The sequence below is a fragment of the Pelecanus crispus genome, chromosome 4 (genome assembly GCF_030463565.1).
Source record: "Pelecanus crispus isolate bPelCri1 chromosome 4, bPelCri1.pri, whole genome shotgun sequence".
NCBI classification, from domain to species: Eukaryota; Metazoa; Chordata; class Aves; order Pelecaniformes; family Pelecanidae; genus Pelecanus; species Pelecanus crispus.
This window is the reverse complement of record NC_134646.1, coordinates 38,880,967-39,025,145: the sequence shown is the minus strand read 5'-3', so window position 1 is coordinate 39,025,145 and position 144,179 is coordinate 38,880,967. Positions and strand designations below refer to the sequence as shown.

General features: G+C 38.2%; 3 protein-coding genes across 3 annotated transcripts; 2 read left to right on the top strand and 1 right to left on the bottom strand.

The window, feature by feature from the left end:
- Positions 1-73,303: 73,303 nt before the first annotated feature.
- CTSO (cathepsin O) lies at positions 73,304-84,425 on the top strand. The gene is made up of 8 exons (XM_075709323.1): positions 73,304-73,483; positions 74,653-74,758; positions 75,763-75,896; positions 77,092-77,259; positions 78,782-78,903; positions 80,170-80,333; positions 80,794-80,886; positions 82,577-84,425. The coding sequence occupies exons 1-8, from the start codon at positions 73,304-73,306 to the stop codon at positions 82,609-82,611; spliced, it is 1,002 nt and encodes a 333-aa protein (XP_075565438.1). The 3' UTR covers positions 82,612-84,425.
- Positions 84,426-85,244: 819 nt separating this feature from the next.
- On the bottom strand, positions 85,245-96,795 carry TDO2 (tryptophan 2,3-dioxygenase). The gene is made up of 12 exons (XM_009481437.2): positions 96,740-96,795; positions 96,263-96,368; positions 95,031-95,121; positions 94,113-94,183; positions 92,211-92,338; positions 90,535-90,721; positions 89,164-89,271; positions 88,074-88,185; positions 87,894-87,951; positions 87,285-87,364; positions 86,610-86,700; positions 85,245-85,398 (listed from the first exon to the last, which is right to left on the bottom strand). Exons 1-12 carry the CDS (start codon positions 96,772-96,774, stop codon positions 85,245-85,247), a joined length of 1,221 nt encoding a protein of 406 aa, XP_009479712.1. The 5' UTR covers positions 96,775-96,795.
- Positions 96,796-106,765: 9,970 nt separating this feature from the next.
- On the top strand, positions 106,766-123,871 carry ASIC5 (acid sensing ion channel subunit family member 5). Its single transcript, XM_009481447.2, has 10 exons — positions 106,766-106,805; positions 110,347-110,653; positions 112,394-112,625; positions 113,759-113,878; positions 114,828-114,977; positions 115,538-115,685; positions 117,259-117,315; positions 119,442-119,610; positions 122,955-123,046; positions 123,672-123,871. The coding sequence occupies exons 1-10, from the start codon at positions 106,766-106,768 to the stop codon at positions 123,869-123,871; spliced, it is 1,515 nt and encodes a 504-aa protein (XP_009479722.2).
- The last annotated feature ends 20,308 nt before the right edge of the window (positions 123,872-144,179 follow it).

Here is a 144,179-nt window from a genome sequence, read left to right as displayed (position 1 = left end):
AGAGGGCACATGAGTAGTCAACTTGAGTAAAGAGTGGAATTAACCAGTCTGGAAAAACAGAAAGAAAAATTACTGGGCACTGACAGCAGGAAAACTTTGAAAACACATTAAGAAAGTTACTTTGCAGGTAAGAAACAGAAGAGATGAAAAGAGGCTGAAATTCTGTCATTTAAGTGAATGAGAGTTCTGCCATTAAGATCTAAGGAAACAATCTCACCCTTGGGATATGTGTATGACTCATTCTCTTTATTCTCAAGTGTATAGAAACTCTTGGCATGACCTTACCAGCATTGATAAGAGCTCTCTAAGACTGTAAGTAAGTATTGTAAAGTAATCGACCCAATTTATAAATTCATTGCATCTAATAACCATTGAAGACAATGAGGAGCTTCATTAAAAAGCCATTTGGCTAGTTCCAAGATGACAGGAATATGAAAGAAACTTTCAACTTGGATAAACAGGAGATTGTTCACTAATGTTTTTTTAAGTGAAGATTAATATACAAAATGTATTCCAAATCTCTTAATCATTGATAGCCCGAACTATGACTCTTCACAAAAACTGCAGGGTAAGCCTATTAACTTTCTTTGCCAAATTACTTGATTTCTGACTTTATTAAGGGAAACACAACGTTATCATGATGTGAAAATGCAGTACAAAAATAAGCATTTGGTTTTATTTTAAAATTCAGTCAGCATCTATAATTTGCAATGCAAACCCTTTAATGGTTTATTAAAATAAGTGTTAGTGAAACATAATTTTCATTCTATACAGCTGAACAGCCTCATATAAATTTATGAGTGCAACAGATGCTTCTGCTGGCTCATTTAGACCACTTCTCCTTACATTCCCTTCAGCTGATGAGGTGCCCTTCTTTGTTACATGGAATTCCTTTTACATCACAGTGGTACAGCTGGTTTAAAACACCACCTGCACTCCTACATGCCTGGATTGTATTTAGCCACACTATACAGAACTTGAGAATGTCAACTGAAAGCTGAAGTTGTACATTATACTGGATGACATTTGCACACATCCAATGGTTAAGTCCCTAAATACTGTTTATGCTGTCAAAATAAGTTGAAGTAGGATTTTACCAGCATTTGTTTTGGTGTGGCCATTTGGACCAACCTGTGATTTGGTTCAACCTGCGATTTAACCATTTTTTCTAACCAATGTAGCTTGCTTTTTCTAAAGGGCACATCACTGTAGTACTCATGAGCAAAAGGAGCAAGTCTACCCTCTTAAAATACAATTTTTAATTTTTTTTTTCAAAAACAATTACTTTGATAAATCCTCCTGTTAATAACAGTGTAGTAATTCAGACATGAAGTCTATAGTATTATTTCTACTGCCACAGTGCAGTGAAGCCCTAACCCACATGCCAGGTTCCCACTGCCTGGCAAACAGCATTCAGAACTTACTTGCAGAAATAGGTCACAAGGCTCAATTAGCTCCACGATTAAACATTCAACTGTTAGCCAAAACATATTAAAATCTATTTCAACATACCACTCCACCCACAGTCCTCACTTAACTACTTCAGCTCCTCTAACTGAAAGAGATGAAATGATACATTTCTACTCCTTTACTGCATGAGCCCAAGCACTTGCTTTCTCACAAATATTCAGTGGTTTTTTTTCCTCCCTCAAAACTAGTTTAGTCTGGCAAACATTATAGCCAGTAAAATTGCTTCTGCATCACTGAAATAAGTGTTTATAGAAGAAGTTGCACTGAAACACTATCCAAAATTTAATAGACATTCAGACATACTTTATTGATCTGATATTGATTTGTTATTGATCAAGAGACAGAAGTTGAATCATTAGACTAATCTGTAGCCCGAAAGCTGCTTTACTTATATTTTAAGGAAGAAACAACTCATCTAAGAAAATCTGAAATATATATAGTTTTACCCTTACTCCTGCAAAGAGGTTGTTTAAGCAGTTGTTCACATGTGCTGTTCACACTTGCATTTTAGGTATCAAAAATCTGCCACAAGAAGAGTAGATGAAGCAAGATGCTAAGAGGTTTGCTGCAGAACATAGTACTGTTTTCTGACAACTAATAAAGATAACTTTTGTCACAAAATATTACCATGTTTTGAAGCATTACTATGCTGTTTACCTTTTTGTAAATATTGCATCTGTTCTGCAGTTTCTGCAGACATAAAAAAGCCAAACCTTAAACATCATAATTAAAAAAAAAAAATTAAGTGGTTCTTCTATTCAAATATAATACTGAATCATTTCAAAGCTGTTATCTGGACTCACATGTCTATATTTCAAAGTTTTAATTCACTAGGGTTGTTAAAATTCTCAGCACGTGCCTACCTTTACTTTTATAAGCTAAAAAGAATTTTAAAAACACAACATATGGATGATTCAATGATTCACCTTTGCAGTAATAGTCAGTTTTGAAGAAAAGACATGCCTGGAACGTACAGTTTCTAGGAGCCCTATTACACCTCTGGTAGGTAATAATACAATTATCGCAGAGAAATGCAACTTCAGGAGGATCTAAGTACCCACAGTTTTGTTGGTTGTTTTTTGTTTTTAACAATTAACTTGACTGAAGTCAGAACCTTCAAGGCTGGACCATTAATTGCTTTATACTGATGAGTCAGTTTTACACTACTGAAATAACCAGGCGTACTAGTTTGTCAGTTTAAAAGCACTCTATTTTCCATCCTGCTCTATTAATGAGAGACTTTATTAATCAAAAGCATGATATGTTGAAGCAGAGGGAATAAACATGTATAAGTAAGGCATTTTCTTTATATTCAGAAATGGCTAGCAACTAAAGTAATATTCTTTTTTTTTTTGCCTTTGTTTAATAGCAGACTTTAATTTGGAAATCATTATAGGCAGAGAGAGAAATGTATTGCAATAATTAAACATTAAAAAATAATTTTAAAAAAGCTTCTCCAGAAGGCTTGTAGAGGTTTATTTCTTACCAGCTGATGCACTTCATGTAACTTCTAATTCGACCCAGCATCTTAGAGCTGTGCTCCAGTCACTGCTGGTTACTCACTTGAGCTACATGATTTAGCGTCAAGTCATAAAGGGAGAAGAAAACAACTATCGCATCTGTTTGGAGTTACACACCTCAGTCAAAGAAATGTGTCCTCGGACAGGGAATTACAGTAGTTTTGTTAATTTTAGGAGTCTGATCTACTTAAATAAGTACTATTGGTGAGTAAGTGTCTGACAATGCTATCAAAACAAAGGCAGAGCTAACATTAACATTTACAATAGTGTCAAGATGTTGAGTCTACCTGTCAGATGGTAGTCTTGGCTAAGATGGATGCTTAAAACATATCTACTTGTTCCCCAACCCTTTTTTGGGGGGCAAAACAATCTACTTCTAAGCCAAGAACAGCCTATCCCATACAAAAATGTCATACCTTGCATTTTATTTCAGTAACCGAGAGAAAGCAGACAACACCTTTGTTACAAAGCAATTTCACTGTCAGCTTTGAAAGATTTGTTTCCAGCACAAATCCTTATTTTCAGAAATCAAGTGTTCAGAAAAAAAACTACAGAAAATAAATAAATATCTTTCAGAGTGTCATTGTTGTCAGTTTACAGAATAATTCCACTGAAAATACAGATTTGATTCTTAGGTGGAGCAGCTTTGACCCACTCTAGTCCACCTTTTCATAAATATGGCTGATGGTTTTATTTAGCAATGTTACTTCTGTACTGCCAGCTTACTTGTAATGTTATTTTGGGGATGTTGATATTATTCATAACAGTAACAGAATTAGGAAGAAAGATTCCTTTTCCTTTAAGAAATGCTATTTCACATATCAAACTAAATTCAGAGAGGATTGCTCAATTCTGAGGTATTTTAGCAGCTAGAATTCAGGCCACAGATATATCACATGCTCAGAGGCTTGTATGGTCAACTTTATACACAGGTGAAACCTTTAAAACATATTCAGATTGTCCCAAATTTAAGATTTTCTTCACAGAAAACTAATGAAATTGACATTCTGACTATGTTTATATAATAAGCTAAGAAACTGTAGTCTAAATGATGCAACAGATTCTCTTTCTGGGTCTGCCAACAGACTGAATAAAGCTATAAATCTTATTGCTACATTAAATCTAAAACCTAATTATGACACACTGAAGACTTAGGTTCTAATCTCTGAAAATTTTACTCTAAATGTGCAAAATTTTACAGTAGAAATACAGCACAATATAGTAGAACACAGGATGCAGAACAGGGTGGATCTTCTAAACTGGAGTATTTAACTATATAGATGGGATTCAGACCAACAGCAACTTAAACAAACAAACAAACAACAAACAACTGTGGTCAAGAAAATAATTATTTTGTCACATTTAATGAGAACCTTCCCATGCATCCCATGCACAAAATCTGAACACCTCTTTGCTACATGTATTTTCTTTTAAATCCAGGAGAATGCTGCAGCAGCGTTAGAATGGGAGATAAGGCTTATTTTCAAATATCTTACCAATTTCACTAAAGGATGGTACAATAAAAACAAACCAGAAAATCTGCTTGCAGCTTTTGTTTCATTAGTTTCAGATTTAAATGTGGAGTTCATTTGATAAGTTTTTGAAGGGTCTTGAAATGGTAAACTAAATAAAAAAAAAAAAAAAATCAGAAAGTGTTTCTCTGAAAAGAACCATGATAATATAAAAGACCTTGCTCTAAGATTCTGCATTTAAAACCTTAATAAAATATTAATATTAACAACACAGCACTACAGGAAGAATAATTATTGAGTAGTATTGAATAATATTTTAATAATTATCATGTACCTTAGGGTTTTAGTTAAAGCCTCTGTAAGAGAAAAATAAGCCTAAAGAAAAATGTGTACATCCTTACTGAATTACTAGAGCCCCAGCAAATTACCATGGATATCCAGGCAACCATTCACCTGCTGCTATCAAACTAAAAAAGAACAGTTACCTTGGCAACTGCTGTATCTCATATTACACTGTGTTACTTCCAAGACAAAAACATGATCTTAGGCGAGAGTTGTGGAGGCCATGTGGGTTTTCCAATTTCATTGGCAATGTCCTCAGGGACATAACAGTAGACTTATAAAGCTATCCTAATTCTCAATTAGATAGAAAATAAATGCATTTTCATTATATGAAATGAAATGACATCTAGATATAGTCTCTATCTTAGTTGATACACGGACCATAAAATTTTGTAGGGGGGATTTTGTTACCGTAGTATTAAATATATGCAACAAAACTATACACTAGATAGCACAAACAATCCATAGAAAGAAAGGAAGTTCAGTGACTTCAGGACATGTGCCTTTCACACTCTGCAGTGTCACAAGGACTGAAGATGTTCTTGGCATTACTTACATAGTGTCCTGGTTTGGGCTGGGATAGAGTTAATTTTCTTCCTAGTAGCTGGTGTACTGCTGTGTTTTGGATTTAGGATGAGAATAATGTTGCTAACACACTGATAGTTTAATTGTTGCTAAGTACTGCTTATGCTAGTCAAGGACTTTTCAGCTTCCCATGCTCTGTCAGGTGCACAAGAAACTGGCACAGCCAGGACAGCTGACCCAAACTGCCCAAAGGGCTATTCCATACCATATGACATCATGCTCAACATATAAACTGAGGGGAGTTGGCTGGGATGAGTCACAGCTCAGGGACTGGCTGGGAGTCAGTCACTGGGTGGTAATTGCATTGTGCGTCACTTGTTTTGTATATTCTTTTATCATTGTTATTATTCTTATTTTCTCTTCCTCTGCCATCCTAATTAAACTGCTTTTATCTCAGCCTGTGGGTTGTACTTTTTTTTTCCCGATTCTCTCCCCCATCCCACTGCGGGGGGACGGTGAGCGAGCAGCTGTGTGGTGCTTAGTTGCTGACTGGGGTTAAACCATGACACGTAGACCTTGTACACAGGCAGAATATACCCACTTCCTTGGCCTGCCCTGTAGCTACAGAAACCATGTTTTCTAGGCTGCAAACTAAAGTTTAATCAGCTCTGCCATTCCTGCAGCCACTTCCCTGACACACTCCAGGGTATCCACAGGGAACCTTGGCCAGTTTGAGGTCCTCCTACCCACTGTTCCTTCCTGTGCTTGCATCCCAATTACCTACAGCAACCGCTGACCTTTTCAACCACATTAGGTATTCTAGCCATTTGCACAACAAATGTTTGGCAGCAGGGTAATATAGCTCTTATCAGACACTTACATGTGTAGGCACTACAGGAAAAGTTCAACTTTCTCAACTATATGTACTGTTTTTGACAGGTGTCACGTTAGCACATGCACTTGAAATACAGAATTGAAGTACTGGTGCTTCTAAATTGAGGAAATAAACCAGGCTGATCTCAACTCAAACTTCATGGCTTTATAAATATTTTTTTTTTTTCTGATGCATTTACAGACATTCTTCAGTCACTACCCACGTGCCTGAATGTGAATTGTGAAACATGATCCCAGCTACAGTTAGCTCAAATCACCTAAGCTTCTTTTGCCAGATTACAGCAGAATAATGCCTCTCAAATTTAATTTACATAGGGAAAAACTATTAATCAGATTCCTCTGAAGATTCATATAATAATACCTATATTTTATCAAAAATAGACGGTTACTGTATATTTTATAGTTTCTATAGAAATGTATCAAATCGTATAAAATGTACCATAGGATCCTAATGGTGGCATCACTTACTGACTGCATCACACATGCATATCACATATGAACTAGAACTGCTGAGATGTTAAGGAGTTTTATAAAACATTTGTTTTATTACTAAATTATGCAGGACTTTTCCCAAAGGAGAACAATACACTTTCATATAGAGTCTGACATAAAATTAAGAAACTATGAAGTTCATTTTTAAATGGTCTAAAAAGGTCACAATTATTATGAAAAACCAATTTAATGGTTTTGGCATGGGAAGCCTCCATACTTCTATGTATACTATATATTACATTACAACATTGGCATCCAGAAGCCTAATTAAAATTTCCATTCCAATCTTGAAGGAAAGGATTTGACATTTTCACAGAGTTTAAAAAACTGATCTAAATGACAGTTCCTAAAAGGTATGGAGAACAGCAGCTGCTTCTATTTCTACAGAAATAAGCTTGCTTATATATTGACCTTTTTCAAAACAAAAATAAGGAAAAAAAAACCCCACCTTATAAAGGCAGGTAGAGGATACTTAAAGCAGAATTGTTAAGACAATGAGGATGTGGTATATTGAGAATTATACTACAGGATACAAAATAATGTAGTCAAATTCTTGGGTAACTGTTCTTCCACTGAATGACCAATGATTTGCACTTTATTGATGACACAGAAAATAGCTTTTGTACCTGGAACTTGTCAATGCTGTCCACCGAGTCTTTATGAGATAGATATTATTTGAAACACTTTCTTTTTAAGGTTTGAGGATATACTTTGCACATGAAAGCATTTCAGTAATTGTGGCTGTGAATCTATTCATTTGACAAGTTACATTAGTGCTATTCAAGTTATTTCATCCTAATGTTTTCCTAGTTAATGAGAAGCTCAACCTGAAACTATTTAAGCTCATCTTAAGGAAAAAACAAAACAAAACAAAAATGCCTCACCTTCCTCAACCCTTTCACCATATGAATACAGCAAAAACTAGAGTCAGTGGATGAATCTGAATGTTTTTGTTTCATTTTAGACATCATCGTGCATATATACGTTTTAGATTGAGACCTCTAGATGTAGTGACCTTAACTACTATCTTCCACTTATACAGTATAACATAATCATCTAAGCCTCTCTGAAATCATACGTAACGTAGTCTAATGTAAGGCTTGTCTTACCTTCCTAACTGACCATTGCATATCCTCATTATCTGACCACCACACAGGACCTTAAAAAAAAGAGAGTCAGAAACAAAATTTTCCAGGAAACTATTACAAGTCAGTGTGTCATCATCTTTTAGGATCTTGTCTAGATGTCAGAAATTCTGTTTTTTTGATTCCCATTGATTTGAAATAGGGATACAGTTCTCCCACATCTCAAGTTACGGACCTACTTTTTGGATATTTCTAAGTAAACCTGTGTTACTTCCGTGTCTAGGCTTGTTCTGCTTTATATAAATAACATAGTTCAAAATATTGTGCTTTTATTCAGAAGAAATACTCTTATTTTATTATGTTTGCTATGGTTTATTGTTAGTGTTGTTTTTCTTGTTTTCTTTTACTCTATGGATAAAGTGCCAACGAAATTTATGATTCATTCAATTCCTTGAATAGGCAGGTAATTTTCATTGTTATTACATCCTACTTTTATTATTACTCTTACACTGGCTTTATTCTTCTATTTATACTAGACAAGCCACTGAAAATAGCAGCCACTCTCTGTTTTACAGTACTGCCACCCAACAATGTAGTTGGAGACAGGAGAATGTCCCCTGCCCAAGTTGGTGAGACATGAAACAGAAAATCAAATATTTTATAGTGCATGAACAGAAATAATTTCCAAATTCTCCTTACAGTATTTATCATCCTATAGCCTTCTGTTTTGGTGTGGCTATAGAGTTTAGTATCTCTCTTACTGTCCTAGTGATCTTTGCTGGAACCTTGGTTTGCTGGCAGCTACTGCAGGAGGCCAAGCCATTGTGAAGTGAGGTCAATAGCAGACTTTTTTGAACTGTTCTTTCCAACAAAGACTTACTGCATACTAGAATTTTGAGTAGATATTCTTCATGTGACAAACTAGGAGGATCAAGGAGTAACTCTGCACTACTTGTAACAGTAGAGCTATATTTGAGAGTATCATTAACAACAGATTAATTTCATATTACTACTACTTATTGGGAGCATATTAAAGCTTGTATTAATGCTTTCATTGGATATTATTAGTATTTTACTAATTTCTAGTTGTGTGACCCTCCTAACTCTATAAGCGCACTCTTAGTGTACAGACAGAACTTCAGAGAACAGGGATCACCTTCACCAAGGATCAAAAATTAGGGACGTGAGTTAATATATGTATATTTTATCTTTCTATCTATCATCTAGATGAAAGAGGACTGTTTATTTCCATACCAAATCTACATTACTGATCTGACTTGTTTCATAAGGTTTTTCAATTACACTATCTTTTCTTTATGCTATGTGCTTTGGCTTTCTTTGAAAGAACACACCTATTTCTTGGTTTTGAAATAAATCAAGACCCTCATGCACAGAACAAATGGTGTATTAATAATTTAGATTATTCAAAACACGGTAGTTGTTTAACAGTCAGATTGGGATTTCCCAAACTAGGCTGAAGAGAGATAATACAGTAGTCATGCCTTTAATAGTAACTTTTCTCCTACAGCGCTCTAAAAGTCTACTGCATGCATTTTACATGCATTAGGATAGTTATGCCTATTTTACAGGCAGGTTAACTCCAGCACACAGAGACAAAGCACCTGTCTCATCACTGCTTTGTCATTAGACTAAGAGTAAAGAGAACCTACATACCCTATATTCCAACCTGATACTTTACTAAGACATACTTCCTCCGATTGTAATATTATTAGATGCTCTGTTTCACAGAGTCATTGATGCCAGAGGATTCAAAATCAAATCTAAAGTCATTATGCACAAACGATACCACAAAACTCAATTTTAACTTCATTAAAGTAAGAAAATAGCTGACAACTGGAGCCATGCAGTCTGATGTGTCTCTTAATCTCAGAAAATGCGTGAAATAATCAGAAATCCAGCCTTAGGACTGCTGCTACATTAATGTAGTCAATGAAGGATACAGATATCTCTGGTATGGACAAGAGCTAACAACACTGAAATGCAAGACTGCAGAACTGAAAAGTAAACAATAATTCATGAAATAAACCAAAATACAAGTGTTGAAGGCTGAAAGAACATGATTAAGACTACATAGAATGATAAACAGCATTTAAAAGAGAAAAATGAAGCCCTTTGTTACCACCACATAGAGCAAGGACAGCACTGTATTACTAGTGCAATTATACGTTCCTGAATACTTTCAAGAAGTTCTGAAATAATTTTAGCAACCAATGAAACATATAGTGCCTGTATATAGTAAGTTATGATCAACTGGCAAACTATAAAAATTTATTTTTCTTAAGAGTTTTGTTTTGGTTTTAACAAGAATCTAGTAACGACTAATTTTGGAAAATATGACTTGGTTAATTGCAACTCTTTCTCTTAGTTATTTCATGCTGTGTATTTCCCAGTCATCCTTCTCTAGTCTTGCTATTACCCTAATAGCAATCTGGTCTTTCTACAAATGTATATATTTTATAAAACTGATCAATCCCATTCCACAGCTTGCATATCCCAAAGCCTAGGATCAACCTCTGCTGTGGTGTATATTTCTATTTCCATATCCTTTAGCTTTGACTCTTTGAAACTCCCATATAAATATCTCAAGTTAATAGCTTCAGAATATGACTTTCACAATTCAAAATGCTGCTGCTTATTACACACAAAGTGCTTACTAAACACAAAGTGTTACCACATTTAGTTGTTCCTATTTCCCTTTCCCATGACTGATCTCCTAAACTAATCACATTCTTTACAAGCTTGAGATAAACTACATTTGTTATTGGTCACCTCTAGTAAAAAGTCAAATGTATGCCCTTTTTTGTGTATTTCCTTTGATAGCTTTTTGTGTGATATTTAAATAGCACTAGCCTACCAAGAAAATAGTTCAGCCTTGGTGACAGCAGTGGTTCAAAATCATCAACAGAAAAAAGCTCCTTTTCTTTATAAAACAAAATAGTTGTTTCTGGATAAACCTATTAATTAAAATAGTTTTGAACTTCAATCAGTTTTACAGCATTCTCCAATTTCCCTAACTCTTATGTAGATATCTGTGTGACCACTCTCTGATGTCACAATTCAATTAAAAATATACTTCTAAGCTGAATAAACATATACTGCTAAACCTGAAGCAAGGTTATGAATATTTTTGATTGATTTAAAGTAAGTTCATTATTTTCAGGTTATTTGCATGAAAAATATATTAAAAAATACCATTGTTCAGACTCCATATTAATCTAATTTATGCTACTTCTGATATTTGATGAGGGATGTTTTCTTTCCAAATACTTTTCATTCCCCTGTACCACAGCCTCTTCCAAATGTCTATACTTGTACACCATATATTCTGCATAAAATCATGGGACACACTTTAGAGGGCATCTCTTAGCAAGAATGAAGGTCTTACTCCAAGTTTGACAGTTTTTGAAAACCTGGAGAACGTTACTTTGCGGGGAATTCAAGATAGTTATTTGTCTCTTCCTGAGATTGTTCAAAAAATGAGAACTTTTCCTGCTCAAGTGTTAAGCAGTTTCTTCTCTTACTCAATACTTAAAGTCACAGTTCTGTTTAGGACATTGTAATTGTTTCCACAGTAGCCAAAGACGATATCACAAAGCCTTTTAGTGAATAATAAAGCAGTCAATCTGAGCTCCTGTAGTCCTGTGCTCATTCTAATATTTCTGGTAATTATAAAAGATAAAAAGTCAGAAAACCAGTTCCTACATCATAGGGCAGTTTTGAGGTTTCTGACACAAACACTGTTAGTTCAGTTCACACTTTTAGCCTCACTGCAGAGCAACTGAGAGTTATTTCACCTGTGCTTATAAAACCCATGTTCAGCACAGTTCTGGGTTACAAAGGAATGCTGCCAGAAGTTCTGATTTATGCTGATTGTGCACTGGCCTGCTGGGATTCTCACTCAGGTTTAAAACAAAACAAAACAAAAAACCAAAACTGATGCCACTGAGAACAAAATATAATAGCCATAAATCTTGTTTAGTTAATATTTTAATTTTTAAGCAAGAAAAAGTCAAATATATATTAAGGCAAACACCACACAGAGTTCAAAGCTGACATGGCATGGAAAAAACTAAAATTTTCAACCAGCATCTAGCTCTTTTCGTTCCATACCCAAGTCTTGTGCAGCATTAGCGTCACTTGATCAATGCAAGAAATCTGAAGTGTTGCTTGTTTTCCACTACCACTTTCACTTATGGATCCAGGATGTTTATCAGATAGAGCATGATTCTCACAGGTGAATACTTATATGGGATTTTATCAAAATCTGACCAGATTTCATCCTAAATTGTGCTGGAATAGTCACTTGATGTTCTAAATGAAAACAGCAGCAGTGCAATTACCTTGTAGTAATTACTCCTTTCAACACTAAACCTAAAACCAAGCTGTTCAAATCCCTCCATTACTCCCTGGAAAAAATGCTTGAGCTATTACACCAGATTCTGTAGGTCATTATTACAGCTCTGCATCTTGGAAACATTAACCAGTAGTAGAAAAAAGATGGCGAGCAATATTAAAATCTGCCATTGAGAATAATGTTTCAAAATAGATTGCAGTGCTCAGATTATGCCCAATAGTTCTAACAGCTTTCAGTAACTGTTTCATAATGCCACCAACATTGTCACTGCACAGGAACTGAAAATGGACAGGTTGTCCTGTTCTCCATTTTGGCTCATTGAGGAATTATTGCTGATCAGAACTGCTGAACCCAGTCCATTGTCTTAATTGCTTTAATGTGCGAAAAAGAAGCATCCCTACTAAATTATTCCTCCTTGCCCCATGTATTTCAGCTGTGCACCTGTAACAGTGGAATCCCAACCTGTTCCCTCACATTGTAGTCTGGCTGAAGCAAAAATACAACGTTAAGTATTTTCTCCATATTTTTCAGAACACATGGGTTTTCAGGCCACAGTTGTAACAAGGTGTCCTCAAAAGCAATTTAATTTACAAAACTGTGCTTTTCTTCCACTTACTGTCTCCTTAAATATTTCTATGTTGTCTTAAAGTAAGGTGTGATATAGAAAGGATACCAAGATGTTGACCACATCAGAACAGGGCATACCATTGTGTACCTAGGCAGCACTCGGAAGAATATTCTATGAAGTACGCTGAACCCTGAGAATCTAGTGTCAGTGAATCACAAATCCCCAAAAAATCCAAGTGCCAATTACCACACTGCTTCTGCAATGTTTCATGAGGACTTCCACTGTCTCTTTTTCATTGCTCAGATGCTTATGTGAAAGCCGTAAGCCCATACCATACTTAAGCCTTAGATCTGTAACAGTAAGCTGTATACACCACACAACACAAAAGTTCCCCAGCGTCATGAAGAGGAGGGGCAGTACAAACAGATTCCCAAACAAAACTGTTACTCTAACCACTGCCTGAAAGTCTTTGAGACCATGCAGACAACCCATTAACGCCAGCGTTGTTAAATATTACTTACTGCGCAATAAAAGACTTTACTAAACCATTCAAATAAACCTGCCAATCAAGCACAACCACTTCAGCTTATTAGGGTTGTCACCAAAATGGCTCAAAGGTTTTTGGGGGAATTTTTTTTTTCCTCCCTTAAAAAAAAAGAAAGAAGGAAAACAGTTACTTTGGGCTAAGTTTAAACCACTTCGTCTCTCAGTCTCCCTTTCCAATGACTACTTCTATCCTAAATCCATTTTTCACTTTACCAGGTTAACAGAAGTGAAGTCTGCACAAATCATGCAATTGTCATCTTTCCAAAGTGAAGAGCCCAGCCCAGGTCTGTGGATGCTGCACTGGATGCCAAAACTTTTATGCACCAAAACAGCTAAACTCTTATGAAACTGAAAAGTTGCTGTTTCTCTTACTTTACTTCTATGTGAAGTTCAATTCAGAATTCAGTGAAACTTAAGAACTTAAAATACTACTGACACACAAAAAACAGTGACAGCAAATAAATGGAATCTAGTGCATTTGATTTCAAACAAAGCAGAAGAAGTTTCACAAAGAAATACACAACCTAGAGAAGTGCCTTACTTTAGGATTCTGCAAGCCTATTTATATTATAATCAATTCTTCTTGAAAAGAATGCTCAGGGTTAAAAACCATATTAGCAACCTTTTCTACAGTATGGCTCTATTTGTTTAAGTGCCATAGGTAGAATCCATCTGCAGTCTTAGTATTTAACTGTAAGTGGATGATATTTATTCAGCTAGTACATTTTTTCTGACATTTATATTACCTCAAAGGACAACACTGCCTTCAGAAATTCTATTTCAGATTGAGCTAATTGAACTTTTGAAGGCATGATATCTTGTCATGAATCAGCAGCGTTGGTTATGACTTTGAAGGGGCAACGTATCATGGAAATTGATTTTTTTTTTTCAGTCTCAGTGAAAAGGAATCAAGTTGCATAAGAAAATAAATTAACTTTAAGTGAACCAGACCCCTAGAGGTATAATCTCTAAATGCCCTACTCCCACAATGTGTGCACATACACACACTTTGAAGATGGCCTGTCTTTATGAATAAGACTAAAGCTATTCTAAACTTCAGTTTACTGCTTTTATTGAATATCTCAGGCTAACAGTAAGAGTATTTGAAGAACTAGAACAATATATTACAACGTATACATTATATACTCAAGGTAAATAGTTTATTCTGGAGTAATCATTAGCTCTGGAGATTCTCCAGTGAAAAGAACTGTGGAATTTAAACCTAATAACTCATAATTGGTAAAGTTTCTTATTTAGAGATCAATAATTGAAATCCAGGTCATGTGAAGTAGCAAACAAGCACTAAATACAGTTTTTTATCTGAAAAGAATTGGTATTCTCAGACAGGAACCATGGAGATGCAACAAATCTGCTTCTTCTATAAACAATATAATCCATCCCGCTAAATGCCTCTAAAAGAGTCCACAGTAACTGAAGAAAAGCAAGTTCTTACATGCTGTACAACACTATTAATGTGAATTTTCTAGAGAGGTTCACAGACTAAAGAAAAATTTGAAAATAACTGATCTAGAATAAAAACTGTCTATTGGATCTTTGTAAGAATTTTTGGCAGGCAGGAAGAACATTAGTCACTGCAGCAGCCCAAAATCTCCCTACCACGTGGGAGGGAATATGAGCGGGTGAAGAGCTGCAGGAAGATGGTAAAAAAATTTAAAAGGGCTCCTGCTCTGAAGATGTAATTTGTGCTTTCAATAAAACATGTCTATTCTAAATGGACTTTGTCTTGGAGTACAAGTTGAAGAACAGGCCTCTTCAGAATTCCCAAATCCCTTCATACAGTTTTGCTCACTTTTTTCTGCTCCAGCAATTATTTGGTGGATCATGGCATAGTGAAGCAGTTTCAATAAAAGAATGGAAAATGCCTCTAAACAAATTAGACAAAGCCTCCAACACTGACATTCACCTACGTAGAAAACGTAGGGGAAACTCCCTCACACTAAGACAGACAGTGGATTTTAGACTACCATACCTTAACAAAATGGAGTTACATTATTGAACAAAAGATATTTGAGCACACACCTGTGCTGTGTCCAAAACCAGGTTTATTGAGTGTAGCCTCTCTCAGTAAACTGTTGGAGGACCCTTTCCTGAGAATCTGAAGTAGGCTTGAGCAGAAAATAGGTGCCGAGTCATTTAACTGTGATACAATGGACGCAAACTTTCTGTACGTGCTTAGATGACTACAAAACTTTAACTGAAGGCAAGTGAGGCACCATGGAGCGACTAAGTAGAGTTGGGCACTCCACCCCACAGCTGGGCCCCAAGTCCTTTTGAGGCTCTGGATCTAAGAAAGTATGCTCTTCCTCTGCATAGTAACTTGATACACAAGATTAAGCTTTCCATGGCACGCAACAATAATACCTTAAATCACGTGTCCTACCTGTTCTACAGGAAAAGATTACTTTAAAGCTATTTGGGATCAAATACCAATGTCTACTGGGCCCAAGCCCTGACTCCTAGTATTTCAGGAAGAACTGGCCAAAGCCCAAATAATTATAAATTAAAATACTCATTTTATGGCTCAAACTGGCATATGAATTTGTCTTTTACATTTGCTAAGAAGATAAGCATTATTAGCAGTAAACAATGTATTTTCATTCAAAGATGGACACTTTGTGTAAAAAGAATCTGAAAGTTATCATCAGGGACAACCTACTGGAAAATACACAGACAATCTGAAAGCAATTGCTATATAAACAATGAAAGAACCTTAAAAACATACCAGTTTGAGAAGACAAATTTATATTGTATCCTATTTACTGGATGTAAACCAATGCTCAATTATTTCTAATAATTCACAATTAAATAACAAGTATGACCTTTTCTGAAACAAATATTTAATTTAAGCCTACAAAAAGATGACAAATCAATATGCTCTCACCACACAGGGTCATCACTCAGCAATTAGCATGCTTCTGGAAGATATACTTGCAAGCCTCAATAAAGGCTATTTCCTTAGAATCACATTAAAGCATAAGCTGAGAAAACAATACTATCAAGGATCTCTGTCCACATGTCTTACCTTCTAAATTAATCTCTCTAGAATAATACTTAACTCTTCTTTTGAAAGTAAATATGAATGAAGAAAAAATATTGAAAAAGAGAAGTTATTTGGCTTAAAGCATATTTACTGCAGTAAACACTTTCTAAATGAAGCATCAGCCTCTTTCCGTTACACTGACAGCCCATCATGCCTAAGCAAAATTCTGCTTGCTGTAGCAGCAGGGTGCGGTAAGGGCAAACACTCAGGACAATTCTGTGTACCCTGTACGAGGGCAAGATGTCATCAACTACAGCTTATTAACAGTTATTCCTGGAAATGAAGGAGAGGGAGAACCTGAATGAAGCAAAACAATGACTGATGCCAAACAGATAATTAGCCAAACAAAAAACTCTATTGCCTTAGGACAAGCACTTAATAGGAGGAGATACATGAGATAATAGTGACACAGGCCATTTAATTGTCTCACCACAGCTCTCAGCATAAGTGCCTGTAAGTCTTCCAGCACATTTAATGCAAAGGCACTGCCAGCTTCTCTGTACCCTGCACAGTTAGTTACAACCTAGACAAACTGTCCATGATGAAACAAGTGTTGGAAAGTAGGTTGTTTCCTTTAACCTTTCCTTTTTCTCTTTTTTGGCTTTATTGAATATAGATATACTAGACTAGACCTACGCAACATTTGAGTCTGCAACCTGCTGGTGCCTGTTACGTCGATAGTAACAATGAGTAACTGTAGGTACTTCACAGCAAAATATTTTTCCTGATCTTCACAAGATCTAATTTGAGAAATACTCAAGATTCAGTTATGTCTTCCATTAAATAGCAAGGTTCTCTGGATCACTTTTTTCTTTGTTGTTTTCTCGTTCCTTCAAGAGATACCCTCTTGAGAAAAGTTATCTTCATTTGAGTAGAAACTACTTTTACTGCTAGCACTAGACCTTAACAATAAAGCTAGTGTATGTTATTTACTCTTGCAGATAGTCACAATCTTCTTGTTTTAACAATATAAAGCCTCAATAACACATTTTACTCCCAGAAAAGTAAAGTAAGTTATACACCTCGCTGTTTTGAAGAGTACAGTGCAAAATCTTCCTATGCTTTCATGGACCTTTCTCACACTTAGCATTTGAATCTCAGGATATCATTCATCAGTTTATTAAGGGACTTAATTGAAAGACAGTTTGATTCCCTCATTCTGCCTTCAGAGCAAGAAACATATGCAGTCAAGTGTTGTATTATAGTAAACTCTATACGTTTATGTATGTTTGTTTATTTTCACAAACATATTTAGTTTTTTGCTATAAGGATTCACACTGTGCCAGTTTCATTTCAAGATTATTAAACTACATACCTAAAAAAAAAAAAAACAAAACCCAAAAACCAAACCCAAAAAAGCCAAACAAAAAAACCCCAACAAACAAAAAACCCCCAAAACACTAGGGCTTTACAGTTTGCAGTTTCAGAGATAAAAAGAATAAAGGATACAAATGGTTTCCAAGTGTGTATAGTCTCACATTTTCTAACACAAAATGAAATAGGGAAATCTACTCTTATATTAAACACACAGAGAACATGTATTTATATTTAATTATTTTGCCTAGTTTATCTTGAATGCCAATGATCTATTTAATGAAATAGCAGGAAATTTACTTTAATATTATACATAAATGCCCATTTGTTTACTGGACACATTTCTGAGATAAACATTCTTCTCCCTTGTTTTATACCTTAGTCACTCACAGTGAACATGAGAAGCTTCCACAACAGAAACACATAATAGAAACCAATACACAGACATGACAGACTAGGAGTGAATTCTGTAATTAGGAGCCTATTGACAAGAACTTTGGGGGGAACTAGAAAAGGAATTGAGAAACCCAAAATATTTTCCAACCATTAAGTAAAACTCCTCCTGAGCATGTGCAACATTTCATCTGATCAGTTAAAAGGCAGTGTCTTGAAGTTCTTCTAGTGCATATAAAGTTAAAAAAAAAAAAACACCAAAACACAAAACACAAACCTATCAACCAAAAAAAACCACCAAAAAACCCACAAACAAACAAAAAAAATGCAAACAGAAACACAACAGGCTGGACTGAGCAAAAGATAACACACAATTAACAAAATCAAAATGGGGCACCGAGGGCGAGCAGAGGTCAAATTTGTGACTTAAGAAATCTTATCTTTAAAGTTTTCTTCCAGTTTCTTAAGCCTTTCCTGTAGGTAGCAATAAAGCTCTATGTTCTTGCCAAATATAGTTTTCTGCTATTTCCCTCTATTTTTTTAGGTTACCTTTGCTTTTATGTTTTAATTGAACTTTAAAAAGACAATTTGAGCCTACTGCCCTCTCTGCACAGACCCTATGCATGTGATTGAGTTGGAAATTATTCTCTCCTAGCCAAAACACAAAAAAGTGATTGGAGACAGAAGTACAGACAAGCTGCTTGTTGATTCTGCTGCAAACACTACTCTCTCAATTTGCTACTGCTGTTCTCAGAGTGGTCTGATGCCACTCTGAGGGAAATGTTTTCTGTGGGAAAGAAAGAAAATAAAATCCTCTCTAAGCTTCTAGTGCAAGTAAAGTAAGTATTTTTTCTATGAAAACAAAATAAGTTGTCTTTAAAAAAAGAAAACAAAAAATCATCTTGTTAATGGCAGAGTCTTTAGCAGTATAAGCTTTCACAGAAAACTAATAAAAGTGAAAAAGCGTAAAGTGCCATCATTTAAATCAAATTGCTGTATGTAATGATTCTGATTGTTATTTACTGGAAGTTTATACTGACATTTCCATTTAATATAATCAACCAACACAGTTCCACTTCAAATGGACAGAAAAAAGGACGCATGCTAGTTTTGCGTAATATAATTCGGGTATGCGGATCACATACGATGTCCTGCAGAGGAGGAAGGTGGAAAAGAGCTATGTAATAAGCTCAGAGTAAGGAAGAAAAGGCAATGGATCCTTGGTCTTCCCCATCCCAACGGATGAGAAGGTTTCAGTCAGTTTGCTGGAGCAACTTCTATTGAGCAGCAGAATCACTTTCTAGGTAGAAAAGCCCTCATCCCTTTCCCCTTCATTTGCTAACAACCAACCTCCATCTGCAGTGCAGAGAGAATTTAGCCAAACGATTTCTCAACACAATTTTCTGTTCAGAGCTAATTGTTCAGGTTTAGAACTGAAGTGTTTCCTTACCTTTAAAACTTTGACTTATTTTACTGAAAGATAAACAAGCATTTCCAATAGACCAAAGCTGTTCAGATTTCTCCACTGGAACTCTAGCTGGCTGCCTCATATTTATGGGTCAGTTCTAAAACACGTCATCATGAAGCCTCTGTGACACAACCAAGGGAAGACCCTGGTGAACAATGGCAAGATTATCTGACTGCTGGCATGGGTGTATAAGAATAGGAGAATGAAATATTTATGTTCGGTTTTCAATATTTGCTGAGGAAAATGGTCAGCAATTGAAGCATTCCTTGTAATATTCTAAATAAAGGAAATTTAAAATCTCATCAGATTCCTCATATTCTTAAATACATAGTATATTTATTTTGATGAGACTTCAATAGATAGGTGTTATAAGGAGATATAAGGTGTTGGTTTAATTAAAAAAAAAAAAAAGAGTAAAACTGCTTGACTAGAACAAAGAATATAAGAAATATTCCATTGTGTCATCCCATGCTCCATCCAACAAAAGTCTGTCTCAGACTCAGGCACTCCACAACTTCCTGGGAGTGAGAAATTCCAGAACTTCTACCTACTGCATTAAAAAGTATTTTATTTTATCTGTTTTAAGCTGTCATCTTAGTGGTTTCAGGGACTGCCCGTTAGTTCCAGAACTGCGGAATTTGGTGAGTAACAGTTCTGCTTGTCACCACCTTCCTCCTTCCACCTTTATGATTTTGTAGACCTTGATCATACACCCTGTTAGCCTTTTCCTACCAAACTAGAGTCACTCTCACAAGGGCTGGTATTCCACCTCTCCTGCAGATTTCCAGGTGAAGTAGCCTGATCATAATTTTTTTATCCCCAAGACTTGAAAACATCATGAATTTCTGAAACACCATCAAGTTATGTTTTAAGCAATAAAACTGAGAGCTAGTTAAACTCTTGCACAATTTGATGATGTTCTGAGCTTTATCATTTCAGCCATGTTACAAAATCTGCCAGTAAAACAGACACACCATGTGAAATTACATTCTGCATTTGCTAAATAAGCAAAGATGATCTTTTCCTCCATACAGAGAAGAAAGTATTTGTTTCTATGTCAGATGCTACAGTGAAAGATATTATTATATTATTATATGTTAAAGTTTCATCTTCAAGTTAAAGATGTAGTTGAACTTATTTTTAAAATAACTGTGACAGCAATATTCACTGAAGTCACATGAGACCACTTCTTCCTTGAAGTGAAATGTAGAAGCGCTTACATTCTTGTTATGCACAACAGTTTTGTATGCATCATGAATGTAACATCTACAAAATTAGGTATTTCAATTACTTTGGGGGATTGAGAGAATATAGCTGTTGGAGGATAGAGGACAATCCTCTTTACACAGACTTTTAGACAGTACATTTGTTCATCTGAAAGAGTTTAGACAGATCTTTCTATTTGTTCCATACCATAAACGTAACTATCTCCCCTTGGTATGAATTTTAGTATAAACTAAAATATGTAAGAACAAGTGTCTGAGAAGACTAATATTAACAGCCTGCCTTTTCAGAACACAGCATATGAACTTACAGCACATTCAACATAAGGATGAAAGACAGATACATTTTCCTAAAAGACTAAAAGTTGCCAAACACGCCCTCATAAAATATCATTAAAGGCCTGCAATTAGTCTTAAAGTTAGGGTTTAGAAACAAAGAAAGCTTAAAGCTGCTAAGTAAGGCTGAAAAGGGACTGCCAACGCAAGGGGTGGGCTGCAGAAAATTCTCCTTATAGATCTTGGTCTTGGGTTAAGGCTCAGATGAGGGCCTAGAGTTAGGGTTGAGAAGAAAGGTAGACCCTAGAGCTGCAGCATAAGGAGGGCTAAAAGGTCTGACAAACAAAGGGGAAAGCTGCCAAAAGAAATTTCCCCTGAAAACCTCTCTCTCTGGGTCATGGCTCTCTCTCTTGGGTAAAGACTTATCTGAGGATCAAAGGTTAGGGTTGGCAGAAAAAGGTTGGCAGAGAGATCCCAGAGCTACAGCATGTGTAGGGCCAGAAAGGGGCTGCCAAAGGAAATCTCCCCTGACATTTTCTTCCTCTGGGTGATGCCTGTTGGTCTCAGGTTAAGGTTCAACTGAGGGCACTGGCTGCCAGACAGTTTAGGTCTAAGATCTACAAATAATACTTATGCCACTACTTTTGTCCCAAAATTTGTTGCCCATTTTCCAATAAACTGTACGCTCATAGACTCTTCTGAGAAAGAATGGTCATACCATCACAATGTGGTTCTGTAAGTTATTGTACTAATCCCAGTTCTGGCAGAATTCACAGGATTTTTCTGTTGTTCCCTTGAATCTTCAGTGACATCTCAGTTTTGCTAAAAGACCCTTCCACACAAAAGTGAACAACCCCATTCACAATTACATACTTGAGGGACAAGTAACCTTGGACTATCTACCCCTACATTCCTGCAGTGTTATCAAGACCTGCGGATTTTTTTTTTCCCCTGGACATTCCTACTTGGGCATGACACAAGATCAGAAGCTAAAAAAACCCTCTGATGAATCTGAACTAACTGCCAATTATTATTCTTTTATACATATTAAGTTCCAAAACATTCCAATTCTCTCTTAAGAGACCTACAGTTCTATTTTTCTCTCCCTTACATCTCTGTAGACCAGGAATAATTCCCAGAGAATGTGGAACCCAAATCAGGCTGAAAATAAAAGAAAATACTATTATATCCACATCAAAGTTAAAGCACAGAGAAAAAATGAGATCAGGAAAGCAGTGCCCTGCCAGCTGGCATTTTACCAAACCTGTTCAGAGGCTAACGACCTCCCACTTGTTCATTCTTGTACCTTTTACAAGCAACTAGATTTCAAAAAGGACTCATAATTAGACTTCTAATCAACATAAAATTCCTCCATGTGGATTCTGATGGATCAGAGCAGACCAATGAAGCCAGTAAACTCTTTTTTTATTTCCCTTAGCATCTGGGTTGTCAATACGTGAAAAAGCTTAGGAAATTCACATTTCTCATTTTTCTAATGGACCTTCTGTTAATTATTAAAAATACCTCTGACATCTTGAAATGCTTTAGGAAATGCTGCTTCTGGTGGAACAGAATATCTTTCTAGAATTGACACTACAGTAAGTGTTATAAGGGAAGTCTAACAAAAGATCACTTACGAAAATATGCCTAGAAAACTTTTAAAAAATATAAGTATTTCAAGATATATTAATATACTTATATGAACTAGCTTCTATTCTCAAGTACAGTTACATTGTCTTAGAATTGGTGTCATCATCTTGTGACCAGTCATCTGCTTCATACAGCACACCTATACATTAAAACCAGTGGCCATATATATATATATATATAAAAAAATATTTAAAAATAACACCATTCAGGACAATAGGGAAGACATAAAAAGTTAAGTAAGAAAATTATATACAACTGATATTTCCTCTTGGTAAGCTTCTAATTTCTAAATAATTTCAGTATTTCCTGGGTTTTTTTATCATTTATTTTTATTCCTTTACTTTCTTGAATGCGATTCTCTAAACATAATTTATTACACATAAAAACTGAATCTGAGTCAGCAATGTAAATTATTATAGATTAAGCTAAAATTTCTACATGTTTTATCATTAACACACTGCCTCATTTTTTCCCAATTGTCAGCTGTAATTCACTTTCTAAAAAAAAAAAAACCAACAAAACCCCCCCAAAAACCACCAACCTCTTTTTATATTTTTCAGCTCTCAACACCCTGAAGTCATCTTCCATTTTAAACATTTTTTGACCTTCATAAAGTCATTGCTTTACATTCAATTTTCTAGCATGCATTCAGCATACTAAAATACTTCTAATTCTTGTGAAAGTTATAGAAGCTAGGAATACTGTGAAGATAAATCAGAAAAACCAGCATAAAACATACACATTAAAGTGCTGCTCCCACACTTACACCATACTTAAGTACATCTACACAGATAGCCATACATTTTAAGAACCCTAACTTAAAAGTCCAGACTCTAGGTCTAGGACTTTTAAGGTAGGGTTCTTGAAATGTTTGGCTATCTGATAAGACTATTAATTCTCTTACAACGGCCTGCTAACGTAGAGTTCTTCAAGGCCAGATTTAGGATCCATGCAAAACAGATGAGAAATGGGTTGTCCATCAACCTCTCCACAGATTCTCAACAAATTACAATAACATTATAACAATAAATATTATGTTTAATCTATCTTAGTTTGAGAGTTTATCAGCACTTTAAATATTTGCTATCAACAGACATTTCTACCTTCTCCTGGCAGAAGGCTTTTGTACTTTCATTAAAAGGTCTTTCAGCAGCTCAGGAAGGATAAAATAACCCTGTATTCAGGGTTAATGGCAACCATCAAGATTCTGTGCCAGAGTGCAAGAAAATAACCTTGTTCATGTTGTGATCTATTGCATATTGTCCTTTCTTCTGAGATAAAAATCACACTAAAAGATTAAACCTCAACAAAACACCACCACCTCAAAAGACCTTTAATGCAAAAGGAAAAATCTCATAAAAAATCACCCACTGACTCTCAATGACAAAGGTGTTAAAAAAAAAGTATTTAAAAAATTTTTGATTCTTCAAAGTGAATGACAGGTTCAACTTAGCATAGTTTCAATTCCTCAACTGAAAAAAAGAAAATAAAAAAATCTGTATTCTTGATCTAGCTGAACTTTCTTACCAATCAGAATAAAATTTTCGTTATAATGATGCCTACTTACATTTCTGCAGTCCGTGAGAGTTTCTATTATAAGCTCTTATTCATAGGAGTTTAATTTTTTATTTTAGCAAAAAAGGGTCTGATTTTGCACAAAAGGCTTGGGTTTGGGACATTTAAACCATATCTGGATTAAATTGCTTCAATGTCAGATATGTAAGTGCACAGCAGGTCTCACGTATTTATTTTTAGGTTGACCAACTCATTCATTCTTCTTGCAGCCCTCCTTTTTACACTTATCCCTATTCCTATCACTTCCTCTGCTGAAGTTTGCCAGTTTTCTGCCTTTGAAAAAGCTTTGCCATGGGCTCTGTACAGTTGTTTCTGTTATAGGGAGGGAAGTTACCATTAAAGAAGTAGTGATCCTGCATACTGTGGGGCTGCACGTCTCCACCAGAGATCTGGACTGATGGAACAGCTATTTGGCTACACCAATAAAAGAGCTTGTATACACTTAGTTTATGGTTGGCAAGGTAACAGGTACCCTGGATCCATCCCAACATGTCTCTCTCAACGAGCAGAAAAACCAAATCAGGCAATAGCTTTGCTCCCTTTTTAATTTCTTTCTCCCCATTTCCCTAGAAGAAGATTCATAATGAGAGTAACGGTACCTTGAGAAAAGACAGGAGCAGCACATCAGAGGGAAAAGATCTAAAGAAGTGCCAGTGGTAACATCAGTTAAGTATTTGGGGGTTTTTACTTGTTTTTAAGAAACAGCAGTTTCTTCTTTCATAAAAAAGAATAAAAGTTGGTATATGTATTTGTATTCTTCAAGACTGACTGTAAGTACAGTCCTGCTACAGATGATTTCTGTTCCTTAACACAATGTACAAATATGTAAGAAACTTTGCGTTCCTGGTATCTTTTGCTAATAGCTGACTGATAAGACATTTTCTCCTACTGTTAAAACAATTTATTTATAAGCTTGGAAGTGTGTCCCAAGTTGGTAAGAAACAGAATGAAAAAAAAAAAAATTCACTACTGCATGAATTGAACTAGAACATTCATAATTAGGATGACAGTCAAATAGCACTATTCTTTCTGGTTCATTTCAGGTACCTTTGAAATGGAAAAAGAGTGATGTAATACACAAATCAAATATTAAAAAGGACAGAATAAAATTATTATATAGATCTGAGAAAAAATTTATATAGGACTTGAATTAGCTTTTTACAGTTTATCTTTCTAACAGTGTATTTTCATCACAATTTAAAATCAAACCCTTAAGGCTGCTCAAATGCTCATTATTAATGATGGATCATTAGACATAACCCTCCAAAATAAGTTATGACTAACCCAAAAGAAGTTAAGGAACTTCAGATACTGTCTTGCATTGTAACGTCCATGTGATGGAAGATTACGCAAACTACAATTTTTTTTTTTATTTGTCCAAATATATTTATTCATACAGAGAAAATATCCTCCAGGATCTCGATCTTTTCAACCTCTACCTCCAATTTTGGTGATTTTACTCTAAAACAGGGTAATTCCAAACACTATATCGGGCAAGTCACTCATGCTCTCATTCTGCAAACCTTGCAGAGTGGACCAAATAAAAACAATCAATAGGAATAAGGGTTGCATGATGAGCCTCTGACTAGACATGTCCATTACTATTAAATATTCTTCTATGTCCAAACAGCTTGGTGACTTACAACCACTGTCGCTTTTGTAATTTATCTAGCTTTGTTTCTGTTCACTAGCATCACCTTCATGCTCACTTTTTTTTTCTATTACCTATAGAATTTATTGCACTTCTGAAATGAACAAATGATATTAAAAACCTACTATAGATTTTAAAGCTAAGATTAGCAAGACACACATAAGAAAGGGAAGTGCAATTACAGTTGTGAAAATGTGTTCTAAAGGAATAATCCCTGCAGGCAGCCATTCAGTGTCTTGTAAGATGTATTAGGCACAGTAATAGCACTGTCACCAGCCTGTAACTCCTGTATTCTTCAGTTATTTCATTTTACTGCACAATAAGCAACAGAATAACTCACTAACCCAGAATGTGCCTGCAAGACTCTGCTAACCGCTCTGCCCAAAAAGGGGGGGGGGGGGGGGGGGGGGAATAATTCTTTATCAAAATTTAAATGTTGCTCATTAAGCATATACAACATATGGTTCATATGCTCTATTTCATATAAAATAGAAATTGTTTCTTAAACTAGTAATATTTGTATTGGTGTAATAAAACTTAGCTCATTAGCTTCATGTTAATGAACAAAGATTGACTCCAGGAACCACCTGTTTACCACAGTTCAGGTACTGCACTAGATTACATACCCTTAAGAACTACTCGTATTTCTTGGTTAGCTGCTTCTTAATGCATCCAACAAACATACTTGAGAGCTAGACCAAAAAAGAAACACTTAAAAGTCTGCCACGTGTAGAATTGATTTAGTAGCTACAATTGACCTACTATATTTATCCTCTATGCCACACCTTTTCTCAGATGTTATTTAGCTTAATTTATAATTTATAGAATGTTTAATTCAAATGGCAAAGAAATAAACATATCCAAGACCTTGTTCCTAATCACTATCTATATGCCTGCAAGAGATTGCCTCAGCATTTCCCACAGACCATTCCTTTATCTTCTCATTTCTGTCCATAGCTAACAGAATCCATTGCCAAATTGTTTTTAAAATGTGTTTTCATTAATTCTTTCCTCAGACATATTAAAAAAATATTAAATCTACCTATGGGCCATATATCTCTGACAGACAGGCTTTAAAGTACATCTATATTCAACATGCCAGTTTCTGTCCCAGTTGAGGCAATAAGGCTTAAATATTCTGACTAGAAAACAGAGTATGTCATTCCCTTGAAGCTTGGGTCTAGTCATGTCATACTGGGCTGTGTCATAAAACTAAAAGGAATAGGAAGGAATGTGACATTAAAAATAAAACAGTGCAGGCATTGTGCTATTAAGCCAGGCTAATATTTCTTCCATTAAAACCTCACTGAAAGCTGGTTAAACTGAGATACTCTCATTGGAGACTAAATATACATAGGCATTAAAAGAGAAATAATCATGCAACTCTTGCAGTGCTTGCTCTAGGGATTTCATACATGCAGGCCTCATGAAACACTAGTATAATCTGAATAAATGAAACCACCTCTGGATAATTAATATGTAATAATCCACTAGAGTGCAATTTTTTCCAATTGAATTATTAGTACATAATTTCTTTCACTCACAATCCCTTCTGCTAGCGTGCAGTTAATAATTTATATTACCACCTTGACTTTAGTTACATCATGCTGCAAAATGCAGTTTAAGTACTAGTATTCAAAATGCTGCCAAAAGGGTAGTGGAAAGGGATGTTTCACATACAAACACTGTAACAGAACATGCAAGCTGATTCTAGGTCGGTTATATAGTTAAATACAGTTAAAAAGGTAAACACGAAAGATACAGATCAGAGATTTAAATTTTAAAAGTATTGCTGGGTTTATAGGCAACTGCTTCTTGCTTAACAGCAAAGCAGATTCACTCTTTTAGATAGGCTTATCAGTTGCATGACCACGACTTTCCTAAAATACCCATTATTTTAACTGCAGTGCCAAGTAAAAGATTCTCAGTGGCTCCGAGACATTTCAGAATGACAAGACACTGACAGAAATTTTAGATTCAGCTACAAAAATCAGTATTCACATTCTGAAGTAAAAACCATCTATAGCAAATTTTGCCATTTTCCCTTGTGCCTAGGACCTTATACCAGGAATAGAAATTAAATGCAAAGACATGAAGAAACTATGATTCTGAGATGAAGGGTACAAAGTCAACAGTACCCTCCAGACGTTCAAAATGCTTTCATTCGTGTTTCCAACATACACCACAGTTCCTCTGAAATTACTCCCTAGTATAATAGCTTGACAAAACTGTCACATTTCATGCACTTGAGAAGTTATTCAGCCTTCATATTTTTTATTATGTGCCAAGCTTGGTGCCTGAGAACAGTCAGCATGGATTTACCAATCATGCCTGACCAACCTGATTGTCTTTTATGATAAAATGGATCACTTGTACACATTTTCCACTACATGTGGCAGCTTACAAAATGCCCTACAGATGAATATGAATCAATTATCAGGTGCATATAAATCAGGTATCAACATACTACCAGGAGTAATACAGACAAAACAGAACCCAGAGTATTTTAGATTTCTTAGAATCCACTACAAAGAACAAGAGAAACTAGAAAAGAGACTGCCAAAGGGGGAAATTTCTGAACTCCAGTCTTTCTATACCCATTCATTTTTAATGAGTCACCATGAAAAATTAAAAAAGGTGCTTAAAGTTTATATCCCAAGTTCTACTTTCTACTGTTTAATGAAATGATTTTTCCCCTTTTTAAACAGAAAATAAAGGTTGATAGCTACTATAAAAAAAAAAAAAAAATCTTAGTTTTGTCATCTAACCATAACTATAATACACTAAATGCCTGCTGGGAAGTACAAGACTTTCCAACAGACTGAAACAATTACAGGTCAGCTTGGCCCTCCTTCCCCTCTCCCTTCCCCACCAAACCATTCTCCATACATTGCTGAAGGGTTCTCCAAGAGATTAATTACACTTTTTTCTTTAATAAAGGGTATCAGGGGCAGCAGCAAGTCTTGGAAGGTCTCATGCATTGGGTCTGTTTGCAAAATGCCTGACACAGGGGCTCAATGTCATACTTCAGATAGGAAACACAGGACATCCACAGAAGTGTTCCTATAGTAAAAGCCCATAAATCCAAGCCGTTTGACAATCAGACGACTTTTTTGTGAAATAGCAGTATAACCCAGTATATCCCATAACAGGAAAACACAAAAGATTCCTACTAATCTCATCATCAGTATGACACTTCTGTATCAACTGTTTTAATTAGCCATTTTATTACTATTAGAATAGCACTAGTGACCTATAGAGCCTCTAAAAGTTCTGTATTCTCATTCCATACATAATGCATTTATTTGACTTATGTTAAAGGGAAATATCCCATAACAAACAATAACAACAACAAAATCAACCCAGAAAACAATAAAAACTAAGACAACTTTCCCAGTAAATCATATGTTCTCCAAAATAACATCACCATCAAGCCAAATGTTTCTTGCTAATTACAAGAACAGAGCCCCAAATGAATAATGCATCCTTCAGAGAAAAGTTCAGCAATGATACTACATCTCTGTTTCCACAATCGAAATTCAAAGAACAGACTTTTACCACTTTTACTAAGTTGATATTTAACCAGCTACACAATGTTAGTGTAACAACTGCATTCTATACTTCCATAACTATGTAATACATGGATTGTGCTATAAAACTGACATGTACTCATATATTATTAAAATGGATTGTTTGCATCTTAAAGCTCTTACCCAGACAGAAGTTCCAGACTCCACATGTAGGTGAATATACGCTATACAATGTGGATAAGGCAAGGAGTCAAGTTCCTACCGGTCAGTTCTTGTCCTGCTGAACCACACCATTAGGACAAAAACGTTTACAGAATGCTTACCCACTTTAATTGACAGGTCAACATGGTTCTGTACACAAAAAAAAACCCTGAAACATGGTTGCATTTCACAGAGCTTGAAGAGAACTGGCTTTCATGACCCATGACGTATTTTGAAACATAAGCAATTCCTACGCTATTCCATAATGGACCTAAGACATTCTGACATTTTCATGCAGCAAACAAAATACAAGAACAGCCAGACAGAAAGGACTCCTTGTTTATCTGCCCATTTTAATCTCATTTGTACCTACCCAGACAGGCAATAGGGCCCTTATTTTGACTTTCAGATTCTTCTTACTGGTCACTTATGTGGCACTTGAGAAATCAGCCTTGAATAGGTCAACATATGATTCCTGAGTTGAAATAGTGTTTTCAGATAAACTTTTACAGTGGAAAAAAACCCCCAACAATTTTTCAAAAAAAAAATACCCAAACCTCTTCAGCAGCTCAAATAACTTATTATCACAAAAAACATTATCTGATGCACAGAAAGGGTAACTGGTGCTTAAGGAATGAAACAGGGATGTATAATGAATGAAAATCTAAGATCCTTGCTTTATTTTCTGCAAGGGTTGAGAATGCAATGCACTGCATTCTCTGAAAACATAAAAGAAAAAGTAAAGGATGACAAATGGAAATGGTCTTTGAATACTTACTTGGAAAACTGTATTCTACCCTTAATACAAGGTTCTTACATGGTGCTTTGCAAATCATTTAAATAGTCTTTCTGTGCTGCATCAGTGAAGTACAACACCACACAAATCATAGCAATTGTAATAGTTTTACATATCACTCAACTACTTTTTTTAAAATTTTAGAACAAAAACAGTACAAAAATAACCTTTTTGATTCAAAAGAGGTTGGTATCACATACAGCAAATAATCCAATAAGTCCCCTTACAATAAGTTATTTAAGAAAAATACTGAACAACATTTTAATGAGCAAAATCTGTCTCATCTGGACAGTCATGTGGAATTTCCCCTGTGGTCCATATGCAATCCCTGAACTGGACAGAACATCTACACAAGAAAAACAACCACGTCCTCAGTAACTCACATAAGGAGTTCCCAAATATCTGAGGATTTGCTTTTGCAAACCTGTGCAAAATTATAGTAATGAATGATATGTTTCCACGTGTCAGTTGAAATGTCAAAATAGCTAATATTAGAGTGCTGCATTTCCATTAAGACTAATATAAGAAATTGACTGAAATTTTTCTCCCATTGGCCTCAGCAGTATTGAGTCAGACCTTAAACTTTTTATTTGTCTTTACTCACTGGCACTGTGTGCTCATCATAAATTTGAATAAATTATTGCATGCTCAATATTCCACACCACATTTACAGGGTGAACTTCTACCAAGCATGAGTGATAGCAGGAATCCCTGCATAGATTGTCTCCTGCACAGTATTTTCTCCTGCATATTAGTCCATCAAAAATTTTGACATTTTCAAAAATGAAAACAAACCCCAAAACCTTAGTAAGTGACAGAATCAGGCTAACAGCTGGTTTTTGGGTTTGGGTTTTGGTTTTGGTTTTTTTTTTTTTGATAAACACACGAAATAGTTCATTCTTTGCAAGGTTTAGCAGAATGATACCAACTGAGGTAAAATAAAGCTACTGATGTTGTTGACACTACCGGAAGTAAAACAAGGTGAAAAGGATGAATTAATGGGTCAGTCTCAATGGAATCATGGACTAAAACATGAAATATGCCAACATGTCTTTGAAGATATTTACCATGACACCCTCCCCCGCCCCCCCAAAAAAAATTAATTTAGTTGCAATTTAGTAGCATTTAGTGCAAAACAGTAACAAACCATTAGAAAACAGTAATAAACTATTATTGCACAGTGCCTCTAATAATTTAACAAATGTGGAACAAATCAATTATTTATGATAAAATATGTTCAAGGTATTAAGGTTAGTACAGATCCACTGCAGGAAAATAATTAAGATTCCTAAAGCTTATAAAATATGCACTATATTATCATTACATGATAATATCAAGAAATGCAGAAACAGAGACGAAATCTGTGTGTCCATGGAGGTTGTGGAGATACTCAAAAGCCATCTGGACATGGTCCTGGGCAACCTGCTTGAGCAGAGTTGTTGGACTGGACCTCCAGAGGTGCCTTCCAACCTCTACCATTCTGTGATTCTGTATCATGTCATTAACACAGCACAACAACAAAAATAATCATAATTTACATTTCTATGATACCCACTTCACGTTATTTTAGTATTGTGAAGAATGAAATTGTAAAATTCAGTGAGGTTTACTTTTTCCTGAGCCTTCATTTCACTGACAGAACAATGTAAAAGGTACTTTACTGGACATATAAAACAAGATGATGTAGTCCAGAAAGACAACTACAATTTATTTTTCAGAGGAAAATATTTCTCTTACTCAACTAACAAAACAATAACAATCTCCACAAAAGGAATGGAACTGAAGATCTCACACATTCAGCAGCATTTACTTAAATAGGAGTGTAGTCATCATTTTGACTGTAAGTTAGCTCCCAGCTCCATTGACATTATATTAGTTAAAAATGATCAGTATTCATATGTAGTTAGTAAAAACTATACACCTGTAGTTCTCCCTAGGAGAACATGACATACTTATCTATTCTTCTATACAGACATTTCTCTAAAATATCAGGACAACATGTATATGTCCTCTAGAGAAATGTTTAAAAAAGAAAAAAAGGGAGGAAAAGTGTGTCATTATCCCATAGACACCTATTTTCTCTTACTGAATCATGAAATGCAAAGGAATCTATAATTAGTAAAGACAATTTTAAAAAAGAAAAAAGAAAAAAGTAACTTCTTTACATTTGATATCACTTGGCAATTAAAAGCTGTTGAAATGAGGCAGCACTCATTACCTGAAAACTGGGAATGGTACTCTCAGAATGACATTATAAATTGAGGCAATGAATGCTCCATAATTTAAACACCAGTATTCAAAGCAATCTAATGGGACATCATAATGAAGTTTAAAAAAAATGAAAATAAATCCTATCACAGAAGCCTGTATGGGAATGCACATGGAATTACTGAATTTCCTCAGCAAAGCCTGTGGAAGTATCAATAATTGTTGTCCTTTCAAAGCCTTTTTACAACTTCTTATTGTATAGTATTGTTTTAAAATTGTAACCAAAAATAGTTATCCTTTGTCACTAAATTAATTCAGAGGATACTTAGGGGATGCACTGTATCTTTAATAGTTAACGGCATCTCAAGGCATGTTGCTTATGGTATTACCACTGCAACATTTTGTTTTAATAAAGGCTCTTGTGACTGGTACTAGATGCATATGTTCTCACTTTATGTCTGGTGGAGCTATCACCTCATTACCATTCACTACCTCCTTAAATCATTCCCTTAGGTATAAAACCCGTCAGACTTATTTCCATTCAAAATTACAAGTAATATAAGGCAATGTTTTAGAAATCTGTGAGGGGGGAGGGGGAACTTGCCTTTAATCTGTAATTATAGCAAGGAGTATGAATATGAACTATGGAACACTTTGAAGGAATGCTGTTTTATAGATACCAATACTTAGTTTACTGGCTACAGAAAACAACAGTTCAACATTGCAGCGAAGGAGTAGGAGGTGGGGTGGGGGGGTTAAACATGCAACAGCTTCTCCCCTCCACACCCTGGACAACAATAACGTTGTTGTTCACTTACAACAACTAAATTACATTACTTTCAATCCTTACATGTACAAAATGGGACTTCATACTAAGGTAAAGTGAATAGGTCACAAAACACACTTTAAAAACACATCTCAGGTGAAGTCTGTCAGTGCTTAAACACAATAATAAAATAGTCACCCTTACTTGCACAGATTAAAGAAGATACATTGCTTTTTGACAGACTTATCATTGATTGCTAGAAACATTATATGGTGCTCAATCCATTGAAGTATTCAGGCATTTACTGTAAATATATGTTTAAAATCCAATTGAAAGTGCTGAGATTATTCATATGTAGAAAATTAATCATGCATTCACTGTACAGAGCTTTCGAGTTCTTCCAAAAAAAATATTTAAATATGCTGGGCACTTCACTGAACTCGGACTTTAGTACTGCAAGCGGGATAGTATACCTCCTGTATGTCCAAACATCACTGAGTATTTTCACAAATAATTAGTATTCCAGTCCCAAATAACCAGTAATTCATTCATTCTACATAGTACTACTATTAAAAGGACTAGAGACATGGGTCACACTTAAAAGTCACCATTTGCCATGGCCTTTTTCAGTGGAGTCAGAGCTCTGGGAAGCCATCGAGTACTGAGAGCACAAAAGCGCTCCTAGGACAGACTGGAGTGGTAAGCAAGATGCACGAGAGATACGTGTCTGTGTACACACATGCTGCCAAGACGACGACACATCACTAGTAACAGGCATGAGAGATTTGTCAGGAGAGTTAGAGCCACCTACTTACGACAGCATTTTTAAATGCAAAGGTGCTATTTTACAAGAATTTTACAGACTTATTCTAAGCTTCGTACGGCCACTTTATATGATCTTTGCACTTGAAATGGGTGCATGCATCTCCACCAGATTTTCCTGCAAGGTGGAAGAGATGAATGAGTAAAGAAAATGCATTATGGAAAGGCATTAGGCTAGCACATGCTCTAGGAATCTGGGGATAGCTGAAACTGCTGTAACCTCTGCTTTCATTTTTAAGGTAAGACACAAATACATATGTACAGTGTAAACAAGTCTTTATTTTGATCCACATTAATACTTACCAGATGCAAGGAGATCAAGGAAACACTCTCTGAGGCTACTGCTGTGGCCAAGTCTAATCTCCCAAGAGACTGCCTGAGAAATCAAATCCTTATGTTCATAAAACAAATGAGCTTGTGCGAACCTGTTCCTAGTAGCTGCAGAATTTAACTGCTGTGCAACTCTCGACCACTCACACTACAAACAAACTGAATACTGTCCCACCTCTAATTTTCATCCTTAAAATAATATCTAAATTTTCCTATGGCTATTTAAGCCAAAATAACATAATCTAGCATATTTATGATGCATTACCATATTTATTAAGACTAATGGAGTGACTAGTGTTTTCTGAATGCTTATTTCACCTATTTCAGAAGTCAAACAGGCTTCTCTTTGCAGTGAGCTGAAAAACCAAAATGACAACAACAAAATCCCCACCAGCTTCTAATTTTCAGCCCTCTACCAATTTCCACACCAGTTCCATAAACCAGCATCAACTTACAGACTTAACCGTTTACCACAGTCACATGCTCAGGGCTGGTGTAGGGCCAGAGAATGAAGTGTCAGTATCTGCACTAAAAGTGTCCTGTTCAACTATACAATAAGAGATAACCAATGTTCTTGAGCCTCTGGAAATCCGAAACCATGGAAACAACGAGATCAATGCATTAGCAGCCTGACACTTGCCATGTTATAGCACGAACTAAGGGGAGCAATTCTTCCCCCTTCAATTCAATTCACATTTTATTTTATTTCTTAGCTACACTGCTGTGGTTGTTCTATCCAAATACCTTTGAACTGTTCTGTTTCAGTACAGAATTATTTTACACTTCATATACTTCACTGGATAATAAAGTCGAATTCTTAACTTCCATCAAAAAAAGAAAATTGTACAGGGACAAATTAAACAACTTACTGGAATGCAAAGAACCATCTCTAGGTTAGCCAATGGCAAACAACATAAAGGACTTAGATAACCAAGCACAGCAAAGAAAAGCTCAAAGCTCGTGTGATCCTGTGCACAACCCCAACATATAGCAGGGAAACCAGCAAAGTAAGAAGCAGCTTAGACAACAGTACAACCTTCATGCAAATAATAAACATTTTTATTTTAGCATTTTTACCTGATAATTGCTTAGTGGCCCACTTTATTTTACTTTCTATGTAAAGAATGACATCTGAATAATAAAAGGCAACTTTAAGAATGGAGTACAACACCTTCATGTTATTGTTCCACAGGCTAAAGTTAAAAACAATTTTAACAAAAACCTGAAAAAAGAAGTGCCAAGTTCTGGTTTCAAAGAAGGGGGCATGGATAGAGGACAGTGATCTTGAAATGCATACAGAAAACCACACTAGAAAATAAGTAGAAATTCGCTAAATTCCTTCATCACATATTTTTTTCCACATAGGATTAAGGATTTCAAAAATCTGACTTGCTAGCATCAAAGTATACACTATACTTCTCTTTCTCAGCCATGAGCCAGTGTTCAACTTAGCTTTAGCAGACACCCACCTGCTTGAGTGATTGGCATTCAAAATACCTGCTCAGCTGGAGCTTGTATAATAGTTTGCTTTACAGTACACTTCCTTTCCTCTCCCCACACACATATGAAACATATCATGGGGATAAATGGGGAACGGCAGCTATAAGCCAGTTGAAAACAAAACATTTGCAGGTTAAGCCTTACCTGAACTTTCCATTTCAGCATAATCACAGGGCTTTTTCATTCTAACTGTGCTCATTTTCAAAGAAATGCTTTCTGAAAACAATCATGATGGTTTCTTAAGTTACAAACAACAGATAACTGAGCTGCTGTTTATTGTAAAACTGTCTCAGGTCATCCCCTAATTCACTGTATTTTCAAGAGGAATGAAAGGATTTTTCTAATAAGAAAAACATAGTTTTGACTAAACATAGAGAATGGCACACAAGATAAGTAATGCTTTAAGGTTGGTTTTATGAAATCAAATATCCTGAGTAGTCTTTCAATAAGAGTCTATTTGTTCTCAAGAGGTTCTGCATCTATAGTCGTCAATCAATAATAGAATTGCTATCTTTGCTGTGTGAGGAGGTGAGTATTCTTCACCACTACAACAGCCCTATTTGCACATAATATCTATGAACTGCAAAAGCTCTTTCAGTACACAGCCTCTCAAACAGTACTTCTTCAAAAGGGATCCTACAATACATTACACCTGATAGGAGTTTTGGGGCCACATGCTAAACTTGCTTGAAAGATTCCTCATCAAGACAGTGTTATTATGAGCGTGCTCTGATCATTCCTCCATCAGTCCCACCTTCAATCCAGACATTGCTCCTATTGCATTACTGGCACTAATGCATTAGTAACATGCATTTTCAGTTGACATGCGGTTGCATGATTATGCAACATCATTTCATGCAAGCTGACAGACATCTTGCACTGCAATGATTATCCAGGACTCCCACCGCAGAAGACTGGCCACTGAACAGAAAACCAGAACTTTCCTACCGTAGCCCTTTGGCTTCTCAGCATGCCTGTTTATAATAGCAGTTGGCAGCCAAAGTTTTGTTCTGTGCAGGCTTGATGTTAGAAATTTAATTTCAGGTTTGTACCAGCAGATAAAACATTAGCAGGTCTGGATTTATGGGTGAAAATAGTAATGGCACACCTAGGCATACAATTAATGAGGAATTTTGTGCCCACTGCACACACAGAATATTTTCTTAGAGCGTAAAGAATGACAATTAATAGACTACTGATATACTAATATCCTGCACAACCACTAAAAGGGAGAAAACAGTGGCCTAAGGATACAAATCTGATTGTCCAGAAAAAAAGTGACAGGACTCTCCCTTTTCTTACATGATGTTGCTCCAGTAATGAATACGCACACATTTAGATCAAGTATTATTCATGGATGTCTGCATTTTCCTGACGTGCACAAAGATCCTAACGATTAAATATTTTGAGGAAAGGAAATTTTCACTTGAAGAAATAAACAATGAAAATTAATTGTTTACATTTGAATTGCATGTTTTGCCACAAAAACCTATTTTTTCTTCTTACCGCAATGGGAGAAGGATGAAAATATACTAACCCACAGACAGATCGGAATGAAATCGTGCTGTACCACTGAAATAAAGATGTTTTTCACAACTTCCAAAAATCCCAGAGACTGGCTTCCACAAAGCACAGGTAAGCAAAAGAAAAAACATTCACTCTGAAAGGCCCAAACATTTCTGCATGGACAGCTATGTAAGAGAGTTTAAAGGAACACAAATACAGAGATCCTAAATAGTCCCATAATCTCACAACTTCAGAGTGAATTTGGGAGATTCTGCAATAAATACAGATGTGACACTTAAGTGATACATTAAACCTACCCAATTTGCAGATTAGGTAAAAGAGTTAGGCTGTTTGAACTATACTCCAAACACTGTTACAAATGCAAATGTTCCCTGCAATCACATCCACTGTCAAGTATACTGAAGGAAATCAGGCACCATGGATGATTTTTAGAATAATAATTAGTATGGTAACATTAGTCTGTGTAAGACATTGCCCAGCATATTAATGAATCATTCCTATTCTACAATATTTATTGCAAGAAGAAGGATGCATACACTAGAAGCAATTTAGTAAGGTAGGAAACTGCATCATAAGTTAAATCTTTTTTCTCTTTAACCTTGTTTCCCAAGAAATGGTTATATATCCTGAATTCCAGCATAAATTTCTCAGTCTTTCTAGTCAAATGAGATTTTTTTTTTTTTCATATATTTAGAAAAAGGAGCCAGGCAATCAGCAACAAATGTTGTTTTGATAGAACTGAAGTATCTGAGACTGCAGCAAGACTGCCACAGCAGTCTTTATTCATCAGAATGATGCTCCCTCCACAGGTCCTTTAAGAGGCCATCTCTTTCCAGTACAGTTCAAAGCTAACCATTAGAAACTTTGCAGGCAGCTTATGGGGCATTTCTTGCTCTTACACCTGTATTTTCAGGAAGGTAGTTGTTGCCTTCAGTTCTTCAGGTTTGGCCTATCCAGCTTGCTAGTTTTTCATCCCACTGTTGATCCTGTCCTTACCTATTATTCTGCAAAGAACTGTTAACAGCAGTAGCTCTAAACCAACAATCCCCCACCCCTTCTTCCCAAAAGCAGAATTTTGTTTACAGGTGTCCAGACAGTGGTGCTTTGTGGCACCAAGTGCTCTAAAGCCTCAGATCTCTCTCCGGAACCTCCATTCTGCAACACTAATTCTCTTCCTTTAATCCAGTCCCCCCAACATATCCCAGATCAAATACTGAGGGCGTAAATACCCTATCACTCCTCACAACTTGTCTCCCTGTCCTACCACAGGTTTCTTTTCTTTCTTCCCAAAGAACAGTATTCCTACAGTATCTGTTGCTGCTTTTTTTTCCCTGATTTTATTGTCCTTTCTCTTTCAAACACAGTTATAGATTTGAGATACCCACTGCAACACTTTAAAAAGCTGCCACCACTGCTGCCAGCTTTGCTATCTTGCCTGAAATCTGAGACACAACTATCATTTTCCTAAGGTCACTCTTACAAGAAATCCACAATGCATAACAATCACATCTAGCTTATGTAGCAAAGTACAAAAATATTGCTTATAACTATTTTACAGGAAAGTATAAAGATACTGTTACAGAAAGAATTGTTTCTATATCACAAAAGAGCTGTAGGCAGAAATAATTCCCAGTGAGCATATGGAAGTGACCACAGAAAAATAGTTCATATTAAAGAAGAAGAAGTCCTCATATTTTTAGACCACTTTTTCCTGCAATTTTAAAATGCTGGCTGTAGATTTAGTTCTTTTTTTTTTTTTTCTTTTAAACCAGCCAAATTGTTTCAGCACAACAGTAACAAACCAATCATTTTAAAAAAAAGTGAATTAGGTTGCATGTTGCATTGGCATAAAGCTCTGAGCCAGAGTAAGGCAAGTTTAGGTGGCTTACGACTTGGGAGGGGTTAGATGCAAGTTAGATCTCTGGAATGCAATCTCTGTGTTCCATCAACAGAATTTACTGCCATCTTTGAAGATGACAGTGCTGTAAACTGAAATCCAAGGCTAAGTTAATAGGACAAGTTTCTTGCTGGAGAGCAAACCCACTCTACCATGAGGGCAACAGTTGATAAACAGTGCATTGCCACAGGTACGAATTCTGAGGAATTATCACTGTGTGCCCTGACATAGCTAATGGTGAGCCTCATCCCCCCAGTTAAGAGACTCTGTGGCCTTGCCACGCTTCCTTATGGCAGCCCTCTGTAATAGCACACACAGAGCCATGACCAGCCTGTTCCTTTTCACTTCTGTGCTTCCAAGGGAGTTCTTAGATTCAGAGATACATCGCACAGCTTCCATCTCCAACAAATAGTACCAGAACAAGGCTTTAGCACCTCAATCTATTTCACTCTCCATCCAAGATATTAAAACACCATGAAAGCAACGGTGAAGAGTTTGGAAAAAATCTCACCTAACAAACAAAAGGAATCCAATTCTAAGCTTTGATTGTAACACTGGGCAATACCAACAAAAGCAGAATAATGTGATAATAGACAAAAACATTACTTAATCACCAAGTCCAATCATAATTAGCCTGTAAACAAGTCAAAGCCTCAGCTACAGCCAAGGTGTACAACTGCCCCAGTCCAGTGTCTGGATCCAGACAAAGAGCCCAGACGCAGCCCTCACGAGGGAGGCATCCCTAGGAGAGGTGAGCTGTAGCTCTCCTACAAGTTTCCTGTAGCTCTGAAAGTTATCTGAATAAATATTACCATCCAATTGTAATAGTATCACCTTTACCACAAAACAGGCTAGTCTTAAAAAGAAGTATTAAATTAGCTTACTAAATACTTATTGACCATTTGACTTGGAACCACATTTTTACTGCTTTTTGGATCTAATTCATTAGCTGGGCACATAACAAAAAGTAATCCAGCCCAGCATACACCTGCTGAACTAAAACAGCCATGTGGAGCGTATGTCACTGTCAGATCTATCAATGCAACTTGACAAAATTGAGACAACACATACTGGGGATAAGCAAGGAAAAAAAAAAACAACCTACAGCTATAAATTCCTGCACAGAATATCTGTGGTCATTGTTAACTGGTCTCTGTGTTAATGAAGGAGGGAAGATGGAGTGTCAACACCTGCAAGATCTTGACTTACAACATACCAGTGTTCATAGTTTTGCACCAAAGAGTTGTTTTCTCTTTCAGACAAACTTCTGTTCTATATCCTCCTCTGGCCTGTAGCACTGGAGTGGCACATTCTTTTTATCAGGAGCTTTTATAAAGTGATGTTAGTAACCCTCTCTGTAAACACCATTTAATTGCGCAGGGGCTGTCTGTTTTAAATTTACACTGAATTCCAGCAACTTACTCCTGTCCATGTACAGCCCTTTCCTAACGTGACCTTGAGGTAAAATTTCAAAGCTGGGAAAGGAAGAAAGTAACAAAAAACCCTTTCACAATTTATATCTATGAAGTGTAAGTTTACATTTAGGTTTTAAAATGTTGAGCTTAAGACTCTTGCACAAGAATTCCATTTAAGAGTTATACTTCTGAAATACAGTTAGGGTCTGAAAAGCTACCACAAAGATTTTTTGGGTTTGTTTTTTTTTCTATTTAACTGGTAACTGCTTAAGAGGTAAAATAAACATTTTATACTTCTCAGCTGCTCAGCCGTGGAAAAATAAGATCTGCTTACAGTCACATGACAATTTTCTCACTTACCCTGCAGTGTCTTTGTGAGATTTAATATGGTAACTATTTTTTATATTTTGAGCCTTTAATTTTTAGGGAAAATAAGTCGATTTTTCTAAAATTTATGAAAGCAGAAGCTTCGGTTCTGAAGTGTGTCTGTGGAAGTGGAGATAAGGGAAGGGAGGTAATTTGTAAACTTCTGGTTTGTACCTGTCCTCAGAATTAAGAGGGTGGAGTGTATTACTACACTTTTTATTTTATTCAAACAAAGAGAAAAATAGAGTGGTTTGCTTGCAAGTGAGAAAGAAAAAGGGCGAACATGAAGTGTCATACACTGTTGCATATAAACAGAAGCCTTGACCCTGAAAATGTAACCAGTACCCTAGCATGAATTAAAGACGGCTAAGAGATGGACAGCGTAGAATTAGTGACCAGTCATAGCCCATTGACGGATTGCTCACATCAAGCTTCCGTGTGCTGTAGTGACTCACTGCACTTCTTCCCCACTTCCCTACATGCTCAAACGTGAGTGACAAAAAGGAGTTCAAACAGCAAGGTATAAAAATGTGTGCCAATACCAGTATCCCAGTCTGTTTCTTAATCACCTAACAGACAATTTTCTGTAACTAATTTTATTTCTAGATTTCATTTTCTACAGCATTGCCATAACTTCCAAGTTTCACATATCTGAACTTCAACCCTCCTACTCTGTGGCTGGTAAAAAAGCAGGTCCTTGCACTGCTGAGCTCTGCTGCCAGGCAGCAGGCAGTTGACATGCACTAGGTGCTTCCCGCCACCCAAAAACCAACATGGAGTCTAAACCGTGGGCAGATTCAGTGCCTTGTACAGGCACTGCGGAGTACGTGCGCGCTTACCCAGGCTGTGTATAGCATGGTCACCACAGCAAAGCAAACAGGGGCAGCAAATGCTTTTGGAGAGCCCCAGAGGCCTGGAGCCCCAAGCACTCACCGACACCTCTGTTTGAAGATGAAGAAGTGAGTATTTTAAATGATTTTGACTAGTCCCATAGTACTTGAGTTACCAAAAAAGGAAAATATTAAACCAATCTATCCCAGAGCTTGAAAGATTAGGTCCAATAAGTAAAATGGATGACAGATAACGAATAGCAAAGGATATACAAGATACCAGCAATATTAATTTCTTTATAATAAATAGCTTTGTCAATGTCTTTTAACTCCTAGATCGAATTTAGACAAAGGAAAGCAAATCAAAGAATATTCTTAATCAGTGCTTTAACTACATGATTAATGACTTATTTAAAACAAACGTCTATTCTGATGAAAGAAAATCTCAATATTTTGAAAAGCTGCCTTATTCTACTTGATTACTCCATTTAATAGGAAGGTAAATTAAATAATATACCATATAAACCCCATTTATCTTACAATTGTTACATGAAAAACAATCTTGTATTATAGATTGCTGCTGAGTAAACTTCTAGTAATGAAACAGCTATGCAGTAGCTTCACTTAAAAATCAGTAACAGCTTGTTTGGCAACATAAAGGATAACAAATATACAGTCTGCATATCAAAGGAACCTTTACAGTAAAGTACACAAGTATTAAAATGCTGGCCAGGATTACAATGCTGGATTACAACCTCACTACTCATAAGAGATATGCCAGCAGATTCACCTAACACAGAGACCATTTCATATTATCACTGCAGCATACCTAATGAATACCGTAATGCAACAAGCAACATCAGTGTTTTCCCTTAAACAGTGGCTTTTTGCACATATGAATATGCTTGTAGGAAGGCTTTTGCCATTGTAGCTAATATTTCAGAAGGAAAGGAAATTGCATCCTTAATGATGTTACCATCATTTTAGAAATTTTAGTTAACTGCAAAGCAGGCTGGGGAGTCAACCGAAGTTCAAGCCATTTAGAGGTCAAGTTCCTTGAAAGAACAGGGTTCTGAAGTTTAATTATTTTCAGGGAGAATTCTGCTGATAGGTCAATAGCATGGGTTTTATAGCTGACAACACTCATGGAAAGAAATCGCTTCCAAGGCTGAAGTGGCTATGCACCACTGAACAACAAGATGGGGAAAAAAAAAAAGTAACTCTAGAAGTCAAAACATATTTTTAGGTTCACCATTTAGAAACTTTTAAAAAAATGCTACCTGCATAACTGATAAGTAAACCAGCCTAATGCATCTCACTCTCAAAAGCTGTTGAAATACACCACAAGAATACAATGTTTTACAAGAGAATATAGAAACGTTTGAAGAAATATTGACAGTAATAGCAATCTAAAAGTTTAACTTCATTCCACTTGCAAAATGACTAGAGCTTCCTCTGCCCCGTCAAATCAGTATTGTAACAGGCTGGATAAGGTATCTGGATTATAAAATAACCACTGATCCACGCATTTCTCACACAAGTTGCTGTTGGGCCTCATCTCCATTGTACTTAAATCCCCCTCCTTACTGCCTCTGAAGCTTATAATCCTCTACAGTGTTTCAAAGACGCCTGATTATCTGGAATAGAGAAATACAAATTTTCCCCAAATAAAGAAATGTATGTGTTACAGTGCATAAAAACATAGAGTTTAGCCTTTCTTTCACCATAAAAGTTAACAGACTTCTTCATATGGTTCTAACGCTTGTTCTTAAGATCATATAAAAATTGGTTGGATGTTTTTTATAGATATTCCTGACTGTGCAATTCAGGACTCAAAGAATTTTACTTTGAATATTTTAATCAGAGGAATAAGCTGGACTCTCCAACTCTGGTAAGCAAAGGAACTAAACCTGAAATCAAGGTGTCACTAATTAACTTACACTAAAAGAATCAGTGCATTTTCCAATAATCTCACTATTATGAACCTGTATACACCACACAGTGGTACAGCTGCTCTACATACTCAAATTTGGAAATACAAAGATCTTTCAGCTTACTAATTATTTTAAAAGGCTGAACATGTATAACAATGTACAGCACAATGGAATACTCTTTGGAAAAAGTGGCATGCTGTTCAGTTGCGACTTGCCAGTTCACCTATTAACACAGAATTAAAAATGAGGAGAAAGACAGGAAAACAGCAACTGGAATCAGCAGTTTTATCTGAAGATGGACTTCAGACCCATCCATATAGATTGTTTAACTGCTAACAAAACTTCAGGCAATTAGGAAGCAAGAATCAATTACAGTGTTATAACCTCAATGATCTTCTATGGAACACACAAGACCAAGTGGGCACCTTCACGTAATGTGCACACAAACTTTTCCTTTCCACAGGGAAAGTGAAAAACTGAGAAAGGGGAAATGCACTTTGAAAGTACTCTGAAAGTACTTATTCCATTCAATTGCTCCTCAGTAAGTGGTAAGACTTGTATCGCTCTTGGACAGAACCATAGAAAGCTTTGGGTTGGAAGGGACCTTTAGAGCTCATCTAGCCCAACCCCCCTGCAGTGAGCAGGGACAGCTTTAACTGGATCAGGTTGCTCACAGCCCCAGCCAACCTGACCTTGAGTGTTGCCAGGGATGGGGCCTCCACCACCTCTCTGGGCAACCCGTTCCAGTGCTTCACCACCCTCATTGGAAAAAATTTCTTCCTTATATCCAGTCTAAATCTACCCTCCTTTAGTTTAAATCCATTATTCCTTGTCCTGCCACAACAGGCCTTGCTAAAAAGATTGTCCCCATCCTTCCTATAGGCCCCCTTTAAGTACTGAAAGGCCGCAATAAGGTCTCCCTGCAGCCTTCTCTTCTCCAGGCTGAACAACCCCAACTCTCTCAGCCTGGCCTCGCAGGAGAGGTGCTCCAGCCCTCGGATCATTTTGGTGGCCCTCCTCTGGACCCACTCCAACAGGTCCATGTCCTTCTTGTGCTGAGGGCTCCAGAGCTGGACGCAGCACTCCAGGTGAGGTCTCACCAGAGCAGAGCAGAGGGGCAGAATCCCCTCCCTCGACCTGCTGGCCACGCTTCTTGTGATGCAGCCCAGGATACGGTTGGCTTTCTGGGCTGCAAGAGCATGTTGCTGGCTCATGTCCAGCTTTTCACCCACCAGTACCCCCAAGTCCTTCTCCACAGGGCTGCTCTCAGTCCCTTCATCCCTCAACCTGTATTGATACCAACCAGGGGTTGCCCCGTCCCAGATGCAGGACCTTGCACTTGGCCTTGTTGAACCTCATAAGGTTCACACAGGCCCACCTCTCCAGCTTGTCCAGGTTCCTCTGGATGACATCTCATCCTTCTGGTGTGTCAACCACACCACTCAGCTTGGTGTCGCCTGCAAACTTGCTGAGGGTGCACTCAATCGCACTGTCTATGTCATTGATAAAGATGTTAAACAGCACTGGTCCCAGTACAGACCCCTGAGGGACTCCATTTGTCACCGGTCTCCATGTGGACATTGAGCCATTGACCATGACCCTCTGGATGCGACCATCCAGCCAATTCCTTATCCATCGAACAGTCCACCCATCAAATCCATATCTCCCCAATTTAGAGAGAAGGATGTTGTGGGGGACTGTCGAACGCTTTACAGAAGTCCAAATAGATGACATCCGTAGCTCTTCCCTTGTCCACTGATGCAGTCACTCCTTCATAGAAAGCCACCAGGTTGGTCAGGCAGGACTTGGCCCTTGGTGAATCTGTGCTGTCTGTCTCGAATCACCTCCCTGTCTTCCATGTGCTTAAGCATAGTTTCTAGGAGGATCTGCTCCATGATCTTCCCAGGCACACAGGTGAGGCTGACAGGTCGGTAGTTCCCAGGGTCCTCCTTTCTTCCCTTTTTAAAAATGGGCACAACATTCCCCTTCTTCCAGTCACTAGGGACTTCACCTGACTGCCATGACTTTTCAAACATCATGGAGAGTGGCTTGGCAACTACATCAGCCAATTCCCTCAGGACTCTGGGATATATCTCATCAGGTCCCATAGACTTGTGTACATTCAGATTCCTCAGGTGGTCTCGAACCAGATCTTCCCCCTGGGAGGGGCTTTACCTCCCTGGTCCCCATCTTGCAGTCCATCAGCTTGGGAGGGATGAAGAGAGAAGTTGCTGGTGAAGACTGAGGCAAAGAACTTGTTGAGTACCTCCGCTTTCTCCTCATCTGTTGATACTAGGTCACCATTCTTGTTCATCGGGGCGGGGGGGGGGGGGGGCATGCTTTCTTTAACCTTCCTTTTCTGGTTGACATACCTGTAGAAGCCCTTCTCATTATTCTTTACATCCCTAGCCTGGGATTGCCTACAGCAATCCCTCCTGGATTGCCTACAGCTCGCCATGTTGCATTTCCAGCAAATGTCAGGGTGGTTGAAGTCTCCCAGCAGGACAAGAGTCTGCAAGCACAAAGGCTCCTGGAGCTGGAGGAAGAAGGATTCATCAGTAGGCTCCCCTTGATCAGGTGGCCTGCAGTAGACACCAACCATAAGGTTCCCTTTGTTGCCTCTGTCTCTGATTCTTACCCATAAGCTTTTGACCTGCTCGTGGCTATTCTTCAGGGACAGCTCTTCACACTGTATCAATTTCTTTATGTAGAGGGCAACGCCTCCGCCCCTCCTTCCTCGCCTGGCCCTTCGGAACAGCCTGTAGCCATTGAAAGCCACATTCCAGTCATGAGGTTCGTCCCACCAAGTTTCAGTTATGGCAATCAGGTCATAGCTTTCTAGTAGCACAGAAAGTTGTGACGGTGGCACCAGGCACAGAGCCATGTATTAATAGATTGGGTCCACCTGTTCCTTCCAATGTCACCTCCCACAACTGGAAGGAGGGAGGAAAAAATAACCTGTGCCCCAGATTCCCCTCACTAATCATCCCAAGGCCCTGAAGTCTCTTTTAATCACCCTTGGGCTACGCAGTGCAACTTCGTCACCACCCACGTGAAAGAGCAGTAATGGGTAGCAGCCCAAGGGCCGTACCAGGCTGGGAAGTCTCCTAGTGATATCTCTGACCGAGGCTCCTGGGAGGCAGCAGACTTCCCTATGAGGAGTGTCCACCCAGCATATTGGACCCTCTGTTCCCCTCAGAAGGGAGTCTCCTATGACCTGTCTTTTCTTCCTTGTGGAGGTGGTAGTAATATGGGTGGGTAGGTGTTTGTGGTAGATACAGTTTAAAAATAATAAGTTGGGATTCGGAGTTGGAGTCAGTCCTCAGCCAATTTTTACCTTCTCACCAACATCTCTTCCACATATGAATAAATTAGCAAGTCCTTACAAAGTACTAATGAAAAAACTCTCACTTCCTCCACTTTCATAATCACAGGAGATGTATTAATAATTTTTCATTCCAGCTGAGTAGAGCTCCCAGTCTGCAGCTTCACAGCCCTTGCTCGCATTCACAAGCTACTATTTGTGTATTCAGATCAGAAATCTGATTGCCATCTGTATGCACTGATTAGTTAGTGATCAAATAAGGTGCAAAATATATTCAAGTATGCAAATCAACTCTTTGCCCAAATACTGAAGGCTCAATTAAGCATGGCCACCTGAAATGTGTCCTTTATGTTCTACAATGAACAGAAAAGTGGGAAGAGTAGTACACATAATTTCAACAGCACACAGCTCCAACAGCCTTATAATGAGATAGCAGCATTTCATGTAGGACTGTAGCAATTTCATAATTTTACTGAAAACAGAAGAAAAATATTTTTGAATAAAACATTTCTGTCATAAAATAGGAAATAAAGTAATAATTATATTTACATTATGCAAATATCTATCAGTAGCTATACAGACAAATGAGCATATGCAACGAGTTAGTAAAGCCCAATTATCCACCTGTGGCAATAGCTTATTTATGCTGTACACTTACTTGATTCAATGGAACTCAAAATAGAACATACTGTAACATCTCATAAGTAAACTTCAGGAAGACAGTGTTTTTGTGAAAGTTTTAAGGCTTCTGTCTAAAATATTTTTTTTTTAATTATACGTTAAAAGAAATATGATTTAAATTGAATTCCATGTGTGTGGGACAAGGCATGCAGTCCTTTATAAAAAGGACAATGTTTGTGTACAATTAAAAAGGTTAGAGTTGTTAAAAACAATAGAAAAATCACTTATAAGCTAGTTCTCCAACTATTTGTTAAAAGCTATACAGGTTCTACTCAATTTCTCAAACTATCATTATCTAAGCTCTTTCTGAAAGATAAAATGAGCAGCATAACCAACATCTCTCAGATAGGGTTCATTTCCTCGTTAATCCTCTCCCCTGGGAAAAATGCATTCGGTCAAGCTTAATGACACTTCATCTCTTTGTGACAGTGTGCAATAGCACATTTTATTTGCGTGGCCTGATAGAGCCTTAGCCTATAACTGCTCAGGGCGGGGGGAGAAGTGCTTTAACAGCAGTAACAGAGATTGTTAAATGGACTTTATGGCATGTAATACAGAATTTCCTTGTGATGCTCAAAATTCAAGCCTTTAAAAATATTTTTTTCTTACCATGACATAGGCAAGTCAAAAAGGTTAAACATCAGTTTACTACAACCCAACCTCTACAACCAACTCTTCTTCTAAACAAAGGTCCAGATTCAGCAAGTCATCCTTAGGTGCTGACACAAGTGCCTGCATGAAGAAAGGTAGATTTAAACATGTCTCACTGAACTGAAACCAAAGATAGCATCAGTCTTGGAGAATAGCCATAACCATAAATAAAACATCTGCTTGCATTCCTCTTAATATCACACTGTGCTGCTTTATCATCCTACTTGCAATGCAAGAAGTCTTTTTGGAATGGTGAACAGTGGATGGAGGGCTTTATATTTATTTGTTATTTTATGGGTTTATAATGTTTAAACATCATCTACTACCAAAGTAGCAAGATATGGTGTTGCATGGTAAGCCACTTGGGTGGCTTTGGCATTAGTTTTCACCATCTCGGGGAATCACCATTTAAGTTACTATTAGAAAAATTATTACATTGATCTTGGAAAAATACTGCACTACTTCTGATGGAACCTAACAAGGAAGGACTCTTATTAGTAAAATGAGACATCTTAGCTGGTTTAGGTTTCTTGTATTTGTTGGTTTGCATGCAACAATCTGGAGAGGGACAGGATGAGTTAGTCTTGAATTACATCCTATTCACAAAGACAGAAAACTGTAGCAAAGAGAAATTCAGTAAATAAGCAAAACCAGGAAAAACATGAATACTGGTCAACAATACCCGACTACACGTACCCTTTACTTTACTTCTAGACCTCTTGTAAAGTCAAAGTTATAGATTAATAAAATAACTGGTTCCCTGTACATTCATGCTATAAACAGCAGGCAAAACTCACTGCCCAAACCACACAATATTTTAGTGATGCAGGAAAGTGTGTTTGTGGGGCTGAGAGGGACTAAAAAACAGGCTGTGTCTATTCTCTGTCATGTAAAGGCCATAATGCAGAGATGACAATTTTTTTTCAAGGATTTCTAAAAACATCTGAACTCACTCCCTTTTTGAGAACACAAAATATCCACAGGCACAAAAGGTGACTGTGTATCAACAGAAGTCATGCAGGGCAACCTCCGGCCAGGACTTAAGAACAACTAGCAGAGAAAGAGTCCAAAGTCAGAGCTATATACCTCCTCAAACTTTCCTGCTCCTTCAAACCAAGCAAAACTTCATTCTACCATAAAGTGGATATTCAGGTCAAAGCAAAATTTTATGCATGGAGCACAGCATTTGATCCATTATTTTCTCCCCTTTCCTCCTCTGGCGCTAGTACTAACATGAAGCCAGAAATTCTTCAGTGGGTTAGTGTTAAGAAAATATTTATTAATAAATCATTCCTTTTTTTTTTTTTTTAAACCTCCAACTTTAACACACAGCATCTGTTGTTTTGAGAAATTCTCTACAAAGCAATAGAATATTAAATATAATCACAAATGAAATTAACGGAAGGGCAACACAATGTGAAATGCACATTTAAAAAGCATGCTAATTAAACACTGACAACTAATACTGATTTTGATGTAAAAGAAGGAAACAACAGCAAGGATGAAAACAGTCTAAGTTCCTTAACGGTGGCACAGCCACAGAGCTCAAGACAAACCATCAATTTTTTTTTTTTTTTTTTTTAAAAGTGCATACTTGTTTGTACAGTTCCCTCCTCTTAGTCTCACACATTTTTAGCAAGAAGGAGGCAGAGTTTTAAGCAGACGTCATATTTATACCTACAGATCTTCACATTTTTTGTTGTTGATAACTTTATTACAGGGAGCAAGCAAGCCATCCCTCTGAATGAATGATGCCTTCTCTGGTGTACTGGGTCTGGCTGGGACAGAGATAATCCTGTACAGCTCATGGTGCTGTATTTTGGACTTAAGATTAAACCAGTGCTGTTAACACACCAGTGTTTTGGCTTGCATAGCATCGTGCTTTCCTTTTTGCCTCTCTGCCTGGCTCAGCAAGTAGGCCAGAGATGTGCCAGAAGTTGGAAGGGGACACAGCTGGGACAGTGGACCCAAACTGACCAAAGGGACATTCCCTACCATATGACACCATGCTCAGCAATAAAAGCTCAGGGAAAGGAGGAGGAAGGCGTTTGTGGTTATGGCTTTCATATTCCCAAGTAACCATTATGCGTGCATAATGCGAGGCCCTGCTTTCCAGGAATTGGCTGGACATCTGCCTGCCAATGACAAATAGTGAATAAATTCCTTATTTTTCTCTGCTTGCGCATGCAGTATTGCTGCTTCATCTCAACCCTGGAGCTCTCAGGTTTTGTTCTTCTGATTCTCCCCCATCCCACTGTGGGGGGAGTAAGCTAGTGGCTGGGTGGGTGCTTAGCTGCTGGCCAGGGTCATCCCATCACACCTGGACATACTCAAATACACTGTTTTCACAATTATACTCCCTATATTTCTTGTTACATTTGGGAATTTTGAATAAAGAAGATAGATTGTGACATTTATATTTCTTTTTATCTAACATAGTCATTGCAGTTTAAAGGGTATGCACGAAGATACAATTTAGGATCTGAAAAAAATTAGATAAATATCTCAAGAAACCATGAAACATTCATACTGCCTACTCTCAGCTACTTAATAGTCAACACTGTAAATTCATCATACCCAACAACTGATTAAGATAGCTGATGAAAATTGTCCAGTGCAGATAGTATGAATAACTCCAAAGCGTACAGTGCTTTACACACTATGAAACCTTCAGAATTTAACAGAATTATTAATGAAGAAATGAGGGCAGATAAATGTAGATACATGAAAAGTTACAAAACTAGATGTAAGACTGTGAAGCTGCGATCTAAAGCTTCCCTCTTGTATTTGATGAATATTGTAGAAAATACTAAAATAGAAGTAATTACTAATATGTGAAAAACATTACGGGATCTATACTTATTGGCCATAAGTAACTTAATTTCTTTATATTCCTTTCACATAAGTTACTCTTGAAAGCCAAATTCTTCTCCAGTGTGTTATGTATTTGCACAAATTGCAGTACAACAACATAAATTTGGTTCATACTGTTCTACAGCATTATGAATTAAATGCAGGTGTACTTTGAACAAGTTTACATTTCCAAATAAATCAATGCAGCTGGGGGCATGATTTGGCAAAGAGAGCTAACTCTGCCAATTTTCTTGGCAACAAAAAAGACTGAAGTTCTGGGAAACAAAAAATACTCAGTTAAGTATCCGCAAAAAAAAAAAGCAAGTGAATGAAAATGTTACAGACTTCTGACAGTTTAGAAACAAGGACACTGAGAATTTTAAGAGTATTTCAGTCCTAGATATACAAACAAACTGTTTGCCTTCTCCTGTTAAAGCAGGACTTATCAGTTAGCTACATGGATACATAGCCAGGCACACAGGCAGCAACCTGTACCAAGTTAAGTACAAAATAGACTACTGGTGAAAACATGCAAGCAAACAAATAGAATTGGGGTGGGGGGAAGTCACCAGATGGGACACACACTTCATACATAACAACTCTACTGCTCTCTGAGCAGCTCAAGTTGAAAAGTTCCCCCTTAATTACAATACCGCCTCTTTTCCTGTCAACACAAACAAGGACAAAAGGCATATAGTATTAGCGTTCATCCTGGTTACAAGACAAATTGTTCATTACATCAGATGACACTGTGATAACCTGTTCAGTAATACAGGTTTAATTACTTTGCTATGGTAAGTTGATGAATTTTGTACCTTTTCTCATTTAGTTTTCCTCATCTTTATTAGACATCCCATCACAAGTACAAATGATGTGGACATGACTGTCATCTCTATGATGAATATCGCTACATTCAACTCTCTTCAGAAAATTCTGTAAGCAAATAATTAGGAAAAAAAATAAAGAAACCATCATCATCATCATCTTTTAGCTATTCCCTGCCCTGATTTTAACTGGTGTGAAAAAAAATTGTAACTGAAATCTGACATGTGCATATGAATGGTGAATAAACAATTCAGAAGATTTAACCTCTGTAGCTTTAAACAATTTAAATAACCCTGTTATTGTCAAAATGTACTAGTATTATTCAGATGAGCATTAGAAAGCATTAAGTTGACTTTGTATTCAAGAAATTCATCACTGTGTGGCATAGGACTCTGATAACATTTTCACTGAGCCTGGAGTCTTCACCAAGAAAGGTACCAGCACAAAAGTTCTCCTCTCCTGTGAGAAGAAGAGGCAGCAAGTACAGGGGAAGAAGCTTCTGATGAGTTGAAGCACAGTAGCAAGTTACATGACATTTTTCACCATCAGCCTACTTGTCTTATGCATCTCTCAGTCCACCATTGAATAAATTCACAAGTGTGATTTACTTCTGTCCTTACCAGTCTGAAAAGGACACGTATTCCAATTCGAACCTCACGTTTTAATCCAAAATGAAGAAAGGTTTAAAAAACTCTGTGAATTTCTTAAGTGCTATTAACACCTTATTACCTCAAAAAAAACCCCACTAACAACAGAACATTTTGTTTGATAAAAGGGACTATCACAAATTTTAACGTAAAACATACTAATAAACTCCAATTGGTCTGTTGTACTACCAGAAAGTAGGTCCACTTCTACTGTATAAATGTATGGCCCCAGTTTGGGAGAAAAAAATACTTTACAGTTTCTTATACAGCTACATGCTAGGAGTTCTGGGGATTCACTGCTGGTAAGAACAAGTATGTTATTCAATTCATAGTCAAGGGTGACAACAGAGAAGAACAGATCTTCTGTTATCCCAACAAAAGGCAAAATTTCCTGTCTGCATGCTACACTAACATGAAAATCACATTTTGTGTGTGTCAGAACACATAACGTTTTAATGGGAGATCACATATATGAAATATAGAACTCATACCATGTAAGTGAAATGTTAGTGCATGCATAACCTGAATGCTATAGAAGTAGACAATAGAGAAATGCCTCAAAAATACACGTGTACTGTTTCCAGTTCATCTGGAAACTGCATATATATTTGCCATCTCAAAGGTAGTATCACAAGGGCAAGTGAACCCACTTGCTTTCTGGTGGAAGCTGAAGAAGTTTGAAGTGATACACTGAGATATACAACAGTCCTCCTGAATATATCCAATGTCATTTTCTCTCTCATGGCTATCTGGAGAGAAATGGAGTTGTTGGCTGGGACAACACTGACTGAGTATTTTTTCATTCTAGCCTGCTCTGATAAACAAAGGCTACACTTAACTGAGGTAGGAATGAGCTTCCACAATCAGTAGCTCAGGTCACTTTGAAATATGCACTCAAGGCAAACCTCTTGCAGAATAGGATCTTTGAGTAAAATTTTCTACCACTTCTGGCAGACTACAAAATTAGAACCACAGATTAATGCAGATTGAAAAGCTCTCAGGAAATCATCGAGTTTAAGCTTTGTGTGATTAGCTGAGGTTCTCTGCTCAAGTTTGGAATATCTTCAAAAACAGAGATTACACAACCTCTCTGGGTAATCAGTTCCAATGTCTGACCACCCTCAACATAAAACATTTTTCCTAGTATTTAACTGGGTTTACCTCATTGTAATTTGTCTCCGACGCCTCTTGTCCTACCACTGTGCACCTACCAGAAGAGTCTGGCTTCATCTTCTCTGTAACTACCCATCAGACAGTTTAGGACAGCAACATGATCTTCCCTTGGCCTTCTCTTCTTCAGGCTGAACAAATCCAGCTCTCTCAGCCTCTCCTTAAAATAACGTTCTAGCTTCCCGATGGCCTTTCTCTAGACTCACTCCAGCATATCAATGTATTTCTTGCACTGGGGACCCCAAAACTGAACACAGTATTTCAGGTGCAGTCTCACAAGTGCCAAATAGAGGGGAATAATCACTTCCCTCAACCTGCTCTCTACATCCTTGCTATTACAGCCTGATATGTAGTTGGCCTTCTTTACTGAGAGGATACACTGCTTTCACATGTTCAGCTTGGCTATGGGGACACCGGGATCATTTTCTGCAAAGTTTCATGTCTCCGGACTGCACTGTTGCAGTTTGATTCCTGTAAAGGACAAACTCATCTTCATTGCATATGTTTTTAAGAGCAACTGGGCTACAACAATATCTCATACCTGAGCACTTCACAGTCATGCATCTTCACAGCAAACCAGGCTAGTTCTGTTTATTGCTCTACTCTAGCATAAAACAGAAGCACAAAAGGCCAACTGAAACTTTTAATTAGCCAAGGCAGAACCTGGATTTTCAACCAAGGCCAACACAGTATTGGCAGAAAGCAAGGCTACTGTGTATCACCTCATAAATCCTGGATTCTGTTCACACTGGTAGGAAGCTAGGGGAAGATTGCTATGGGTCAACTCTCAAATGCTGTAAGATTACACCAACCTGAGAAACCTTGTACCATCACCTTACAGGCAGGAGATAAAATAAGCATTTAGGGCTTTTTTTGAACATACTATCATTTACCTCCTCTTTTCATTCTTCTGAAACATTGATATGTGATGTACAGAAAGTAGTATTCTTACTCTTCATTTGGCTCAGAAAAATAATTTTCTTTCATGCCAGTAAGTGTCTGACCACTGAATTAAGTCACATTATTCTATGGAGGAAAGGATTGGAAGTAGTACTTCATTATGAGCAGACACCAAATCTCCGTTTCATTTGCTTTGCACTGCTTACCTCTATATAAATATCATTGTATTTGCAGGCAGAAGTTGGAATGATATATATTATAATACACTGGAAATTTCGGTTTAGAAAATAAATATAAGCTGCAAAGTATTTAATATCGTAATTTCCTGAGGTAGTTAAACAGGAGTAGAATGATCATACCAGCCTGGTATCAAAACTGAATGCCTAATTCTCTACTGGTTTACAGCCTGTGTCTTTGCATACATCTGTAAACAATGGGAGTGAAGCACTACCATTTTAGTAGGATATGTTTCTTATTCTTTGCAAAGACAGAAATATGTCAAATGTCCCAAGGAGAGTTTCCTGAGATCTTAATCTCTATTCATTCCAGCCATTAGTCTTAAAACTGATTTTTAGTGCTAAAACACAACTTTTTGTGACCATAATTGAGCTTCCACGAAGACTTAGTAAAATGATCTTAAGACAGCATTGGGGAATAATCACAAGAATAAGCTACGGAACACATCAACTATTGAAAGACAACAGAATAGTCACATGGTGCCGCCTCCTACTTCTTACCTCCTCTTCTACTAATGCATTTAAAAAGGAAAAACACATCACTCTTTCTTAATTTCCATTTTATATGCAAGTGTGTAAGTTAATATAAGTTCTGCATTAACTATGATATGTTACAGAATCACAAATAGGACAGCAGACAATCCCTGTATTGAATACTCTGAAATGTATTACAGACTGGTGATACATACATAAGGATTTGAGACAACAGAGGTCCAGGAGAAAATTCAACGGTATGCACAAATAGAATCATAGAATATCCTGAGTTAGAAGGGACCCACAAGGATCACTGAGTCCAACTTCTGAATCCACACAGGGCAACCTGAAAGTTAAACCATATATCTAAAAGCATTGTCCAAACACTTCTTTAACACCATCAGGCTTGGGACCATGACCACTACCCTGGTGAGCTTTTTCCAGTGCTTGACCACTCTCTCAGTGAAGAACTTTTTCCTAATAGCCAATCTGAACTTCCCCTGATGCAGCTATAAGCCATTCCCTTGCATATGATTTTTTTTACGAACAGACACACTACATCCATTTTATATATTATAAAGCACCTACTTAATGCCAGTTGTTTCTGTTTCAGTATCTGCTTTAGCTAACAGGGTTCTACAGAAAATCACACTCCAAGGAAGTTAAGTACTAATAACCTCTATGGCTTTCTTGTTACTTTCACCTTCTATTAACTTGCTTATCTATTTCAGAACACTGTAAATATATACTTCTATTCCAACAGCAAGAAATGTTAATGAGATTACAGCAGTGGTTAAGGCACTCATTTCTATCGTGTTGATTCAATAAAAAGAACCCATTTTAAGAGCTGCAGCACTAAAAAGATAATGCAAAACATTTATTTGTGCAGACACTGCAGTACTGCCTGCCTGGCTCAGACAGTTGCCCTTATGGAGGGAGGTATAGACTTAGGAACCCTATTCACAGCCTCATTAGAATAACAGCAGAACAAGACCGAGTGAAACAGAGGAATATAGAAAGGGATAACGGGGCAGCATCTGAGATGTGATACTCCAGACTGCTGAGTTAGGAGAGCCTTCTGAGTCCTAACCCACACAGAACTCTGTGGGTCAGCAGGCGGCACGGGAAATAACAAAAGTAGAAGTCACAACTGATAGCTCTTGGGACATGGCACGTTAAGAAGTTACAGAGTTAGATAAATCTCCCCAATAATCATACCTGCCTGTGAGACTGAGGAAGTGCAAGTGGAACTAGTGCCTTCTGTCAGTTCTTAGTCTGTACATATTTGTAGGTGCATCAGCCTCTTTGAAATCGATTCCCGCTTCACAGGGAGGAAACTGAAGATGAAAGTTTAAGTTGCCACTTTAAACTTAGGATTTTTCTTCTTGAAATAGATACAATATAGACCTAGGATAGGAAAGAACAAGTCAATTTTAGTTAAATCTGAAATCCAAATATTAAGCTTGACACAATGTAAGAAATAGTCACAAAGCTCACCTGCTGATCACAGAAAATGGGTAAAATCAACTATTATAGGACTCAGGGCCAGGGGGAGGGGACCCACAAAATCAGAATAAAAAAAATAAAAAGCATTGGGGGTTTAGATTGGTTGCTGGGTTTTTTCCTGGTTGATCAAACAAGGCTTTTTGAAACAGAGAAATCTGAGAAAAAGTGTTTGCTCCATAAAGGCAGTGTACTGAAAAGCAATCAAACTGAAGTTGCGGATTGTCTGTACAAGCATTTTTTAATCTTTTCTGTCACATTCCTATAACCAAAGTACAAGTCATATCAGCCAGAAAGGGTTCACAATTTGATTCTCAGTCTTGCTTAAACAGCTAGAGTACAACAAATCTTCCACAAAACAGGTGCTTCCATCATTTAATTATTGCTAGCCTGAAAGCACATTCTAGTTTGAACATGAACATTGAGTTAAATGTGGAAAAAGTATTATATAACACACAAGCATGCTGCCTGCTTTAGCTCTCCAGTTAGGTAACTGTTTTCAGGAAAGCTAACATGGAACGGCACAAGAATAATAAAACCTTTTTGTTGCCATTTCCGCAGCTATCCATTGGAACCTCCCTTTAAGCTGCTGCATTCTTACATGGTGCAGCAGATTATAACTGAAGAAAAAGTACTGGAAAATAAGATTAAGATGTCCTACCATTATTCCCTGATACTAAGTTATATTTGAATGCAACCAATTCACTGGCAGAACAGTTACACAGAAATCTATTTAATGAGCACCTCTATCCCACATACAGTATTCTGCAACAGCAGAATACCATTTCTATCCCTGCAGTTACATAAGTGGGGCACACATCATCCTAGACAGCATTTAAAAAAGTAATATACTATAAGATTAAAGTTTAAATTAACCCTTGAAATTTTAAGGACAAATACATGCCACTGTTGTGCAGTTTGTTTGGCTCAATACCTTCTACTGATGTATTTTGTGTCCAACTTCCTGTTGTGTACAAAGAGCCTGCTTGGCTCTTGCTGTGAGATATACTTAAAGATGGTTTCCAGATGAGCAGATCTTAAAAGTCCAGATCACCTTTACAGCCATTAATTTTGGCAAAGTTAACTGTGATTTCATCTTCTAGCTACAGATTTTTACAGTAAAATTTTTGCTCACATTTAGCATATTGCTCAACTATGTTGGACTGAGAGATTTCTAAGCATTCATTATCCTCCCCATAGACCTACAGGGTTTGAAAGATTAAAATATGATGCAAGAAAAAGCCATGCACCCTTGTAAATACTTTTACATCGAGTGGTTCTTCTAATATTAAAATAGTGGGTACTGAGTAAAGACTGAGTATGCCCCCCTCTACCTTGGTAAATGCAACCTGGAAAATGTAGGTATTTCCCCCCCCCCCCCCCCCCAAATCTCTTAGGAAAAAAAATGAAACCTGTTGAAATACATTCTGAATAAATTTTAACTAAAATATTTTCTCTCACAAAGAACTGTGAAACAATTTGTAAAATACTGCTTAAAACCATTATAATTGCTGTACTTCAATTCTATAAAATGCCTTTTTTATAATTAATATGCACCTCAGATGAAGTTACTGTAATTCAGGCTTGTAACTTTAGGCAATTATAGTTATGTATACAAAGTAGGTATATGTTCTATAATCAAAAATTATCATTTGTGTTTAAGACTGTACTGTGTTAATTACACACACACATATATATGCCACTCCTGTATCTTCAAGCTCTTTTTCACTCAAAACATGCTTTTCTTCTATGACTATATATTATTTTAAGTCCTCTATCATTAGTTTACTTTTTAGACTGGGAAAGGAATATCATTGGGCCAGTATAAGGTGGCATGGACCAGTCAGAAGCAAGAGAATCCCTGGCAAATGACAGCATCTCTGCACTGCCCTCTCCCGTGTTGCCAGCTTCCCTGGAGAACTTCCCTCCTTGCTCAGCGCAGGAATACACCTGAATGTCTGCATAATACCCAAGATACTATGCTATTTGCTGGGGCACCTCAGTCCTCCTTTAGCTACTGGTTAATGAGAATTAGCTGAGAGCTGATGAAATTATGTATTGTTCAAGCCCTCTTGTAAGAACCTTACTTTTGATCCTTCTCGGTTTATAGTTCCATTAATCTATAGTAAATTAATTCCATTAGTTACTCTTTGTGTTTAGAAAAGACGCAGAAGTCCTCAGGACTAGAAATTGGTGATAAGAGATAGTGAGTCTCCACAGGCTTTAAATCATGATTTCCAGAAGTGCCACCCAAACACATACGGAGACTCTTTAAGGTCAAATTTTGTTATTCAGTCCCCACTCTAATGTGCTACTCAAATGACCCTCCATGAACAAAATTTTGTTAGTTTCTCCTGTAAATTAACTCTTTAACACAACAAAGCTATTATAATGCTTTACATCCCTCCGTAGGATTTAAGCACACCACATGACTACTGCTAAGTACCTGCAGTGCAGAAAAGTAAAATAGTTCATTAAATAGCTTTTAATCAGATTAAAACTATTCAGCAAAGGAATGTCTTTTGTCAATAACTCACTGACTCATACATATTAATTGTTCTCTCCTTCCTCAAATAATATCAGGTAAAAGTTGCACTTAATTCTTGGACAAAACCTTCAAAGAGTGAGGTGAAGATAAATCACTTACAAACAGCATTTATAAAACCAGTCCCAGTGAGGCTTCTTTGTTTATTGAAAGGCTGTTAGAAAATGTATTACTAACTTTAATTTGATAGACTCTACTTACCCAAAATAAATCTAAGCCATTTTAGACCACCACAATTCATCAAGTTAACTTATTACATGGGAAGAATTTCTTAATTGCCTCCACAGTAATTTATTTAAAATGAAAGTGAAAAGAAATCACAAATTAATCATCCTTTTCAATTATTTCTTTCCCAGCTTAGTGGGACTGCTTATCTTCAAGATTTTGTTCCTACTAGTACAACGTAAGACTGCTCAGTGAAGTCCACTAAGCATCCAATTTAGTACCACATTTTGGTTAGTAATACAGCTGCTGCCCCAACATCAGCAGTCTTCAGAATCAAATTGAACTGGCAAGGACTAAGTTGTGTAGTCAAAATCTGAGTTCTCTTTGATGACTAATCAGTATTCAAGTGCTAAGCTTGTACTGAAACCACTTTATCTTTCTTCTTTACAATTACTGAAAACTACTTCAACAATCTGTAGTTTGATGCTTCAATGAACCAAATGTATTTGTAGGGATATTTCACTTGGCAAGCAATGGAGACATTTTTAGATTTTTATCATCTTGTTAGACTCTCTTCCTAGTCCCCAGAGGTGGTAATTCAATAACTGCAGGATTAATCCAGAAAAAAGCAGTCAGAGGCTAAAACCCACTTGAGAGATTTTTAATGAATTTAAGGAAGGCTAACCAGGCAAGCCAGAGGGGCGTGCAACTTATCAATGACTTATCAAGTTTTCATGGTGCAGCAGTTCTTGCAATTCTAGTTAGGCACTATATCCACACTTTAGGAAAGAGCTATGCTTGGATTTACAGCAAACAGGCCAGATGCTGGTCTTCTGTCTTCATATTTTTATTTGCAACAGAGGTTGGACAAGAAAACCTTCCCTTTCCAAGACGATTGGAAAAAAAGGTGATCAGAACACTACAGACTGATGGGATATTCTTCTAATTAGCAAGGAAAACATAGCACACTGCATGCTTGGCTTTCAAGTGAGATGACATTAAGCTTAACTTTGCAGTCCCTAAAAGGGGCAACACTGAATAAAAGGAAAATCTATTAGGAAAATGAGAAAGTATCAGCCATTTGTCCCAACATTCAAATAAAACAATGCATGTCTCCGTTTTTGCTTGCGTGTCACCTGATATCTCTTGAGCTGCTGCACGAGCGGCTCACCAGGGACACAGGTGGCTGCCAAATCTGCAGTCAGCCCTTGCTGCTGCAGGATATAGCTGGGACTCTTGAAGGGGCCATACCCTGTCTGGGCAGGCACAAATCTCTCTCCCTTCAATTAATTTGGCTCCATCAAGAAAGTATTTTTTTAATGCATATAAAGGGATAAATTCACCCCACCCTAATGGGTTCACTTCCTTTCCTGCAATGCACTGGAAAAACAACTAGGCCAGGCCTACCTGGAAATCACGGCTTTGTGGCCATTTCCCTGGCCATGCTTCCCTGCATGCTTCCCTGCCCCTGCCCAGCTGGCTACCTCTGTCACTCCCCACCTGCTGCATGACCCAGAGGATACCTTCAACTATGCAGAATCACACTCAGAACAGAAGAATGAGGATTATTTAATTCCCTTTACTAAAGTTGAAACAAAGGAGCAAAATTAACCCAAGTCTGTATAGACTCAAAACTAAGGATCTCTGAATAAAGTTCTCCCATAGCTATGACACCAGCCTTAAAGAAAAATGCACTTGCAGCCTTTGCTTTGCTGATAAGCATACTATTTCTGTTTCATAGCCTGCCTACCACACGGCAGAGTTCACAGGTTATAGCTAGGGCACTGTGGTTGCAGGCTCCAACCTAATATACCCTCTTTATAAAGAAAGAGAAAGTCCTCTGATAATTCAAGCTCAGCACTGAACCCTCCCCAGCACAATTTAAGGCGGACTGCCTGTACAATTAGTGAGGGCAGAGTGTAATCTGGCAGGCCTGCTGGGGAAAATGAGTTCCTGAAAACTCTTGAAGCTGGGCTTAGGTAAGCACCTCTTGCCATGGCAGTTAGTTTCCCATTTTAATTGCACACACTTCACCATAACATTGGCTCCAAATTACAATAAATTGTTAAGGCAAATAACATCTCAGCTATTTAACTGCTAGGGCTAGCCAGTCTGCGCTTTAAATATGGACCACGTTTCAGGTAATGCATATTCTTCCCAATACTGGGCCACAAAAGTACATCATAACAAACTGCTAAGCACTCGTTAGTCCTCATTTCCTTCTGCAGTCTACAAATGAGATATCTAATTCAGTAGCACTTTATATTCTCTTTGCATTCATTCTGGCTGGGAATAAATGGTGGTGTTAACTGAAAAAATCCTCTCTTTTTATCATCAAAATGAAGTACATTGGTTTAAGAAACATACTCCAAACACATCTGCAATTCTCCTCAGCTCAAACAATACATAATTTAATTTCTCTAAGTTTTCAGTCATCTCAAAATACTTAAGCATGAATAACTCAATGAGACAAACCATTTGTGTTTTGAGCACAGAAAATATTAAAATTGTTGTTGTATGTTCATGGTCAACCAAATGAAGAAGCATGTCCAGTGTTGGCTCTAGCCTGGTAGCAAGGTTACTACAACTTCTTTAACTACCCCAAAGACAAATTCTGTTCAAGTTAAAAGGAAGGATAAGCATCTCAAAATAAAAATGCTGTGTATCTGCACATAGTAACCTGTCAATAAAGGGCAGCGCTCTACTCCAGAGCAAATGGCAGCACGCCATGAACAACTAGCAGAACTAGTTGCTTCTCTTAATCAGAGAAGCCAGAGCATGTACTCATCTCAGCCACACATTCATGTCTGTCTACAAATATCACGCCTGTATTTCCTAGAAATGGCCACACAAAGACAAAAAATACATAGGTAAGGTGCTACATTTCACCAGCAGTATTACAACCCAGTGATGCATTGATAACTTAACACAGACATCTAGATGAGGCTGACAGGCTCAAAGTATAAAAAGCTACAATGTAGCCTTCACACAATTTTAGCTTGAACATCTTCTACATACATATTTATTTCTTCAGACAGTATGTTCTGTTAAGGATTACCTCAATCTATTTAACAAAAGTTGTTTAAAATATATTACAGTAATGTTGTTCATTTTAACTGAGATTTAAACACAGGTATTAAATTAAGACATTAAATCCTTTAGATCTAATATTAAAGTAAGGATTACTTTCCCTCAAATGCTATCACATTGTGTTTTTATACTCTTTTAATACTTGTCTATGGCAAAAAATGCACTGTACCGTGCATAGATGCTGTGTACATGGCTAGTCTGGTAATCAAAATATATTTAAAAAAACATATGAGAAAAATTTAAATGTCAAATGTTTTTTGTAAAAACAGGATGTACTTCTTGAGCCTTTTTTAAAGAACAACCTTTTCAATGATCTCTAGGATGAAGGGCTTCAAACTGCATAAACTCTCAACCTCCCAAGGAAAAGCTGAGATAGAAGAAAGTTTTCCTCTTCAGAAGGTAGCATGTAACACTTGCCATGATCGGGATTTTCAAAAGAAATTGCCTCTCCAGTTCTCCTACATAGGAGAAGCTATGAGGCATGGAACACAGAACGCTAACTGCATCATTAAGAAACTGCTTTATAAACAGATGACCTATAAAGTTGCTACTCCTAGGAAAATTAGGAGAGCACTGCAGTATCCTCATGAACCAAAACAAGCCAGACCTTAAGACCCAAAGATTTGGCAGTATCCTTTTAAAACTAGGATTAAGTTTTGCTAACAGAGAAAGGGTGAAGTAAGCTGTCATTATGTTTTTAAATTACCCCCAATACAATAAATATTTGAGTAATTAATGGAACTTTGTTTCTTTGTGTAACAGTTCCTGACATCATCTGAATTTTTCAAAACAATGTAATTTAATCGTCTGGGAAACTCTACTTGCACTGCCATGTATGGTCTTACACAGAAGGCTGACAGTACTGGTTTGTAAGAAGAAAACTAGAAGCTGTAATAGCATTTCTCCCTTCCCCCTGACAAGCTGTAGATGCAAGCTCAAGGTCCATAACTAAAATAAATATACAAGGCTCAGCTGTGCTCACCATGACATTAATTTTGCATCAGTATAATTCCACACTCACTTAAATACAGCTCCTCTTGGTTTACACCATCTAAAACCACCACTAGGACCACGGAATAATAGTGGAACTATACTTTTGTTTACAGTCTTAAAAAAAGCATCAGCTTAATAGAACAGTCAACATTTATTAGAAATTGTGTTAAAATAATGTTCTAAGTCAAAAAAATCACATAAAGTATAAACAACTATAAGCCCAACATTGATTTGCTTGACTGATGCTTAATTTACAGATGCATAATTTATTTTCTTATGACCCCCTAACTTCCAAATATGCTCAAATTCTGATTCATAAAATGACTACATTAATTTCAGTGAAAGGAAACCCATATGAACCCTAAAGCATTTTGCATTTCTGCATAATAAAAGCATTTTTGCCTTTTCCCTGACTCCAGATTTTTAATCAGCATAATAACTGTATATTATGCATTCCTACTGCACTTTTCTCTTTCTAAATAGCAAAATCAGTTCTTACAACTGAACAGCAAATAGCCCAGAATAAGGAAGGGATTCCAATGGAAAAGCAATCGTTGAATCACATAAATAAAAGCCAAGGGTCCTTATCCATCATCCAGTTAATTTCCTTGCCCTTTAGCAAGTGAACTTTCTCCAACTTATCATTTATAAATATCCAGCAGGTATCTTCTTCATTAGCAGCTCCATGCTTTAAGTGCATTCCGTTTTACCTTAAATATTGCTTAATATTTACTGTCTGATATGCACATGTTTGTATATACAAATGCACATCCAAATCCTAACCAAAGCCTGTAGAAGGTTTCATAATCAAGAAAAAAAGCCAAATAAACAGATATTAGAGTAAAGGTTAAAATGGACAGAAGTAAAATGGATCAAAAATGTAATAGCTCAAGCACCGCTCTTCTAGTTAGATGCTGCATACATAGGCAAACTGGAATGAGACAAAGAGGGAAATTCCCTAGGTGTGTTTGCACCACCACTCAGGATCAGAGGATTAAAATACTGTGACAAGGACATAGCACTGATATACTGGCTGTGGATACTCACTGAAGAAGACGACAACCATGCCAGGTTATGTGCTCCCCATGGTAACAAAAGAGGAAACCAAAGGCACAGTCCTATTCCTCACTTTTTCCCCTAACTCTATTTTCCTGCATACTAATCCTCTCATTCACAACAGGCAGCTGGGTCCTACCCTCCCAGCTTATATGAGCTGCAAGACTTCAGAAGAGCTCAGCACCTTCAGCAGCACATATGGAAATGGTGACAACGCGGGGGTGAATTTCGCACAAGCAGCAGTAGGTAAGACAGGACAATCACTCCTCTTGCATAAAAGCCTGCTGTTAGAACAAAGCCTAAAGCAACAAAAAAAAAAGTTAACCTTCCACCAAAACTTTACACAATAAAAACAGTATGTCTTCTTGCAAGGTTTTTACTTTATGCCAGACCTTAACAGCATGTGGCACATAAACAACGAAATCTGAGCAAGACTGAAGTCAGCTACTGATGCAAAACAGACCCCCTATTTCTTTGCACAGGTTAGTCACAGACACAGACCTCATGCTTGAGGTGCAAATTTGACATTGGGTTTACATTGCTGACCTTCCCACGAAGACCACTGGAAATCTATGGATATAAAGCACTATAGGGACAAGGTATAATTTCAATAGTATTATAATCATAGCAGTAATCGTCACAACCGACTCACATCAGTGTGATTGAAAATTCAGTCCTTCAGTTCCACAGTGAAACAAAGTGGAAGGCATCGTATATGGAACAGAAGGAATATAAGGCTGGGATGATTCAACAGCATTTTTGAGTTATAATCACCATCAGAGAAAGTCAGTAACCAGATCCTCCAAAAATGAGTGCAAAAATCTATGTAGGATAGAAATATCTGGATTCCTGAATGGTACTTTTTTCTCTGATTTTGTTTTTCCATTTATTTGAATTTGGCTAGTCCTCCTACCCTCTTGCTAGATTCCTCTACCAACAAAGTCACTGATGAATTCATGAAAGATGTGTAAGGAAATTAACTGGAGGATTTACAGAACTTTGCAAAGGTGATTCTGCAAAACAGCATTACTTGTACTTATGAGCACTCTGTCCACCTCCCATAATCAAACAGTTTGATGGAAGAAATAAGAACAATTAAAGTGAATAAATGTTTATCAATGCTTTTAGCCTCAAACCAGGCTGCGCCCAATATTGCCTGAACTTCTTCCTGAAAAGCTGACTACTTACTCCTCCTTCTGGGGCTAATTGAAAATAAAAAAGAAAAAAAAGCCAACAGGAAAATAAGATTTGAATGACCTGGATCTGTGAAGTTTTCTCAGCTGAGAATACTTAATGTCAAGCTATTATACACACTGGCACGTGGGACTGGCAATGAGGACAGACAAAATCAGAAATGGCACAGTCAAAGCCAATTCTCAGCTCCCTAAAACTGTCAAAACTTCTTACTTCAGTCTCACTCAGAATAAGCATTGCTCCTTTTGTGACTGTGGTTAGGCGTTACACTTCTTTCTGCATTTTCAAATTTTGGTTCACCACTTGATTTGAATTATTAGCTCCGCTGCCAGCCTTCATTCATAATTCACCACCTACTGACAAGACTGAAAAAAATATTTTAAAAAGAGCTAGAGACTTACTGGTGTTTAGGATATTCAGCTGAAATACAGAGAGTCAGGTTTGAGAAGCAGGTCCTACAGTTACTTCATTATTTGCAAAGGAAGTTAGCTCTACCAGGAGAGACTTCATGGTCAACACAGATACTTATCACGATCTAGCTAAGACAACTCCTTGCACAGCTTGGTTATTCCTGCAAACCCAACTATTACCATGTGTAATTTTCTCTGCTTCTCACAAACTTCGAAGTCTACCTTAGAGCTCCGAAAAGATGACTTCTGAACTTCAGCTGCAGCAACGCTTCTTATTTACCCTCGTATTGGCTTAAACAGGACCAGATTTCATCCCAAGATTGCAATTCTCACTTGCTTTGCTTATATTTAATAATTGTTACCAGTGCAACTACATTAGCAAACACCACCACTGCAAGGTCTTAAAATAAACAAATCCTTAGACTTATCCTGAAATAATTTTTCCCAACAAGTCTTTTTAAGAAAAGGCACTCAGCTCCATCTGCTGCCAGATTTAGATTATTTCTCTCTGAGGCTGAGGACTGCACAATACAAAGGGATTTATTTTCCATTTGTTAAACATCTTGTATGCATGCAAAAGGCAAAAGTCCAAACTGCTGCTATGTAGGCACCTATCAAAGTGAAAGGCACACCTCCTCCCCACAGGTCCATTAACACATAGAATCATAGAATCATAGAATCATAGAATCATCTAGGTTGGAAAAGACCTTTAAGATCATCCAGTCCAACCATTAACCTACACTACCAAGCCCACTCTAGACTAATCAAGGGTAGACCAGACTAAACCATATCCCGAAGTGCCACATCTACCCGTTTTTTAAACGCCTCCAGGGATGGGGACTCCACCACCTCTCTGGGCAGCCTGTTCCAATGCCTGACCACCCTTTCCGTAAAGAAATTTTTCCTAATTTCCAGTCTAAACCTCCCCTGGCGCAGCTTAAGCCCATTTCCTCTTGTCCTATCGCTAGCTACTTGGGAGAAGAGACCAACACCCACCTCACTACAACCTCCTTTCAGGTAGTTGTAGAGAGCGATAAGGTCTCCCCTCAGCCTCCTCTTTTCCAGGCTAAACAACCCCAGTTCCCTCAGCCGCTCCTCATAAGGCCTGTGCTCCAGACCCTTCACCAGCTTCGTTGCCCGCCTCTGAACACACTCCAGCACCTCAATGTCTTTCTTGTAGTGAGGGGCCCAAAACTGGACACAGTATTCCAGGTGCGGCCTCACCAGCGCCGAGTACAGGGGGACAATCACCTCCCTGCTCCTGCTGGCCACACTATTCCTGATACAAGCCAGGATGCTGTTGGCCTTCTTGGCCACCTGGGCACACTGCTGGCTCATGTTCAGCCGGCTATCTACTAACACCCCCAGGTCCTTTTCGGCCAGGCAGCTTTCCAGCCACTCCTCCCCAAGCCTGTAGCGTTGCATGGGGTTGTTGTGACCGAAGTGCAGGACCCGGCACTTGGCCTTGTTGAACCTCATACAGTTGGCCACGGCCCATCGATCCAGCCTGTCCAGGTCCCTCTGCAGGGCCATCCTACCCTCGAGCAGATCGACACTCCCACCCATGTCGTTACTGCCCTTAGCAGAAGCAGTACCCATCCTCGGAAGACCTGTCTTCAACTCAGAAGTAATTTATTGTATTTTGTCCTTGTTTGCTATGATAATTATAAACATAGAGGCCGAAGGGCACTGAAGCTAGGCTGTCTAACAAGAACACAGAACATTTAATTAACTGTTTCACATTAATTAACTGTAACACAGAAATTAACTATTTCAAACAGCTATGCAAAAATCACTGGGGGGAGCGGGGGGAAAGCCAGCCTACTAAATGTTAACATGCTATCTCACTCTGACCCTGTAATACTATGAAAATCCACCCACTAATTACACTGTTATAAGTCACAAGTCATTTTAGAAATGGGTATTTTGCACCTGATGAGAAACAAATTCTCTTAATAAAGGAATATCTTCATTTAAATAAAACATCTTACAATGAGTTTAGAGGTTCCTAAATATATATTAATTATTGCTTCTTTCTTTAGTATGGATTGTTTGGGCTCATGAAGTACTTCTAATAAATAGCCAGAACCGTAAACAGATATGTAAAATGCCATTAAAATGTATTTTAAAATAAGCATTTACAATTATAAAATTCTAAATCAGACTTTCTGGAAAAAAAATCCTGCAACATAAACAAAGTATACATTTGCATAAAAAGATTTTAATCGCCAGTCTGGTGTGACCTGCGTAACTAATGGCTTACCTGTGTCAATGAAGCAATAAGAATTGATATCAATAAAACCTTTAAAAAAAAACCCAAAAAACAAATTTTATACCCTATTCCTTTTTATAGGCCTGATTCTGATATTATTTTTACAAGTGTATTTTCTTTTATCTTAATGAAGCAAAGCTAGATTTACACTGGAGTAATTAAAAGCAGAGCAGGGACTGCATGTCTATAGACCGAGCTCTCTAAGTACTTTGTGGGGGTTTTGTTCATCTACGCACAAGTACAAAATGCTTCAATAGCATGGTAGTTTAGTGGAAAAATAAAGCATTCTGAAACACTTTGGCTGTCAGTCACCTACCCTTTGCTTTTTGTTAAACTTCTATTCTCCCTGAGCCAGTAGTCATCAGAGGGGACACTGACTTTTCTAACACTCTCTCCTCTCGAACAAGATAAATTGACACATCTACTTAGCACAGACAGAGGGCAAATCCAGGAGAAAGACACTTTTTCCTCTTGATATGCTGTACAGAATTTTTCATGCAATTCAATCTGGGATACATCTACTTTCCCAAAATAGGAGGGGATTTTGTTTGTTTATTTGGGTGGTTATTTATTTATTTTAATTAAAATAAAAATTAGAACTGCATAGCTTGCAAACACCTTTCAAAAAGTCCTTTGCTGCCCTCATGTGTTTCACAGGAAAAGTAACTCTTGAAGTCTACATAAAAAATAAAGTATCTTCTCCAAGCAAGACAACAGCTTCTCCTGTTATGAGCAAGACATAGACCATGGAAATAATAACCGAAAAATAACTGAAAGTTTATCTCTTTCTTCTAGTAAAGCTGACTGGTTTAGAATTTAATGATTATATATTACAAATAAGAAAATGTATTCAGTTTGAGATAATTTCCAAGCAATAGATTTCAAAGCTAGCAGGCCAATTTAGTCAAAGTTTGCGATGTCAGCCTGATGGAAAATCCAATATGCTTTATTTCAAAGCTTACTTTTCATTAAAGCTAATTTCAGCATCTTTCTGCTGCTTACACTGACTGTCAGAGTAACTTCTGTTCCATTATACTACACTGTACAGAATAAAATCATGCAACTGTTGCATTAAGGCTTCTGTTACTCTCGCAATCAGTACATCCAAAGCTACAGTTCCCATATCAAGTTTTCCTTTGACACGCCTGCCAGCCAGTGCCCTGCACGTCTTCCAAGGGCCTCAGTGCCCAGAGTCACAGTTTGATGGATTTTGCCTCAGAATTTGGCTGCTGAGGATCAGACCATCCTTAAAAAGGTTTCACCGTTCACTTCTCACGTTAATGTCTTCACCCTATCCAGTCCCTATGCTGATCCCAGACCTCAATATGTCAATACCAGTTTGTAATAAGTTGTAATAACATCTCTTATGCCAATCATGGGTTTACAATGATAAAACATATCAGAAGAGCCAATAAAATCTACTTTGCTAATAAGCTCTTTCATACTCTGGCTATAAGCCATAAATAGCCCTCCTGTACCAAAATTGGCAACAGTTCAGCCAATCCCCCAACAGCCATTCCACAGGAGGGGGAAGGCAAAGGCAGAGCTGGATGATGATCCCCACAGGTTTGTTCAACCCTGGACAGGAGCTATTTGGTGGGATCAGATCATAAACTTTTATTTATACTGCCAGGCTGTTCCTGAACTGCTGCGATTGTTTTATCATTAAAACTGCCACCATATGAGTGCCTTTAAACTGCCTCAACTTCTCAGTAATGACAGCACGTTAACTTCTCTCTTCACTACAGAAATATGTAGAACTCCAGGCTATAAAGCAGAATAATGATTAAGAAAAGCTACCTGCACTGTAAGTGTTCTGCAAATAAATGCAAGTGCTCCTTTATCACTGGGGGGGACAGGAAGGAACTGCTGTCATCTCATGAATAAAGTACTGTTTTTTGTTCTGTCTTCCCCTGACAGATAACAACTCTAGTATTGTAGCCTCACTCTAGAAAAGCTTTTTGCCATTGCTGTTTAGCTACTCATTTTTTAAAAAATAGCAAATGCAGCACAGGTACCACCACCATCAGAATATTTTTGCCATTCTAGTCACAGAAAACAGCAAAAGGCCATTTTATGTGAAGGGGGGAGAGGGTTAAATGCTTATGTAATACAGAGGACTCTGTAGTGCTGCTGATTAAAGTTATTTAAATCCTTCCCCAGTCACCAGTGGGGAGATGCCAGACCTCAAGTCAAGCAATCAAATTGCTGAAGCTACCTGTCCCCCCGCCAAGAGGGGTCACCATCCCAGAGAAGAACACTACAAAAAAGCCAGTTCTCAGAAGTCAGCAAGCCCAGGCATTAGAACTCCGGGTGACAGGGCAGAGACAGGCACAGCTCACCGAGCCACAGCCCACCAGCGGGGCCAGCCTTACCCACCCTCCACCCTCCTCAGCCATCAGTTTAATCCTTTGTATTTTACTTTCAAAGTCTGTATACACCTACTGATCTAGAAATTAAAAATACGTGGATCTGTTGCATCTCATACAGTATAATTTCTCTTTCAATCTTGTATTATGGGATAAAATGCTGCATGCCGCAAAAAAAACCAAAAACAAACAAAAAAATGCACTGGCACAATTCTGCACCTCACTCTTTACAAAGCACACACTCCGACACAAGTTTGCTGTTACACAACACAGCAACGGTAGCAAAACTTCACACCCTGTAACTTAAAATCTCAGCATGAGGAAAGCCTCATGTTTCCCAAACACAGCACTGCAAGGTTTGCTACCGTCACCACAGGACAGGGCACCTGTGCCTTCATGTTGTGGTAACAAGCTAGTGCAGGGCGGGGAAAGCAACAGAGGCAACTGAAACATACAGTAGGTTTAAACAAATATTCTACTTACAAACACTGTGTAAAAATACCTGGTGATGGAAATTAACAAAAAGGACTGTGTTAGCTTATACCAGCCTAATGAAGTTTTAAATGCCAAACACTAACCTGCTTGCTCGAGTACCAGCATGTGCCCAGTCTCTAAGGAAACCAATGAGCCACCACAAGCACACACAGGTTTCTCTCAAATATTTCCTTCTAGCATAACCTAATCACCCTGGACACCAAAGGCTGTGGACACTGGCTGTGCAGCACAGGGTGGTTCTCCTCTCCCCACCAATGCCCTCCCTTGCTAAAGCACATAAATTGTATTTCTGCTGCCCCAAAGAAGCAACTACACCTTCTCTTTCCTACTGGCAGCCCAGTTTGCAGGTACTACCTACCTTTCCTCTCAGCGAAGGCCTAGCATTAACTTTTAACCTCACAGAATCATAGAATCGTTTAGGTTGGAAAAGACCTTTAAGATCATCCAGTCCAACCATTAACCTAACATTACCAAGTCCACACTAAACCAATTAAGGGTAGAGTAGCAATTTCGTGTTTCCTGGCTTGGTGGCTGGATTATTCCCAATGAAAGTAAAAACTAGGAATCATTAAGGTTGGAAAGGACCTCTAAGATCATCAGTCCAACCATCAACCCACCACCACCATGCCCACTAAACCATGTCCCAGAGTGCCACGTCTACCCGTTTTTTGAACACTTCCAGGGATGGTGACTCCACCACCTCTCTGGGCAGCCTGTTCCAATGCTTGACTACCCTTTCCGTGAAGAAATTTTTCCTAATTTCCAACCTAAACCTCCCCTGGTGCAGCTTGAGCCCATTTCCTCTCGTCCTTTTGCTAGCTACTTGGGAGAAGAGACCAACACCCACCTCACTACAACCTCCTTTCAGGTAGTTGTAGAGAGCGATAAGGTCTCCCCTCAGCCTCCTCTTCTCCAGGCTAAACAACCCCAGTTCCCTCAGCCGCTCCTCAGAAGGCCTGTGCTCTCTGCTCCCCTCGTTTGCAGCCCTGCGCGCCCCGCGGCGCATCTCCCACACGGAAAAACACCGCCTGAAACACGGGCGCTGCCGGGCAGCCCGAAACACAGCCCGAAACAAACACAGCCAAACCGGGGGCCGGACACCCGCAGGCCAGCAGCAACGCCGCCGTCCGCCGCCGGCGGGGGCACGCCCGGCCCCTCAGGGGCGGCCACCATTTCACGCCCCGCCTCGCCCGGCGGGGTGCCGGCCCCCAGGCCCGCTGTTGGAGGAAGCGGGGCGGCTGCCTGCGGGCAGAGGCTGGAAAGAAAGCTTTCTGCGCCCTCTCCCCCTCGAAAACAGCCCGGCCCGCAAGCACGGCGGGGTGGGGGTGCGCCCCCCAGGCCCCACCCCGCCGTGACATGGCGTCCAGGGGTGGGGCGGCGGCCGGGGACCCGGCATGGCGCGGCCCGTCGCTCGCCCCGGAGGGTGGATGGGGGTGGTGGCGCTGGCGCTCCTCTGCTGCCTGCTGCGGGCGGGCGGCGCCGCCGCCCTCCTGGCGCCTGCAGGCACCCGGCTTGGGGAGGAGGGCGGCGGCGGTGGTGGCGGCTCGGGCCGCCGTCCGTGGGACGCAGGCGACCGGGAGAAGGAAGGGGCGGCGGCGGCCCTCCGGGTAGGTGTTGCTGCCCGCACTTACACTGGCGATCCGCGCTACGCAGCGGGCCTGCCGCCGCCGCGCTGGCTGCGGGCTGCGCCGGAGGAGGAGGAGGAGGAGGGCTGGCGGCGTGCCGCTCCGCCGCTGCTGGCCCGGCTCCGCAGGGTGAGAGGCGGAGGAAGGGCGGCACGGCGGAGCTCTTGAGTAGCGAAACGCGCTCCGGCATCCTTTGCCGTTTCGTTTTCCTCGGCCCTGCCTGCTCGGCTTCCCCTCGCGTTGCCGGGGTTGGGGTGTCGCTGCTCCTCGCCCCTTCCCCGCTCCCGACGCCAGGTGTCAGCCTGGGACCGAGGAGCCTCGGCCTCCGTGCGGGCCGCCCGGCGCGGCGGGGAGCGGCTGTCGCCGTGCCGTGCCTCGCCGTGCCTCGCCGTGCTTCGCCGTGCCGTGCCGTGCCTCGCCTCTCCGGCCGGGCAGAGCACTCCCCGCTTCCTCCCAGAGCAGTTTCCCGGGGAAATGGGGCGACCGGGAAGGTCGGGCCGGGCGGCGGCCCCCTGCCCGCTGTGGTGCCCCCCTTCCCAGATGGCGCCTGACGAGGGGTGCCTGGGGGGGCCGGGCGGGTGCCCGTCTAACGGGGCAGCGGGGTCGTGTTGAACTTTGTCAGCAGAAGAAGTTGGGGAGGGGGTGTCAGATGTTGGCGTACGTCAAAACCGTGTTTTTCAGAGATCTGGGTTTCCTGATAATTTAGGTTTTCTAATGTCTTTAGGCCGTTATGCTGTTCTTTTGCTTTGTAAGGACCTAAAGCAAGACAGGGTTAACTTATCTGAAGACATTTTTACATATCTCTCAACCACAAGGTTTGTTTTGCTGTCAAAGAAGGGCATCAGCTGAGTTTGACACAACTTGTTCTCGGCTTGCCTGTTTTGGCTGTCTCGTATCAATTTTTTACCCTCTGTGCACTTAGCAAATGCTTTTTTTGGTATATTTCTTTGAGTTGAAATTAGTCTAATGGCTTTCATATTGGTTTGTTAGGAATCCACAATGAATATGAGGTGAATCCGAGGTGAACAGCTGTCTTGTTATCTAAGTTCATGTTTACTGTTGCTAACCTTTTCTTTTTCTGCTCTTATGGTTTTGTCACTACTGCTAATTTAATAATGTGCACAGTATATGTTTTTTTTTTTTTCCTTCAGGAAAGCGCTAGGAGAATTAGATTACTGAATTCATCATCAAAAGATAATACAACTGCTTTCTATGGAATAAATCAGTTTTCTCACCTGTTTCCTGAAGAGTTCAAAGGTACATTTTCTGGCTGCTGCTAACGACTTTTCTGTTACTTTTCTTATTCTTTCCCAGAACCTTGTGTCTTTCACATTTACAGATTCCTCCAGTGCTGATAGTCAGCTAGTTTACAATGTCTGATACCAAACTGTAAGTACTTCAGAAGGATACAACAATCCTCTTCATGTTTCTCTAGTCTTGCAAGGTTGAATTGCCCAGAGCCTGAATATGATTTAGTATACGGACTGTTCCTTCTTTCCTGCTTTCCTTCTTCGCTGCTTCTTGCCTTTTTCTCACTGGGCCTTATAACCTTCTTTGGTTGCAACAATTTTAAAATTGGAAAATACACAAGGTTCTCAAGTAGTCTAAGTTCCTATTCCTTACCCCAAGACAAAATTGACTACAGTCCAAACAATGCTTGGGGGTCCATGGCTGTACAATGGCAGCTATGACATGAGCAATATGACACATTTCATTTTTTTACTAAGAAAATTTGGCTGATACCTAACCTAATCTTTCCTTCTTGCTGTTCAAGTCTGCTGTTATATGTTCTATTCATTGGGGGATTTCACACCTTTTTTAATTTTAAATAATTATATAGGGTTTTTTAGTGAAAAACTAGCAATTTGTGTGTGTTTCAGAATCTTTACATTATCCTCATCTTACTTTTCCCTGTTTACCTGACTAAATTAAAGTAATATTTTTCCAGTAAGTAAAATGTTGTGAAAATTTTCAAACAAAACTTGGCTTATGGAATGGTTATCGATCAGCTTTAGTACATCTTCACGCTTTGTACCCATGTTCCCCACATGGAATATTTCTGTTCTTTCTAGAACTGTAGGAATATTTACATTCATTCTGGAGTACCATGATTATTTTAAAATACATGAATTCTCTATGGATTTGAGAATGAGGTGTAATCTCATGATTGTAACTACAGATCAAAGTTACCTCTATGGCTTCTAGTTGTTTGTGGCTTTTTTTTGTTAGTAGATTTACAGATGTTTCTATTCTGTGTTTAGCTATTTACTTAAGAAGCATACCTCACAAACTTCCCAGATACGTAAAAGTGCCAAAGGGAAAGGAAAAACCTTTGCCAAAGAAGTTTGACTGGAGGGACAAGAAAGTCATTGCAGAAGTGAGAAATCAGCAAACAGTAAGTCCTGGTGTTTTCCTGTCCTGGTTCTCAAGCACTGCTCAGAGTCAGTTCCAGCAGGTGCATCATAGGTTTTGGAAGGGACCAGTACTGCCTCAAGACTCCTGGAGTGCTGGCACAAGTATGGCTGGCTGAACGTATACAAACTCACATAGTATTTTAGGCAAAGTGGCATTAGACTTAAAAGCATGAGATGTAAAAGTTGTGCATTTAGAAATTATGCAATTATAAATTGTGTGTAATACATTTTTTTGATCCAGTTAAGTAAATCAGCAAATATTTTGCACAAAAAATACACAAATATTTTGTGTATTTTGTATTTTTCTGGAGAGACTGAGGTAAGTTCGGTACCTGACCTCACCCCCCCATTTCACTTGGATGGGTATAGATCCTTTGCTGCTGTTCTCTGTCCTAATTGAATGTCCTTGGCTGGTCAACACCTATATCTTTACCATTGAACACCTCAGGAAGACAACCAGACCCCACATAATTACAGTTTATCCTAAAGTGGTTATGGTCACTGGTAAGAAACAAACAAGCTGTTAAATCCCCAGTGTCTGTCCTTTCTGTGCTTCACATAGTGTAACCTTGACCTTGCCTAGGAATAAATTCTGCTTCCTTATTTTAAATGCCACGGTTTAAAGAGCCTAGACTGCAGTATAGATTCTGTTATTGTCTAAGAATTTTTGTGCTACATTTACTTTCAGTTTACTGTTTCTTAAACTGTAATCTACTATATTTCTATAAAATTCATCAGACTTAGAAAGTTGTAGACTGTGTCCTTAAGTGTATCCTTTTCAAAAACTTACTAACTAATGTGGTTAAAAAATAATTTCATCCTGAGCCCCAATCCTTCTTTAAGAAAATAGATATCTGACAGTAAAAAGCATCCTCAGACCTATCTTAAAGGGCAGAAGTGAATCAGGAAGGAATCCTTAAAATAAGACAATCACAATGCAGGAATCCTTAAAATAAGATATCCGTAATGCATTTTTAGTTTTCGGAGAGCAGTACAGGAGAAAAAAACAGTTCAATATTTTAAATGGCTGATTAAATTTCTTTATTATTGCCTTAAAAACAAAGTTCATGGGTGAATAGCATCAGAAGACCCTTTTGACTCTTTTCTTTTCATATCAGGCTTCAAAAACAAAGCTGACTTTTTCTTTCTCCCCTGCCTCCCTTCTCTTTGTACCAGTGTGGAGGCTGCTGGGCTTTCAGCGTTGTGGGTGGTATAGAGTCTGCCTATGCAATTAAAGGAAATAACCTGGAAGAACTCAGCGTACAGCAGGTTATTGACTGTTCGTACAATAATTATGGCTGCAGCGGAGGATCCACTGTTAGTGCTTTGAGCTGGCTGAACCAGGTTTGAAACTCTTCATAAATCTTGGACCCTTCCTTAGCTTTCATATTAACATTCTTTTTTACTGGGAAAAAGTGATGAGGAAGGTACAGCTCATCTGATTTTTTTTTTTTTTTTTGGTATGTGTGTATATATATGTATATATGCATATAGATGTGTGTGTATGTATATGTATGTGTATTTATGTGGTCTGGAATCGAGAGAGTTTGTTCAAGCAGAATTGAAACTTGATTGGAATTTTGTAGTCTATGTATGTTCTTGTGAATGTAACAAATCAACCCACAAGGGCTGAAAATAATGGAAGCTTGGAAGCTACAGTATTTCCACTGAAATAAGTTGGAATTGCAGGCATGCAGTACCAGTGTAGAAGGAGCCATTTATCCACGTGTCATTTTGTGAATTTGAGCCTCCAGTTTAGGCACCGGCATCTGGGGAAGAGGAGGGATGCTGAGATTTTCTTCTTTCAAATTTCTGTGGGTTCTGTTGCAAACACTCTAAAATCATGCAAGAGTGGAGAACCTCATGATAAAATTGACTGCATTTACCATTGTTTCACTTGCAACCTAAAACAATGAAAATGCAAACATACTTTCAAAAAGAAATTCTAAAGTTGTAGGTAAGACATTTTGTTCATGAAAAATGTAAAATATGTGTTAATACTATATGTAAGCAGAAACATTTTAATACTTTTGAAATAAGAAGTATTCTCTAGGACAATAGTTTCAGTTATAGGAATATAAAAAGAATCTCTTAGTTTTTTTAAGTTTAAAAAAAAAAAAAAGCTGATTGTCCTTTTTAAGGAACTCTGTAATTCTACCCCTGAAGATTCTTACAACCCTGGCTAATAACAGTCTAGATAATTTGTTTCAGTTTGCATTTCAAGAAAGACAGAGGATATTCATCTGGATTCCTCTGAAGCAAAATTCCCTCTTGCTTGGCAACAGAGGGACTAGAGAAGACACTGTCTTAAACATGCTGTACGGCAGAAGACAAGAAAAGTACGAAAGGTTGATGCAATACCTTTTTAGCCGGACTTTGAACTGTGGCAGATGTTATAATACATTATATACTGGCATGAGGTTTTGATGCTAATAGCAGAATTGGACTTAATTTCAATATTTTATAGAACTGTTCTTGGGATATTTGTGGTTCTTGAATGTCCCAAGGAATGGATAATTTTGTGCGTGGATGTCATTTGAAGAGAATGAATGGTCATTCATCAAATGAATGCATAGTCTCTGTCTTGAAATTGGTGAGATTTCTCATGAGACTAGTTTAAACCAGAGATACCTTTAAATTTTGTTCATTATTTAAACACTTCTGAATCCCTTCTGAAACTTTCTCTGCCAACAGGGGAACTAGAGATAGTAAATATCTTACTTCCCAACATGACATTCTTACTTCTAATCTTACCATGAACACACTGAATTTTGAGTGAGTTCTGTGGTCAGTTTCACTGCCTGTTTTGATCTGCATAGTGTTAAAGTCAAATGCATTGAATTCTCATTCATTCATCTTCTTGCAGACAAAAGTAAAACTTGTGAGAGATTCAGAATACGCTTTTAAAGCTCAGACAGGACTGTGCCATTATTTTGGTCGCTCAGAGTTTGGAGTTTCAATAACAGGATTTGCTGCATATGACTTCAGGTAGCTACTATTGATTCTTTTTATTTGCTGTACTTTTCCTTATATGTTCACTAACTGTGGAGTAAGCTAGAGCCAATAGTGCATTGACCAGCCAAAGGTTATGGGGCTGATTGCATCAGTTCTGTAGCTGTGTACTGGATAAGAATTAATGCATAACATTTTTTAGGGTTATGGCTTGGCACAATGAACTCAACCCTATCATCACTAAGCTTGTTCAAATTAGGAAGCCTAAGTCAGTGTCTTGAAATTAGGTCTTTTCAGTTGGCTGTGTTTAAATTGGAACATGGAGTCAGTTACAATTTTAAGTATGTGCTAAGTGAACGTTACACCGCTTAAGTATCAGAAACAGTAATGCCTACCAATAATAACTGGAATTCGTTGAAAAATTCAGGAAGTACTCAGTTACTTCAGTATTCATGCATTTACATACCCACCCGCATCCTCCTCCAGTCCATGACTTAGCAAACAGTGTTGCCAACTGAATTTCGTAAAGACAGCTGGTAGCTTCTTAGGTTTCTGTACCAAGAAAGTTTGTTTCTAATTTTTATCACTACAATGCAGCTGCATACTGAACTTCAAGACAAGAAATACAATTTTGACTAGGAATTGAATTACTGCCACATATAAGTAACTAAAATCAATTATAACTTTGCCAGTCTTTATTTGCCAAATTTAGTTACTGCACATACCATGCAGTGATAGAGAGTTCCTGTTCCCGTATATTACGTAAGCAAAACTGTATGGGAATGCTAATGGTAATGTCTGATAGGGGTAATGTCCTGTGTTTTGATGTGTTTGAGATACATATTTTAGTGTATTACTACGTATAATAGAGTGTATATATATAAAAAATAGAGAAAAATGTATAAAGAGGTACTTCTGCATGTTTGAAAAACTAATGGGAAATAATAATAATATAGACGAATGTTTGGTCCAAAGGAGGTTTTTAATTAAGAGTGATATATAAAAGGTACGTAGTGCTCACCATTGCCCACTGACTTGACCCAGAAACCTGCTTCTTTTTAATAGCATCATATCTTTGGATCTGCACCTTTCCCATAGTCTGTGTGCCCTATATTTGTATTACTGTGTTGTAGTACATGAAATACGTATTTATTGATGTATGTTATGTGGTGTGTAGAACTCATAGGAAACAGTTGAATTATTTGATTTTTAAATTGTATTTAACAAGTAGATTACCAGCTCTCAGATTGCTTTAGTGTGCTAACTTAAGTCACTTGGCCTTATCACTCACTTCTCTCACAGCGGCCAGGAAGAAGAAATGATGAGGATGCTTGTTAACTGGGGCCCTTTGGCAGTAACAGTAGATGCAGTTAGCTGGCAGGATTATCTTGGTGGGATCATACAGTATCACTGCTCCAGTGGAAGAGCAAATCATGCTGTTCTAATCACTGGTTTTGACAGAACAGGTGCGTTTCCATCAACTGAACTTCAACCCAGTAGGTTTTGTGTTTTTTCTCTTACTTAAAACTTGCCTTCTGAGGGGCAGGTGATTAAAATCCAGAACTGGGTGTTCTGTTGAGAGCTGTTTGGTTTGGTGTCATGTCAGTTCTGGAAGTGCAGTCTGATCCCAGGAGAAAGACTCTTCTTGTCTGTGCTCCTTCGGTTTTGTGGGACTTCATGTCCTTGTAAAGTCACAAACATGCCTATATCTGTCTTTATGCTAGCAGAGGGTACATCCAGTGTGTTCAGCACTGGAGTATCAGCTCTGTCCTCTACATGAACAGAAATAGGTTTCACTGTGCTGTATCACCAAACCATCATAAACTATGAGATATTAAAATGGTAATTAACTGTGTAGAGTGATTGAAGTTTTTTATGCTTTCCACATCTCATGTTGTCTCTTGTTCATGAAAATATCTCTTCCAGGTAGTGTCCCTTACTGGATTGTACAGAACTCTTGGGGGTCTACATGGGGAATAGATGGCTACGTTCGTGTTAAGATAGGAGGCAATGTCTGTGGTAAGTCTGACAAAAAGTAATTAAAGTGGTAAAGGCCACACGCTGGGAGACGTTTCTCCATGTAAGTAATGGGATCCTCAGAGAAGAAATAAAATCAGTGCTATGTTTTAAAAGAGGTTAGATGAGTCCAGGCGGAAAAATAAATAAAGAGATCGCTAGTTTAACAAAGCCATAGAATTGAATGATTGAAAAACACCATGCAAAGGTAAAGCTATATAAGGCATAACAAATAAAGTGCTGTTGTACCTTACCATGTAAAGTTAATGACATTGTAAAGTATACAGTCGTGTATCATGGTTCTAGGTTAGTGCCATCACTATACTCAGTGTAGGTAAAAGAGCTGCTGTCCTTGTGTGGTGGATGCAATTATCTCTGGGCTCAGTTTAGCAAACAAATACAGAGCATGGATCTGCCTGTGCTTGGGAATTGTGTACCCTGCTTGTGGCTTCTCTTGTGGGGTAGAGGTATATACTTTTATTGCTAGTACCATCTCCTGCCCTCTTACTATTTGCACGAGGCTTTTCTTGGTGTTTGAGGGGGTTTTGTAGCGTTAAATACCGAGTTTCTTCTGAGTTGCTGGATGTGGAGGTAAGGCAGATGAAGCTCCTGTTTACCAGCAAAGATTGCTGAGCCAAATTGCTGGGACTGCACTACTAGATAGTAAGTCTTGTGCATCCATTGAATTTTTGTCTGTTAGATCAACACTGTAGGTCTTCTATTGGCTTTCCCTTCCAGGTATGTTTCACAGTAGCTCTCACAGTCATTGTAAAAGGTGTTAGGTGTTGTAAATCATCTGCAAATAAGAACAGATAATACTCAGTTTGTCTGCAGTTGGTAAAGATCAGGTGAATGTATGCAAGCGTAGCTTTTCCGTGTTGCTGAAACTTTTGTTCTTATTGTATAAACAAACTATTTGGAAAGAGACATTCAGAAGTAGTAATAATTAAAGGAAGTCAATTGTAGAAGTGGTCAGGAAAAATAGCTGTTATTTTCAAAATCCATTCTCTCAAAAAGCAGGATCTTTCACATCTTCTGTAGTGTGTCACACAAGAACAATCCAGCAAAGGCCAGTAGTTGCTGTGTTTCCCCCACAGATGTTGTCTTCCGATTTAGAGGTGCTCTAACACCATTTTTGAGAGTATAAAAGCCGTTACCCTTGGATACCTTTACAGGCTGTAGTCAGGCTTTGCTTCTAGTGCTGGAAGGAGTACAACAATGCAAAGAGAACTGAGCATGAACAAAAAGCCTGGTTTGCTCTGTGTTTGTGTGTGTATGAGTGTTCAAAAATGTGTCTTGTAATGGAATTTATGATCTCTAGTCTCTTCATGAGCTTTCAAAGCTACATAGCTTCATATTGTCTGTCTATTGCTAATGAATATGATTAAAAGGGAAGAGGATATCAAAGTTTAGATTGCTTTTCAGCACCCAGATTGGACTAATGCTGAATCCTTAAAAAGGCTCTAGTTTCAAACATGAAAACAGAGGAGGGAGGAATGTAGAGCACAGCTATAAATAGTGTCAGGCGATGAAGAAATAAAAGGGTTGCAGCTGATTCCCAGCCCCAGCAGTTCACCTGCTGTCGTGGCATGGAGGAGAGAGGGGCATTACATGAATGTGAATTCTGGGAACTTATTTTTAGCAAGTCTCCACTTCCAGTATTTATTAAAAATTTTTTTTGTTTCATTTGTAGGTATAGCAGATACAGTTTCATCGGTATTTGTTTGACACATACTGGCCAAAGACCACGATTATCATTTGGATAATAGTTTGGCACACACTTTATGTGAAGATTTACTTCAAAGCAACGTTTTCTAAAACAAGAAATGACTGTAAGGGCAATTTCTGCTTTGAGGCAGTAGAAGAATGGGTTGGCTGGAGTTTTTAAAAGTGTTCTTATTTGATATGTGTGCTGTGTATCAAATCTCATGTGGAATACAAAGACTTGGAATCAATTGCAGAGTACGCAAAAAGAAGTTAGAAAGATGGACTGAAGCTGTGAATGTGAATTCTATCCAGCTGTTGAATACCACTCCATAAAAAAAAAAAAATCTTACAAGGAAAGAAGTGATGAAAAATGATAAGGATTTTGGATCAAATAATCAGTAGTATGACAGAATATAATCAAAATGCTTTGAATATGAGAAGAACCATGATTAGGTCTGCTTTTATTGGGCAGGGAGGAAGGGCAATTGGAAGAAAATACTCTGTTTTGCTTTGATACCTGTCTTGGCTTTTCTAGCACCTCTGGCAGACACACACACATTGTCTTTCTCCTTTTTGTGAAATCCTACTTTTTCTCTACAGCTAGGATAATAGAAGAGGGAAATAGAGAGTCAAAGTCGTTTCCTGAGCACCCGCTGTCTCTGAAGTGCTGCAGTCCTTCAGTTTCAGTCTTCAGACCTTAATTGGGTAAATATAACTTCAGAGCTTTTCAGAGCAGGAAGTGTCTTCCGGAAACTGCCTGGAATATCAGTCTTCTGGATTCATTTGTTAGATGGATAGGAAAGTAAGAAGTAACTGTATTTAGACAAGCTGAGGCAGTTCTAGTGGTTTAACATCCTGTCCTGGTAGGATGTATGTGTTTGCCAATCAGCCTTTCCATGCTTTGAGAGCTGTGTCAGTTCCACGCCTTCTTTCTTCTCTACTTCACAATGAACAGTGAAGCCAGTTGCAAAGAAGAAATTAAAAAGTTACTTACTATAGAAAAAATTGTGAGGTTGGGGGTTGTTAATATTTATTTGCCACCTTTAGAAAGTCAGCAATTACCAAATACACCAAATAGAGTGGATGTTAAATTTTTCTGCATTAATTGAATTCATAGGTGGGACTTCCTGGGAATCAAAAGGTGGTTCCAGCTTTGCTGACCTGTAAAACTGCACCTGTAGGCAAATGTAACTAGAATTCACAACCAAACATGTCATTCTCAAAAGCTCTGAATCTTTCATCTGGAATGCATTACCTGTAATCTTCTATGAAGCACTACTATGAAAAGTATTGAAGCAGTTCTGTAATTTTTGCACTCAATTACTGCACCATGTTAATAGATCAGTGTATTATTATCTTTTTATGAGAAATGCAATCATAATTGTCTATTGTAAGTATTGTCATTTTAGTCTTTCTACTTCTAGGTGTTAATATTTTAAATGAAAGGAAGACCAAGTGCTACGTTTCACTCTTTCAGGTTCTGCTACTTACTGAATTTACTGGCTGAAAACTTCAGATTAACAAAACGGGAAGTCTTCTGTAGTCCTATAGTCTTCTGTAGTATGGCCTTCCCTAAGCAGTTTACAAATAACAAATAGCACACTTTCATAACTGGAAAACAACAGCCAAAGTTCCTAATTGGCATTGATAAGAGTAGTGTTGTAGTATCTAACACGGATGTTCCACTGGTGCTTTTGAGGTGGCACTACCAGGCATAAGTACCAAAAGCACTAAGAGGCAGGGCAACTCAGCAGTAATTAAGGCCTAAAGCGTATGTGTATTTCCAAGGGAAGCATTTAAAAATATGAGAGTCCATCTAATGAGAAGACAACGCAGCTTTACCAATATTCTATGGCCAAATTTGCCTTGCTTTTACTATATATCAACTTTATCCTTATTTCATTGATATTTTGAATAAAAAAAACGCTCTAAATGCCTGTCACAATGCTGTTTGTACTTTATGCTTGCTTTAGAAGAAGTCTTAAGAAGAGCTTTAATACTGCTTTATTTGAAGTGCAAAGTAAGTATTTATTTGTATCTGCTATTCTTAACAGTAAGTATTTCTACTGAAGGGATTTAAATTCACGTGCAACAACACATAGATAGCAATGTTATTCCTGATGTATGTAACAGTTCAAAAGGCTTGGGTGTCTACAGATTCAGGACTTAATATTTTAAATCTAGCTTTTGAAACTCTTAACCCAAAATTCCTTTTGAAATACCACTAGAGCTCCGGAACTAATGTTCTTCTGAAGGTGATGAGACTAATTATATCCTCAGCTAGAAAAAGTAAATTACTAACAGCCATTAGCCAAACAAACAAATACAAAAATATGTACAAATAAGACATGATCATGATAATTCTGTATAAGTTGCTCCCTCTCTGTAGGTGTAGGTTTTAAGAAGCAACTAAGAGTTAAATTGGTCATTGAGTTGAATGGGGATATCATTTTAGTCTTAATATAGGCTAACTCGATACAAATTACTTTTTCTACAAACAATTAAGTTTCTTCGATAAACCGATCATACTGTTCACATAACTGTCATACATAAATACATATCTACAGACCCACACTGTGTGAAAGTAGCTATTACATTTGAGGGATAGCACCACTCGAGGTGAAAGTCCTGAAGTTCTTTACAGCAAGGGCAGACTAGTCGGAGTCGTCACTGCTAAAATAGGAGCTGTCGCAGTATTCTGCCGTATAAAGGAATTTATGAATGGTTGGGTTCATCTTCGGTATCCAGTGTCTTGGCACTAGAAACGTTGAAAGATTGAACAAATCCACAAATACCTTGTATCTGTCACTGAAAAAGACAGGGAACAATTAATACTGCTATATTGGCATAGAATGCCATAATTTCAAAATCCTCAGGAACCATTCCATCTTTCTTATTTATTTAACAAGGTTTCTGCACTAACCCTCTTCCTGAATATTCCAGGGTAATAATCCAAAGCCAACTGTTTCTAGGGCATAGCAGAAGAGACTTAAAAAAGAAAATATGGTTGCTATAGTCACATCTTTCTTCTGAAAGTGCAGAGTATGCAGGCTATAATCTCCAGACCTGCACTCTTGTAGTAGATACAAAATTTATCTAGGAAAAATGTTAACCTGAAATTAAGGAAGACTGAGAAGGCTTGCTGAAAAAGACAGTGAACCTTTAATTTTTGAATTCAATCTAACCATCTGCTTTCTGTTCCACCCTCTGTTATGATTGTTGTGATGGGAATTGTTGCCCACAGCCATACATGGCAGCTACGTATGGTTTCTCTTTGAAAACAAACCTCAAGGAAGGTCTTCTTAGAAGATGGTATTTTAAATATCCTTGTACTTTTTGACATAATGTGGTTCAGGACTGTCAGGACATAGTTGCAGCTAAAAAGCTTGAGTTGTCTAACTAGCTGGAGCCTCAAATTTGGTGTAAAAAATGTTCTACCTGTTCAGAGAGTTCTGTGCTGAGGCCCCAACCATCCCTTTTAAATTCCTTTTCTGCTTCATCCAACAGAAGGAAGCATGTTTCTGGTTGTTGCTTGCACAGCTTGAGAGTATTAATTACTGTCACCTTTAAGAATATATTCAGTCCCAAATGGAAGTACCTTAGGTTATATGATTAGAGGTCATGCTAGGGAATAAAGAAACTGTCATCGGTTGCACAGTAGATGGGACTCACTTCCAGCCTGTATCACCTCATTAACTTGGGCTAGCTTGCACACAAACTAAACAATGCAGGATTAATATTATGGCTATTACAGTAACGCCTAGATCCCTTGACTGAGAATTGTAACTGGCACTTTGCATGAATGATCAAAAGGAGTTCTTTTTTGCCCCAAAAGGCTTGGAATTTATATATGTCAACCTGATAAGTAAATGTTCAACAGCCAGGAGGAAATGGTAGAGTCCCAAAAGAGAAACAGCAGCCTTCTGACCTCCAATGAACCATCTGAAATCTGTCTCCTGGCAGGACAGTGTCTACAAACTGCGTTATTGCAGGTAAGGGGGGAAACACATTATTCTTACCTCACTGTGGAGCGCAAATACTGGTAGCCTGATGAGCCTCCGGTGCCAGCTTTGCTGCCAATCATTCTGTGCACCATGCAGACATGGTTATCTAAGTAATACAAAAGAAGGACGTGGCGTATGTTCAGTGTTAAGATATAACCAAAGGGTCACATCAAGCTGCATCAGTGAAATTTTAAAGATCATACAGAGATACAGAACTAATAGGTCTTCAGCAATGCAGGAGTTAATTATGCCACTCTTCAGTCAACTAATATAAAATTCTTGTTAATAATGAATACACTAATTATTATACATTATTATGCTCTGTTAATACAGAATACATACATTCATTTATGGATGTCACTATAGGGAAGGAGCAGGAATGGTTGCATATGAAGAGTTTTGGTGACGTTTTGGCAGATGTTGGAAAATATACACCTGTCCCTTAAATAAGATTGTTCACCTAACTGAAAGCATGCTATAGAAGTGATAGCTATACCTATGTATCTAATGATCACAGAAGCAGCTGTTCATCTTTCCTCTTGGCCGAAGTACAAACAAACAAAGTCATTCCTAAAGGATGAACTCAGAAGCTCAATTCTAAAACTCTGGGTCTAACTTGTCTAACAGGGTGAAACAACAGTTTACTTGCATCTAGAAGAGGGAGTGTCACAGTCAAAAAGTGAAACTCACATCTCCATTTGGTCATGAGCACATCGATATCCATAAGGGAGGTAAGAAGCTGAAAGGGAACCTGAAAACGAGGCTCCTCCCTTGGAAAATGAAAGAGAAGACAGTGAGACCTCTTATGGTATACTGTATTTTTCCAAGTATCGCTTCACCAATGCACAACAGTGACAATGTATATTTTTCTGAAATTGGTATTGAAATGTCGGTAGAAATTCTAAGAAACGCTTCTGCCACGTAAGTCTCGATTTGTGCCTTTTCCATCATACTTGGAAAAAAAAAAGAATAAGTCTGTCTAGGACCCTTTGTAGAAAAGTTTGAACAAGGCATTTGCTAGTTTCAATCTGAGGAGCAGCATCTGGTCAGACACAAACCAGCTACCCAGAGAGGCTGTGTAATCTCCATCCTTGAAGATATCTAGGACTCAACCGGACACAGCCATGAGCCAGCCCAATCCGACCTTCAAGTTGCATTTGACTAATCTGGGTTTTCATGGAGTCTCGGACTGGATTACTTTCCAAGGCCTGTTCCAACCTAAATAAACCTGTGCTGCCGTCCTTAACCTTCACCCCTCCTCCTGCCAGTAAGCGTTAAAGATGTATCTTCTAACATTACCTGTAGAAATAGATCATTAAGGCACCCTTCAGTGCTTTATAAGACAGTCGTCTTTCTCCTGCAAAACACAAATGTCCTTAGTTTGTTACTGATTCTCCTGCAAATGTAATGCTATTATGGGATTATACGTATCGTGTAAAAAATAGAAAGTGCATATTGACATATATTAATACAATCTACCTTTACTAAGCAGGTGTTCATGGCGTTTTTCATCAAATAACGAAAGTAATACATCTTTCTGTTTTAGGAATTCAGATAAGTTGTCATCTTTTTCTTCTGATTCTGGTTTGGCCTTTGATATTTAAAACAAAAACAAGTTTTAGAATTTAACACGGAAAATTAAGTGCTTGAATGACCCATGATATAACTTCTGTTTTCATCATAAATACTCTGTAAGTTTGCATCTTAAATGTAAGAGCCATATTTTCAAAAAAGGCAGATGAGTCACTGAGTCACTGTCCTTTAAAAAACACAATTACCACAATATGTACAATTAAATAGCCGTCAACATAATTCGGATGAATGAATGTTCAAACAAACCAGCAGCTTATCACTTTTCTTTAGGTCTAGAGGCCTTAAAAACACTTAATCTTCATTTGTTTGAAGGCTGGTTATTTTAATTTTTTTCAAGGCAAAAAGAAGACATCCTTGCACAGCTATGGGTAAGAAGATTGTAAATAAAAGTTTAGATAAGTTAGAAAGTTGTAAACAGATATTCTCAGGAAATTGATTAGTTCTTATGGTGGTTTTTCCATTTTAAAAAAAATGTACTTAAAGCTAAAGGTCTTACAATATTCAGGGTTTTTCTTGTGCTTATTTGCCAGTGTAACTCAAATGATCACAAAGCAGCAAATTGCGACATACTGTTAAATAGAAATGGACCGTTCATAGTGACACTCCATGCTCACAAGCTCATGGGCCCAAACTTTGTGGAGTTTTACTCTGAACTATAGATGCAAGTACTAATTAACGGTGAAGTTGTGATTTCAGTAAAATCAATTTCAACCCTTCCATTGACACTATCCCTTTCCTTTTGCAATCAAAATCATCCATGTATCACATGTTTTAAACCATCTTAAACGTCTAATTACAGACTTATTCAGATTTCCTGGAAAAGTTTGCAATTTTTTCTGCTTCTTGCAGACAGAAGCTGCCAAAGATTAAGTGAAGTGAGTAAGAAACTGTGATTGGGCCAAAAGTCAGATTTATGTCAGGATGTCATTTTGCCAGCTGTCATTGCTTATAGCTAGATCACTAGTACATTATATACCTGCAGCAAGGCAAATTCCTCTTCTAGACCTTTTAAAACATTCACTTCAAATTGTCCCCAGAAATCAAATCCTTCTGCGTCGAGTCCTGGAGTTCTTTCCAGCCATGCCTTTAATAATAATAATAATGTGTTCAAACATTAATAATGGAAGCACATTATCCTATACAAGTTATAGCAACATAAATTATACAGCTACAGTTGTTCTGGTTTAATATCCCGTAGAGGTGCTTCTTGCTGGAGTAAGTATGATCACATAGAAGATTTATACCTGCAAATGGTGCTGTGCAAACGCACCCACAGGTTCCAAGTTAAATGACCATTGTTGGCAGACAAAAGCTGTTTCATTCTAAGAGTGTCTTTAAAACCAATGTCCTTGTAGATACAGGAAAACAATCTGATTCCACATATATAGGATAATTGTAAAGATATATCTCAGAAGGAAGATGCAGAACCATCCACACGTACAATCAATTTTTATTATGTCAGGCTGAATGCTGATCAAGCAGTCTGTCATTAGCTTACACCAAAACATGTGACAGTACAAGACACAAATTTTCTTGGTAGTTAGCAAAGCTTGCTCTTTGATTTCCTTTTAATAACGGGAATGAAATTAGGAGGGGAAAAAATTAAGAATCTTTATGGTCAAACCCCCTTTAGAGATCACTTAATTTAGCTCCTCATCTGAAAGATACAAGAGCATGAAGTCTTAATGAATGAAGAAAAGCTAGAGAAATTTCTTATATATTCTGTATCAGGTGTCATTAGACAAATGGATAGGGCTAATAAGAGTGGATCCTTTTATTGAGGTTTATACTGCATTATTCTTTAGAAAGTTATGTTAATTTTGTGTATGAAAATGACAAGAGAGTTAGAGAAATTACCGTGAGTCGTTCATAACTTTGAGACAGAGTCATTATCACTTATCGTGATTTAATGAAACATCTGTTAAACATCTTTTCTCCTTTCCATTTTGGGTTGTCTTTTTTCCTTTTTTTTAAACCGCTCTAATAGCCATCACTAAGAGTGGAAATACTTTTAAAGTTTTCTTCTAAAAAGGGTTTATGGTAATGAAAAAAAAAAATGCGCATGGAACAGTACATTTATATTCTTAGCTTATACTTCCACAATGCAATTTACTAGTTTAATAGTCAGACTTTTCAGACAAGAGGAAATGCTGTGAAAAATCAATTGGTTTACTAATGACTAACTCTCTCTCATACAAAATTTGGTAAGAATCCAAAACGTGACTGACTGGGAAATTGCCAGCATGCTTGCTTCTCTCAAGGAAGAAGAATTGGTTACTAACACCAATGAAGGACATTCCTGGGAGATGGGGGAAAACAAAGCAAGGTCTTAGACAGACATTGTTACCTCCACAAGTTGCAGTAGCGTTGGTTCTTGCTCCGATTTAAGCAGTAGTTCATAATCCTGTCCCTTGAAGTTGTCACGATAATGCCTTCTGTTATAGGGGACTCTCAGACTTTGGGGAACACCAATTTTGTTCTCTAGCAAGCGAAACTGCAGGCTCTGAAAACCTGAGGCTGGGCTTAGGTAGTATCTTTGGGAACAGAAGAAAAGAAGACACAAAAAACCAGGCTATTATTTTACAATTATGGGGTTCTCTGGTTCTCAACAAAGTAAAGAAAAAAAAAAAAATAAAGTTTCACATTTGAATAATATCAAGTAGATATCTGAGCATTTTTATATGATTGCAATTAAGAAAAAAAGCAAACTATTTTAATGCAACTACAATGTATGTATAACATACTCTAATTTTCTAGATATATACTGTTTGTGCACACACAGATATATACACACACTTATGTTTGTACTGTGTTTTAAAATGGCAGCTTTGTGTGTGTGATGTACAGCAGGAAACGTTAGTGAATATCATTTCCTTTCCAGACAGAATAAGCAGCTTCACCCCAAATAGCTATTATAAAAATTTCCACATCATTAAAGCGCAAATGAATGCGTTTTAAATACTCTTGTTATACACAATTGCTATATATACAATAGAATTATGCCCAGAAAAACATTTAGTGGGTTTCATTTGAGGGATTCATTAATGGGATTCTTTCAGAGTTAAATCGCGTGACCACGCTGAAAAAATTTATTAATAAAAGTAATCTGAAATCCCACGTTGCTAGATAATTGTAATTCACTTTGAATTACAAACATAAGATTTGGCAGAAACATATCATTGATTTGATCTCATGTTTGCTTATGAAATGACAGTATGCTGTTGAAAAGCAGAAGCAAGAATGCATCAAAACAGATGATTAGCCCATGGATTTCCCCCGCTGTAGCGTAATGCTAGACAACACAGATGTTTCAAACTTCCAAGAGAAGCAAAATTGTAGTTTCATGTGCTTTTTAGTTACGGAACGTTAAAAGACAAAAAGGAAAGGGTACTACAACAATGCAGAAGCGGATGGGATGCTGGATGGCACCGAGGTCGCGAGCGAGACGGGTCAGTGACACAAGCAGAACAAGAACAGGAGGGCAGACAGTGGCTGAAGCTGTCGCACACAGTAGTGTAGTGGAAGGACCTAGCTGAAGTGAGGAAAGAGGCTGCACACCCACTGAAAACGTAAAGCAAGGAAACACTATGCAAACCAAGACAGCTGAAATGTCTATTTGATAATCTATGGAGAGTGCCTTTCTCTCACCCAAGCACATCTGTGATTTGCCATAGAATACTGCTGCAACTGTGCAGTGGTGAGTTTCAAGTAAATTGTTAAGGGAACCGTGAGCTATTTCTATTGTTTCAACTTCTTACTCTGAAACCATTCAGCAGCACTGCAAATAAACATCAACAATTAACCTGTACTTCTTTTGCAGAGCACGCTGGACTCACAGTCTCGCTCAACTTCTTAATGGACCCTTGCACTCTAACGTCACCATTGCCTCTCTAAGGTATGCTCTCAGCTTGCTGAATGATGCATGTACTACAAGCTGCCAGAGCACACGCAAAATTCACAATCAGTTCTAAGGATAGGGATCACCAGCTCATCGATTGCTGTGGAGGAATAGTAAGTATTTACCTGAAATCAAAGAAGTCCAATGCAGTCATAGTTTCCAAAACGGAGAACTGTTCCACAAGTAATTTCAGAATCATTGAAATTCTGTTCATTCGAGTAATAACCTTCAGCATGTTCCTCTCATCTCTTACCTGTAGAAAAAGTAAAGATCATAACCACACAGAATGGTGTTCTCTTTACATCCTACCTATTTATTTCAGGTCTTTTCACTGTTGTATGTCGCTATAGTTCCCACGTCCTTTCCACATGAAATCCGTAGCAGCAGAATCCCATATTGAATAGAGAGCCCTGTTTTTAACTGAAAACCGAAACTATAATTTTGAAAGATTGAAATCGGTTGTTCTCTGACTGATGCTACATTGCAACTAGGCTAAATATACAGGATTTTTTCTTCTTTTCTACATTTTTGACTGAACTAGAAGTCACCACAAGAAATTAAATTTGAGACCAAAATAATTTATATCATGATCATTTCCAATGATTACAATACAATTTTAATGATATATGATATAATATGATAATTATATTATGCTTTCTATTATAATAACTTCTATAATAATTTCTATTATTGTGAAGGAACAAGTCATAAGGCAGCCTACCTACATAAGGAAAGTACTTAAAAGTTAAGAAGCAGAATAATCTGAGAGGTACATCAGGAGAGCACATCTAAAAAGCACATCAAAGATGTGCATTAGCAAGCAGAGGAAAACAGAGAAGACTACATCTGGTGGGAAACAGAAAATACTAAATGGAGAACACAGAAGCTCTCTTCTGGCTAAGTCGAACCCTTTGCCTGCAGAGGAGTCTGCTAAAATTCCTGTTAGTTCCAACGGGATTAAACTTCTCTCTAAGACCTGGGCATGCAACCAGGAAATATCAAACCACAAAACTGAAAGATGATAACCATTTCCTTAGTCGGCTGGCTGTGTACTTAACCTTAACGTTGACATTTCAAATTCTGATTATAAGAAAAGTTACATTTTTCACAAAAATAAATAATGATAAATAATTCTGCTTAGGAACAGATTTTGATCAGTTATAATTTGATATAATTTTCAACTAAAAAGCCAACAAAATTATGAATGTGGAGGGCAACAGAGAACACTTTCATTGGACATTATGATAAAAAGGTTCCTTCTTTCAGTCTGGTCTAGTTTCAAATTTTCTTTGTACACATATGCTCATGATGTTACTCAAGGTATTTCTCAAATTACATGCAGTCAGCCTAATTTCCTGTGGATGTAGTATCAGGTCACAAGTTTTCCTTTGTTATCTATTATTATGAGGTGTGTTTAGCTTTGAACAAATGTTTAGAGATGTTCAAAATATTCCTGTTATATTTGTAATTTTCAGAAATTCTCATACAATTGTACACTGTGATTTTGATTACTGCTTTTCTGTTTCATTTAATAATACACAACTATGAAAAAGAGTTTTCCTTTCGTATAGCAGATATTGAATGGAAGGATATAGTATGTAGACATCAAAAAATTGAACAAAGGTAAAAGTGACTTTTCAACATAAAAATACCTGCGAGCCCTCTGGTTTTCAGTTTTGCCTCTGAGCACGCTTTTTCTGCAGTAGAATATTCCCAAATTAAGTTTCTGCAGTTATCCAGTACTAGTAGCAGAGCATGAGAGTGTTTTGGCCAATGAAGTTAGTCTTGGAAAATGATCTACGCAAAAGGCACACTTCAGGAGGAAATAAGAGGTTGTTGATCAAATGTCTGTACCATCAGGATATAAGAGCCACTCAGCCACATTTCACTGGGGTTTTTTTGATGCTCTTTTTAAAAAAGAGCACATGTTGCTTTAGTAAACCCAAATATATATCAGGCTGGAAGGCAGGAGGAGAGAGAAAGAGAGGGCTGCATTTTCCCAAAATTAACATTTGCTTTTAACTTACGTGGCCATTTTGAAAGATGACACGTACAGAGTCCATTTCCCACAGAATCTGCTTAAACCAAAGTTCATAAGCTACAACAAGAAAGGCATTGTTAGCATTAACTTCAACATTACTTTGTTTTTTCTTCATAGTATTGAAGTAGTAAAACTCAACATTTTGATTTGAAATTAGTAGCCTACATTTACATTGCTGGTGTATAAAAAGATGCTGATACTCAAACGAATTACCTGTTACAGTATGCTGTCCTTTACCTAACATGTTACATGAAATAATCTAGCATTGAGAATGTTAACAGATCTTTTAATACGTTTTACACATCAGATTTGTAATGAACATTCTGTACATCAAATAAGGGGGAAGGAGAAAATCTAGATCTGGTACTCCCATAAAAGCTAACCCCAGAGCTGCTTACAACCTTTATGTCATCTACATGTTTCCTGTCAATAACAGGAAAATATCATCAGGCCAGTGCCTGCAAAACACGTGGATATTAGCAGTTAGGGAGAACCTAACCAGTATGCTGGTTTCTAGACAGCCTCTAGATGGTTAAAATTGGATTGACATTTCAGAGAAGGCACAAGCCAACACACAAAGTTTGCCTACAATAAACTGCATAGCAGCCTATTACTCAGACGGGGAATTAATTTCACCACCTTAATTTCTCCAGAAACAGAACCATCCAATTCTTGGTTTACCAAATCCAAAGTTTATACTTATGTCTTCATAATCACAGAGTTGATTACAGCCTTACAAATGATATAGAGATATATACAAATATAAATGCAGATAAAAGACAGAGCAATTGTAGCGATCGTGTCTAAAATGAAAACGAGTTGTGTATTGCATGTTTCAGCACTGAATAACTCCCTGTGGCAAAAATGCCAGTCAGCCACCACTGAACTCCTCCCAACCACTTACCTTGATGCGTCACAATGAAAAGATGCTCATCATGGATTTTGTTTCCTTTCTTCTCACTCTGAAGTTCTTGAGCATTCAATATTTTGTTCAGCTTAAAAATAAACATAAGACTGTTCTGTAAAGCTCTCGGTTCTGCTATTAGCAATGGTAGTCCTACTGTGCAGAACTAATATTTAGGGATAATATTAAAAAAAATACATATATAGGCCTCATACTCCAGGCTGTATGAAAAGTTAGACTAAATGGTCTCAGGTGTCACTTTTCCTTTTTAATTTAAAAAAAAAAAAAATCTTGCCTAAAATGGAACGTTCAGGTACCTCAAGTAATAAAGTTTGGAAAATCATTTTAAGGGTATTTTTAATTATAAAAAAAGAGAAAACAAAATATCCAGCATGTTTTCCAGACCTTACATCTATACTGTCATGTTCCAGGAAAACAGAGCTCTTACAGAAAATTCTGTGTAATCATGCAATAACATCTGCACAAGAGCTCTGATTTGAGGCTGTACTAGTTGTTTCAATTCTGGCATTACTAATTTTTTTTACTGAGTCAAATTTACAATCTAATCATAGTTTTTTTGAAAATAAATCTTTGCAACATTCCATATAGCATGTCAAAAAATCGGTCTTCTGTTCACAAGCACAGAGTAATATCGCTCACTTCGGTTCATGCTGTCACCAAAAAAAAAAAAAAAATCTGGATTCTTTTATTACAGATGGCATTTTATTTTTACTTATTTCTGAATTACTTCTAGTTGTGGTTTTTTGTTTGGGTTTTTTTTGTGTCCCTCCTAGTTATCATCCCACCCCCTAGATTTCTGCAATATATTTTTCCAGCCAAATATTCTGGGCTTTCATGCAATAATTCAGGGAAGTTGCACATGGCCTGCTGACATGGAAAAATTGCCAAGTGGTGATTGTCAGACCAAAGAAAGCCTTTTGTGGTGCACCACTTTACAGTTTAGGTTTACCAATATAAATAATTCCCTACCAAAATCCCCCAAAATCCCCAGCTTCCCTGCAGTTTGAGAAGCCATCCCACAGTCCACCTGCACCATGTCAGCAGAGACAGGCACCTGTGCCCATGACTACGCGTGGAGAGCTCAGGTAGACGAAGGGCACCTGGAGACCTGTCTTAGTGACTGGCTGACTGCTGGGAGAAGCGTCAGTCACAGGTCCTGGCTCAAGTCTTAAGAGCGACCAGGGCAATAAACATGAAATCCTTAAACTTACTTGTAGGTAGTCTCCATAGACAAGTCCACCTTTGCTGGCTTTATTTATCCCTTCTTGTGATTTGTCATCTTTTTCATCCTCCAAAGATAGCTTGTTAAAATTTAATCTAAGAAGAAAACTAGGTAAATATATAAACTATTTAAAGAACTATGAATATACCTGCCTTTTTACTAACAGATGCATCTACAATTCAAACAACACTTTGTTTTGAGAAACTGAGCCACTAAAGCAGGCTTCTGAGAAAAACAGTACACCTGAAATACTTCTTGTCACAGTAACAGCTGGTGGCATTACATCTAGTTCATCAAATAACAAGTGCTTGGACAAGTCCTTGTGCAATCTCTTTTCCTTTAGCGATAGCTACAGTTGTCTATTTGTTGATAATCATTAATTCCTCTCTGAGCTTTCGTATTTTACCTTAATATTATATCATTTGAACTGACATTATGAAGCAAAACACAGGGACGAGGGACTCACAGGTAATTGTTCCCTGCGAAGGGGCACCCGCTCATGATCCCAGGATCCAAACTCGCTGAGCTGCGCACCAGGGAATACACTCCGTTAGTGTTCCCAAATCCGCTGCAGCCGCTTTATATGTAACCTTATCTCACCGTGTAGGCCAGCCCCCAAATTCTCCTCCTGAGCACTCAGCCCATCCCCGCTATTCAATAATTACAGAAGCTATCGCAGCACAGAGGTCAGTAAGTTCATGTGTTGTTGGCTCTCCAGGTTTTTGGATTTGGGTTTTTTTTTTTTTTTTTCAATCAGTCAAAACAGGAATGGCTGGCATACTTGCTTTGTCCTATGGCACACATTTCTTGTGTTTTTTACTGCAAGGTTTCCACCAGTTGCTTCTTTGGAGACCAAGGCTGTATAAGGGGTAAGTCAACGAGAAGTCTGTGTGTGAGAAAAAGGCAGTATTTAATAAATTCAGGAATTGTTAAAGTAGGTTTTACCTGCAACCCCTTGTATCAAGATATCAAGATACTTCTAAGTTTAAAAAATTAAGCATATGGAAAATGAAAGGGGAGGGGAAGGGAAGGAGAACATATTTCTGTGGCAGACGGAATGAATAATGCTTGTAAGAGATTTCAAGTAGTACACATACTTTCAAAAAATGTGCACAGATTAAGAAGAATCTAAAAAAAACACCTAAAAGTAATCATGTACATCTCATGCTATTTTTCCAGTGGTTTAATTGATGACAATTTCTTAATTTTATTTCCTTGCACAAAAGTTTCGTTCTCATTTATTGACAAATGTTACCCAATTCTATTTAATCATCAGCTTAACACACAATGAAGTAACACTTCTTTCCTCCCTGCCAGCCTTTTCTGAAAAAAAAAAAAAAAAAAAAAAAAAAAAAAAAAAAAAAAAAAAGCAAAGCTACAGGCCCCCTGTGACCCCAGACCATTTGTTCTCTGCAAGACTTACTCTTCTTAGTGGTGTCTGTGTGGTGGTTATAGTCACTTAGGAGTAGTTGGCTTATAAAAAAACTCACACGCAGTACATAGGTGATGGGATCTCTACCCTGCTCAGCCAGATGCCCTATGTCAGGCTATACAAATATTAGCTTAGAACTAAGCTGAGCCACAGGCAAAGTAGGACTCCACTGAGGCAACCCATCAAGCAAGGTCAAGGTGTTCTTCCTTCATGATGTAAAACCTGACAGAGGAAAATAATCCTCTCACCACACACATCTATACATCTGCTCAGGATGCAGGCAAGTAGAGATGAAAGTGAAGACTGTGCACTGGCACATACATCAGAAATTAAATGTTGAAAACTGTGCTTTTCACCATCCCATTTGCACTCAAACAATTTGATTACAAATGTAATAATCTCTCACATCCACAGATCTGAAAGGCATGAACAAAGAAGGTTTATCTTGTCAGTTCTATACACCTTCACCTGAAACGTCCAGACTGAGCCTCCACAGTGAAATCAAACTTCCTGTTAGCTTTTCTCACAGCACAAGCAAAGAAAGAGTGGGAACCTAGTAAAAATAAGGACAGTTGAAAAACACTGAACTCTTAACCTCACCAAAGAAGTTACTGTCTGTTTTCTTGTGCAGTTTTCATTTCTTCTGTGGGACACAGAGAATAATAAACTTCTAGAGCAATGGTCTCTGACTTGCAGCCTTTATATTGCCTACCCAGTAGGTGAAGGACTTTGAAGTATCAGAGCCCTTTTAAACTCTGTGCTTAACAAAACATTAACTCCCTATTTGGGAAGTAATACTACCCTTAATCAGTTCAGGGTTACCAAACTCACTCAAAATCTAGCCGAGGATACTACCTGAACCAAGCACTATACAAACTCCCATTCAATTCACAACAGACAAGCTTCAGTCAATCAAATAAATCAGCCAGACTACAACGATTGAGAAAGTTATTTCCAGTTTTTCCAACACTTCAAACTCTCTGTTTAGGGACCTCATAGCTGATTGGTCCCAAAGCACCTCCATCCTAAAAAAACACCAGCCTAGTAACACTTGTGAATCTTGACAATCCAAATGAAACACATCCACTACTCATCACTCTTTGCTTGATGACCATGTTCACTTTCTCCTGTTAAACCCTCTCGCACTGGTGCATTTAGGAAGCTGGCTATCCCAGGACCCTCCTGCTGAGAGAACATTACAAGTGGCTGTGAGTCCTTTATCACCAATATCTGCCTTTCCATTAGTTCCTCTTGTATTTCAGTAGCAACCAAGAACGAGAGGATTCAAAAATGCGATTCTCCAAATCATCAGAAAACTGCAGACATTGGAAAAAAGAAACATGAGCAGTTTGTTTCAAGCCCACACTTGGGCCACAAATAACATTCCTCTAACCATGTTTGTACAACATCATGCTTTGATTTAAAATAAGAAACAAAATATTTCTTGCAGTGCTGTCAATACATGAAACACTGTTCTCAAAATATTCACTCAGATCCTAGAAAAAACCCAACAATTTAACAATTCTTTTCCATGGCAGAGATAATTAAAAATAAGTAAGCTGTTACATTCATACACAATGCAGAATGAAGATGGTAAGCTCAAGTTCTGTATTTTTATGAGAAGCAAAAAACAAGTATGTGTTTAAAAAAAAAAGACTACCTAGTAAATTTGTTCAAAAATGGTTTTAGCATCTAAAATGTATACTCTATATTTTGTATACACTTTATAGAGTGAATACTACAGACTATATTTTTTGCATTAAATGCAAATCCATGTTTACCAGGCAAAGTATAAGAAGTCTCTGATTTTGCACACAAACCAGAAATAACTTGCTCTCTCTTTTCTGCCTCTCATAGGTAACCCCAACTGAAATAAATGTCCAATCTAAAATGTGCATAGGTTCAATCAGTCTGATCTGATGCTGCAGTAGTTTAAAAGTCCATGCTTCACTTTGAAAACTAGAAATGTTGGAAGTGGCTTCATGTGTTAACTTCTTGAGCAAAAAGCCTTACCTCTCCTCTGTCCTCCCTCAAAAACAAGCAAACAAAATGAGACCACTGTATTCATGTTTTATAGAGAGAAGCAAAACTAAGTATGGGACTTAAAGGTGGTAACTCCTACCTCATTGCATATCTAGCCAGGGCAAGATCTGTAGACTGACCATTTCCTGAAAAGCTGGGTAATATTACGGATAATATTATCCTTGCAACCATTCATTTAAGGAAGTTTAATCCCACACTAGCTGAGGAGTTCTCTCTAACTATTCCAGCTACAACAGACCTCAAACTATCCAAGATCAGTAGAAAAAGAGGTCTTAATGAGGACTTGAAAACCCCTTGAAATAAAACCATAGACAATACAGGACTATCATTCATTCATCTTACTGGCTACCTTCATCTGATTTCAGTAAGGTTTCACAAGTGTGTAATGAACTTGGTACTAAAAAAATTTTTTTAAAGTGACTGATTATGAAATTGTCTGTTGGCAGTGTAGAGAATAGCACAGATTAAAAGAGCCCTCAGGTTTGGATCAGCTCAGAGCCTTAAACTCTGGCATGGCTGCAGACATCCTTAGAAATAAATGTACTTCTGCCATGCTGCTCAAATTTGGGGCTCACTGTTGGGACCTGACTTTTCTTTGAGTGGTTTGAGTGGCCTTTATGCCCCAACAGAGATTTTACAGCTACTTTGCCACCTCTTTATATTAGCATAATCATAAAAGAGTCTTGATGAAAAAAACTCTTCCATGTGAATATATCTGAAAGCAAAATGTAAACTTAATTTTAATTGACGGTATTAGTTTTGCCTCAAAATGAAATCACTTCCCTTTCTCATGCTGAACACACAGAACCACATAGAAGCAGATGTAACCACACACACAACTTGCTGTTCATGCTGCAGATCACTGAGGAAGGCTATGAAAACCAAGAGTGTGTGTACGCCCTTGAGCTTTTATTTAGTTATTTGTTTATTTACTTTTAAAGCATGAAGGTCAGACAGAAAGACTTCTGTTCATCCCAGAAACATGTCAGAGGACTCTAACCTTCAGCAGAGAGTGAGAATGTTCTGTTTTGTGACTGGGCTGAATACAAGACAAACAGTTAAACACAGCAGAAAAAACCCCACAGCTTCCAAGAACTGCACTTTGTGGCCTTCAAACAAACTGTCATGGCCTTCATGACCAAGCACGGGAATTGTTAAGCACCCTTCTTATTCCACCCTCGTCTCTCTTCTGTTTACTCCCTTCGCCAGGTGGACATGGGGTGGCTGGACTAACTTTGCTCATCTCAGCTGCAACAGGGTTGCAGAGCAGAGACAAACTGAACCTGCTTAGAGAAGTGATTCATATAGGGGAAAAAGGGATCCTCCCTCTAGGCTGGCCAAGGGGAGGTTTAATGTAAGGCAGAGTGGCCTGTAGCATATTTTGTAGATACAGCTGGAGCCAAGAGTCTGCATGTTCTTATTGTGTGGGGCTCTGTCTAAAACATTAGTCTGATGAGGACAGGTAAGTAAGAATCACCTCCTATGTATTGTCATGAATTCAACAAGAGTCTTCTCTCCTACTAAATTAGAAGTGACCTGTTCACCCAAGCTGAATCTCAAGCTATCCTACATGAAATCACTTATGGAGAAGAAAAAAACACACACACAAATGGTTTGGACAGTGTCACCCATTCTTCTGCACCAGCTCTCATTCTCATTACAAAAATCATAACAGATCAATTTGTTTTTCCAATGTTCATTAACTTGAACAAAGAGTTTAGAGACCTTCTGGCTACAAACAAGTGACACTTGAAGCTTCCCAGCACTGTTGTCCCAGAATTACAGACCAGGAATTATCCAGCACAGATGGCTTCTACCTACGTAACAGTGGCTGCAGTGAGTTGGATAAAAGATCCAAGTAGGTCATGCCATGCTGAAGAGTTTCTGTTAGAAAGTAGCAGATGTCTTAGGAAGAGCTATTAGAACAAAACAAACAATCAAACATTAAAAAAACCCCAACCAAACAAAACCCAGAAAACTGACAAGCAAGCTTACAGCAAGGTAATTTCCCCAGTATATCCATCTAACTTTCCAATGTTGATAGTCCAGGACTTCCTAAGATACCTGTGTCCTTGCATTTAATAACCCTTCTTCTGTGAATCCACAGCCTGCAGCAATGACTTCCATAACTGAAGTGCATATCATGTGAAAGAGTCTTTCTCTGTGATAGTTTCAAACTTCCTGTTGCCAAGTAATCAAGTAATTTTAATTTCCATTTGGTACTAAGTCATGGCTTATGAGAAATAACTGTACTATACCTTTATAGTCCCAGTCACCCTTTTCTGCACTTGTGCAGATTCTGTTTTGACCTTTTTGAGATGAAGCATTCAAAAGGCAAATGTCTTTTCAATGTACAGATGTGAGCATTTTTAGTTCCATAAAATTATAGTGATGAATGTGTCTCTTGGACAACAAACCCACAAATATAATAGTGAAATGCAGTACAGCAGCTACTAGTAGGTTTTGGTTGACAAGGTGCAACTCAGATTGCACGTGTGAAGCACCCAGTAGCCTAAACCAGAACCTCACTGTGCTGGCTGCTATACAAGCACTGAACAAAAATCACTTCCCCAGCCAATTAAATAATATAACAAGAAATAGACAGGTGAATAGAGACACGTAAAAGGAAGGTGAGGAAGAGAAGATAAATTTGGCGCCAAAACACATCCTCTGCACAAATGTTTTGTGATTTTTGAAACTGGACTTGCTATTTAACTAGCATTTGAAATTAACAGTCGGTTTTAAAAAAAATAAAATTTAGTGACTCAAGGCTAAAACAAACAAGCTTGAAGTTGATGCAATATTAATAATCCAATCAGACATTTGTACCTGGGGGAGGAACAGAGCTCAAGGTCTTGCAAACTACAAACAGAGACAGTGCTGGAAGGATGTTATTTTTTTTTTTTTTAAATATTGTATTTGTTCTACTTCTTAAACACAAAGAACTGTGTCGTCACTTCCCAGCATACCTTTAACTTCCATTTACGTTTCACATATCCCAGCACAATCCCCACCCTGCTGTCTATCATTTGTGGCTCAGCAGAATGCAGCAGAATTTCTTTCACATTGCACAGTATCTGACCCTGTTAATGCTGGTACCAAACCTCCTGCCCCAACCTGTGCTTAAAAAAGAACGCTTCTTAGATTACCACCTGTTCCTCCTGCACCTGTAGTTTCTAAATATACAGCACTAATGCTGATTGTGCTTTCACAGGTTGTCTGTGAGCTGTACTCCAACAGTGAAGCAGCCTGAATTGTCCCAGAGGAACAATTTATCTTCCTCATGTTCTGACTCAGAATTATTTCCCAAGTATGGAGAAAATGTTCTTTCACTGTTATTGTCAAAACTTCCTCCTTTCATCAATGAAAGGTATCAAATATCAGCCAAAACCATAGACTTAGGAAAAACAACGTATCTTGAATACACGCCACAGAGTTGTCCCAAGGCAAACCTATCCTCTTTTAATGTCTTGCAGCCACACATTGCAAGGTGCAATTCTTTAGTATAGGAAGGCTGTTGTTTTTCCCCTCCTAAACACCTGAATCCTGGTTACCAGTCAGGTACAGTAAAGTCAAAATCTGGAGCCATAAGCTACTCCCATGCCTCCACGTGGCTCAATGCGTGCTGCTGTTTACTCCATGGTACAGCTGGCTAGCAAGTGCAAAGGGCTGGTTCAGGACAAATGCTGATAACAATTTGCTAATCTGATGCTATTCAGTATTATCATTAATGGCTTGGATGACGGAACAGGTTGTACACTTCTTAAACTGACAAACGAGAACAGCCTGGAAGGTATAACAGCATGCTGGCATATGGGGGCTAGAATTCAAAATTATCTTAATGCACTGAAATAAATAATGTGCAGCTTCAGTGATGCAAAGAGTAGTACTTTTGAACTTCACCTGTGATAACCAAACTAGCAAATAAGAAATTCTTTAGAAATTTTAGAATGTTTCAGTTATTAAAAAATAACATGTTAAGCAACAAAAGGCAAAACTGTGAAAAAAGCAAATTTTATACTGGAAATTTTAAATGGAAACTTTCTACATGGCATGGAAACCCTCCTTTCTATCCACCTTGAGAAAGAATTTGTCTGTTATATTATGTCATGGGCACCACACTTCAAGAAAGATGAAGACCGCTTGGAAAGGGCTGAGAATAGAATGGCAAGAACAACAAATATTTGATGTAGAAAATAAGGCCCATTAAGAAAGATGGGTAGAATTAGACTTGACCTGTATAACTAAGAGAAGATTCTGAGGGAAAAGTGACAAATAGCTTTCCTTCAAAGGAACAAGTGATAAACAATTTTCCATATACAAGGGGATGGGAAAAGGAGTAATGAGTTTAAATTATGGCAAGATAACACAGACATCAGAAAACAAAAATTAAAAAAAATTCTAGTATCTGTAGAGCACTAGAAAACATTGATGAGAGCTTATAATTTCTCCAGTCATAGCTGATTCTGCCTCTATGCAAAGGCAGACCCAACGAGTCCTCAAACTCTCTTTGAGCCCCTTCTTTTGCAGCTCGCCCCCCCTCCTCCCCACCTTGCTGAATCCACTGGAGTACCTGCTTCAAAGGAAGCAGCAAGGCAGATGCTTGCATATAAAATTAGTTACCATTTTCCACATATCCACCATTTGCCATGAAACAGCAATGACAATACATTATAACAGTCCAGATGGTGGTCACTTCCTTTTTTTCTGCTCTATTTTTCCTTTTTTGCTAATATTTTTTGTATGAATTGAGTATAAGTATTTGCAGTCTGCTATATTAGCAAATGCATTACTTGCCTTGTCTTAAAAGGAGATAATATTTGAGATGCTTTTATTAAGAGAGCTAAACAAAACATTATAAAAAGCATTAATGTCAATAAAGCACTTACAGAGCCTTATGCAATGAAACAGAAGTTGGAAGGAAACACTGACATTTTCTGGAAAAAAAATTGTTCAATGAAAATTCAATATGCACTGAATACATATATATGTGTGTGTGTATTTTCTCTCAGCAACCCATAAGAATTCTTGCAAGACATTTTGCTGCAACTAGGGTATAAAGAAATAACTTTATCAGATAAATACATTATCTATTTGTCTCAGCAAATAGCTATGTAGTTATGCTGGCTGCAGCACTTTTTTTTTTTAATTTAGCACCATAAGAGAAGAACTGAACAGCACTGAGGACTGACTTCAAATAACATTGAGTACAAAATTTACAATATGGATGAATACAAAAAATTGTGACCACCTCTGTCACCACTTGGTTTTCCTAGCCTTTACTGCATTAAGTATTAGGGAATGTGCCATTCAGAAAACCAGATACACACTGCAAGGAGTGAACAGACAAACCAAGCTCCCTGTGACCAATTTATAATCTGAAAGTTATTTGTGCAAGCCGTTTGGGTAAGATGAATGAATACAAGATGGCCAGTCTTCGCCCCCTAGTGTTTGCTTAAGAATTAATGTAAAACAACCATAAAATAGAAAATTTAAAAAATTAATTTCTTTTGTAAAACACAGCCAGAGATCACAAGCCACGTTTGTCTAAAGTATTGCATAAGCACAAAGACTCTTTGTAAGACACCATCTCACAGAATTTTTTAAAAAAAACAGTAAAATGAATTGTATTTGCTGTTTAGAGAGCAACTTACAGTTCGTACTTCTTAACCGTATGCACATAGCGGTATAAAAGACCAACATAATTTGCTTTAAGAACTCAAGCAAGAGGCATTGTCTGGGTTCTGTGAATTAGAGTGGTTTGCATTAATAGGACTCAATGGATCTGCAAATAACTGCTCGGCAGTGCATTAGATGTGGTTGAGTTACATACAGATGTTGAAAACCAGTTTACTGTTAAGCACTTCACTGCTTGAGTGAACGCAACTGCTGTGCAAAGTTTGCCCTGGCAGAAAGCCCATCGGTGGGGCAAAAGTGACAAACGGAGCTGGGATTTCCACGTAGCTGCGTACAGAGCTCTTCTGCTTGTCACGCGGGAATGACTAAACGGGGTTCAGTGCTTTACCTTGCAGCTCGTAGCTTGAACAACATGGCCAGAAAACAGTGAGCAAACAACTAGACAGAGTGAGGCACCGAGGGGCCAAGCTAATACACCTGGTAACCCAAGAACACTGTGAGCAATCAAGTGGACCATTACTAAAGAGAGTGAATGAAAGAAGCAGCAGCCATTCCCACCCCCTGAGGATCAGAGAGGGAATGTGAAGCGCTTTTTTTTTTCCCTAAAGCATTAATTAAGCACATCCCAGGTCTGAATTTTCTAGTATTTTTTATTGCCTTTTATTAGCTGCTGGGTTCTTTCCTTGAAACAAATTTCAAACAAGATCATACCACGCATCTAACACAAAAGCAGTCTCTGTCCTTTTTCACAAGGAGTTACTGGAATGATTGACTCTGCATGTGCTTGCATCCTCACCCGCAGGGTTAGTTCTCAGGAATAACAGCTGATTTTCACTAAAGCCTCAAGAACATGAAAGCTGGAGCTGGTTATGAAGACAGCTGTTCAAAGTGCAGATGAACTGCATCCTGCTGCTGGTGAGAACCTAGTGGCAGACATTTATTGCCCTCCAGAGCAGGAAGGGCTCCTTATCTACTTAAAGAGAATCTATTCCATTCTGAACAGCACAGTATTTTAATGAAGATAATTGGTCTTTCTAAAATAAAAGGAAAAATAAAAAATATGAAAGAAATTTGCAAGGTGATGTAACACAAAAAAGACAAACCTGCACTTGTACTAGTATTAGTATAATATGTACTTGAAATGTATATACATACGTACACCTGATCCTGTCATAAAAATAATCTTTTCTTTTACATTGCAGACCATGTTATTTAAAGGCAAAGCATAGCAACCCTGGCAGGTAAATTGCCCAGTGTTATGTGTCATCAAGTATCACCTCCCATTTAGTTTTCTATAAAAGCCATTACCTAGCAATGATCACAGTGATAAGACAGCTTGTGATCCATTCCTTCCTTACTGAATTATTTCAGCACAGCCTCATGGACCAGCTTGGGAGATTCATTCAATCGGATGCTAAAGGTATGTGACTAGACATATTAGAGTGCTTTACCAAGAGTTCTGTTACATTTTGGTAGTTTTTTTCAGGACTGACAACCAAAATGAGAAAATCTGTCTCCTTTCTCTTGTAACCTTGTCCAAAAATAGCAGTAGTGTACATTTTCAAGGTACAAAGAAGGTAGAGTTAAAAAAAAGACTTGTAGAAAAAAAAAACTTACTTAAGAAGTGAAGAAAAGTCTCTAGCTATTGGTCCTTTATGCATTTAGAATAAAGCTAACACAGTTTTAACTAGCAAATTACTTCTCTGAATGATACCATACTTTAATGATTTTTAGATTAAGGCAAAGAGGAAATCACAAATCTATCTAGAGTAACTAACCCTTGCACAGGGGCCACATACAACCTTCCTGAAATAACTCCTTCCAGGTAAGAGCTCTGGCTGAAGATAAGCTGTCTTTTAAAAAGCCATTCTTTTTTAATATGTTCATTAATGAAAATCTAATCACAATTAAACATTGGGAATATAAACCAAAAAAAGTTTTACATTGTTTCTGCTATGCAAGAGCTTAGCTTCCAGTTCTTCCCACTAGGTCCTGTTACATCTTTTTCCCCACTACATCAAAGAGCCTATTATTATTATCTATCAGTTCCCCATACAAGTATTTATAGATCATGATCAATTACCTGCTGACTGAAGTTTGAAAACCCTTTAAATTCAATTTACTGTGTAAATATTAAAGCTACTGTGAATTTCTGAGGTTTTTCTATAAGCTTCTAATAGTATGTCCCTGGCCTTGTATCGCTAATAGTACGTCCCTGGCCATGTATTCCTGGTTATACAAGCAGTGAAGTAATTTCTTCTCTAACAACATTGTCTGGAAAATCAGGTTCATCTGACTAACCATGATGGCTCTTGGGTCTTCTCCAGTAATCGGTGTTTCCTGAGGCAAAGCATCCACAGCCTATTCTGAATGTATGACCTACCTTACTAGTTCTTATATGCATGGTCTGTATTTGGCTTCAAACATGTGAATATAAATTCTATAAATGTTGATCTTATTCACATCTTTGACAAAAATATTTTTTATTGTAGTGCCTACATTAAATGTGCTTTGTATTGCTACAAAAAGAACATAGTGCTCTCAAGACCTTATTGTCTAATATGTCTAAGGTCTTGCAAGACCTTGCTGGCTGTCTAGCAGCAGCTTGCGTACTCTAACTCACTTACAGCCTGTTCAGCTCTGTTCGTTACACAACCTGAGTCCAGATACACACAGTCAAAGTTTTGCACAGCATAGGATGAACGGTTAATCATATATAATCACACACCCACCCATTATTGTGGTGTATTATTTTATTATTCATTAACTGAGACCTGGAATAACCATTCTATTATTAATTATATACCACTGGAATGTACCTATTCGTCATAAACAGACCAAATCCCAAAATAAATGGCTAGTCCCAACTTAAACATTTCATACTATTTTCCAATTCACCATGTGTGAAGAATTCCATACTAGAAATTCACCACTTGACCCTACGTAGCGTAGTTAAAAATCTTTTTTTCTTTCTTTCTATTTTTTTTTTTTTTAACTATAACATTTTCTAATGAAATCTGAAAGTAGAGTAAGGGCTCTTAAAGACACTCACCTAATAGTGCTAATTCCTCTGGTGAAAGACAGTAACAGAAGCAGCAGTATGATATTAGACAATCTTATGCATTAACGGCAAAACTTTCACTATCAGGTAAAACGTCATATATACTTACTGTAGTAGTTATGCACAAGAGCTGAAATACAGTTTAGTTACATATTTGCATAGATTCTAAGTTACACTTCTGCTGATTAAGCTAACTAGTGGTTTTTGATGGCAATGGACTTTTATGTAGGGATATGCTATCCTTCTCTTACTAGCACAGCATGTATAGTTGGAATAAACACACACAGCACTTTCCCTGGAGAAAAGGGTCTGACCTGCTTGTGGTCTGTTGTTGGAATCTATGGGCAGCAGATGCTGACACATGCTAGGAATGTGCTTTGCTCTGCTGTTATTTGGGGAACACGCAAAATGCTTGTCCCACTGCACACACGCTGGTGAGAGAGAAGCATACAGCAAAACCAGAAATCCACTCCATTCCAGTGCAATGTACAAAAGCACACATGGCTGAACAGCCTTGTGATGGGATCCAATAGTCACTAGAGCTAAGAGAGAAACTTTTGAACAGTTTTCCAGCAGAAAACTGATGATAAAAAGGGGTCACAGTAAATTATACCAGTATTGGTCAAAGTTCTTACATAGATCTTTCAAGAACAACATAAAGAAAATTCTTTCCCTTCAGAAACATTTTGAAATCCAGCACCATCTGGGATTTCATTATCACAGTCCAGAGACTGTGCAGAGACCAAAGCAACATCCCAGAGCGCTGATGTGGTCACGATAGCGTTGGCAGATGACCCTCATATCCTTTGTTCCTTTGCCCAACTGTAATAGCCTCAAGTAAATCAGTCTTATAAAGGGTATACTCTCTTCCTACCACACATGCCACGTGATTAAATCTACTTTTTGGTTAAAAAAATGGAATTGGGGAAGCATTTAATTGCTGTTAAACACTGATCTAAATAATATTTTTTCAGATCGTAATTATTATTCTCACAAATTTTCTTTGATTTACTGTTCTCATGGGCTTTCTTAATGACAGCAGATAACAATCTGTAAATGAAGCACTTTACAAAGAGACTGGTCCAATTATGACTAGATACAAGAAAGGTCTTATTATGTTGCCCTCATCTGGATGTTTTGAGAGAAAACATTCTGTTCAAATCCATGCTCAAAAGATCATTCAGCGACAAGCATAAGAAAATGACTGCATTTCCAGGTATTGAATATATTCATTACTGTTAAAGCTCTGAAACTTAGATTTTAAAATGTTTTGGCTTGGTTTGGGTTTTTGAACATCAGTTTGGCAAAACATGGGGTAAATGAAAACTCAAAATATTCAAAGTTATGGAATCAGACAAGTACAAACCTAAAAAAAAGAAAACAGGTTTCCTTTTGAACCTGTAACCTTTCAAGTTTTATCTAGAAGCTTTTAATAGTGAAAGAGTGATGTTCTCTTTTATATCATTCCATATAATTCCTTTTTTACCTTATTTCTCAGAGCAAGTATGAAGGAACAGGCCTTTAATGGGATGTTACTGTAAAAATCAGGTGCTTAGCTTTTTACAGTAGGTTCACAGCAACCTGTGGTTTTAGATCACTGAGGTATGTCAAAACCCAATATTTTCCACAGAAGTGGAACTATTCTTTTATATTCATACGCTTAAAAATTTGTGTGCTTAAAATATTGCAAGACATAGTCTGTTCTCGGGCATCCCTGGGCACACCTCTTAGCACACAGCTCTTCCATCTTCAGAAGCAAGTTCACTACTCAGAGAGAGAATTTACAATTAAAGAGAAATTTTGCAACTGCTTTCTAATATCAAAATTACATGGTTTCCTTTCTTAAGTGCCATTTAAAAGCTAATTTTAAAAATATGTTTTCACTTTGTTCCATATTAAGGAATATTGGAAAAGATACGATTGTACTTAATAAAGAAACTGCTGCCACATTTGGAAGACAGAAGGAAGTATCATCAGGAGTTTGCCTCATCCACTTCTTTTCATGGAGTGCATAATATTGTTCAAACGCAGAGCAAGACTCGCAAAGTGCTGTGGCTGTTAGTAGTCGCGAGCTGTCTTGCCATTGTTATTTGGCAAATCTGCAGTCGCTTCATCTACTACTTCAGCTGGCCAACCACAACTACAGTGGTAGTTCAGTATGTGGAAAACGTCAAATTCCCTGCTGTGACTTTTTGCAACTTGAACAGGTAAAAGTTATGTTTGTTCTTTGCTCTTGAGAGGCAACACCTCTTTATCTGAAAGCAGTCAGGCTGCACAACTTGCTTGAACAAATCACAGAGAACAAGGAAAATATGGCTCTGAGGGGCATGTCTTCCATATGACCACATGAGATTTAAATGAAGAGGATAATACAAGAATCAAAGAAGGGAGGTAGTTTTTTTTTAATCTTCCCCCTCCTTCAGATGAATAATTGCACTACAGATTTTTAAGTTTCAAAATGCAAGTTGGAGTAGAAAAACCTCTCTGGTGGTATTATTCTATGTATGAGTGTTGCTTCTACAGTGTAACTAAGGGACAGACATCGGTCACATCCAAGTTAAAAATAAAAGACAAGATTTGCAAATAGGTTCAAATAGAAACCTCATAAAAATGTAGAAATCTTAGGCAAAGTAGATACTTTTTTTTCAGAGGTGCTCAGCCTTTATGGTTCCAGCTGATGCCAGTGGGATTTGCAGGAGGGAAGCATTTGGTTTGTTTGGAAGTCAGGTATCTAAGCAGGAACCTCACTGCAGTTTTCTACATTTGAAGATAATGGCCAAGATTCAGATGCAGCCACTTTGACAATGATGCAATTTTTAGACCAAATAATTTAGGAACAGTTTTAGAAATACAGAAAGTTCACCAACATTGTTTCCTCGTAAGTTTTCTTATCTTCTACCTTTTGCTGGCAGAATCAGACAGAAGTCCAAATCTCAAATATCTGGAGCTGTTCTGCCTCACTATGCCTCCTTCCTGTTGCCCTGCATAAAGCCATCGGGGGTTATACTACACAACATGCACTGTGGATGGAAGTCCTTGATTACAGTGGGCTGTCTATTATAAAAATGCCTCACTTCTTGTAATTATAGTGGCAGAACATTGTAAGCAAATAGTCAGCTACTGAGCATGGCAGTTGTCCACCTAAGCGACAGTTTGCTGCCACATCCATCTGTTGTTCATGCTGTGCATATCCTTTCCTCCCATTTTTAGTAACTATTTTTTTTGTTGGCAGGACAAAGACGCACAGATCTACCTTTGTCTTTACTGTTTGACTCAAATTCAGTTGTGAGGAGTTGTTCCTACCAATCTTCCTTAAGTTGGAACATTAAGATCTATTATACAAATACATTGATATGTTTTTAAAAATAGGATTACATAAAATAGCAATTCTAAAGAACATGGTATTGTAGTTTCATTTGTGTTTATTTTCCTTTGAAACTTATAACTGTTTTGTAAGCCCTTACTTTATTTCAGTAAAGAGCAGGTATATGAGATTACTGCAAATGCACTTAGAAATCAATTTTCTAAATGATGGAAGACAGCTTTTTTTGAAAGGAACAGCTCCTCCCAACTAGTTTTCCACATGTAAATACAATTGTTCAGCTTGTCATCAGTTGTGCAAATCTGGTTGATGGCTTATGCAGATGACTAATCTACTCAGGGTTTTTTGGTTTTTAATAAAAAACCACACACAACAGAAATGTTTCCAGTATGACTGACCAGAATGGGATGGTGTCCATTTTCTGTTTTCAGATATGGAAAATACCTTCCTAGAAATGTAGACCATAATTTTTGTTCATGTTGTAGAGATCAAAGTGCAACGTGGTGGGCAAGAATCGGTTATAGTTTGTGAGCAGACAGCAAATCCTGTTACAGATTTGGCAGGAGCAGATGAGTGCTATAACTCTGCAGAACTCCAAGCAATTCTTTCTCCTTCCCACTGACAGGTTTCAAGCTCATGCAGTAAACAACCTCAAAATATTTTTTTTAATTTGGAACATTGTGTCTGGAGTTCTCCAAAAGTTTTCTATGGAAGATAAATATTCTCAAGAGCTAAATGATTTTCTTCTTGGGAACCAGAACTTCAGCATCAAGGAGTTTACAAGGAAAAATGGGTTTTATCTAAACAGCAGCACATTGCTAGAATGTGAATTTTTTGGAAAGCCATGTTACCCACAGGTAAATATGTTTATTTTACTAAAACAGTAGCATGGAGGGGAAGGGGATGTATTCTTACCACTCAACTTGAGACATCTAGCTTTGCCAGCTACTCCCCCTGTTTTGCCTTTACAGTCAGCCAATGGAGAAAAAAAGTCCTGCTCTAAATCACCCTGAGGACACCGATTCTCCCACTGATGGCAGAGACAGCCTGCTGGACTCCCTGAGCTGTAAAATGGGATTTCAGTCTAAATTGCTCTCTGCCTAGTGCCACTTCTGCACAGATAGCAGCCTTTGAAAGCTGTCATACCTCCAGGCTGTACCTAACATCCTTTTCCATAAATGGCCTATAACAAAGGTCAGTTTGAATGGAGTTTTTTGCATTACATGATTGCGTAGTTTTGTTCTTGAGGTCAAGAACGTAGACAGCCAGGGTAACTATATGCAGAGTCCACAGGAATTTTAAATAATGAGGTAAAAATAGCCCATCTTTGGGAATTTTGGACAACAGTCAAAGAATACAATCGTCTCATTTTTATGTCAATTCTTCCATAGAGCAATTCCAACTTAAACAGAAAACATGAACAGAAAAGTCACACCTATATTCTTTCAGATTAATCTAAACTTTAGATATGCTGCAGCTTCTAAAATTAGGCATTGGAGAGTTCTCTTAACTGAAAGACACTAGTGCTAATAACTAAAACTAAAGCAATGAGATGCAGTCATATTAAATGATGAGGTGGCTTTGGGAAAAAATGCAAATATTGTACTTTCATACGTCACACGACAGTTTTGAAATAGTCTTCACTAAACATCTACTGGAAAAATTAAACAAGTTGGTTTTTAATATATTATTTCTATATAATGTAACAGGTATAGAAAAACAATAGGACCTCATTAAATTATTCTGAACAGCTCACAGGTATTAATAAACAATGTGAAATTTCTCCTTTAAACTTCATTTTCTATAGAAAGGGATGAAATCCTTTTGAATATTTCCATCAATTACCATTTTTCTGATTGTAATATTTAGCACTGCCTTTGGGGAAAAACCAAACCAACCCCAGTAGTCCATCTCTTGCATTGTAATTCACCAAGAAAACGTCAAGTGATCTTGCTTTCATTTCACTCTTCCCTATTTTCCTTTACTGAAGGATTTTGAACATGTTTTCACTGAATACGGAAACTGCTTTACTTTTAATCACAATGATCTTCCAGCAAGAAGAGTGAGTTTGTCTGGAAGAGGCTTACATTTGCTTTTTGATGTCCAACAGGTACAGCTATCCTAATGATTATAAATGACAAATCATGTAATAACTTACAGATAAGTAGAGGTGTTTTGTTTTGGTTTGTTGTTTGGTTGGTTTTACACAGACCTTCAGATTTCATGCACAAAATTCTGTATCAAGACTATTTCTGAGTGAGAGGGTATTTTAAAGGAAAGTCTAATACAGATTTAAAAATCAGAATTATTATTGACTCTGTCCCTTGCTAAATGGTTCTGAAAGTTGCAAGTGTATATATGGATATATACAGAGTTCACCTACAATTGAAACGTGTCATCAGAACAGTAATTTAATTTTATACAAGCACTTTGAGATAACATCATTCATTTAAATAAAAGGCCCAGTAGTGAAGGTCATATGCTGCCAATTTCTGAATTTCAGTTGCAGCATCTGTAAGTGCTCAGTGTCAGTTAAGATCTGTAAATAGTCTCTGACCTTCTTAGAATTGTCTTTGACCAACAAAAAAACCAGAAATTTCAGGGAATATCGCCTTGTGAGATCAGGGAAGAAAACTAAAATTTAGAGTGATAAATGACTTAGACATTCACTTTTGTTCTCTAGGAATTATGAGACAGGAGTGACAGGTTCTGGAGAGGGTAATGGAAAGCTTGCTGAAATGTGATGGGTGGTTGCAAGTAAAAGGAATGAATATCCAAGTTATGAGTAAATGTTCAACTATGCCTTCTTGCTTTTGAAATTGGGAGATGACAGAAGGAACAAAAAACCTGAAAGTTTATAGTAACTGGAAGGAAACCCACAGAGGTAATCAACAAAGGAAATGCAAGTCAGTTTGCTTCTGTAATTTTCTGTAAATTGCCAAAAGTGTGACTAGAGATACAAGACCAAATAAAAAAGCATAGTGCCATTTTTAAATACAGCTACAGCTTCAGATGGTAAGCAAAGACAAAACTATTCTAAATCATTCTTTTTGTATCAGGAACAATTCACTGATGAACCTGCTCTTGGTTCTACTGATGCTGGTATAACTTTTGTTATCCATTCACCCAAAGAGCTTCCACGCTTTGATGGTTTAGGTTTATTAACGTCAGTCGGCATGCATGCACAGGTCTCAATCCGCCAGCTGAAGGTAAGGACTTTGCCCATCAAGTGGAAATATTGGTCTTTACTGTCTAATTCTCTTCTGAAGCATGACAATGAATTAGATGTTTTGGAAGTTAAAATATTTATCATGCCAAAGTGACTCATAAAAATAATTTCTTCTAGACACAAACAAAATTACTGCTATTGGAGGGAGGGGGGGAGGGATGGATGTCATTGGTCTTCATAATCTGTATCTATTAAAGTCAGCCCTTCTTTTCTAACATCTTACAGTCTCGCTGACATATACAGCATTTCCCCATCACTACATTCTGTTACCATTAAGGTTGCCTCTGATTCCTAGCAGAATCCAGGTGGAGTGGACCACCCTCTACGCTAGGCTGTCTGATCAGGTCCTACTTTTGCTGTGAGAGACGAGTTGATTTTATAATCCCAAAAGCACAAACTGTAATTGCCTCCAATTAAATCACAACGTTGCTGCTTATGTCTTCAACACGCTTCCTTCAGCACTTTAAAGTGTGAGAAAATAATATCCAAAATTAAAACAGACACAAAAAATTTTTATCTTCTGTTATTATTACCCTACAGTCAATTATCCAAGAATACCCATGGGGAGAGTGCAAGCCTGATATAAAGCTTCAATACCAGGAGATTTATAGTACTAATGGATGTTTGCAGGAATGCAAAGCTCAGTACATACAGGACCGGTGTGGCTGTTTGCCATTCATGCTTCCAGGTATTTCTCAGGAATATCATCATACCATACACCTATCATTTTGCTAGGAGACCTCACCTGTTATTGAACAGCAAAGGACATGGGGCAGATTCTTGAGGGATATCTACAACTGGGATTAATTAAAATTATATAAATCTGGGGGTCTTTTGGGGTTTGGTTTTTGGGGTTTGTTTTTTTTTTTTTTAATTCAGAAAAAACACGCAAGATATTTGGTTAGCACTAGACATAGCATCTGGGTCACTGGCTATCCTTAGGATACAGACCAAAAAACTTGAAAGAAAAGATTATGCCTCAGGGCTGCAAGACAAGTCTGTAGTCTTCAACCTGACTTCCTAAAGAGCTGGAACTAAATCCATAAGTCATAGATTTTCACATGCACCACAGAAAACCTTCTTTACAGGTGTTTAGCAGAACTGGTTGCTTGAAGACAGAAACCGAGGTCCCCCACATGAACCATGGAAAGAGTCTGGCACCAGAACAGGGCTCTGCAAAAGCCAAAAGGCTGCATGGAGCCATCTAATCCACCTGAAATGCAGAGTACAGATGTATGTTGCAATACTCTCCTCGAGAATCCAGGCATCTTAATCACTCCAGAAATGTAAAGCATAACACTGAGCCCTGACCAGTCTCCTCCCTCCCACCTTTTCAGCATTAAAAGTAATAATACTGTCACTTCTCTCTGAAGCAAGAGCTGGAACCCAAATCTCTGCTCTCACAGCTCTTTTTTCACAATTAGTGGGTAAGAAAGACACTGTCATGCCTGCACTTTCTGACTCAATGTATTTTACAATATCCCCAAGCAAGGTAGAATGTTTTCACTAAAGGAAGACCCATTAATGGGTAATCTCTAGCCTGTTTGACAACTTCTTGCAAAGGAAGTTGGCAATCTCCTGGAAACTCTCATGGAAAGGGGTTTGAGAAGGAAATTAAGGCTAGGTCTCCCATACCCAGGGTGAGAGCTTTATACACTGACAGTTAGATAAAGGAGGGCAATGCCTTCTTTAACTGTGTGCTAAACTGCTAAGTAATATTTCCACGCAAGGGAAAAAACTGGGGTGAAACTGAGACCATCTGAAATCTGAAAATTTTGCTGTTAGCTCAGGGTGCTATCTTACCCCCTAGGTCTCCAAACAGCTCTTGCAGGAAGTTCAAAACTTTTGCTGAAACACATGGGGTGTAATCATACAACCCATCTACACTACTTTGTTTTTGGTTTTGGTGTTGGGTTTTTTTTTTTCATTTCCACTAGGAAAAAAACCCAGAAATTCCTGACTTTAGCAAGCTAACACAAAGAGTGAGCTGCAACCTTAATGGCAGTTCTGGCTGGCACACATAATAAAGATGTTTGCTCCAACAGGAAGCCTCCTGGCTTGGTCTGTTGTCTCTCTTCACTATGTACCCCTTTTGGTGTTGGTAACTGCACTTCGCCCAGCTGAATTGATTTCTCAGTTGTATAATGATAAACATGAAGTGGTGAGCAGGCTTTGATGACATTACATTTCAGTTTAGTACAAATAGAGCTAAGGGTTAGGTAGTTAAATGAAGTTCCTGAAGTTTGTTGTTTGTTTTTAAGGAAATGGAACAGAATGTGATTTGCTGAAGTTTTACAATTGTGTTTATCCAGCAGTCTGTAAGTAATAACCTCATATTTGTATTTTCTAAACCAATTCCAAATAGTAAACAATATCTATCAATTAAAACAAAATACTGAAAGTAGTACTGAAACAGAGTACATCCCAGTTCATTTAATATTCTGAAAATAGAGACCAGACAAAGCATTAAATACATGCCAATTAAAAAACATAAGAATTCGTTTTAGTAATCAGAAATGGTTTAAAATGGAAGAATGTCAATTAATCTGTTTTCAGTTATCAAGCCTCTGGCTTGCATTTTTGCATTTTCATGGTATCATCCTTCTAGCTCTAGTGTTGTATTCTTTTTGTTTGTGACAGAAAAGTAAGAACAGGTTTGCTAATTGATAAAAAACACAATTCAAAATCATTGGACTTTAAGGTTTTATCTTTTCAAAAGTAAAACAAATTATATATTTTCAAAGTGCTCCAAATGCAATTTATTTCCATAAGCAAATACTCTGCACACAGTAGATATGAAATTTGTAAGTCACTACAACAGACTTTCTGGAAAATACTGCAAATGATAATTTAAGAAATAACTTCTCATGAACTTTAGAAAGCCTCCTTTTTAATTGTTTTGGATTCTGTTATGTAACGTGACTCTCCCAAAGGAATGGATGATTAGGATACCAAGTAGATTAACGGGTTTTGTGGGTCCTATGCAGGGGCTTATTTCTGCTTTGATTAGGTGCGTGCAACATTCAGGCAAGATCTACTACTGTGAACAACAACTATTTATCTTTCCTGCGGCTCTTTTGAAATAGATTCCACTAAGCTCACATTCTTATAATCATGATCTTTGGTAGCCTCTCATGGTGGAAATACATATATTATTTTACATAATGGATATTCCGTGACCAAGTTTCTTTAGAAACCACTGAGCAATAAACAAAATTGACCCCGAAGGCCTATCAAGGATGGATAGGATTCAGAGGTGGACCCCAGAGGGAACTGGCATCACAGTACTGTACACGGTTAACCTGGCTTGTAGGTGTCTGGTCCCCAGGACCCAAGTTAGGTTCTAGGTCTCCTTTTACAACACAGGAGAGGTTAGACATCTGATAACAAAATCTCAAACGACAGCACACTGATCCAATATCTGCGGGACCTACCGTTGGTGAGAGCATTTATTTTAGGAACTCTAAAGGCCGGCTATCCAGAATGAAATCCATAACCCCAGCGTCCCTGGAGAGTACCTCAAATCATCAACTAACAGGCTGAGGTAGCTCCTCCCCTGTGGTTTGCAAAAGCGAGAAGCCCACACGCAGAGGGAACAGACATAATGGGTGCCACCACACCAGGACAAATAGAGCATCACAAACAAGGAGGTTACGGTACTCAGAGTACCAGACAGCTTTGGGTGATGGTTTGTGCTTTAGGAAATATTTATGCCTTATCATTTTTCTTCTACATTAATTTTCTCCAGCTTCCCCAGATTTGTATAATGATTTCTTTCTGTTAAAGCCTCATCAGAGGAGTGGCTCCCCACTTTCACAAGCAGCCAGACCTGTATAATTTTGTGACTTCTCTTTGGTATTTGAAGAAACAAAGCTGTCCTTAAGCCCTCTTAGCTGTCTTAAGCCAAATTATCAAATGGCAGGCAAGGGTTAAGATAAAGTGAACTTAGCTTACCAAGATTTTTATGTAGTTATCAGATGATGGTAAACTACAACTGACATTGCTCTGGAAGCTGTTTCTGTGCACTGAAATGAGTTAGGCAGACATCAAGGCGTCAAGACCAAGGATTATATACCTAAGTATGTAATCAGAAAGCTAGCACAGAACATGGAAAGTTTTCTGTTGTCCTACTGTTTAACTGTAGATGAGAAATAATAAGCACATCGAGTCCTAATGAAGGCAGAAAGACTTACAGGTGCTGAATTTCTTTGGAAAAAGTAACCAAAAAAATCTCCACCCTTATTACTGTGCACAAGTTTCCCAAATGACAGCTACAAATACTTATTTGTTCATTCAAAACCGATGAGTATCCACTTTTCTCAGCATAACTAACCCATACATTTAGCAAAGTCCCTTAAAAGTAATTTTGTAAGTTTTTAAAAAAGTTTTCAAATTGTGTGCTTTTTTATAAACAGTATGTAAATTCTTTCTCCTGAAATTTCAGATGATATAGAGCTAAAAGGATTATGTACAGTAGGAACCCACAATTCCACTTGCCCTCCCCCATGTGAAGAAACGGATTATCCTACCACTGTCACTTATTCAAGCTTTGGAGGAGAAAAAGCTATAAAATACTTTTCTTCGAAACTGAAGAAAAACCCAGAATACATCAGGTAATCTTGCCTAACACCTTGTCTGATAAAAAACATTATCAATTACTTTTAAGTATGCTAACAGAGCGTATGATGTAAATATGACCTTTTAAAAATATATTCTTATGTGTGGTATTAATAATGTTGTCTGTGAGATAAAATAATCTCTTAGACAAAATTGGTTAAGATTTATACATATTCATATATATATATAAAATAGATACATCTAAGACTTGTGGATAACAAAATAGATACTGCAATTAAAAAGTAGTCTTCTTGATTACCTTCTGTATCATTGATCTTTTATAACAAAGCTTTTTGATCACTTCTGCAATTAAGAATAAAGAAAGGGCAGAGTTATCAAACCTATCCACAATCCACATGAGCAATCCATCCAATAGAGAAGACAAATCTTCACCCTTCCACAACTGAAGTCAATGAACAACCTAAATAGAATCATAGAATCATAGAATCATCTAGGTTGGAAAAGACCTTTAAGATCATCCAGTCCAACCATTAACCTACACTACCAAGCCCACTCTAGACTAATCAAGGGTAGACCAGACTAAACCATATCCCGAAGTGCCACATCTACCCGTTTTTTAAACGCCTCCAGGGATGGTGACTCCACCACCTCTCTGGGCAGCCTGTTCCAATGCTTCACCACCCTTTCTGTAAAGAAATTTTTCCTAATTTCCAGTCTAAACCTCCCCTGGCGCAGCTTAAGCCCATTTCCTCTTGTCCTATCGCTAGCTACTTGGGAGAAGAGACCAACACCCACCTCACTACAACCTCCTTTCAGGTAGTTGTAGAGAGCGATAAGGTCTCCCCTCAGCCTCCTCTTTTCCAGGCTAAACAACCCCAGTTCCCTCAGCCGCTCCTCATAAGACTTGTTCTCCAGACCCTTCACCAGCTTCGTTGCCCGCCTCTGAACACGCTCCAGCACCTCAATGTCTTTCTTGTAGTGAGGGGCCCAAAACTGGACACAGTATTCCTGTGTCATAGATGCTATGTAAAGTTGTTCTCCTCTCTTTCAACCCATTCCCAAAGGAAGCTTCATAAGCACTGAAGAGCTGTTTTATTGTAGCGATAACGTCACAAGTTTAATAATCTTTTCTATTGTTAGTAGAATTCACTAACACCATTTATACTATAAAAGTTACTTAGAAAATATTTGGTACAATAATTCTTATGAGGTAGCAGAAGAGTGAAATAGCATGATTCTATCTATGTGACTGAAAACACTACACAGCAAAAGGAAGTGGGTCTATATCCAAAAGAAGAGACCTTCTAGTGTGAAAACATTTCTCAACAGTATTGACTACACCTTTTATCCAGGAAATGGTGTTAGAACTTACATTATGCATAAAGCTGTGTTGCTCAGTAGTAGCAGTGAGCTGACACAATCTGCATATTTTTAAATTCATAGAAGAGAGATCATATGTGCTTATGCTTTAATAGTGCATACGTGCCTTACCCTTACAATATAATAAATTGATGCCAGATTTCCTTGCAAATATAAGCATTACATATCCAAAAATAGAATGATTGCCAGATTTTTTTTTGCTAGAAAGATACAATCTAGTTGTCAAAGAGCATTTAATACAGTTTTATAGACTGAATTGCCTCTTGCTCACAGACATAGATGTCAGCAGCACAAATAAGTATTGACAGGTGCTACATGAACTCATAGTATCCACAACATCAAAACATGTTTATAAAGAACTGTAGAAAATTTCGCTAATGAAATATCTGTGAGTATTTAATTGTTTCAGTGACTTCAGTTTTCTCACTCTTGAAGACATCAGTCTGCAAATGCTTGCATATGTTTATACATGAACAGGAACTATATGAATCATAGAATAGTTTGGGTTGGAAGGGACCTTTAAAGGTCATCTAGCCCAACCCCCCTGCAGTGAGCAGGGACAGCTTCAACTGGATCAGGTCGCTCAGAGCCCTGTCCAGCCTGACCTTGAATGTTTCCAGGGATGGGGCATCTACAACCTCTCTCAGCAACCTGTTCCAGTGTTTCACCACCCTCATTGTAAAAAAAAAATTCTTTCTTATATCTAGTCTGCATCTATCCTCTTTTAGTTTAAAACTGTTACCGCTCATCCTGTCGCTACAGGCCCTATTAAAAGGTCTGTCCCCAGTGAAGATTATGAAAATTAAACCTGTTGTTATATGTAAAAGATATTAATCCTTTGAGGACATTTTATCTTTGTTGATTATTTTATTGCCTGTAAACATCATGCACAACCCAGTAATTATTCAATTAAGCGAGTGAAAATACAGAACATTCCCCTGTTACCAAGTCTTAACCAATAGGAATCCTGCCCACATATTAACAAGTACAGATTCTGAACTATAAAACGTAGAGATCTATTGATTTCTGAAGATGTAAGAAGGGAAAAGTTAAATATTTATTGGATAGTTCTGCTAGCAACTCCATGACAATGGTAGGAAGTCTTATTAATAGAAGGTATGAGAATAAGATTATTATTATTACTCAGTGCTACCTGAGTTTTAGAATTATCACCTAAAGAGATAGAAATGTTCATTTTGTATAGCAAATAAAGTATTTGAATATTGTTAGTGAGCTCATTATCACTGTCAACCCAAAAATCTGTAGCTGTTCACACTTCTGAAGAATAATTGCTTCTTTTATTCTTAAAGGTCACAACATTATACATGCAATCAGCTTTTGTGTCTGTTTTATTCCACAACTGTTATGTTTATATTCTATTTAAGGTTAGGCAGAATCTTTCTGTACACATGATCTCATAAAGATGAGCTCTTTACTCACACGTAATGATTCCACAGGTCTTGCTCCAACTGAGATTTACCTACTCTTCCGCTTTTGCAGCAGGCAAGAATATAATTAGGTAAGCGAGGTTATTAGCAGAGGATAGAACTAAACATCCAAGTATAGGACAAGGGCTCTTCTGCACAAATATGGTCATTGAAATAAGCATAATTAAATATGCAGTTGCACATAATCAAGAGTGGTAGACTACACTTCTAAGCACTGTATCCTCTGTAGGTCAGGATGTGTGACACTTCCACTCAAGCTTATCTCTGTGACCCTTAAAAAACACAAATCTACCTCACAGTACTGATCTAGAGTTACTTTTTCAACATAGCCTGAACATCTACTCCTCTGATAAGCTCCTGTTATAACTGGTGTTGTTATGACACTTTTTTTTTTTCCCTTCAGTCATCTAACTCATTATGGCAACACTAATCTAATTGTTCTTTAAAAGACACCATCATTCTCCCTGAACTTGGTCCATGCTGCTAAATATTGATAAAAATGAACAGCACTCCTGACTGTCTCAAGTAATACCGTATGTATTTGTCATTAGGCAGAACCTTGTGCGTATTGACATTAAATATCATGACCTGAGCTACAAAATAACACAGCAGCAGAAGGCCTTGACTATATCCGAGTTGCTTGGTAAGTGAATGTTTAATATTTATTTATTGCTGATTAATAATTAATCTAAAAATTAAAAAAAAAAAACCACCACACAAACCAGCCTGGTTTTTTATTTTCTCCCGTCCCAAGTCACAGTCTACATGGACTTCTAAATAAAAAGCAATACCATTTAAATTATAAGGTTAATAATCATGTCTGCCTTATGGTCATTTTTTATAGTCCCCTGTCATTCCATTAAAGAACTTGCAGTATGGACAGCAGCTGAGAATAAGAATTAAGTTTGGCACTAGTTTACAGCTGTATCACACACGGGATTGTAAGAATAGTGACATTTACAGGATTTAGAGGGGAGAGGGAGAACATGGGGAGGAGAAGCAAGAGAACAGTTAAAAAGGCATAGAAATAGGAAATATTTTAAGTGTCTGTTTCACAGTAGGATCTGTGGTACTTGCTTTATTTAGAATTTTAAGAAACACATTAGTCTTCTCCAATAAACTTTGTTAAGAATATTAATTCTGTTTTCTTAAAATGATGGATTATGTATATTGAATTTATTTAATACTTTGACCCAGCAGGGTTTTATTTGCTCGCTAGACTAAACCAAATACTTAGGGTGACATATGTTTATTTCCTTCTATTACAGCTGATGTAGGTGGCCAGCTTGGATTGTTTTGTGGTGCCAGTATGATTACAGTCATAGAACTGCTTGAGTATGTTTTTACTAACTTCTGTTGGATGTGCATCTTCCTTCTATTGAAAGCTCCTGAAATACCTCAGTGGAACAATCCATCCCAGAACCAACCAACGCACAAGGAAAAAAAGAAGGGAATACAAGAATGTTAGTGGCTTCTAGAAGCGCAAAACTAATTTTTTCCTGCAACCTCCCTTCCTTTTTAAGATACAAAGGAGACAGTAATATTTTGCATTGCTCCCTGCCCTGCAGTCCTTATTCTTCCTGATTCTTTTATTGCCTAGAACTATTTAACTGTGCTAAATAACTTTAAAGAATGAACTTTGGAAAGTCTCACTTTCTTTCTCAGGTAAAGAAAAATGTAATCTTTACCTAAAATTTTATTTTAAGGAATTACCAATTTTTTTTTTTAAATTGCATAGCAAGTGATACTGACATACAATGCAATTTAGGATTTCTGACCCAGTTTTTATGTTCTGTATTTTGAGTGAGGAGAGATAATACTCATGCCAAATTAACACACACAAGTTTCCTAATCACCATAAAGGTGGAGCACTGCTATGCTGAAAAAGCAGATTCCTTATTAACAACAAAGTCTTTACTAGTAGGTTACCACCGTTGCATGTTCCAGTGAAGGATATCATAGCTTTGCCTATCAGAATTAGGAGTGTGCTTCTACAGTGTAATTATGTTTGAAACGCATAAAAAGAAAATAAATCTCATGAGTCTGCCAACTACTATAGAGAACTATAGGGCACCTGAGCAGATGGCAGGTGGGCAAACATAGGCCAAGTTCAGCATTTAATGTCATGAAAGATGATAATAAAGGCTAAAGGCTTCATCTAATTCTTACCAAAAGTCAGTGAGAGTAAGAATCTTGTGGCTTTGGTGCTGAAACAGGCTTCCTGAGCATTTATTCTTTTAAAAGCACTCAGAAAAGCTTATGTGCTTTCCTACATCTGTGTGGGTGTATAAAGCAGTAGTGGTTTAGAGTCTTATGTTTTTAGAGAAGACTTTGGTGATTAAATGAAATTCCAAAGATGTGTAATAGTGTAGTGTCAACAGACACTATTCCCCCACCCCACCCCACCCACAGTAAAGCTCTTAGAACAAGAACTGTGCACTGGAGGGGGGTGTTGCGTTCTTTTTAAGTACAATATCTTAGTAAACAGCATAATAATTTTAAAATGTAAGAGTTATAGGATAAGATAATTTTGCTTTATACAATGAAATTATACAGTGTAACTTTAATATATTTATTTCTCTAGAATACGTTTCTGAATACAGTTCTGAACAAATCCATGCTTGCCCTTGATAGTCTTCTGCCGAGTCTATCAATCAGCACTTTTGATGCATTTGGAGGTGCCAAACAGAGCCAGGATGGAAACCCATTAGGAGAGGCAGACAGAAAACAGACTTGTAGAAAATGCACCCAAGACTAATTTTAAGACTACATGATAAAGGATTATCCTGATTTGAAGCATTGGCTTCTTTTCCATTAACTATACGTAATAGAAATAGATAACTTTATTTGAAAACTTCCAGTCAGTTGTCTGGACTTCAGACTAGCACCACATAGACTTTGCTAATCAGAACATTTTTGCATTAGAAAGCTCACAAAGGCTACAACATTACACCTTCTGAACCACTGCTCCCCAGGTGGTGCCTGGGCTCTGCAACCCTCAGACTGCCCAGGAGCATGCCTCTGCGCTCTTAAGTAATGTCAATCATAGAATCGTTTAGGTTGGAAAAGACCTTTAAGATCATCCAGTCCAACCATTAACCTAACATTACCAAGTCCACTACTAAACCAACTAAGGGTAGAGTAGGAATTTTGTGTTTCCTGGCTTGGTGGCTGGATTATTCCCAATGAAAGTAAAAACTAGGAATCATTAAGGTTGGAAAGGACCTCTAAGATCATCAGTCCAACCATCAACCCAATGCCACCATGTACACTAAACCATGTCCCAGAGTGCCACATCTACCCATTTTTTGAACACTTCCAGGGATGGTGACTCCACCACCTCTCTGGGCAGCCTGTTCCAATGCATGACTACTCTTTCTGTGAAGAAATTTTTCCTACTATCCAATCTAAACCTCCCCTGGCGCAGCTTGAGCCCATTTCCTCTTCTCCTATCGCTGACTACTTGGGAGAAGAGACCAACACCCACCTCACTACAACCTCCTTTCAGGTAGTTGTAGAGAGCGATAAGGTCTCCCCTCAGCCTCCTCTGAAACTCCAGGTGAGCAATCAGCCACAGCCATGCTCTATAATTCACAGTATTCTTCCATACCATCCACTCAAATTCAGCAACTAATAATACATCAGTTTCTGCAAAGAAAGTAGTAAGTGTGCTTACTAAGCAGCCAAGTACTTAAGGTTAGATAGAAAGTAATGAAAATGCTACCATTTGGCCATCATTGGCAACAGCTTCTCTTCAACATAAGCTCTAGGATTCAGGAAACACAGGAAATGTTTTTGCTTCCTAGAAAGAGATGTCTTGATTTTGCTCCTCAGTAACTGCAAGCTTGAGAGACTTTAAGGTTAAGTTAAAGATTTTTGCTCCTTTCTTTGTTATGGGTCATTTCTGCCAGGACTTTCCCCCCTCACTATTACCAACCGTACACACACTTGGAACAGCAGCCATACAAAAAGGCCTATCTAACCCCACTGTCCAAGGTGTGTACTGGCCAATGCAGAGGAAGAATGGAAAGAACAGAGCAAACATACTGCAATATTTCTCTAAAGATTTCTCCCAGCCTCGAACAGTTTGTAGATGTGGAATTGTTGAGCCAGAAGAAATTATGGTTTTGGAAGTAGGAATCAGGTATTATCTGGCTTCTGGATGAAAAGAAAAGCAGGGGAAAGATTAAACATAGTCATCTAGCACACCTTTTATTTCAGAGATGAAAGTGTTTTGTAGCTATCAATCACAACGATTTTTTTTCTTTGTTTGCTTCTATTAATAAAGGACTAAATAAAAGAAAATTAGCATTGTAAGGACTAAACAAAAGAAAACTGGTGTTGTTTCTGCTGTGCCGAAAGTTCAAGTGAAATGAAGAACAGAATATGCTAAAGAATCAGCAAAAAATGCCAGTTCTCAGAAAGGGAAGGTACTTGCATCATTGCTTAGTTTAACAAGACTAAAATGACTTTTGCTTACTCTGCTGACTTTGGACAGCTGAAATCACTGCTTGGTTACAGATTCTTCGAACATACATGGCAGAAAGAGCTCTGAAGAAAGCACAAAGACTGGTGTTTTGCCCAAGGTCAAGTGACAGACTCGGATGATTTTTTTCAGCAATGGCTTGTGATGAGATTATATAAAGCAATTGATTCCCCAGCACAGCTAAATATAGCAAGTGCGCTGTGCAGCAGAGCAGAAGTAAGGGTGCTTTTGTATTTTGATGTATGACTACTGTTCTATTAAGGCAACAGAATTTTAAAAAGTTTTATGAAAATATTTGGCTTTACTGGATAGGTAAAGATGATGTATCTTTAAGGGCAGCAGAAGCAAGGTATTTTAACAGTTTGATCAGATTGTCTCCCAGTTTAGCATTACCTATTATTACTTATTTGTTCACTTTTCCTTTTCACAAGTGCACGCCCATGCTTCAAGTACAGATATCAGCAAGCTTTTCCCATGCTAATTGTTTGATTCTAAAATGTTAATCATAACAACGAAATTAGTGACATGATTGGGAAAGCCCTCTGGGGCTCCTTCCAAATCCTTGTCTGATGTGCACAAAGAGATGCAACCCCAAATTTTGTAGCTAGAAACACATCAGCCTGAAGATGACACCCTCCAACTGGCCCAAAGTAGTAAGTGTTGCACAACAAATAAAATACAAATGGGACATTTTTAAGTGCATTCTGCAGAAGTCATTAAGCTTTATTTAACACTGCAGAGAATATCATGCTGTTGCATACAACATTTTCTGAAGAACAGAGGAAGGCAATTGGGTTATATGAATAGCGACTGGTGTTTGGTTGCTCTGGATTTTATGTCCATAGAGTATTGTTGTGTTCTCTTACACATTGTATTCATTTTCACACCCTTGGGCAGCAGATCAGAGTACCAAAGTAGTTCCTGGTACAAGGAAGACATCTTTATAATCTAGAGAACCTGCCATGATAAATTGGAGTGGGGGAAGGTTGGAGATTGTTAAAGACTTGCATCACATCTTTTGACAAGTTTCTTTAGCTCATTTCCTTTCGTCTTCTAACTAATATATTTCACAAGACTACTATTGCAGTGTACATGGCAGACATCTCTGAAGGAGCACCAGAAAGTAAGGATTTATTCAAGGAGAAATTGCAATTTTGGCCAAAGAGCTCAGGAAACAGGCCTGGCACTTGCTTATTTGGCAAAGCAAAATGAACACAGAATGGCCTGTGCAGGAGAAGGATTTGGATCAGACTTTTAGGCAGTAGATTAATTCATTGCAGCGTCTCACCAGTAGATGCCCCACTTACCTTAGGCTTCTGTTCACAAGCCTTCTCATGCGTGGAGTTGATTTCTCAGCATCTATTATGGAATTACTCAGTATAACTTAAATCAGATTATTTCCTTCTGATTAATGATGTATGAGCTGTGGAAATATTTCAAAAGAGTTGCTGGCAAACCTGACGTTACTAAGCCTGAACTAAGTGACAGCATCTTTGCCGCACAATATTTAGATTAATTTCTGAGGTAAACAAACAAACAAAAGTATACAGCCATCCCCATTCTGCATCAAAACAAGCTGATCAAAGTACCTCTTAAGGAGCTTATACAAGCCAGCTGATCTGCTGTTGCTTAAGAAAATGTTGATTAAGGTAAAATAAGAATCTCCTTAATCCTCACCAATTCTTTAAGCTGAAAATATACATGAAAAAAGGAATTTCCCTATAGAATCACTCAAGTTTGAAGGTAGTTAGCTGTGTCTACCCTCTAGCCCTAATACAAGTGTTTGCACTGTGTGTGAATCTGGTGCTGGCAAAACTTCAGGAAAGCAGTCTTCCTCACCCAAGTAGTAGCCCATGGCAGCATGATACAGCCCCTTGGTTTCTTACTACTCCTTTCCAGTTTAGCGCTGCTCAGGGTTGCTCTGTATTTTGGAAATCCAAGGATCATCATGTGCTTCTAAAAAATCCCAGACTGAGATAAACCTTAATGGTTCGCTCATACTGCCTGTCAAAGTACATAGTGTTTTAGAAGCGTATATCCCTTATTACGCTACAAACATTAGTACATCTAGTCACTGTAACTGTATCCTGAGTTAAACACATTTTCAGGCTGACAGTTGATGTGCTTATTAAACTCAGGATACAGGAAATATCTCCAATCTCATATTGTAGTAATTATTTACTGCAATGTTGAAACATGACTGGGTTATAAATGATAAACTCTGGATGAATGGGATACTGCTGTAGATCCAGGGCTAGCTTCACATCTTGTGGATGTTGCTTATGACCAACCTGGTCCTGTTAACCCTCTTGCACTGCAAGTCTCTTTATCCACCAGAAGCAGCTCACCTCTGCTGACTCCTCACTAGAAGCAAAGTCACCACAAGAAGGAAAGCTTCTTGAGAGGAGAAAAACTCCTAAATGGCCCTTCCCACTACACACAAAACTGGTGTTTCAAACAGGGGCTCCCTACCCATCTCCTAGCTCAGGACAGAGGCACTCAAGGTGTTTTGTTTTGTTTTTTAACCCCTCTTTTGGGATCAGGAGTGTTTTTACAAAACTGTAGAAGGGAGAGAGAGATCCACATATGTAGCTGTTCCTTCCAGACTGAAATACTAAATCCCTTCTACCTCTAGAAAAGTATGTCATTTTGCAACATGAAGCCTGGTAAGTGCATATCTAATTTTGCCTTGCTAATTGTGGGGTTTGCTTTCAAAGAAATGACCCTGACCCTTAGAAAATTTCTTAATACTTCCAGCACACTTCAGGGTCCTTGATGAAAAGAAGGTTTGTAGTCCACATTACAATTGTTAATATTACTGCTTATTTTGTGACACTTTCAAAGCCACTCTCAACCTAGCCAGCTGTTTTGAGTTAAAGTAATGAACACCTAGATTAACACAGGTTGTGTCCTCGTGGGTCTCAATCTAAGCACAGCATTGGGGTCCCTCATCTATTTCTACCTATTTAAGGACTTGGCAAACAGGCATTCAAGGCAGGATTGATGATTATATATTTGACCATTGCTGATGTATCCATCACATACTTAATGGCTTCATTTTAAACTGCAAATCAACTGAAGATAAGAATAGGAACAGTTACAAGAAGTAAGACTTCTGTACACAAGCTGTGAAAAATGTGGGCTTCTCACAGCTGCACACGTGCCATAGAACAAGCAAAAACTGTTTGTTAAAAACTAAAATTTGCTTTTGGTGTTGTTCAACTCAACCCATATGCCTCCCACAGCAATGACTCAATTCTTAGTGCAGTTTCCATAACTGATACTCCCAATAACTTTAGCTAAGAATTTTAATATAACCTCTTTTCCTGGGGTAGCCAACAGGTCTTTGTACTGCACTACAGTGCAGTAGCTGCCAAAGAAAACATATTTAGAAAGCCTGCTATGGCTCCTGGCTAATAGTACTGGCTCTGGTGCCTTGGAATATTTTCTGGTTGGTCACCTGGCCGGCTACATTTGTAACCATGAATGAATCCTTTACATTTCTAGCCACCATCTGTAGGACTAATATTATTTGTTACAGACTTGATCCAGAGTTCAGTGGAAATTTTCCAACCTAAAAATGCCAAACAACTTCAGGCAATGCCTATGTAAACTTACAGTTCACTTATAGATTGTGCACACTCTGATCTGGAAATGTTACATCGCATCTTGGTCTTTTCCTGCAGTCTAAATACATGGAATTCTGGGGGGTTGTTTTAGTTCAAACTTCTGGGCAATGTATGAATAAAAATGGCAAACAATGCTCCATGTGAAGCAAACCAGATACGAGAAAAAAACAACTATTTAATTGGAGAAACATCACAAAATGTCTGGTTTAAGACTAATTGTAAGAAGCTGTTCACTGTTGAAACACAAAAATCTAGCAAACAGTAACAAGTAGTGCAAAAAAAAAAAAAAAAGAAGTCAAAACTATTACTAAGAGACCTATATAATTCTAAAAACATCTTGAAGGAAACAAGGAAACAAAGAAACAAAGTCACATCATGGAGTACAGCACCATATTTTAGAGACTTAATTTTTCCTGGAGACTAAGTTGCTAGTTGCTCTTTATTTTCCAGTATCCCAGTTCAGACAAAGACTCCACTGTGTGGAGTACTTCTTCACAAAATGTGGAACCTGTTCCAAAGGTCCTTCAGCCTTAGAAAACTGTAAAGCATCTGAATTCAGTGCTTTGAATTGAGGGATGAGACAAAGTGCCAAGGTGTTTTGGGATGCCACTTTAAATGGTCAGATAGAAAGGTGGGGTAGGTAGGCAACGACTCTTACCTGTTCCTTCATTCCTACTGCTGGTAAAGAAAGCTTAGATGTCTCAACATAAAACAAATGGCCTAAATAGCGAGCAGACAACAGCAACAGCACTGCCACAGCAATGGGCATGACTCTCCCCAAGCCCTCCTTGTGAAGGGAGACATGTTATGCACCTGGTATGTGAAGAAGTGGGGGAGCAATGGTTTTGAAATGTGTTAACAGCCCAACCTCCTGCCACACAGTTGTTTTGACAACATGTTTGAGTTTGCTCCAGCAAATATTCTGCTGGTGGGGACAGTAGCAAATCTAATATAAGCTCTCACAAATATAAGCTCTGGTGGGGACAGTAGCAAATACTGGATTATGAGGTTTATATCTAAATCTAGAGACAATCTATTCATTCTTTATTGCTGATACATGACTGAATTCTCTCTAGTAGGCACTGCCAGTTTCTGCATATCCCGTGAGTTTTCAGTACAATAAGCCAATAAACTTTTGGCAGAAAATTCTGTCTGGAAATCAAGAATACTATAAGCAAATTAATAACTGTATTCAATCCTGAAAATACATCTAATAGAGGAAATGATCTCTTTGTGGAAGAGAAAGGGGTAGTTTCCAACAGAAGAACGGAGTATTTCTTGTGACCCTTCCGATGAGAGGTATGGTTCATATCTCTCAGGAAAATCAGAAGGGCTGAGGATCCAAACAGTTCCTGTGCTAAGGAAAATGCTAGACATTTGCCTTCTTTCTTGACACCAGACAGGAAATATACCTTCTAAACCCAGAACCTGCTACTGAGTTTGCACTTAGCGATGGCATTAGGCTCTGTTAATTAACGCTTACAGCTTTCATCACTCTCCTACAGTTTAAAGTCAACAAATATATTTCAGAATTCAGCCACATAATTCTGACATAGTTCCCTCAATAGCGTGAAGAATATAAACATGTCCACAAACTGATCAGTCATTTACATGATTTCAAGACCTGCCCTAGGGTGTCCTGTAAGGAAAACATGCAACAGTCACTTATCAATATAGATTTCATTAACAGTTACATCAAGGATAAAATTTGACTACTTTTTTTCAGTCTCCCTGTCTGGATTTATAAACGCTAGGTTACCCAAAGGCTCTCTACCTTCAAATAATCAGCTAAAACATGTTAGTTTTTGAGATTGTTCAGCAATCAGCCATCAGGACAGAACAGCTGTCCTGCTGAGAAAGCTGCAAGAGGAATGGATTTATACCATGTATTCTGACTGCATGCATTTGGCTATGTATTACTAACAAAAGATAAATGAAATAAAGCATGTACAGAACTTGTTAATTAAAATGAATGCCCAGTTCACATACATCAGCAGATCAATATTTGCCCTAAGGAGTGTGAAGGATGGCAGAACAGACAACAGATGCCAGGCAGCTCTCAGACTCATAAAACAAGGAGACCTTTGGCCATACTTACAGATCAGTTAGTGCTCAACTTCTGTCCCCCTTTTTCTTGTTAAAAGTGAAAAAGCAGCAAGATTGTGTTGTACTGTTTCTTTGGGTGCTGATGGGAAGTCCTCGGGAGGGACCAGAACTCCTGGCACCTTGCATGCCACTCTCCTTGCCCAGGTCCCCTGCACCCACAGCACCACACTCCCTTTGCTACAGGGCAGGGCATGTGCATCTCATATGATGATGATGATGATGATGATGATGATGATGATGATGATGATGCCTGCAAGTACCCGACACTGAGAGGGGCCTGAACGAGGCCTAATGCTCAGAAAGCATCAAGTCTTCTTTGTCCTGCAGCCTCCTGATTATCTGTTCCACCTGCCCCTCTATGGTGGAAACAGGCATCAATGAAAAAGCCACAGCAGTGCTTAAAGATATTCCCTGGCTGAGCTGTGTGCTGGTGGGTGGGGGCCGTTCTTTTCATGACCTAATTTCCTGCTCAGGTCCCTATTCCCTGATTGCTACTAAATTTTTTTTCACCAAGCCATACACTGATAGAATTCACCCGCTTGCATATCAGCCAGAAGAAAGCTGCTTTTCTGTTTATCCATGGGCAGGGAGTTTTCCAGTATGTTTGTTGTTTAGGAGCAGGAGATGTTCCAACCTGACCCAGCTATTGCAGTTAGTAATGCTAACGACTTATGGATGCTTTCAAGCACAGTAAGCAAGTAAAACAATTCTGATAAATGCAACCCAAAGTTTATATCTGTGTTATTGAGATGCATAGAAGGGAAAGGGAATTGTTAAAGAAACAGATGAGGGAAAGAAGCAAAGACTCTTTAACACCAGTCCATCCAGTTTATCCACATCCTCATAATTAAAGATTGTGCAGTAGTATGAAGATGGTAGAACTGTAGAACAGAACAGAAGCATCAGACTTTGGGGTTTTTGGCATACTCCAGGTATGAGCAACAGTCTAGAAATAATATGATATTAATTTTTCTTTTTTTGCAAGTGTTCGCAATCCTGTCTCTAATTCAGAGACACCTTCAGTAACACTTGTCTTACTAGAACTTTTTCTGTATATTCACCAAAGGGCTGTGGTCAAAATGAACATAAGGCACAGAAATAGATGTGTAAAATGGACTACCCTGCACTGAGAATGATACTGTTGGTCAGTAGAAACTGGAAACTCCTAGCAGAGAAGTGAGCACTCCACAACAGAAGCCACTCCTGAAGCACTGATGAGCTCCTTCAAACAACTAATTCCATTAACAGACCAGATAAATGCATCATGGTAATGCCCTAATATAACATTGTCTTCCAGCAATATTGCAGTTGCTACAAGTCTCCAGGTTCATTGGGGGGCAATAAAATTGGCCACTATGCAAGCAGAAATGACACAAAAATTCTTCTATAAGAAACTATCCATGAAATATGAAATGAAATGTTTAGAAAGATGTGGTAGTACAGTATTTTTGGCTTCTAAGTCTTAAACAATTAAAACAAACAATTATCTCTTAAAATAGGATCTGCTTTGTAACAAGTTTTGGTTGCTCCTAGGACACTTTTCTTCTAAGAGCTTCCTGTAAAGGCAGTTATGGGAATACTGTGTGCTGCTGGGGAAAAGTTTAACTAATTTATCTTGAATTGGGGTTGTTACATAACACTGTTGTTACATAATCCTTACAAAAAAAGTTACCAAAGATCAATGGCATTTTAACCATTTCTTAGGTAGATACGGGAATATTTTATCTTCATTTAAAGACTATGTTACATCCTTTTACACATGACAGCTGTTAAAATGCACAGTATCAACACATCCATCAGAGGCAAAACATTTCGTTTGTGTATTCCCGAAGTGTAATGAATCATATGATGTATGTTTTTTAAATAACATTAATACCACCAGCATTAGATTAACCAACCACAAACATTAAACTGATGTCTGAAGTCCAAAGCAGAGTTAGAAAGTCAAGCAGGGAAAGGCTTGTGATTTTCTTGGGGGCGATGGGGGCAGGTGGGCTAAGATGAGAATTCAGCACTTAGTAAAAACAAAGCCAGTGAATCAAAAGGATGGACAGTGTCCCTCGACAGGTATGCAGCATGGTTTGACAACCATTCCTCCGGGAAATAAGGTTCAAGTGAAAACTGAGGTTCAGCTGCTCACAGAGGTAGAGATCTGATCATTAAACCAGCACTTTTGTCCAGATAGCCTCTCTTTCCAGACTTATAAAATGAGCAATGGAAATTAATATTGTACTAATTCTGTACTTTGACAAATCATTATGTGCTGAAGGAAGCAATTGCTTTAGAAAATAAATATTTTCCTGCATAACAAAATTGACCTTTCTTTTCTTCCAGTGACCAAAGCAAAGCAGCAGTTATTTCCATGGTCTTCCTTAGGAGGAGAACTGAGTACCTCAGGAAAGCAAGTTCTTCCAACAGCTGCTGACTTTAGATTTTGCCGTCTGTATGCCGCTCTTGCTACTCTATGCAAGAGTGTACAGTACACAAATGGGTGCACAGTCAAAGGCGCCTGTTTGGTCAGTGATTAATTCCTCATCCTTTAAACAGGAGTTTAAAGTTAAAGTAAAGTTAAAGTAAAAAACATCCTTTAGCAGAGAGCTAACTGCCTGCCAGTCAGGAGAAAGCCCACAACAACTAGCAAGGTGACCCCGTGCTGCTTCCGTAACAAACACCTGCAAGACCCTGCTACCTCCAACCAAAGGCTACCTCCAACCAAACTCCAGCGCCCAAGGAAAGCCCCTTGCCTCCAGGCTGATGGCCAGCTGCTTCTCTGGACCCTTTTGCCAAGATGGCGGCAGCAGGGGAGGTTGACAAGACCCTGGCGGCGCACAGTCCTCCCTGCAGCCACAATGAGCTCTCTGCCCCTTCCCTGTCTGGCAGCAGGCTCTCTGCCCCACGACTGCAGACCAGACTTCGGGGCGCCTATGCAGTGCTGGGACAGAAACAGCATCAGGTCACCTCCCAAGGGCCTTACTCACCGCCTGCTCGTGAATCCGCACCTCCAGAGGCACTGCCCTTGTTCAGAAAGGGAAGTGACGCAGTGTGCCATCTGTGCACGTCACCGACCCCACGGAGGCCAACACGCTGACGTTGCACACTTGGTAGGTAGGTACGATCTCCTGCAACCCCTCTATCTTCTTCCAAGTGAAGGTTTGTCAAGGTTAGGCCATTTGGAGAGTGGGGGATGAAGGGTAATTGAGCTTTCGCAGCTAGAGCTACACTGTGTACAGATTCCCTTTGATTAATTTTGCCTTTTCTTCCTCCTCATTCCTGCAAAACATCTGCAGTTTTATGAATTGTGTCCAGCCATAATCTATCTGTGGAACTGAATTATCCCTACGGTCTGTGTGTTTGTTTAATCCAGAATTTACTGGCTGCCTTCAGTGAGAGTTTTGCCTGGGTATTAGTTGCAAGCTCTTACATCCTGTAACACGGCTAACGGGACGGCAGTCCTGGCTCTCGGTAAAGGTGCTGGCCCAAGACAACCGGCAATCAGCCGGAAGGACACAGAAATACAACCTCCACCCGACAGGAACACTGTGCAATGTGCTTGTGTTCATGTCACGGCCTAACAAACCTAAAGTAACTCAGCACCAAACACACAGCCCGTCAATTAGCTCCTCTTCTCCAGGGAAAGCTTTATCTTCTAATCATGTGTAAACAGATAATAAACATTAGAACACAATAGGGTAGAACTATCCAGTTCACAGTACCCTCTTCTACGGACTTCAATTTAAAGAAACCCAAACAAAACAAACACATTTTTTCTTCAGGCAGCTCCTGTTCCACCCTTGGACGACCTGTTTGAGAGTGTTAATGTCTTTTTTGCTGGGGTCAGGGTAAAGCAAGGCCCTACTGTTACTTTTTCCCAATGTTTTATAGCATGTGATACTTTAACCAGTTTTGAGTTGCTGCCCAAGAAAAATGACTCTTCCTACTAAAAATTAACAAACAACAAAGGAGAAGCCTGGACTAGCTGAGTAAGTGTCTTATCAAAATGTTTCTGACAATGTTGTGGTGCTTCAGTAGATGGCATCCACTGCCAGGCTGAATGCGGATTCAGCAGAGCCAGCACAGGTCCGGAGCAGCTGCAGGTCCTGACTTTATGAGCAAAAGCCTCACACCTTTTGCAAGACTAACTCAAGTTCAGCAACTCATCTCATTGCCTCCCTTTAAGTTTCAACTGAGAAAAGGTAGGATTTCCTTTTCTAAAGTGTGTTCCTCCATCCTGTTTTGTTACAATTTTATAAAGCAAATGGAAATTCTTTTTCAGATGGAGAGTATTGTACCCAGGTGGTATTACAGTCGGACATGTAGGTACCTCTCTGGCAGGATCATCTGTAAAGCATCCACTACAGCTTTATCCTGTCAGCCTTGCAGAGCTTTCAAAACCTGATACAACAGTCTAATATGATATCCTTTTTCTTTTCTTCAACACTGTTGTTACATTCTACATAGATTTCCTGGTATTACTGTAGCAAACGGGGGGAGAAAATATTAGCACCCTGCAGCATTTAATTAGAAAACATGACATCATCTGACACAGAACAAGCTCTTCCATTAGACAAGAAGGAACATAAGAACTGGGGACTGGCAGCTGTCCCAGTGAAGAGCTACCCAGTCAGATTTATTGGTTGGCTACTGCGTGATCTCCCATGCTGCAGCAGCTCTTCATTTTGCAGGTTCTTTCTGAACACTTTATTGGAGACTTTTTAGCCTATTGAGGCCAGAAATGAAGAAAGCATAATGAGAAAAGGAATCAGTTGCTTTTTAAAGTGTTTGGTTCACTTTGGCTCTTTTTGATAGGCTACGGCACTTGGTCAGAGAGTAATGTTTCCTACTGCTGCAGTGCCATGCTGCCAGGAAAGACATGGTCCAAAGATAGGAAGTATAGTTCACAGAGTCACAGAATTATGGAATTGTTTATGTTGGAAAAGACCTTTAAGATCATGAAGTCCAACTGTTAACCTAGCACTGCCAAGTCCACCATTAAACCATGTCCCTAAGCACCACATCTACACATCTTTTAAACACCTCCAGGGATGGTGACTCAACCACTTCCCTGCACAGCCTGTTCCAATGCTTCACAACCCTTTCCATGAAGAAATTTTTCCTAATATCCAATCTAATCCTCCCGTGGCACTTGAGGCTGTTTCCTCTCATCCTGTATCTTGTTACGTGGGAGAAGAGACCAACACCCACCTCACTTACAACCTCCTTTCAGGTAGTTGCAGAGAGCAGTAAGGTCTCCCCTGAGTCTCCTTTTCTCCAGGCTAAACAACCCCAATTCCCTCAGCCGCTCCTCACAGGACCTGTGCTCCAGACCCTTCACCAGCTTCATTGCCCTTCTTTGGACATGCTGCAGCACCTCAATGTCTTTCTTGTAGTGAGGGGCCCAAAACTGAACGCAGTATTTGAGGTGTGGCCTCACCAGTGCTGAGTACAGGGGAACAATCACCTCCCTGCTCCTGCTGGCCACACTATTCCTCATACAAGCCAGGATGCTGTTGGCCTTCTTGGCCACCTGGGCACACTGCTGGTTCATGTTCAGCCAGCTGTGGACCAATACCCCCAGGTCCTTTTCAGCCAGGCAGCTTTCCAGCCGCTCTTCCCCAAGCCTGTAGCATTGTATGGGGTTGTTGTGACCGAAGTGCAGGACCCAGCCCTTACCCTTGTTGAACCTCATACAACTGGCCTCGGCCCATCGGTCCAGCCTGTCCAGGTCCCTCTGCAGGGCCTTCCTACCCTCAAGCAGATCAACACTCCCACCCAACTTGGTGTCATCTGCAAACTTACTGAGGGTGCACTCCATCCCCTCATCTAGATCATTGATAAAGATATTAAACAGAACTGGCCCCACTACTGAGCTGTGGGCAACTCCACTTGTGACCGGCCACCAACTGGATTTAACTCCATTCACCACAACTCTTTGGGCCTGGCCATCCAGCCAGTTTTTTACCCAGCAAAGAGTACACCCATCCAAACCATGAGCAGCCAGTTCCTCCAGGAGAATGCTGTGGGAAATGGTGTCAAAGGCTTTACTGAAGTCCAGATAGACAACATCCACAGCCTTTCCCTCATCCACTAAGTGGGTCACCTTGTCATAGAAGGAGATCAGGTTAGTCAAGCAGGACCTGACTTTCATAAACCCATGCTGTCTGGGCCTGATCACCTGGTTGTCCTGTACATTCCACATGATGGCACTCAAGATGATCTGCTCCATAATCTTCCCTGGCACCGAGGTCATACTGACAGGCCTGTAGTTTCCCAGATCCTCCTTCTGGCCCCTCTTGCAGATGGGCATCACATTTGCTAACTTCCAGTCAACTGGAAAATTAGCTAAAATGTAACACACCTGGGAATGCATGAGGCAATGGAGATTATCTCCAGCCGTAGTGCTGTTTTCCAACTGAAAATACAAGTCAACATTTACCCACGGCGGGAAAATGAATCACGCCCAATAATGAGAGTAAGCAAAAAACCTGTCCCAGGACAAGTATTTTATAAATAAATGTTGACTTTTTCTTGGCATCTCCATGATAAAACAATTAATTATAGCTTAACAAAATACTGACATTTCCAGTTCAACAATGTATGTACACCAAACCTTAAATTTACACAGTATGAGCCACAGATGAGAAAACAATGTTTGTTTGCAATCTGAGACACTTTTTGATCATTCTAGTTGGAGCTCAGGTGTTCCCCTCCTGTCCCTAGCTGTACCCTTCCCTGCCAATAATTGTGCTCCTAAGATTGCTCACACATTTTATGTTAAACAGAAAAGAAGGACTGCAGGGACAGGGACTAGAGATGAATTACGCAGACCCCGCACAGTGCCTTCATCAGGCTTACTGCAGTATTATTCTACTTGTTTTATAGGCCTCATGAGTATTGCGTTTTTCCCTGGACACAGGCCCAAGCAGCAAGGAAAGAAGAAAGGTGGCCTACACAGAAGTTAAAGTGTGTGTGTGAGAGAGAGAAATTTATAAAATCTGAGGGGTAGAATGATGTGGGAATGGAAGGCTTTGTGAAAAGGCATGTATCCTGAATTTGTGGTCAAGTTCCATATCCTCTAGATCATTACATAATTGCCCACAACACACCTATAATGTGACAGAAGGCAAGGCTTTGCTTTCTTGTACAGGCTGTTAAATCTCTGAATGATTCACTATGCCCTCTGCGGAAAAAGGATACTTACTCTTCAACCTCCTAATACATGTTTTTTGAAAATCGGATTGTTTCTGAACACTTCACATATGAAAATTGCCATTTATTAAGTTGACTTGCACAACATATCTGAAAATAACAGGACATAACCTGCTTTCTTTTCTTTCCAGGAATCTTACACACAGTGTTTAGGACTTGTGAGAAATAGATGTGCATTTTTTCACACTCAGTACATTGCATATTTCAGTGAGATTTATGAAGGTGGTTCAATTTTTCACACAGTTCATTACAACGCTTTGCTCATATTGACATAGGGCCTGAAGCCAGCAATACTGAACTCAGTTTTATTTCTCATCTGAAAACTATGACCATTAGTTTTCTGTGGGTGTTTTTTTGTTTGTTTTTTATTTTTAAACAAAGGTTCAAGGACTATTGACTTAATTGGTCTTCAGTTCAGGATTATGATTAATACCAGCTAGGAACTATGAACACTTTCAGTCTTTTGTCTGCACTCAGCCAAGTTCTGTCCTTTTATTCAGAAGTCAGCTGTTTGAGCACTAGACAGGATACCACACTTATCAAAGTGTAAAATCAGTTTTGGAAGGCTAGAATGACCCTGAGAACCTGCAATATAAAAAACCACACAGGCTTCATGCCAGAGGTGTCCAGCACATGAACAGCTAAAAACAAATGTGTGCTAGCATTGGCTGACTGCTGCGAGTTCATAGACCCTCATCACACAAAATTGCTTCCTTGAGAGTACAATTGTACTGTAGCATAAAATTTGTACTAGGTGCTTTACATATATTGAAATCCCCATAATCATCTCTGAAAAAAATCCAATAACAAAGGCAATGCCAATCTGACTGCTGGATATGTAGAATAGTCTGGAACAAAACCTTTATAACAGAGAACACACATCTTCATCCCAGAGTAATAGCCACAAAATTGTTTTTAAATTCCGTGGTTGTCGTTATCTCCAAAACAGTCACATTGGCAGAAAGACCCATCGACCATTATGATGAAAATGAACATTAGCCTTTTCCTGCTAATAACAAACAAAGAGTGAATTGGTGGAGACAGCACGTATTGTTGCAGTTTTTCCACAACTGTCACCCAACACCAGCCAGAAGTCTGAAGAACAATAGAGAAAAAACCAGTGCCTTGTATGTGCAGCTATAGATTGGGGAATAGAACCACTTTGTTTTATTTCTTTACAGTTAGACTAGCCCGGCTCTGTTCACTGGCTTATTATTTGCTCCACCCCTCTCATTGTCAGGTAGGTGCATGCAATGACAATTTCAGACTCTCTCCCAGGAAAGAAAGGATGTTGTTAATTGAAAAATAATAACACAGATGCTCTGTGTGTCCCTGGCACTCAAATAAAACAGGACTAAAAGTCCAGTAACATCTTTTTTCTTGGAGATGATAAGCCAACGCAGTGACTGACAGAGTTCATTTACAATAGTCCATAAGCTCCTATCTGTACCACTATGCTGACTGCCTGATGACTCTCTGGAAAACATGAGTACCAAATTCTCTTCAAGTTCTCATACTACTAGAACGTGATGGCCCAACATTTTTTTTTTTCTTTTTTAATATACGATAGCTCTGGAAATGCATTGAATAACCATTTTAGAGTTTGTGACAATATATGTATAGTGTTGACCTGTCTACATGGTGAATGAAAAACACATTAGGATACGGATGCCTCAGCTTTGCTCTGGCTCCATGGAGACAGGTGTTATTGACAAGGCTATCAAAGTTTCAGAGTACACGAGTGTATATTGCAGTGCACAGCTTGGCTGCATCACACTCAAATGTTTATTAGCTTTAGATTTTACAGGGTTTTGTTCAAAGAAAAGGTTCTGGGTCCTCGAGCTCCACCCAGCTCTTAATCATACCAGATGCTAGCATATCCCTTCTTATTTCCTTCTTGTGCATATGATTGTCTTAAAAATGTGAGCTTGTAACTAGTCAGATATGTTTTGTACTACCACCTACATTAAACATTGTAACCAAGTCATGAAAAAAATCTCACATAACCTAATTGGTTTTTGCACTTTTGTCTTCATGACTCCTTCCTGGAGGATACCCTTTATATATGTGTGTGTATATATATATAAAAAAAAAATATATATATAAGAGCTAAATTGACTTTTCTGGGTGCTAATAAACCATTGCTGCCAAGGATGCCTTTGTGAGGTAAGAATAAAAACATGCAGTTCCTCTAAAAACAAACAAACAAACAAAATATAGGCCAATAGCAGCAGAGTGAATTAAGAGTCTTCTGGGCAATAGTTTTTATTACTGTACCCAGGTCTAAGACACATACTGCTCTCTCCTGTTCCTACAAACCTGTAATGAAGGTGAACAAAAAGTCCCCAGATCCTGCAAAATTTAAGTGTGCATTCAGCTGGACTTAGCAGATAGCCCCAACAGAAATCACAGCAGTAAGGGTAAAGACCACTACTTTCATGACTAATGCATCACTCTCTTACACCATCACATTTTGGGGCAAGGGAGAGATGCTATACCTCTAAGATCATTACAACCAAGTTGGTGCTGGATACAGGAGGGAAAAGAATTGAACTATGACCTGTGCAATAGCTCATTATATCAATCAGAGAGATCAGAGCTGGAGTCCTGACATTGTCTTCTGCTCTAGTAACTGACTTGTTAGCACTTTTCAGCTACATCCCAATTATAACATCTGTAGATGCCTTTGCCAGAATGGCAAAGTTTGCAAGCTCACACTCACCTAAAAGAAAATGGAGTTCTGCTTGTATAGCTTATTGTTTGGTCTGTCCCCATGTGTAACTTTTCAGAAACATATACAGAGTTAAAACAGCAGTATTCCACCTCTGCCCTTCCTATTTATTGAAGTTTCAAGACAGTTTTCAAGCTATTCTTATTTATAAAGCCTTTCTACTTCCCTAACCACAGTAGTACAACATTTTAATTTCCTTTTGTAAGTAAAAAATACAAGAATAACTGTTGTAGTAATACTGTAAATAGATATCCAATTGAGTGTCTCATTCATTGTTTATCATTCTGTTTTTTCCCCCAAAATTATCAAACATGAAATTATGCTCCCAGAGTTTGTTCCTGCTGAGGACTGGATTTACAGTTTTTACCTTATGGCATACAAACATAAATAAAAATTGACTGCATAAGGCTTATAACTTCTAACATCCCAACAGAGCCTGTGAGAAGTGTATTGGTGATTTAAAAGTACATATAGCAATAATACATCCCTCTTACTATGCTAGAATTGATAATATTTTTGCTAAAAAAGTAAACACACGTATTTGTCTACCCATATAAATTTTAAAAAACAAAGTTTGGATAGAATTCCACATGGGGAAGGTCAATGAAAAGATCAGCATCTAAAAATATGGGCCATATCAAACAGCCTCATTGGTTATGGAAGTCTTTATAATGTAACTTCTAAAGATTCAGAGTATGTGCTTAAGAAGCTTGCTTCAAAATTTACTGAGAGTCCTTCTGCTGTTTTTCAAGCCCTGTATTAGGGAAAAAAGGGAGTGTACTATCCAGGAAACACTAGCAACAATCACACTACTCAGCCTTCCATTATGGAAGCCAACCGCAGTGCCGACTTTAAGATAGCAGTAGAGCAGCAGTCCATTGCATGGTGACAGCCTTAATAATACCACAGAAACCCGAATTCTTTTGCATATCTGAATTCAAAGAAAAGCATATGATCCAGAATATTACAAACACCTAAGCACTCCATAATTTGCAATTTCATTGCTGCTTTCCCCTTTCTTCTCCTTGTTTCAACTTTTTTACAAAAAATACTAAAATAAAACAGATGTATTTGTAAATGCCTTTGAAACAGACTTTGGTAATTACTCTGCCTCATGTTTCAGCTAGAGAGCTTCTATTGAAAAAGTAAATCACTACAGTTAAATAAAAGAGGCAATAGAGCACACATAAAAGAACTAAATAGCTACAGAAGTTTTTAACTGGTATCTGAGAGCAATATTTAACCAAAGTATAATTTTAGTAGCTGAATGCAGCATTTAAGTGAAGACCAGTTTTAGTAATAAAAGTGGTTACGTGCCTAAATCATACTGGTTACCTTGAGATAAAAAGCTCTTACATGAACACTATACATAAGCTATTATTCCAGTACTTTAAGAAATTGATTATGTTACAGAGTAGCTTAACAGGAGCTTTAATACTTTGAAATTATTAAGAAGGTAAAATATAAACTCAGAGCATTATTTGAGTTTTCTGGCATGCCATCTTCCATCAGCTTGAAGCATAATACAGAAACTTCAGTTACTTCACATCCATTTGCATGAATTATGTCAACGCACAACCACAGCCGTCACAAATCCCATGTCTTTAGGAGCCACCAT

Excerpts from the sequence above, each read along its gene's own strand:
- CTSO (XM_075709323.1), top strand. The coding sequence starts at position 73,304 with ATGGGGGTGGTGGCGCTGGCGCTCCTCTGCTGCCTGCTGCGGGCGGGC. Across the intron at positions 78,904-80,169 it reads TTTGCTGCATATGACTTCAG|CGGCCAGGAAGAAGAAATGA; the intron begins GTAGCTACTATT and ends CTTCTCTCACAG. Across the intron at positions 80,334-80,793 it reads CACTGGTTTTGACAGAACAG|GTAGTGTCCCTTACTGGATT; the intron begins GTGCGTTTCCAT and ends TATCTCTTCCAG.
- TDO2 (XM_009481437.2), bottom strand. The coding sequence starts at position 96,774 with ATGAGCGGGTGCCCCTTCGCAGGGAACAATTACCT. Across the intron at positions 95,122-96,262 it reads TCTATGGAGACTACCTACAA|CTGAACAAAATATTGAATGC; the intron begins GTAAGTTTAAGG and ends TTTATTTTTAAG. Across the intron at positions 87,365-87,893 it reads TTAATGATCTATTTCTACAG|GGAGGAGCCTCGTTTTCAGG; the intron begins GTAATGTTAGAA and ends TCATTTTCCAAG.
- ASIC5 (XM_009481447.2), top strand. The coding sequence starts at position 106,766 with ATGGACCAGCTTGGGAGATTCATTCAATCGGATGCTAAAG. Across the intron at positions 112,626-113,758 it reads GAAAGCCATGTTACCCACAG|GATTTTGAACATGTTTTCAC; the intron begins GTAAATATGTTT and ends CCTTTACTGAAG. Across the intron at positions 115,686-117,258 it reads TTTGCCATTCATGCTTCCAG|GAAATGGAACAGAATGTGAT; the intron begins GTATTTCTCAGG and ends TTTGTTTTTAAG.